At 41.0% G+C, this 144179-nt stretch overlaps 3 protein-coding genes across 3 annotated transcripts; all 3 read left to right on the top strand.

Moving 5' to 3' along the window:
* The first annotated feature begins 25501 nt into the window (after positions 1 to 25501).
* LOC311203859 (protein FAM240C-like) lies at positions 25502 to 33985 on the top strand. Its single transcript, XM_084278630.1, has 3 exons — positions 25502 to 25539; positions 31103 to 31251; positions 33726 to 33985. Exons 2-3 carry the CDS (start codon positions 31106 to 31108, stop codon positions 33856 to 33858), a joined length of 279 nt encoding a protein of 92 aa, XP_084134756.1. The 5' UTR covers positions 25502 to 25539; positions 31103 to 31105; the 3' UTR covers positions 33859 to 33985.
* A 48157-nt stretch (positions 33986 to 82142) lies between these two features.
* Positions 82143 to 86912, top strand: PRXL2C (peroxiredoxin like 2C). Its single transcript, XM_084278284.1, has 6 exons — positions 82143 to 82462; positions 83022 to 83090; positions 84584 to 84637; positions 85061 to 85166; positions 85431 to 85562; positions 86182 to 86912. Exons 1-6 carry the CDS (start codon positions 82280 to 82282, stop codon positions 86307 to 86309), a joined length of 672 nt encoding a protein of 223 aa, XP_084134410.1. The 5' UTR covers positions 82143 to 82279; the 3' UTR covers positions 86310 to 86912.
* A 2646-nt stretch (positions 86913 to 89558) lies between these two features.
* Positions 89559 to 133384, top strand: CDC14B (cell division cycle 14B; the record flags this gene model as incomplete). The annotated part of the gene is made up of 14 exons (XM_084277999.1): positions 89559 to 89715; positions 97669 to 97762; positions 98754 to 98829; positions 100631 to 100723; positions 111390 to 111466; positions 115042 to 115108; positions 116529 to 116591; positions 117531 to 117618; positions 117968 to 118198; positions 119385 to 119523; positions 119658 to 119811; positions 120578 to 120678; positions 129930 to 130046; positions 133345 to 133384. The coding sequence occupies 14 exons, from the start codon at positions 89559 to 89561 to the stop codon at positions 133382 to 133384; spliced, it is 1497 nt and encodes a 498-aa protein (XP_084134125.1).
* Positions 133385 to 144179: the final 10795 nt, after the last annotated feature.

The following is a 144179-nucleotide window of genomic DNA, read 5'->3' as shown; positions in this document are numbered from 1 at the left end:
CCTTAGAAGCTACCAGGGAGGGGACAGCCACAGCTTCTCTGAGAAACCTGTGCCAGTGTCTCAGCACCCTCACAAGGAAGATTTTTTCCCAGCATCTAATACAAATCTACTCTGGTTCAGCTTATGGCCATTACCCCTTGTCCTATCATTACATGCCCTTGTAAACATCCCCTAATCCATCTTTCCTGTAGGTAATGGAAGACTGCAATAAAGTCAGCAACCCAGGACATGGTTTGCTTTCAGGGCTCCAAGTGGACATTGCTAGCTCATGTTGGTGGACGAGCAGCTCAACATCCCTGACTTCTCCTCAGGGCTGCTTTCAACCTGTTCTACTCCCAGTCTATATTTGTGCTTGGAATTGCAAAACTCCAAAATGTGGAGTGGAATTTTTTTCTCAGAAATAGCAATAATCTTACTTTCAGTAATTCTGCTTCATGTAATTCGCTTCATAGGCTTTTAGATTGGTTTGGTTTTTCTTTTCCTTCACTCTCATTTCCTAACATCACAGATTCTGTGGCACAGTTGGGCCTGGGGAGTGGACCAAAGACAGTTGCCTGCTTTGCCAGTGTGTCCATGGTGTCCTTCACTGTTTTCCTCATGGTCTAAGAGATGGCTGTGGTAAGAGACACAGGATACCCTGTATGATGTGAGTCCTTAAACCAGCACCCAGTTGTTCATTCTTGTTATTCACACCTTTAAGTATTGCTGAGTCAATTCACCTGCCCAAAACAGTGTAAAACTTTTTGTGGAGATCCCTCTCAGCTGTACCAAAGTGTTAAACATGGTTATCTAGTTATACTTCCTTCCTGACCATGACCCTGATCATCAATGTGATGGAAAGTCACAATTGCTACATGAGCAACACTTACTTCTCCCCACAAAAAAAAAAAAAAAGGTGGATGTGGATTTGTGTAAACTGGAGGGGGAACAGAGAGTGTTTGGGATTGTTCCATGTGGGTAACAGAAAGTTTCTTGGGGGTGTGAGGAAAGGCTTCACTAGCAGCATCAGTCCAGAGACCAGGCTGTCACTAGTTACTTTAGGTTTTACCAGTTGCCAGATCTTTTCTACATTAGGAACAATGACATTTGGTCCATCACAGCACTGGAGAGATTCTTAAAAAACAAGTGTAGTCTCTTCTGCCCTACAATGACTCCTTTAGGTCCAGATTTGAGGCACATGCAGGACATTGCTCATTTATGCTGTTAGCTTCAGAAAGAAGTAGAGGCTGGGAGGTGGTGTTATTAAGAGTGTTATTTTGGGTTGTTTCGGGGTTTTTTTCACATTAAACTCAATGTGAAGCTTGAACGGTTTGGATAAATATAATCTGGAGTTTGTAGGATTGTCCAGAGTGTGAAAGGTTCCCTTTGTAGGAAAGTAAATAGAGAACACTTCAATTTTCCTACTCCCCTTAGTGAGTAACTAATTGATGTGGCCTACCAGAAACTTGAACAGGTCTGATGGATATACATGTGTATGCATCCATACATATGAAAAAAATATGTGCATATTCAGGTCTGAATACACAGTTATATTTATACCTATGTACACGGTGTATATATATACACAATGTATAAAAAAATAAAAACCCCTTGGCTTTCTAAATCCAAATAAGGTGATGTTGATCAAATTTTGATTCATGAGAAGCTATAGTGAACTTCCTTCAGAGGCTGTTAAAACGTAAACAAAAGTATTCTACACGCATGAATTTATCTATGTTTGTGCATAATAAAAAGAGGGCTCTTCTTTGTTAAACATTTACCATGTTAAGCTATTAATGCTAGAATTAAGCAAACAAAAAAGGACAACATTCTGATTACTAAATTTGCTAATTTACTTAATGGTTTTAACAGGTTAATTGGATTTTTTTAATCTCTTTAGAACTATTTTTTCTATCCCTGTTCCCTTGAGGACTTCCTTTGCACAGGAAGAAAAAGCCTGACATTTTTTGTTTCACATTAAAACAAATTTCTGAGTCTCTAGAGGGAACATTACCTCCAGCTACTAACTCCATATGCACTTGCAAAGAAAAATATGGCAGTACTTAAAAAGCAACATTCTGGTGAATATCTGAGATTTACATATGAATACTCAGATATTTTTCTCTCCTAAGCACCATAAAATCTAATCAGTCATTTCTTAAACGTTCTGAGTGCTGCTGTTTGCTGCTCTTTCAAAACTGTGAACACTGTCTTTAAGGACACTCCATCACTGCCTGTTCAGCTGAAGTAGCTTCTGGGAAAGCTGAAAGGAAGTAGTTTAGAGCAATAAAGAACTTGAAACGACCCAGGCAAATCATTCTTGTTTCTGCTTAATTTAAAGCCATTTAAATTGAAGGTTTTTGTTTGTTCAGGACTCACAAAAGAAAATCCCCGTGACTGGATGCAGGTTGGACCCAGGTCTGAAGGACTGAGCATTGAGCACAAAGCCTACCTCCTTACTGCTTCAACCCTATTTCCACTGCTTTGGCAGCTTCTCTAAGGAGCCACAGAAAGGAACAAAAGTGGAATCTGGAGCTTCAGGTAGCTGGCAGCTCCGGACGCGATTATTCGCCTGTGGTGGGAGAAATGGCTGGGCATCTCCATGCCTACCCTTCCCCACAGCTGCGCGGATGGAAGGGCTGCGGCACTAGGACGATGGCACGTTTCCTGGAAACAAAAGAAACGCGCAAATCACCACCCTGCCCACACCCCCCCCACCCCTCCCGACCGAACTTCTCTGCATCTTGAAATGGCCTTATTACATCCAACAACTGACATACGGTTTACTATCGAAAGATCAGTTCTTCCAGGGAAGAAGAAAAAAAAGCTACTGAGAAGATTGAACCGCTTTCAAAGCCCTAAGTTCAAAACTGGAGGGTTTTTTTTTTGGGGGGAATGGGGTTTTGTTAGGTTTATGCTTGGTTTGGGTTTTTAGAGTTTGTTTGGATAGGTTTTTTTCAGGTTTATTTTTGTTGTTGTTTTTGGGTTTTTACAAGCGGAAGTTTTCTCTTCGAGCTATGGGTGTAAAGTTTGAATCTTGAATAGCTGCTACGTATTTGTGTGTGTATTTCACCTAATGATATAGTTACTATGGGCATGTGTAAATAACTTTTTATTTCAAAACTAATTAAAATATTTAACACGTTCTGTTTCTTTCTGACTGTAAGCATGGAGTACTAATGCTTGTGAGAAATTTTGAATCTGCATTGCCAAAATGTAAATTACATAGAAAACCTGTTTAACCGGGTAACTCAGAGTAGAGAAACTTTGGGATATCAAATCTTCTTTTCAAAACAAAAAAACCCACAAACATTATTGACTTTCTTTCTTTTAACACTTTTATCTTCGGGTTTTTCTCAGCTACTCTTTATTTAAGGCAGGCTGGTGTGGTGGGTTGACCCTGGCTGGATGCCAGGTGACCACCAAAGCTGCTCTGTAACTCCCCTCTACAGGGGAAAGAAGATACAACAGATGGCTCCGGGATCGAGATAAGCACAGGGAGAGATCACTCACCAGTTGCTGTCACAGGCAAAACTAATTTTTCCAAATTGAATCTATCTAACTTATTAACAAGCAAAACAGAAGAGCAATGAAAACAAAGTCTTAAAACAAGCGCCCAACACCCTTCTCCCTTCTTCCCAGGCTTAACTTCACTTCCCATTTTTCCACCTCCACCCCCAAGTGGCACAGGGAAACTGGGAATGAGGGTTGCAGTCAGTTCATCACTTGTGGTCTCTGCCGCTCCTTCCTCTTCAGGGAGAGAACTCCTCACACTCTTCCTCTGTTCTAATGTGGGGTTCCTCTCACAGGAGATAGTCCTCCACAAGCTTCTGGAATATGAGCCCTTCTCATGGGCAACAGTTGTTCATAAACTGCCCCAGCATAGGTCCCTTCTGTGGGGCACAGACCTTCAGGAACAGACTGCTCCAGCATGGGTTTCCAACAGGGTCACCAGTCCTCCCAATAACGCTGCTGCAGCATGGGCTGCTATCTCCACAGGCCTACACATCCTGCCAAAGTCTTGCTTGAGAATGGGCCTCCCAGATGGGTCACAGACTCCTTCATGTGGCTCAACCTGCTCCAATATAGGGTGTCTCATGGGCTGCAAGTGAAATCTCAGCTCCCCCCTGTGGGCAGCAGGGAGACAGTCTCCTTCACCATGGCCATCTCATGCTGCAGGGGAATCTTTGCTCTGGTGTCAGGAGCGCTTCCTCCTCCTTCACTGACCTTGCCGTTTGCAGAGTTCCGACTTTCACATCTTTTCACTCCTCTCTCTGCCTACAAAAGCTGCTCCTAAGTTGTTTTGGTTTTGTTGTTTTCCTTCTTAACAATGTTATGTACCAATTGATCTAATTGGCCTTGCACAGTAGTGGGTCTGTCTTAGAGCTGGCTGGCATTGGTTGTTGGACATAAGGGAAGCTTCTAGCAGATTCTAACAGAAAACCATCCCTGTAGTCCCCTCTGCTACCAAAACTTTGCAACACAAACCCAAAACAGCAGGAAATTCACAGGAGAAATATTAACTCCGTAAAATAAAGATGCTTTTATTTTCATTGCTCACACAGACATTTCAGTTCTCATAAGTAGCTGATTAAATTGTTTGCCTTCTACATTAAAGAATTTAATTTGAAACTAAAAATGGGCCAACGTATCAGAAAATTCAATCTCATTTAAATTTTTCATCTTGTAGCCTCATAGAATGGTTTGATTTGACAGGGACCTTCAAAGGTCATCTAGTTCCAAACCCCTACCATGGGCAGGGACAGCCTAGACCAGGGTGCCCAAATCCCCATCCAACCTGGCCAGGGAGGGGGCATTAACCACAAATTGTCTGGACAACCTGTGCCAGGGACTCATCACACTCCCAGGGAAGAATTTCTTCCTAATACCTAATATAAATCTACACTCTTTCAGTTTAAAGCCATTACTCCTATCACTGCATGCCCTTGCAAACAGTCCCTATCCATCTTTAATCCCCCCTTCAGGTATTGGAAGGCTGCAATGAGGTCTCCCCAGAGCTTTCTCTTCTCCAGGCTGAACAAGCTCAACTCTCTCAGCCTGTCTTCAGAGGAGAAGTGCTGCAGCCCTCTGATCATCTTTGTGGTCCCCCTTTGGACTCGGTTCAACAGGTTCATGTCTTTCTTATACTGAGGACCCTAGAGCTGAAAATTCTAGCCCAGCTGGGATCTCATAAAGAGCACAGTAGAGAAGCAGAACCATATCCCTTGACTTCCTGGTCACACTGATTTTGACACAGCCCAAGATATGGTTGGTTTTCTGGGCTGTGAGCACACACTGCTGGCTCATGTTGAGCTTCTTGTTCACCAGAAGTCCCAAGTCCTCCTCCTCAGGGCTGCTCTCAATCCATTCTCCACCCAGCCTGTAGTTGTGTTTGGGATTGCCCTGACCAATGTGCAGGAGCTTGCACTTGTCCTTGTGGAACTTCATGTGGTTTACATGGGCCCATCTCTCAAGCCTATCGATGTCCCATGGGATGGCATCCTGTCCCTCTAGCATGCTGACTGTGCCACACAGCTTGTCATCAGCAAACTTGCTGATAAACCTGACCCAACTGTCCATGTTGCTGACAAAGAGGTTAAATACTGCCAGTTCCATTCCCTGAGGCAAGCCACTCATCACTGATCTCTGCTTGGAGATTGAGCTGTCCACTGCAACTCTTTGAGTGTGACTAATCCAGCCAGTATCTGAGTGGGCCATCCATCAAGTCGATGTCTCCAATGTTGAGCCAAGGGTGTTGTGTGGAAGTGTCAAATGCTTTCCCCTTATCCACTAACACTGTAAACCCATTGTAGATGGCCATCAAAGTTTCCAAGCAATATTTGCCCTTACTTTTCATGTGTCTGACCATGGTTTCCAGGTGGATCTGCTCCATGGTCCTGCCAGGCACAGCAGTGAGACTGACTGGCCTGTAGTTCCACAGGTTGTCCTTTTTTCCTGTTTTAAAAATGGGACTTGAGTTTCCCTTTTTCCAGTTAGTAGAAACTTCACCAGCCTGCCACCACCTCTCAAATATGATGGACAATAGATTGTTCCCTCAGAACCTATGGATGCATCTCCTCCGGTCCCATGGCCTGTGCACCTTCAGATTCCTAAGATGGTCTCGAACCCCAACTTGCTCTGCATTGTGTGATTCTTCTTTCTCAGACCCTGTCTTTGCCTTTTGTGACTTGGGTGGAAACTAAAGCAAAAAAGTACCTCAGACTTCTCTATATCCTGGGTAACCAGATCTCCCATTTCTTCCAAAGAAGGCTTGTATGTTCCCTTCACCCTGCTCAGGGCATCTATTTCTGGCACTGGCATACAACTGGCAGGAGTAGGATGGATTGCGCTTCTCCTCCCCTGGAAACTTTAAGGTTTTTTCCTCTAGGGAAAGGTCTGGGACTATTGCAGAGCAGATTTATGCATATGCCCATCACAACAGAGCAATGTCAATCAGTTGTTAGGTCAATCAGATTAGGGATATTGCTACATGTTTGTGTAGGTGGGGATGAGAGGTGTGGAGCCAGATATTGCTGGCTGACTTTAATGAGTGCAGCTGTATACATTGCTTTTGAAAAGTTGGCTGGAAACAAAACTTCATCATTGAAGCCAAATGCTAAAATATATGTTCAATGATAGTTTATTTTAATTTATTTATTTATTATTTTTAATTTATTTATTAAGCCTGATGTCTTTAAAACTAGCATCAATTTAATAAGAAACATATCCTTCTATCAATCAAAGGAAGCCATTTATGATACATAGATCATAGCAGTAGGATCCACAGTATTAATATTTACCTAGAGCACACACAACATCCTTGCATCCTGGCTGTTTCATTAACTGTCAACATATTTAGTGACTGATTCCTTTACTCCCAAGAGCAATTTTTGGTTTGTTTTATTTTGTTTTTCCAGAGGGGAATCCAATAAATAATAAGAGGCCTTTGCTTATACTAATACAAGAAGTTCAAGGTAACCTTAAGTGGTAGCATAGTAGGTGTATGAAAAAAAACATAGGTTCATACCCAGGTGGAATCTGTTGCACAGGCAATAGTTTTTCTTTCATAGCCCTTTCCTATGTTGGGGATTTTAGGCACGGAATTGGTCTTATACCTACCACTAGTAACTTAACCATGGAAAATGGATTTATCTACAGCTTTATCCAGCAAAACAATAGGTATTTTCCTCCTAATGTGGACTACTTGCTTAAAAAACATGCAAGCTGATCATAATGTAGCTGATGTAATGAAAGGCAGTAAAAATGTCTTAGCCAGTATTTTCTTTACAGATTCATTCTCCATAGGGCCTAAAAGTTTTATCTTAGGGCAACCTGATTAAAAAGCCTTCATTCTTTCAAGAAAAGTCAAAAAATCAAAAAATTCATTCAATGTTCAGAAATTTATTTTTTCCCACCCAGTCTAATCTGGGACAAATAACTTCTGTGTCAACGTGGGACAAGTTCTGTTTCCAGCCAACTTTTCAGAAGCAATGTGTTCAGCTGCACTCAATTAACTCTGCCAACAATATCTGGCTCTACACCTTCCATCCCCACCTACACAAACACGTAGCAATATCCCAAATCTGATTGACCTAATAACTGATGGGCATTGCTCCAGAACAACAAAAAACCTAACAAACCAATAAAGCATCCCGTAAAATCCTAGCTGTCCATCCATGTCCTGCCTTGTTGTAAGATAGCAAGCATGGACACGTAGGTAAGATAATAGCAGAAAGTTGTGTTGGTCCTTTTTAACAGCCAATTATATTATTTTTCTTCTAAGGTTTAAGCACTTAAGGGGATATATTTCATGTACATTTTTTCTTATCCATGTGAGATAAGTAAATGAAAATGAGAAGGTAACTGGAACACTAATTCTCCACTCAGCGTCATTAGATGTAAATGTAGGAATGGAGTTCAGTTCAATAGAGCCCAGTTTAATTCTGATATCTCATCACAAAAGGAGAATCAGAACTACCAGAGAGAAAAGACATACTACTTACTTTACTCACAATTAAATAAGATTAGACTATCCCACTGTACACATTAAGCCATTGTTTTTATAAGGCAGCAGAAAGGGATGGGACAGGAGAGCACAAGATTGGGAGGTATCAGTCAAAAGACAGCAAATATTTGTATTTCTGCTTTTCTGATATAATTCATTCATTGCAACCAGTACTCAGTAAAAAATTAACTACCCAGGTGTGTTTCCTTATGCTTTCAAATCACAGCTTTTTTCTATTAATTACCTTAGTTTAAGTATTAGTTAGTATAACTGAAATTCAGAGGTTTCAATTTCCCTTATTCTTTTTTTTAAATCTTTTTTTTTCTCCACACTTCTTTATGATATTGTGAGAAAAGGTAAATTTTACTTCAAAAGTCATAATTAAAGGCTTGTCTCTTCAGCTGGAAACAACTGGCCCTATTCTCCTCCTTTCTTGGAGAAGCATTGACCCATTTTGCCTGTGCAGCTTCTTGTGTTCCTGCTAGACAAATGGCAGGCTCATATCTGGATTTGGACCACAATACATCGGTGTATGCCTTGCCAGCCACCAGGACTGCCAGCTCCTGTGCCAGTTCACAAGTTCTCTAGAGGAGCTCTACCACTATGTTACCCTAATTTTCAACCACAAAGGTATCCTATAGCACCTGCTTTGCTCAGTGAGGTTGGCGCAGACACACTGCTAAACTGATGTTGGTAGTCTAAACTAATAGCCTTTGGGAGACACCAAATAGCCCTGCTCAGAGTCCTATCTGCTAAGACAGCATCAGAGATGCACTAGTTGGGAATGCAGTGTTGGCAGCTATGCACAAGATCTGTGTGCTGTTGGTGTATGTAGAGTTTCCCTCTCCTGGAGACATGTAGGAACGGTTGCCGGAAAGCCCAAGGAAGCCACAAACAACCTGAACAAGGACCAAGTCCTTCTAACTGACTGAGGCCCTTCTCACAGTATTATAAAAATATGTATTTGTGGTAAGAACACACATCAGAGCTTTCACCAAAAAAGCTATCAAGATAATGTCTCTCTCTTCCCTGAAGTACCATGAAACAGCAGAAATTTCAATGAAAAAATGTCACCATGCTATACAACTTGTGACGCTTTCCTCTGTTGAAAGGGGTTGTGAACTGTCAGGTCTTCGGTTTTTTGATGTTCTTTAAGAACTTAATATTAAAAGCAACCTGTGAAAGTCATTTGAGAAGCCACACGTAGAAGTGAGGTCTCCTATCAGATTTTTATTGCACATCAGTTAACAGCTGCCAAGTGTTGCAGCCCATCACATTTCAAACCCCCGTCTTCTGCAAACTTCAACTATGAAGAGGACAGCTAATTCCCTGTGCCTGAATACACTAGCTCTTTCTGCTTTTCTTTGTGTAGCTACATGCCCAATTGCAGGCTGTACTTGCACATTGTTGCACTGAAGGTCAAGCAGGATACTAGTTTTTATGACCAATCTAAAAATCACAGCCCATCCCCACAAAATTTCCAACTTCAAAACTCCCTGTCCTTCTGCAGAACTTTTGTAAAACATACAGTTGCAGGTTTAGACCCCAGTAAATGGTACTGTCTTTATTATTTATACCATATCTGCAGTGTTGGACACTGCGATAGCCAGAATGAACAGATGCTCGGGAAATTATTCAGTGGCATATGGCTGACCTTGCCATAACATAGAAGGTTTTGAAACATGGCTTATATTTCTTTTTTATATAATTGCATAAAACTATTTCACGTTTGCTCATGCTTGCTGAGAATACGGAGGGCAATAAATCTGGATTACAGAGGGCTCGGAGTACAGTTCACATCAGTGGTGAGGTTTAAACGGAATGTCTTATCGTTTGACTTGAAATTACATTATTGTAACATATCAGAGGCTTGAGTGAGCAATTGCAGAAGTAATATTTCTGTAGCACTACAGAAACACTCATTCTTTCAGAAAAGTGAAACTAAAACAAAACAGAAAAAAAGTTCCTTAAAATCTTGCCCTGAAAGCATTGCATATATTCAAACACCTCATAAATTATATTTCTTATGCCTGAGTTGTGTCTCGAGGATCACTTTATGTAATACAGCAAGCTTGACTGGATGAGAGAACTAATTCAGCTTTAAACATGGTTGTCAACAGAGACAAAAATTACAAAATGTAGCAAAAAAACCTGTTCAGAGAAATGGTATTAATCTATGGCACTGGTATGCATCTTTTTGACACCTACCGTGTGTCTGCATGTACATATGACACTGGATTACTTCTCAATCACAGAAATGCCACTATTTTTATACCAATTACCTTTGACTGATGGTCTTTATCACTAGCCATTCATAATTTTTTCCTGCTCTCCTGTCAAGCTTTGGTCACTCAGTTAAACAGTAGTCATGGATTTGTGAGAGTTAGATTCCCTAATTGCGCAAGAATAATTAACAAATTGAAACTAATAACAGTAATATTTCTCACATAAAGGGCTAAAATTTATTCACATGAACTGTGTGGGTCTCATCTTAAAAAACTAGCAGCACAGTTGGCCACTTCTTCATGGTAATAAATTTCTGTCTGAAAACTAGCACATCCTGAGATGGTGATGAGTGAACATAAAATGTAAAGGTTGCCAACTGTAGTGAGATCAAAGACCTTTTTCCTTGTCTCTAAACTGCCACCAGAAATCTACTGCCACAATGCTACAAGACATGTGTTGGCATTTCTCTGGTCAAGAAATTATATAAGCTCATATTGCTTTTCAACACCTGCACTATTTACAAGCATTTGAGTTCTCGCTGTGTCAGTCCCTGAGGACAGTGATGAAGTCTTATGACCTGTTAACCATGAGGATTCATTTCTGTTGTCATGTTTTACTATAATTAAAACTGCCTGTTCAGTCATTTATAGTAAGTCTGAAAACCCAGCTTGAAACAGAGGAACAGGGAACATAGACTTTCCAAGCCATGCATGAGCTACTCATGGTATATAAATTAAACACTCGTTTTGCTTTTTCCATTTTTATACTTTTATTTTCCCTCCATCTCCATGTTCCCATTTGCATCCATCCCCGTCACTCAGATGTTTTCCAGTGTGTACAGCTTTCTACCCTTTTTTTCCAAATCATAGAAATTCCTCTTCTGAAGAAAAGGAGGATGAGTATCTCCTGCCTATGGTGGGAAGTGATAAAGGATTTGGACTGGTCCAGGAAACCCACAAGAGACAGTTTCTCATTTTTAATATCCTTCAGACCAAAATTGTTAACATGTTCAGATACTACCATGTCAGTGATTGTGGACTGAATGAGGAATTTCAGTCATCATAAAATATGATGCTGGGTCCAGCTAGTCCTACAGATTTACGCCTGGGCCTTTAAGTAACCCTTGCTTACTTTAGGAAAGGTCTGGTGGATATATATTTCCAAAGAAAACCAAGAAAAACAGTCAAAGTATGTAAACAAGGTGAACCTTAGACTTATAGGCATCAGACAGATAAATAAACTGTCACAAAACAAGTCTAAAACATACAGATTTAGTATGGAATTAAGTCGGTTCCCATCTCAAATTTTCAACAGATTAAGTAAATGTCTTTCACTGGGTTACTTGGATTAAGATCTTGAACACTATCTGGAAATAACAGACTCCAAGAAAAAGGACAGAGTACAAATGTGAGAACACGCTAAAAAAATCACAGAGCAAACCAGTAACTTCTTAAGGTATGTCTGTAGAAGATATAGAGTGGTAATAATGTGTTGGGTTTTGTATGCCCTGACTTACCATGGCGGAACAGAAATAAGGTTGCTTTCATAACACACGCAGGCATTCTCTAAAATACACATTAAAGGCTATGAAGGCAATCAGATATTACACTGAAAGGTTGTTTTTTCCCCTCTTTCTTTAAAATAGATTATCAAACTCTAATTATAGCAATTCAGAAAAAAGTAGGCTGAATGAGATTAAAAGACAGAAGAAGAAATGGAGTGTAAAGTTGTTACTCACTGGTGACACAGCCACATTAGCCTTATTTACAGGACTACTGAGCTTCTATGGCAAGAGCAGAGTATGAAAGATTTCTGACGCTTTCTGATTTTTCCTGCATTAGAAACACACAACAACAAATTTTATCCCACCATTTGTTCATGCCCAAGGTGGCCCAAAGAAAGCACATTAAGATGAAAAAGGAGATGTGGAAGAAGTGAATAAGTCAGCAAAAGTTTCTGTCTCAATCTCCAGTGTAAGCATAGGATAGGTTCACTGCAGTTATTTAATAAATGGATCTCTGGATCAGCTGTAGAGTTGCTTTGAACAAATCACTTTCCTCCTCAAAGTCTCATTCTTCCTGTCTATAAAATGAAAAAAATTAACACTTATATTCCAAATAAAATGCTTCAAGGTCTGTAAGTAAAAAACTCTGTACATAAGTGGAGCATTCCTTACGCTTCTACTGCTGGTATCTGTGCCACCCTTGCTTTCTCCAAATTTCTAAAAAAAAAATATAATTCACATTCCCTCTGATAGCACCTCTGCAGTGTTAGTTTATCACATTTTTTTAGGTTTATTGTTTGAGATGTGAATGTAAAGGGCAAGTTTTGATTTGATGTATGGTACTGTGCTTTCCAGGTCATCTGGTCATATGTGCTCAACATTTTCCTTTCAACACTGACAATTTAACAAGTTGATTTTGGTGAATTTGTTCACGTACAGCTTGCAAATTATTAAACAGCCTGGTAATCACAGTCCTAACAATGGAATAAGATGACAATAAGTATTACATCAATGCCAAGTTTTCTCAGCTAAAACACATAATTATTACTTTTCAATAAAATAAATATACGTGGCATACATACCAGCTCATAAGTAAGAATGAGTCTAGTGCTTTTCCAATGGGAGAAGGTGATTTTACTTCTTTTTTTTTTTTTTTTCTCTTCTCTTCAAGAAGTTCTTATTTGTAGGCTTCAGAAAATGAGATCTAAGTCCTTACAGGAAACATATCAAGACACGGCTTGACTGGAAGAAACACAACAGCTGGGGTCTGTGATGCTGTATATAATTTTACTAATGAAAGAAAAAAGAAAGAAAGAGGAAGAAAGAGTCTCTTGGTATCAAAAGAAACCCAGCCTCATTTTGTTGTTTGTTTTTCTTGTAGGTGTTTTTTTGTTTTGGTTTAGTTTTTTTAATCCAGGTGAAGAAACTATGTCTTGAAGCAAATTTTAATTTGTGTCTGGCTAGATATGAGAGGAGATGTCTTTCTGTCATATACAGGGGTAATTCTTCACTGACTTAGTGCAGTTATCTTTGATATATGCTGGTTTCACCAAGATTAAAATTTGACCCCTTTTCTTGTATTTGTTTATATAGGACATGAAAAATGACATGTTTTTCAAGCAATTAATAACTGAGAGACCAAACTAATAATAAAAAGCCTGTAAATTAAAATGTCAAGCAGGCTAACGCAACATTTGATAAATGACTATGTTATTTCTGAGGATTACATTTTAATGTTATTCTAATAGCTTGATTATAAAGGACAATTACTGCATTTAAAGTAGGCTGGGCAGAACATAACTAGATTTGGATCTAATTTTAAACTAACCTGGGTGTAACCATCTCTTAACCAAACAAAACTGCACTACATTATTAGAATGGAGGAGGGTATGTTCCTCTTTTTTTCCCCCCAATGTATTTATTCATTTAATTGAGTTTGATTGTTTTCTCTTTTTCTACCTGTATTTTCCAATGTACTTAGAGCATTTTCCTTCTGGGACAGTTTACAAATTTCTTGACCACTTCTAAGGAAATAAGTTTGAAAAAGTAACACTCATTGGCACCTGAGGAGCTCTTATGCTGTGAAATGGGAGACCCTAAAGTCCACATCCATGTCCAAAATGGGAGACCCTAAAGTCCAAATCCATGTCCAAAACCTTGCACTCATAGTGTATTCTGAAGGCATAGAAAGGATTAAAAGTGCAGTGAAGGCAGAAAGTACCAAAGTCTTGAATGTCTAGTTCACAGGAAACATATTTTCAAAAAAATCTATCCTAAAAGTATTTCTCTTTTGCGGCAATTCCCACACACCCCCCCCCCCCCCCAGTGAAAGTTTAAGGAAACAGATTCTTTAAAATGGCCACAGGGTACCCAAGGCAAAACACTGTTTTTAGTGCCAAGGAGCAAATTAATAAGATTGGCAAAGCTGAAGTCACTTTCATTCACTAGTTGTAAGACTGAAGGAAGCTCATCAGGTTGACCACCCAGGGCCCAGCACACTGGAGTTCCCAAAGTCTCAGGCCAAATTGATTTTTATTTCTATAGTTGCAAAAATATTTTTATTCCTCAAAAGATCTTTACTTTTCTAAATCATCTGTCCTTTATTCATAAGAATGTAACTTCTCAGTATCAGTCTGAATCTGTGCCTTGAAAGAGAATCAGTGGATGGTAACAAATATGTTGTTAGACATCATTGGTACCTTTTGGAAACCATGTCCAACTGTGATATAACTGATCTCATCTTTACTCTCAGCCATTAGGCTACTACTTAACTTAAGTTAAAGGTGCTTTGGCAACAGACTGCTCACTGTCTTATCCACAATTTGCAGAAAACCCAGTGCAGTAAATGGTCTTAGCCATAGCCTTTTCCCCACCCAGCAACACTGTGATGGACGTTCATTCTTTTTAAATATTTATGAGTGGTTTTATTTCTGCCGTCTTCAGAGGATGTTCTGCTCATTTAAAAATACTTGTTACTTTTACCATTTCCTCCTAGACTCCTGGAATTAGGTCTTGATCTAAAGTAAATTATAACTGAGACAATACCCAAGTGATGTTTTAATAGTGAAACATGGAATGCAGTTCATAAGTGCGACCAGAGAGAGCAAATAAGAGCATTAGGAAAACACAGACTTATGCTTTCCTTCATGTCTGAGATAGTACATTCTGGTACAAGTGACTTTCAGCTGCAGCGAGCCAGCCCTGTGACAGTCCTCAGCATTCTTCTCTCATGAGATGTCACCCTAAACCATTTCTGTCACAATGTATGTGTGACCAGGGACCTAGGCTTTAGACCTCTGGGCTGCACTGAATGAGGAGCTCAGGGACTCTTTTCAACATTGCATCTGGCAGAGCAGGAGAGGAGGTGGCTGCTAGCGTGTGTGGGGGTGTAACGGGTGACTGAGGCAGGATGGTGGTGGCCACCACTTTAGCCTGTGCATCCACATCCATGGTGTAGTTCCATGGAAGTGTTGAAGTAGTGGAAGTGGGCGTCCTGGGGTGTCAGTAACACATCTGGCATTGATAGATAATGTTAAATAAAATCAGAAAGGAAGAACAATACAGTCAAAATGAAGCCTGAGAGCTCTTGAATATGTTAGGAAGAAGCCCCGGAATTAAATATTTTATGATTTTAAGATGAGCCAGAACCAAACACACAGCACAAAATTCAACAAATCATCTGCCAGCAGCAAACTGGGTTTTTTTAGCTCAAGATATCTACTGCTTATTTAGAAAGGGATAAAAAGCTTTTGATATGTTGTGATGCTTCCTTGGCAGTCAAAAGTAAGAGTCCCCACTGTGATATGTCTCTCTTTGTCCTTCCCATAAAGGAAGAAGGGATTCTCATCACTAGTATGTGGCCAGAAAATGAGCTTTGTTGTCACCGGAAATTTCAACATTGCCAGTGTCTGTGATTAAAATACTTTGAGCACAGATAACCAGACAATATCAGCTAAAATGGGTCTCATTTTCAAGAAAAAGTATTAGCTGGGTCTCATAAAGAAACTATGCAAATTATGGGAACTGGCAGAGTAACTGTAAAGATGTGTGATACCACCATAGAAAGTATGGTTTGCCTAGGAGAGCTGCTTTTGAAGAGTGGCCATTTTTCTCCAGACACAGGCTCTTACTGTTGTCTGACTCACCATTTCAGTCAGGTCAGAGCTTTCCTTCATCAAATCTCATACTAAGCTTCAAGAAAAAAAAATTAAAAAAAACAAATTGCATATTACACCTGCCCAACTGTGAAATGCTGAACATGGTAAAAAAACCCCAAACTGCTGACACTTCCATTATTGAGTTTTATGCCCTATAGAATGAATTTTGTCTCCCTAACCTTAACCTATCTGTCAAAAAAAAAAACCCAAAAAAGTAAAAGCGAGCAAATATATAGGGATGTAGAACCATAAAAATCATAAATGGAAAAGACCTATGAGGTCATTTAATCCATTTCCTTGCCATTTTACTCTGACTCCTAAGTGCACTTGGTGGTGCTTTGCCCAGTCTAACTTGAAATGTCTGAATGGGGTTGGTCCTAGATTTCCCTTGCAAAAAGAAATACTAAATGTATGTCAGAAGACTATGTTTTCATATAATTTGTGTTCGTAGATATTTTCATGTGAATTAACTCAGTTTAATAATAAAAAAAGAAGAAGAAGAAAAAAAGGAAATAAGGAAACGAAGGGTCTCAACAGCTTGGATACATAAACCTAAGTTGCTATGCACCATCTGATTCATCTTTATTCTGTGAATCCACACTTAGTCCATTGCAAACTACTTCAGATATAGTTAGGTTGCTTATACTTCAGCACTGGTGATTGAAAACAAAGGGCACTTTTGAAGTCAGTCCCCCAACTGTGCTTATTAAGAAGATTTGATTGACTTCTCAGACCACAAAAACCCACCAAAAAAACCCCAAGACAAGCAAAAAAAAACCTACCAGAAAAAAAACCCAAACCAACCAACCAACCAAACACACAAAAAACAAACAAAAAACCCCAACCCAAATAAAAAAAAATACCTCAAAAAAACCCAACCAAGCCTTTCAGGTGAGGTTAAACCAAAAGATATGCTCAAAGAGTCCATCCATTACACACCAACCAACTGCTATCAGAATTGTTTAATTATTTCAGACCAGAGTAGGGCTGGTGTGTAATACAGATGTGAGCCTGTCAAAGACCCTGAAATGTACAGACTGCACATCTCCTAGACAACAGTTAAAGATTTAAAAGCAGGTTAATATTTAAGCACTAGTGAAAATAAATACATATTATTAACAAAGATATTGTTTATTTGTATTGCAAAAGAATGTCAAGGACAAAGCAGTCCGGTAAATTCTGTGATATAAAAGATGGCTTGGATCCTGAACCACTTGCCACCCTGATGAGATAGGATGTGATAAATCATTAAAGGAGCAATTTGAGGGAATGACTCAGTATAATAACTAATATGGATTTGGGAATAGCTCACTCGTTTAGAAAGTATTTAAAATATAAATTTCGTGTTTATAATGGGATTTCCTGAAATGTTACTAGAACCTGAAAAGGTTGCAGACACCATGAAATTCAATAGACTAGTAACAGAAACTTTTGGGTTTGTAGATGAAGTAATTAATTAAAAAACCAAGGAAACCACTGCACTACTTCCTTAGCAAGTTAAAGTATAATTAGTAGACCTGAACATGTTAATATGAATAAAACATCAATTTGGGAAACAGCAGTTCTTACATAGTGCCTTTCCCGCTGTCAACTGAAGTATAGGTTCATCTACACTGGCTATTTTCCCAGATTTTATGAGTATAATAATATGTCCACTGCTTCTCTACTTTGGAGAATTATTAAGTTATTAAAAGTGTATTTTGAACAAATTGCTTACCCTGATACAGTCTCTAAGCTACTTTTCCTTGCAATAGCAAAGCCAGCTTTTCTGTTCCAGTAATATAATTCCACAGTGTGTAGCACTGACCAAATACAAACTTAGATTGCGAAATCGGATTTATTCAAAATATTTTGACAGGTTAATTTTGCACTGGTCTATTTTATGTTGGTTCCCTGATGTCTGTTCATGCCAAATTTCAACTGGACTTTTCACAAGTATTGCTTTTGTGAACCTTTCCATTTACCTCTGGATCCTGCAGCCTCCCTCATGTAGGGCCCCTGTGTTGTCTTCCATTCTGAGTATCCTGTGTACTTAGACTTTTGCTTCACATTGGTCAGTCCCTTAAGCCTCCCTTTAAGCTATAGATCAAGATAGTATTGCAGCACATCTTAGTTCTCAAGATATAAGTCTTCTCCAATTGCTTTTGCGGTCCAATAAATTTACATTCCTTCAATTAACATATGCAGGACCAGTGATGGGACACAGGCGACTTCATTGGAGAGACATGCTTGCCAATCTGGAGCAATAGAGATGAAATAATGTCCTATCATGCAGTATAACATCTTATTTCATGGACTCAGGGAAATCATTCACAGAGTCAACACACTGCATTGTTTTCACTTTGTCCCTACTTTTGCATTCTCTCTGTCATGTTTCTTCTGGGAACTGTCCATGCTATGTCTCTCTTCCTGGTGCACACAGAAAGCATCCAAATAGACACTACCACTAGCAGCGGCATCCCCTGACACAGAAGGGAAGACAGTAATAAGAACCCTTAAATCCTCTGGGTTGTTTATCTGTCTAGGTGTAGAGAACACTTTCATCAACTTGATTTTAAAGTTTAAGGAAGCTTGACCCAGCTGACCATAGCCACACAACTGAAGACACGTTTATACTGCATAGGTGGAAGCTCGGGACTAAAGAAAAGAAAGACATAGCAGTAAGACACGATTTAGCAAGAGAACACTACAGAAATGTCCTGAATAAGTAGTTGCATTTGCTGAGTTGCAAAGCAAGAACAATGCTGAGACAATAAGAACACCTTCCTAGACTGTAGAAAGACTGCAGTACCATCTACATCTCATCTACACACACGCCCCCTCATTGTCCTGTTTCATACGTCTTGCATCCATAACACAGCCCCTTCATGAGGGACCTTACAGAAACCAGCTGCTGTACTGCAATTTAGTCTTCATTCCTTTTGATGTCTTCTACCTTTCATGTTTGAAAATAATATGCAATACACAAAAGACAAACATAGTCTTGATTAAAAAATGGAAGTCAAACAAAAATCTGAGACTAGGCACTCTTCAGGTAGTTGAGTGTATATGATGAAGCATAATTAGGGAAACAAATAGCCATTTTGCAGCCTGCTAGACTATCCAGAGGTCACTGCAGATAAAAGTTCACTGATATCTTCAATCTCCTGTAACAAATGAATTCTCTTCTTTTCAGTAAAGGACAAGGCTTGGTTACCTAATGCAAACAAGATCTTATTAAGAGCATCAACATAGCTAGAGAAGCCTATCTATGTAATACTCACTATAAACCATTTGTGCAATTAGAAATAACTTGAGGCAGAGAAATTACTCAAGTACTTCCTGGATCATCCCAGCAATCATTGTTTTCCAATCACAGCTTGACTGGTAACAGATTGACAAGAGTCACTGTTCTAAAACTACAGTAGGAAGGGAAACTGTCATCTCCATGCTCTGTGACATCATGTGTCACTCATCTGCATGAAATTAGAAACAGAGTTTATCTCTACAGGTGTTGCTTTCCCCAGCCTCAAGTTAGTTCTGCCTCCTCTGATAATCTTCTCACATTTGCAATACAAAGGTCTTGTCACAATCTTATTCATTTCAAGCCAAATTCGCTTGGCTTTAGGAATCTACTTTTAGGTACATAGTTAGATAAAAGTATCTGACCCTATGCAATATCAGAATCATCATAGAATGGCATGGGTTAGAAGGGACCCTAGGGATCATAGAGTTCCAATCCCCCTGCCACATGCAGGGCCACCAACCTCCAGGCCTGGATCTACACAAGGTTGCCCAGGGCCCCATCCAACCTGGCCTTGAACACTGCCAGGGATGGGGCATCCACCACCTCTCTGGGCAGCCTGTTCCAGCACCTCACCACTCTTTCTGTAAAAAACTTCCCCTTAATATCTAATCTAAACCTTCCTTCCTTTAGCTTCAATCCATTCCTCCTTGTCCTGCCATTGTCTACCCTTTTAAAAAAGTTGATTCCCCTCCTGTTTCTATGTTCCCTTCAGGTGCTGGAAGGCCGCAATGAGGTCCTGCCACAGCCTTCTGTTCTCCAGGCTCAACAAGCCCAGTGTCCCTGCCTCTCCTAATAGGGGATGTGCTCCAGCCCTCTAATCATCCTTGTGGCCCTCCTCTGAACCCTCTCCAGCAGTTCCACATCTTTCTTGTATTGGGATCCCCAGATTGGGACACAGTACTCCAGATGGGGCCTCATGAGGGCAGAGTCAAGAGGGAAAATCCCCTCCCTGTCCCTGCTGGCCACTCCTCTTCTGATGGAGCCCAGGATACCATTGGCCTTGTCAGCTGCAAGAGCACACTGCTGGCTCAGGTTAAGTTTCTCATCCACCAGTATCCCCAAGTCCTTCTCAGCAGGGCTACTCTCAAGGAGCTCTTCTCCCAGTCTGTATCTATGGCTGGGATTCTTCTGGCCAAGTGCAACGCAGTGTTGAACCTCATTAGGTTCACCCGGGCCCACCTTTCCAGCCTGTCAAGATCCCTCTGGATGGCTTCCTTTCCTTCTGTTGTCTCAACCACACCACTCAGCTTGGTGTCATCCACAAACTTGCTGAGGGTGCTCTCAATTCCATCACTGATGTCATTGATAAAGATGTTAAAGAGCACCGGTCCCAAGACAGACCCCTGGGGGACCCCGCTTGTCACCAGCCTCCACCTGGACATAGACCCATTGACCACCACCTTTTGCCTACCACCCTTTCTTCTAACTGCTTGGAGAGCATGTTGTGTCCAGCTGCCCTTCACCTTCTTAATGTACTTGACAGTAATAAAGCATTAAGTCTGTTATTCAGATGAAACAAAACTGTTCTGAGCCACTTATATGTTGACTTGATTTAACCTAGCCAGCAGCAAAAACAACCACACAGCTCACTCCTTACCCACCAACAGTGGGATAGGGAAGAGAATTAAAGAAGTGGAAAAATACCCAAAACTCATGGGTTGAGAAAAAGACAATTCAATAGGAGAGAAAAGGAATGTAATAACAATAATAATACTGATAAAAATATATAAACCAAGTGATGCACAGCACAAATTCTCACCACCTGAGGCTGATGCTTAGCTACTGAGTCACCCCAACTCCCCAGTTCTATATGGATAATGACATCATATGGTATGGAATATCCTTCTGGCCAGTTTTCATCACCTGTCCTAGCTGTGTCCCCTCCCAGCTTCCTGGGCGCCTGCTGCCTTCTCATTGGCAGGGCAGCATGAAAAGCTGAAAAGTCATTGACTACTTGGCAACATCTAAAATATTAGTGTGTTATCAGTATAATTGTCATCCTAAATCCAAAACACAGCACTACACCAGCTGCTAGGAAGAAAATTAAATCTATACTTGCTGAAACCAGGACATAAGTGCATCTCAAACACTTACGACTGCCATGGGAGAAAGTTCATGGTTTCTCAGCATAGGAGACAATTTAGTAACTGCCTGTAGCTATCAGTAGCAGATTCTACAACAACAAGGTAGAATGTAGTACTGCAAACACTAGTGTTTTTAACTTTTTTTACAAAATTGCACAGAGGTTAATGAGACCCCAACTGTAGCACGGCAGTATTTTCTTCTGCACTCGTTCTGTATTTTAATGATGGCATTCCACCATCTCTGCTGCACCTATATTACTATCATCCATGGAGTTGCATCCATGGAAATAGCCAAGGTAGAATCAGGAGCAGAGATACCCCAAGCCAGGAGCCAAGTGTAACCCCAGCACAAGCAGTGTGCGAAGAATAACTCATCTTTCTGCAGGTTATTAGAATAGTAGGCCAAGTCGTTCCCACATCAGGTGCTGGTAAAAGCATTCATGGGCAACCTCAATAACGGTAAGAAGATGAAACAGGTCTAAGGGTTTGAAGATTCTATGATTCCATGAAGATAGAAGACAGGTCCTGAGACAAGACACGTATCAATCTGTCACTAAATACTTTTGCCTTGTGCGTAGATCTGAGGTCTGTCCACAAACAGTGAGAAACATGGTTGGAGATGGGAACAGAGCTCTGTCTGGAGCCAGATTCCTGGACCTGAGCTGAAATGGGATGCTTGGGCGAGGGTATGGGTCCCACATGAGGCTGGTCAGATTGATGAAGGCTTTTTGAGTTCCTCCAGACAGTAAAGAAGCACTCTAAAATACACTGTTGCAAACACCACAGTTCATAGCTACATTCTTCAGTTGCTCACATAACAAACAAACAAATAAATAAATAAAAAGGCTCCATATAAACATTGATTTGTGCAGCAACTAGAAAAAAATACAAGGTGGTGATAGGGTAACAAAGTGAATAACTGTAACACAATATACAAACCATGATCAGTTATACCAAATTTTATGTCAGTGCAAGGTAACGCTACATGAGACCCATTAAAAGCTGTAAATCACTACAAATGATCAACAGCAACTGTCAGAGCCATAGAGGGAAAGGTACAGTGTAGACTTGTCAGCTTCTTAGGTGAAACTGTCAGGTTAGGCTATAAAGCTCCAAACATATAGTGGTATCTATGTGCCTTTTAAAGTTGAAATAATTTATTCAAAATATTGATTTGTCTGGCAAGCCTGTAGAGTAAATCCATGCAATCTGTCACATAATATTCATGCAATTGACTCTGTACTAGCAGACAGCCGGAGTGCTCTATGTAGTTGATCTTGATGCAGAATCAGAGACTTAGTCTTGCATGCCAAGTCTCAGTCACTTAAATTACAAAGATCAAAGAGCTCAGATTATTTCTCTGTGGGCATTATAGTGGCCTAGTCTCCTGCCTGGAGTTTCTTGGGCTTTCCTACCACTATGCACACCTGAAATTACGTAGCAGAACTGTGGGTGAGTTCTCAGACACATTGAATTTGGGAAGTTTCTAACAAGAATACAAGCAAGATCTGTTTTATGTCAGGGCCACAGTAAAACCCAAATTTTTCAAAATAAATCCCAAGCAACTCCCTTGCCATGAAAAAACATGCCTAATAACTAACAGCCAAAATCTGAGGCAATCTATCCAATATGTGGGAAAGTGCAGAACCTCCCTCTGAGTCGTACAGGAGATTTAACAAGCATGCTATTGACTCTGTCTCTCAAGCACAGAGTATTGCATTATTTATATGAAGTGGAGCAGCTCCAAGAAGAGAAACTATAAGAATCTGACACCATCATCAGTGACTTGGGCATTTGCCTAGGGTCCAGGATCATCTATCAGACAGAGCAGTCTGTCCTGGACCAGTGAATTACTGACCTCATGTTACATTTCATGGCTACTTTCCACTAACAGTAGTGGTGCTGAGTGTCTTACTGAATGATTAGTGGAAAAATTAATTTTGCTGTTCATCTAAACTAACTGCGTACTCAATAAGGATACTTAATGACACATTACAATCTCCTTCTCTGGTCCTTTCTCCCCACCTACCAACAACATCCAGCAAAGCAGCAAATAACCTGTTTCTCTTCATGGTAAGAGATAAGGTGAACTTTACCACCTCTCCTTTACTATCTACTCATCTTTCCTACAGATGAACTAAATTTTATTTCTGATGGTTTCATTGAGGTTTATCTATTTAAACTTAGAACAGTAGATCCTAACTGATATTTAGCCTTGAATTTTGCTGCTTCTATTTCAGACCTTGTGTGTTTTTCCCAGCTTATACTAGCTGATCTAAGAAAAGATATTACCTCTACATATGAACCTCATCCAAAATTGAGACATTGACAGAGAACTGGAATGCAACCTACTGTGTTACAGGTGGAGCAATATTCTGTCACATTTCAAATAAAGATATTGGTCTGACTTTACACCATTTAAGGCTTTCAGACAAACTCAGGAGGATTTAATAACTAAAGACCTGAAGGCAAATGAAATAAATACAAAGTGGGTTTGTCAAAGGTCAACTGATGTTTTCATTCAACCAGGATAAATGTGGGCAGATATATGGACCTGAAGAAATATTTAATGTAGTGGTACAGGGAAAATATTAGATAAACTGAAAAAAAACCAAACCTCAAAACATTGCATACAAGACATTGTATGGATAAGACATTGTATGGATAAGTGGATAAGAAGTAGCTAAAATCAGATAACATCTTTTAGCAAAACCTCCCTACTGCAAGAAGGTTAAAAAAGGAATTGCCCCAGAGCTGTCTTAGAAGCAGACTTACTGCTATTTTGAGTGGTGACATCTGGCACAAAACAAAGCAGTGAATTAAATAAATTTTCAAGAAGACACGAAGGTTGTCATCAGCACAGGAGACTGAATTTCAAAGACAAAAGAAGCTAATGACCTGAAGGACTGAAATAAAGTGTCACAAAAGGCAGGTCATGAACTTGGGACCTAATTAAAATTTCTGCTATAAGCTGGAGCTTATCAGTTGGAAAAAATAAGTGGAGGACTAGGTGGGTGCATTAATCGATTAGTGAGTGTTTATGAGCATGGTACATCTCTGGAAAAGATACATGTAATTCTAGATTTAGACGGTTGTATCCAAGTGAAATAAGGAAGATATAAGATACTGATACTCAGATGGAATATGACATACAGTTCTCATTGCCTGTCTTTAATGACACTGCAGAGAATGGCCATGAGACCTAGCAGGAGAATGAGTATGATGAGTCCAAAGACCTCTACTGATTTATCTTCAAAACAAGGAGGGAGAGGGGAGGTTATTTCTGCTGTACATACCATGGAGCTAAGGGGAGGGTAACTTGTCTCTTGAATAAATCCAGGTTGTAAATCAGAAGAAAACTTTTCACAGAAATGAGCTGGAGCAACCTTTCACTGCAAATACATGGAGTAGAAACAACTCATTTCAAGATGGAACTTGCCAAATTATCAGAGGGGTTATGCAGTCAGGTCACCAGCAACAGTTGAGAGCAGGAGGTCCCTCACAAGTCTTCTGTCCCTTTGTCAGAGCAAGTAGCACCTTACTTCCCTGTGCTTTTCTGTTCACCCACTGGTACCAGTGGAAGGAAGAAGAATCTGTCTGAGAAGTGGAAGTGCTAAATTCTGTAGCAAATAATATACGCTACAATTCCAACTCACAGCTGACTGAGTTCAGATTCCTGCGCTATTCAGCATATTAACAGATTAGCTGGAATCCTGTCATGTACCCTACCAGGTGCTCTTACAGACCAACACTTCAAAAGGGGTGAAAAAGAAATCTGTTTATCTGTCAGGCACTCAGTAGCACAATCCTGAGACAAGGTGCATTATTCAACGTGTTCTCTTCAGATCTATCCATTTTCTTGGAGTGGACGGAACTCAGTTCTTGCAAGTTGTATGGAAATTCTGTTCCCATGATCTGCACTTGTCAAAGAATAACTGTTTCACCAGAGCCAAGTTATGACATCAGCAGCACCTGCCAAAAATTAGAGCACAGATCAAATGTGGCATTCAGAGTTTGTGCCCTGTAACTGTCTGGTCATTCTGCACAGTGTGTTTCAGACTTCATAAAATGAGACTGTGGGTTTGGGTTTTTTTCCCCCCCTGCCATCAAACTAATTCATAATAACAGATGTCATCACTCCCAAATAAAAATGAGTGACGGATGAAAAGATTTCATCAGTTATTCCTGGCAGTTGGTGTCCTCTTGAAAAGGGGAACCCAGAGGTAAAACTGACACTATACAGTAAACACTCAAGAAATCCATACTTTGACAGAAGAGGAAGCCACTATACAATCAAAGTAAGCATTTATATTCTTGTATTTTGGCCAAAATAAGATTTTCTATTCCTGTCTTGATTATTAAATGCACCTAGACATACCTGCATATACATTTATTTTATCTTTTGTTAAATTGTGTGAATATGAATATGCTTTCTTCTTCCCTCCATGACCTTGTATTCTAGTATATTATGGTATAGTTCATTGAAATACAACCCGGTCCTGTCTGATTTACAAAATATCAGAGGTATCCTGCCTCTGTTCTGTTTTACTCTAATCTTAGCTTCAATTATTGACCTGTTATTTGTTCCTATGTATTGGTATTACTAGAACTTCTGCGTTATATGTACTTCAGCTGAAATGAAAAACACCATAAAATGGACATGTAAGGTGGTATTAATCCTAACGCTTTCTATAACTACAATTTAATATTTCTTAGAACATAAACTTTTTTCTTTTAAAAAAAAAAAAAGCTCCATACTCTACTATGAAAATTCTGTAATGCTGGAAAACTTTCTGTGCTTAGGTAAACAAACCCTGGTGAAGGGCAAAAGGAATAGAAGACTAATTAGTGGCCTGAGAAAGATATAATAGCTCATGGTCATGATATGACCCAAGGGACCAAGTCCAGCTGAAGTCATAGATAGTGTTGCCATTGTTTACAATGATCTTCAAAAACTCTGAAGTGACTGTAGAAATTCTTTCAGAAACATGCTTGTGTTCAATATTAAAATTGGATGAACCTCAAATTCATTGAAACTGTTAAAATTAGCCATATCTCCACCTTTTAGGAAACATTTTTTATATATAAAACAATAAACATTTCCATTAAAGGTCTTGTTCTTTCAGCAAATATTTTGGAAATAGAATTTAGAAATGTTCAAACATTATTTTCTCTTGCTGGTTAAAATATTTCCCAGTAAGTAAAAAACCCATTAGTTTGGTTTCTTTTTATTAGCCAAATGAATTTTTTATTATACATAATTTAGATTAAAAATTAATTTTGCTCTTTTTTCAAAATATGTCTGGTAACAGCTTTACTGAATTCATTAAAATACTTCCCATTAAAAAGTAAAGTATTTTCAGACAATCTAATTGTATGCATGAGTATTATTTCTCTATGGAAAATACTGAATTTTTACGATATTGGCTGGCCCAAGATATGTATTAAATAGAAATACAGAAAAAGCATAAAAAAATGCTTCCTGAAGTTTCAGACAAGATTTTCTTCCTTGGCTTGTTTATTTAAGATAAAGTTTATGAAAAACAGCACTTTTGTTCAAAACATTGAGCCATTTCTGACTCCAAAGGTTTCTCCAGCAAGAGTACAAAGTAGAAGAGAAAGCCTGCAGAAGAGAAATTCCTTGCATTAAATATTTGTTCAAACTCCTCTTTGTACCTCAGTGGAGGCTGTCTGAGATTACAATAATTCAAAATGTGCAGACCAGGAATGGTCTAAGACCAGAGCATTTGGAAACATACTAATTTAACACATTTTCAAAGCGCATTCAGCCTGCAGACCAGATTAAAAGACGGAAGGTTGTACCACTGGCTGTTTCTGCATTAATTTTGTGGCAGTGAACAAAAGTTGTGCATATAATAACTTCCATCTAGAAGCAAAATTTATTCTCCCTTGCACAGGAGAGATCTGTTGAGGAAAAACTTCTCATCATTCACACTTTGAGCATCCTTTAAACATGCCTTGGGACAGCAGCTCAAAGAGTTTAAACCAATGTATTGTATGCAGATGATATCTGTGTATCATGAGTGTTTGGCTGTCTACAGGTTGATACATGACTACATGAATTATGTTTGATTATAAATGTACCAGATTTTTCTATTTACAATGCCCTTAATATTATTTACTATTATTTCTTCTTGTGGACATTCTCTAATAATTTATTAAACCATGACTTAATTCCCACAAATGACAGATGTTGTAAAAAACCACTTTTGTATGCACATATACATATTTCTGACACTTGATTTTTGGAGCTGTCAAATACATAAGCCATGTTAGCCAAGACCTAGTTTTACCTTTATTTAAATGTTTTATCAGCTTGGCTCCTAAGAAATGCAGCCAACTATACTTCAAATGGACAGGAAGGTCTGCACAATCCATACAAAAATAGTACCTCCACAACCATCTTAGCTGAAGATTTGATAAGAGATTCTGCCTTGCACCAGTGTTACAGACATTTTATAGTCCTTCATAGGACATGGATTGCAGAAAGTTTCATGACAATTTTTCAGTCCGTAAACAATACTTACACTGATTCAACTCTTCTGAATGAATCATTTTAAACGTGTTGAATTCTTGTTGTACCTTATTTTTTTTTCATATTAGTGGAAAAACATGTTAAATCAACCTTCCATTAGCAGCCAGAGAGACACCTTCTCAACTTTCCTTAATTTCTCTAGAATGATACCTGGCTTTCTTAAATGAAAAGATGCTGAAGAACGTCTTTTCTTTGCTCATTTTCCACACAGGCAAAAACTAGTAGAGTGAGTCTAAGAAAGCATGTTTCTTACACAGGAAATTTCATAGTCCTGCTAGTTTCTGAACCCTGAGGTACCTGAATGAAGGAATCAAGAACAAGCTTGCTGAAGAAAGCTCAAAATCACTCAACAGCAACGGCAAAAAGATGTTTACTAGAACCATAATAAAGAATTTGTTTGATACAAAGAAAAAAACCCTGGGGAATTACTCAGAAAATTTACACCAAGGTCCTAAATAGAATATTTCCATTAGGAAAAAAAAGCAACATATTACACAGTATGCATGAACTCTAATCTCTATACATGGATGTTGTCATGCCAGGCTCAAAAAAAGCATGAGAAGTGCTGGCTAATAATGCCAGACAGCACCACCTTTAAAAGTCTTACATCAAGACTGTCTTAGCAAGGATCCCAGTGATACCATGAGAAATATTGCCATTGACATTCCTAGGGACTGTTATCAAGTCAAATGTTCTTGACTTGCAAAACATCCCACCGACATACCAGACTAACATTTGAAGAAGTTATTTCCATCTTTTGCCTACCTGTCTGACCACATCTTGTTCCTCTGAGTGGAATAGCCAAAATTTAAGGCAGCTAACACCTTCATCATGCATCCCAAAAAATCTAATCAATTTATACCTCAGATAAAAAACAGATGCCCTCTTTATACCACTTGATGTTTAGAAGTTTAATAATAACAAAAACTTAATCTCTAATGAAAGGTTAATGTATTATGGCAGACTCTTATGTAAGGCAAAGTATAACAGGGTTTGGAGGGCAAAACTACTCAGACAGTTTGTCAGCAGCTTGCACTTTGCTTCTGAGGCAACAGGATAATTATCTGAAGAGTGTCAAGTGGGCAGCTGCTACTGATCGAAGAGCCTTTAAATGGTGCAAAGACCCAGGTGACTTGCTGGTCTAGGAATGATGAAATGATCATATTCCATCACAGTAATAAGCTATTACCAGAACATTTATTCTAACGCCACTCAAAGTATATAGAATAAGATACAGGTAGGGTATGTTCCACTGTGTCTGTGACATGCATACCTTTTTGCAAGCTGAAGTCTTAAATAATACTGTTATTTTAGTCCCTCAGAATAAGACAAAAGATCATCTGAAGACTATTCATATTCCCATTTAGATCCCATCATTAACAAACAAAGCACATTTAGCAAAAGGTGATAGTAGAAGTGCTGTGCCCACACTGGTGCAACAACTCCTGCTTTATCCCACTGTGCTACATCTACAGCATTCCCAGTCCACACCAAAGGAAACACCAGGAAACTGCAGTTTTCCTCAGAGAAAAACATACTTGTTTTGGTGATATTGCAGCTCTTGCCACCCTTGCTGTGAAGAGGACTGGTATCCTAACCACTCAAGCATGTCTGATACTCAGTCACATAGGAGACTATGTTACGTTGACTAACCAGCTCACACTACTCCTGTTGGATGGTCCTGGCTTTTAAGCAACTAGACTTCTCTGTGGAAAAAGAATGCATCTTGAAGTGGCAGGGATTTTTCTTAAGTGTTTTAGTCCAGTCTAGCAAAATTCTTTCTTATTATTGCTCTTTCGAAAAGCAGGTTTCTGAAAATAATGTTAAATCTAAAATTTTGAAACTAGGAAGATACCAAGTTCTTACTTACATGCCCTTTTAAAACTTCAGGAGTTTAAAATACATTATTTGATAGGAAGACCCTACACAAGTCTGACTGTCCTTTGCTTTGTCTTGATCTTCCTCTTACAGCATGGCACAAATCAAAGACTTCCTCTGATTGGCCTACATTAGCATCAAGGATAACTCATGAAGTATGACACTGGCTATGAAGCAGACTCATGAGTGCCTCCCAGGCTCTATGACATATCAATTCACCAGCATTATAGAGTGGACAGTAGGCAAAAGTATTTAGTGACAGCAGAATATAGATGAAAACAAGGAAGCTAAAGAATTTCACAGGAAACCTCAAATTATGTGCTGGTCTAGTCACAAAAACCCCAGGAGCATGGGTTTGTTGGGGTTTTTTTCAATTTCTTGCATCTTTCCCCTTGCTCTGGAGGCATTAGTCGAATACACTGATGCAGGAAGTCCTGATTCACAGCTGGGGTAGAAGTGCAATACATTGTTGGCACCTTATTTAACATCACAGAAAAGCCATAATTGGCCAGCAACAAATATAGTATATGATGTAATTTTTTCTGATTATTTCCTCCGGGGATAAATAACAGATATTAACTTTTCAAAGTACCATTCAGATCTGATAACCAATGCATATTTAGTAATATCAGCAAATGGCTCAGTCATGTTGGGAATTTTAAAACCCTCCATGGTTGAATATTATGCATTAGGAATGGGAAATTCACTTCCTTTCTGTTCTTTTTCTCATTTATCAGAACTCATCTCTATATTTTAATGAGCTCTACTTTTAACAGTATTTAAGACTGAATTTTGATAAATTAAAGAACAAGGCCATAACAAGCTCCCCAGGGCTTTGCACTCTGAGTGCTTCAACTTTAGATTCATAATTCCCTTGCATATTTTGAGCTTGATATTATTTGGAGTAGTAAAAGGAATCATTTAAGAGCAAAGTATTTCCCTTAGATAGCAACCACCTATGATCTCTTTTACCGCTACAGGAGGTAGAAAAAGGGAAATCCCTTCATGACAGCTCATCTGAAATTGGAATGAGTGGCACATGGCACAATATTTGAAAGTATTTTTCCCAAGTTCTTCCAAACCCACTTAAAATGACAGAAACACAGAATTGTAGAGATTGGAAGGGACCTCAAGAGATCATAGAGTCCAATCCCCCTGCCAAAGCAGGTTCCTTAGGACGGAAAAATCTTGTACATGCTGAGGCCTTTGCAGTATTTCAGTGAACTGTGCCATACTCAGTCATTGCTCAATAACAAGAATATAGGTACACCACTTAACTAGTACTGCTTCAAGGCAGAGTGAGCATCAATTAGCTAATCTTCTCAAGTGACATACTTTATTTTAATAGCACTTCATGAGAAAGAAGCAACACAGTATCCACCTCACTTTAGGCTCCTGGCAGCTCTGACCTCCAAATTGCTTTTCAGAAAATGAGCAAGCATACCAACTTTAGATGCCACAAGATGGGTGGCCATGATGCTGAAGTGCTGAAGAACTTCTGGGAAAAAGTCATCCAAGAGCAAACCAAGCAACGAGAAGGTGAAGAGTCTAGGTTAAGCAAAAGTGCCCTGAACAAGTAAGTGATACTTTTTCTTTTGCACAAGACAGCATGGCATGTCATCACATGCTTTAAAATAAGGTAACCTGTTATTGTACTGCTTTATTCATAGCACAGATTGTGTTCTGGATCTTTGGCACTTTTCCTCTCACAGCTGCTTGTCTCATATTTCCATGGCTCTTCTGTATGGAAACTCAGACAACCCTCACCCCTAAACCTCATGAGCATTCTTCAAAGGCTTTGGAGTATAGCCATGTAAAAATAAAGCACCTTGGCACTATGGCTTGTGACAGCCAGAAAATATCGGGATTTTTACCTGGAACTGGTACAGCTACACAAATAAATAAAATAGCATTATATTAAAGGGACAGGCAAACCACACATTTAATGTGTAGCATTAAAAAATCCATACCATCTTTATTATGTTTAACAGTCCTTTGTATCATGTAAACCCAAAGGTAGAAATGGTACAATAAGAATTCCCATTAAACACATTTCAGAAGTATTCCTGCTATACAAGAGATAAAAAATAAGGTTATTCAATTATTTATTTTTTTTCCAAAACAGTATAAACGACTGGCACCACCTAGAAAGAGCTGTGACTGTGGTACAGATACTCCTCACAAGCATGTTAGGCTGCTTCAAACACTTGCTCAACCTGTTGTACCTCAGGAGTTTGAACCGCAGTCTCCCACACACTGAATGAAGCCCCTTCAGTCCCCTATCAATGGATGGGGAAAGAGGATAAGAAATATCTGTGACTTATGGTTTTCAGATGGGCTTTCCTCTTGAAGTTGACAAAGGTTTTCCTGAATAATCTTTCCTTAAAACTAGGACACTCACATAAATTGACTTCAACAAATTGGAATGTGTTGGTAGAAGACCGCTTCTATAAAAAATAATTGTCAAGTACTCTTACCATAGTGCCTAAGAAATAAACTACTCTTGTCATTTTAAAGAGAAGAAAATCAAGATATAGCCAGGCCTTGTGTCCTAACGGAGTCTGATGTAAACAGCTCTGCTCCCACTATCCTACTCTGGCTGGTAAATGATATTCCCGAACCCCAAACACTGAGTTTCTGGAGAGAAAACACGCATAGTAAAACCCTGGAAAGTGTTCATCTGTCACTCTAGCTTCACAAAAAACTGCCACAAGAAGACATTGCAAATGAATTGCAATTGCTTTTGTAAGATGTTCTCTGGAAAAAAAAAAAATAAAGCAGCAAAAGATCTTTGAATAGGCCTTAAATTACATATTTAACATGTCTTAACTGACTGCTCACACCTGCAATAGATTCAAGCAAGTTCTTTCAAGGTCACTTGACCAAAGCCCAAATTGTTCACAAAGCCTTCTCTAATTTGGAAAAAAACCCAACAAAACACCTTTCAGCAGGTAATAGACACCATTGTTACAGAATCTACGTGTCCACTACTTCATGTTAAGTGGCACCTGGGAGAACTATATGGCACTAAGTATAGGCAAGTGCTCTCTTGGTGACAGCTAGGACACCAGTTGACAAGAAACACCAGTGATTTCAATGACAATTTTTTACTAAATAATTACACTGATTTTTTTTTGAGGTTTAACTATATGCACAAGAGAATAGTGAAGACCAAATGAGAAAAGTTTAAAACACAAACTGAAATCAAACTCAGAAACCAAAGTAACACAAGCATCCATGTGAAACAGCTAGTGCCAAATTATTCCCAGATTAAATCATTGCCTGCTGTTCTCTTTTAACACACCAAATGTAATATAAAAACCTGTATATTCCATCATGCATTTGGCATTACCATATGATATCTAATCCTACAGCATTGCTGGGTCAGGTGTCTCATAACACCATTTCCTTTGGAAAATGACCCGCCCAACAATATCTTGCAGTGGTCCCTAGTGATCTTCTCTTCTGTCTGTACTATACTTGTGTCTTGAAGCTATGTGGCTCCTCTCACATGTGACATCAAATCCTTTCATTCATCATACAAGGCCCACAGACATTTTGGGTACAGGATGGTTACTCTTTTTTTTTCAGTTTTTTTGTTTTCTTCAGCTTAAATACAAATGGACATATTTAAAGTTCGTCTTGGTCTTCTCCACAGCATTTTACAGTAAACCTGGGGGCAATAGTTTGTGTATGTGTGTCTGTGTAACTGTATTCTTGAATTTACACATTGAATGACCTTACCAGATAGACAGTACTTCTATGTGGCTTTGAGAATACCCCAGAGGAAAAAGCAGAGCTCTTCACACTGACAGCAGTTGTTTGACTCATTAGGAATCCAGCAATGTCACCCACTGATAGCATCAGCACTATCCCTTTCTCCCCTGCATTCCCAATCTAGCAAGCTACAGAGATGTGGAGATGGTAAATAAATACGGGGCAAGTGCTGTAGTGATGAAAGAGAGGAAAGCTTCAACCCTGCCGAAAAGCCCTGAATATATTTGAAGGGTTTGGCTCAGTACTTGCTAACTTCTTGTCCTCTATTTGCAGACTCCGCCGAGAATGGACTCTGCGGCTGGAAGGCCAAGCAAGGCAGGTCCAGGCGCACAAGAAAGCCCAGAAGGAACAGATGACGCTGCTATCCATTGAAACTCTTCCATCGCCAGATAAAACTGTTGCTTAAATGTACTGTGGAAACACAGAAAGCTTTGGGCCTGACTCTGACCTTCTGCATGTACCTAGAAACACTTCTGAACCAGCAAAAGGTCAGAATCTGGCCCTTTTCCAGACTACACACTACAGCTACTAATAAATTCAGTGCACGAATAAGGACACTGTACATAATCTCAAAAAAAAAAAAAAAAATACTGCAAGGGGATAGATGAGAAGCAGACACCTTTAATTCTCCATGATAGATTATTACTGAGATGCAGCAAGACTTTCTTTTGTATCTCTGCATTTCCAATGACAACAACATATTTCCAGGAAAGAGGATTGCTTGTTTAATAGGAATAATACATTCAGATGGCTGCATACAAAATTGCACATTTCCATTTACAGAGCTCAAAGAGTCTGGCTTAATGTAGATACAAGCTGTTCTGCCTGTCTTGATGAGCCACAGTGAAGGGAGTTAAGGATTAGTCTGATCAGCTGGACAGAAGGAGAAATACATTCTTTAATGGAATCAGGGGAAAAAAAAAGAGCTTTTCTGATCAACATATAATAAAATTTACAGATCCTAATCATTAAATGAACAGAGGAAAGGATTTTTTACTTTCATGGGGTGGGTAAGAAAAAGACTGCTGAGGTTATTATGAACCAGTCTGAGAAATGTCAGAGCAAGTGAGTATGCAAGAGGGTTTGAAATAGAAGGCAGAGAATCAGTTCATCACAACAGCACAGGAATGCTTTGCAAAGTATCACTTGCCATACCTGGTGTGTGCTAATCCAAACATTTGCTGCATTTCATCTTCATGTAAGTCAGGTGAAATACAGGGAGGAATAACTAAATACAAGATAATAATAGTTTGTTCTGTTTATCCTGTATGTCTGTGTATCTAAATACCATATCTCTTGGATGGAAACATTTACTTGTTATCTCTTCAATTAATTTCTTTGATATCCAAGAGAAGACTTGTAAGTCTAAACAGCTATTTTTCTCTAGCAGTATTGAGCCAGAAGGCATTTTACCTTACATCTTTGTTTACAATGAAGAAGTAGATAGGAATACATTTGATAAATTTCAAAACAAAACAAAATTTAATCAATGTTGACCTCACAGAAATGCTTTTTTTATCCTTTTTTAAACATTTAATCAAAACACACAGTTTTACAGAATGTTCCCACTTTTATATAATTACATTCTCCCATAGAAAAAAAACTACCACAAAAATGTTATTATTCCATGAAGAAATAAAACAATTAAGAGCTTATAAAATGTTCTTTGCTTATTGTAAATTGACAGGAGTGTAGAATCAGTCTATTTTCATATAACCCAACCCGAAAAGAAATTGTTGTTTCCAGTGCTGTGGTTTTTTGGGTGTTTCTGTTTGGTTTTTTCTAATTAGAAAAGTAATGCTGAAACATAATAAAGATGTAGCTGCTTTTGCCTTCTCAGACTGGTCTCTTTCTTCAATGTTCATTTATTTACTACTACTGCCTAGGAAGTTCTTTTGCTGCCACCCAAGTTAAGCATTCTCTCTGGTGAAGAAAATCAAACCGGATCTGATCCTGCTGCCACTTAGATAATCCTAGAATCACAGAGTGGTTTGGGTTGGAAGGCACCCACTTCCAACCCCTCTGTCATTGGTAAGCCACCCTTCACTAGCCCAGGTTGCCCAAAGCCCCATCCAACCTGGCCTTGAACACTGCCAGGGAGGGGGCAGCCACAGCTTCTCTGGGCAACCTGTGCCAGGGCCTCACTGCCCTCACAAGGAAGAATGTCTCCCTAATCTCTAATCTAAATCTGTCTGTTTTAGTTGAAAGCCATTCCGCCTTAAGCATAGTAGGTCACTGTTCTGTAGAGGTAGATAAAGGACATAGACAAGGTCTATTAAAATGGAGAAGTGCCAGATTCTGCACTTCTGAATGACAGATCTACTAGACTTGCTAATGTAACCACTCCTTTCTTGTATTGCAATGCACATCAGTGCAGCTTGCCCTGACTTCATGGAAATGTGATAAAAGAAGATTCAAGAAAAGCTGTCCCAGTAAGCATTTTTTGTTCTTTTACATTTAAAGTCAACATTTTGAATTGTTTGGAACGTTTTTATGACTGTTTATGAAGTTATATGAGACACAGGTGAAACACCACACAAGTAGATGGAATCCACACACAGCAGTTTCGAGCAGTCCCCAAGGAGTACCTGAAAACCACCTTAGGTCCCCAAGTGGTTGCTTTTCAATCAGGAGCTCTGAGGAGGTCAAGGGATGTGTGAAATCTCTTCTACTGCAAGCAGGCAGCAGCATATTGACTACACCCCAGAGGAGTGCTGCGGGCATTGTTTATCTTCACAAGTACATGGAACCCATTTCAGTCGTGAATGGGTTTCTGATACATCCACTGCAGCGCTGAGTGCATACATCACAAGTGCAAAAGGCTAAAATCCTCGCACTTTTAGTCAAAACCATCTCTTTGTGAGTTGCTCAAGTGCATATACATTAGTCATGCTTACCTATTCTAACACATATTTTACAGGACAGCAGTATCCTGGCACCTCCAGACGCTTTCTGTTTCCAAATGTGGGTGTTCATCCATTTTTCGCTGCTACTACACATACAACCAGACTGAGAAAGCAGTCGAGTACTGGAAATAATAAAGTCTAGCATCCAGATGTAGCCAGATATGCTGCTTGCAAATTGCAAAGCTGAAGGCAGACAGTAAGGTGATGGATAGTGTTTTGTCCTTTCACTTCAGTGACTGAATCGGTGAAATTCAAGCCTGAATGTAGGCATTTCAGATATGCCTGAAAATGTCAAACCTGGCTTTCATTAAAAAAAGGAAGCAAACAAAAGTCAGTTCAAGTTGAATTGCTATATTAAAAAACATCTGTCTCATTCATATACACAGCCTCCATTGAGAAAACAGGATATCCATTGAGCATATGCTATTGGGAGAGCAGGCCCCTTCAACTGAACACAGCATATTTTTCTTCCTTTGTCCCAACTTCCTCCCCCTTTCCAATGAAAGAAAAAAAATTAAATTAAAATTTAGATTATGATTGCTTTATTAAGAAAGTTGGACTAGCTATTTGAAAAGAAAAACTAATTACCCTGATTTTTTTTTCCTTGGAGTTTAATAATTTCAGTAATGGAAAACTAATTTTAACTGACTATCAGTTAGTCTGCGTAATCAGTACTGCCCTCAGCCTGCACTAGCAAGGTGTTACCATGTCTTACATCTGCATAAAAGCCAGTCCAGCACTTGCCAGAGCCCATAAAGAGCAACTAAAACCATGCAGGATAGGTCAGAGACAAATAGCTTTGGTCATGGGACTTCAGCCATATGATATATGATGCAATCGGTGTGGATCATATCTATGAGGCAATACACTTAAGCTGGCATACTGATGTCAGCTGAAGAATATCCGCTTCACATGACCAAATTTATGTGCATGGCAGTGTGAGCGCATACTACACATTCACATGGTTATTCTGAAGCTCTGCTCCTGGTCTGGGAACTGGTGACTAACGCTTGAGAAACAGCAGATTGCCTTCTTAAACTCTGTCTGTGATGTGACCAGTTGTGGAAGCCTCACTGACTCAAATCAAGACAGCCAAAAGGGTGAATATAAACCACATAGAGCTGCTGCCTGACTTCATTCGGACACCATCCAGAATCACTCACACAATCAGTTACAGATAGATGTTTAAATAAGCAGCAACTTAACACCTGTCAGCTGCTACACTTGAATTAGCACTTAAATTCAGAGCAGGAGAGACGTTTTTAAGAGAAAACCCTTGATTGTCTGCACTTGCCACACACTGATTTGGTTAACAGACCAAATTTAAGACAAGCAAACCAGATTTCTTTCAGACGAAACTAAAGCAGACCATAAGCCGTGCTCAAAGTGCCCATTTATCCTGATTCTGGTCTGGCCAATCAACCTCCTCAAGCAGCCAGCACAGGTAAGCTGAGTTAGCCCAGGCCATTTCCACTCCACCTGACATCACTCCCCCATAAAAGGGGCTGGTTGGGGAGGGGTGTTCCTGGACACCTGCAGGTACTGGGGTGTCAGATCAGACCTTGTGCTATGCAGCACTCTTATGTTGGGTTGGTAAGGTACTCTTTGTTATCACTGGTGTGTGTCTAATTGGCTGTTATTGTTCCACTTTCATGGTGATTTTGTCAGCAAACTGTCCTTACCCCAATCCATGGAGGCTCTGTCTGTTTCTCCTCCAGCAGTAAGAGAGTGGCGTGTGGTGTCCAGCCACTGCTTGGGGTTGAACCACCACAATGCTGAAGGACTTCTAAGGATTCGAGCCAAGAACTATCTCTTCAGACAGTTTTGAGACACCTGATTAATGGGGCTATTTGTCCAACCAAATTAGACTGACTATGACATAAACCCTCGAGACATGTTTAGTCTCTTGTAGAGGACCTCAGCAGCCACCACTGTGATCTACTAAGATGCTGATAATATGCTGAGTCACTTCCTAAGGTGAGTATAACCCAACCAAAACAATAGACGTGGGATCAAAGCACATTTGTATGTTGCATGTAGATCTAAAGGTGGGCCTTGATAATTTAAGGTGGGAATGATAATTTAATTATACAGGGATAGAGTCCTAGAATTATAGAATGGTCTGGGTTGGAAAGAACCCCAAGGATCATAGAGTTCCAATCCCCCTATCACAGGCAGGGCTGGTAGCCTCCAGGCATGGATCTACACAAGGTTGCCCAGGACCCCATCCAATCTGGCCTTGGACACCCCCCAGGATCCACCACCTCTCTGGGCAGCCTGTTCCAGTACCTTACCACTCTCTCTGTAGAGAATTTCCCCCTAATACTTAATCTAAACCTTCCTTCTTTTAGCTTCAATCCATTCCTCCTTGTCCTGCCATTGTCTACACTTCTAAAAAGTTGATTGACCTTCTGTTTCTATGCTCCTTCCAGGTACTGGAAGGCTGCAATGAGGTCCCCCTGCAGCCTTCTCTTCTCCAGGCTGAACAAGCCCAGCATCCCTCAGCCTCTCTTCGTAGGGGAGGTGCTCCAGGCCTCTAATCATCTTTGTGGCCCTCCTCTGAACCCTCTCCAACAGTTCTACATCTTTCTTGTATTGCGGGTCCCAGATGTGGACATAGTACTTCAGATGGCACATCAGCCATGCAGATGTGCTGGCATGCATAAGTGTGCATGGCTTGGTCAACTGACCTACCGGAGCTGTATGGGCTGGTACAGAGTTTACCCACACTGTAATAAAACATAGCATAGATCTGGCTTCTGGAACCATAAAACAGTTATGTGTGGCTCAGTTCTGCAGCTAAATGATGGGAATATGAGGATAATTACCAATTTCCTAGCCCAAATGTTCCTCCTAATTACAAACTGGCATGTCCTGAGGGATGCTGTTCTCTACCCTGCCTATTAAACAGCACTCAACGGGTTTCACTGCCACAGTGTGAATAAGGAATAGTAAATCACATAAAAAATACTTGTGGATTGAAAAGGGCATCTGTAGATAAATGAGGATGAAACAAAGAGCAGATCTGGAAAATCTTACACTTCCTGAGGACACTTCCCTTCATGAATTAAGCATTGCTATACTATTTATTTCTTATAGAGAAGGACAGGAGTTATCCATGGTGTTATACGGATTTGGGACAAAACTGCACACTAAAATTCAGTAGTCAGGACTGATAATACAAAAATCCACTTATTTCTCCTCTTCCCCATTTATTTCAGCTGTGTGTATTTATCTGTCTGCTATGCAGCAACCAGCGTTTTAAATGCATTTCAATATAAGGTGGACACAAAGCAGGGAAAATTCCAGCCCCACAAATGACAGTCTGACAAATTGGCTGAAAAAGGGTTATATTACTGGGGAAGCCAAACTTAACTATAGGCCTTTATATGCTAATAATAATTAATAATAAATTTAAATAATAATTTCCTGCTAGTGACTACTGAAATGTGAGAGACTGTTGGCCTAATCTTTACCTGGTACTCAGTGCCAGTTTTCAGCCTCAATGGGTCTATTTACAGTAGTATGACTTCAGACACTCACGGTCAGGGATGCTATTTTTTCCACAGCAAAAAAAAAAAAGCATGATCAGGGAGAGTTATAATTTCGACAACTACAGTAATTACTTTTTTTTTTTTTACAAAAAGCAAGAAAAGATGCATTAGAAAACATGAAAGATAATATTTGGTTTAGCTATTCTGGACAATTCTTGTAAAGAATAGCCCCTTTGTGTTTGGTTTCCACTATGATTGTACCGTATATCCAACATGAATGTTGGTGCTATTTGATCAGAAATGTAACTTTCCAATATATTTTTACTTTCCAACCACAGGCAACAGGAAATAAAATAGTAGTGAAAAGTTCTTGATTCTGTTAGATTTAGTATCTAACACAGAGGAATCGTATCTGCAAAATACTGATCAAAAAACTCAGTCTGTATTGTTTACTGGCAAATAAGCAGCAGAAAATTACATTTTCAAAGAGATTTTGCTATAGTTAAGGTTATTTTTTCCCTCTAATGTGCTATTCCAGTTAGCAATTGCACCACTGTTGTTAAGAGTTTGAGGTTGCAGTATGAGTCTAATTAGGCAAGGAAAGCACAGCATTACTGGAGTGGCCAGCGCTGTTATTTCAGACAAACCTTTTCAGGAGTACCAGTGTTTGCCCTGATATCTTAATTTTAGGGTTGGGTTTTTTTTCAGGGTGATGTTGTTTCCACTGCAGCTTCTCTTACAGAAATTTATTCTGTAATATTTGTATTGGTGCTTTTATATGTATCCTAATAACTGAACAAACCCACACAACTGTTCATTTTTACATGTTAGAAGTTACAAATAACAAAGCCATCTCATTAATTACTGGATATTTTTGCAGCAGAGTTCTTGCTAGAGCTTAGTTAATGATAAAGTGCTAACTAATGAATTGATACTTTCCAGCTTTTGGACAGTACATGAGTTTACTGACTTTGTTTATATTGCCTCAATCATTAAATATGTATTTGTAATAACAAGACTAACAGTGACTGAAAATAAGCCCTACAAGCAGTAAGGGCAGCCTAATCTAAAATATCAGAAACAGCAGTTATTATCCACCATCTCAAATGAACACTTAATAACCTGGAACTAAATCCCTTCAGGCTCCATTTATGATATGTACACACTTCTGCTGCAGTGATGACAAATACTCCATTTTCCCAGAACTAATGACCCCTCTATAATATGTACTAGGGGGCTGACAATTGTGTGGAATGAGTCTGTCAACAAACTAACAGAGTGCAGCCATGTTTGAAAAGTTTTATGCCTAAACCACAGGCCAATTTCAGTACTTCCAACCCATAATAAGTCCCTCTGGAGCCATATCAAAATTCTGTAGCGTGTGTTTGGCCAGAAGAGTTTCTGCATATGCTTTGTTTATTTTCAGTTTGGTTACCTTTGGCCACTACAGATAATTAGGAGCAATACGTGAAAGTAATTAATATGTAACACTTCATCATGTCCTGACAAAATACTACTGTCTCATGGGATGTTTTATTGCTTTAATTGGTAGATGTACTAAAGAATATCTCAAAACCGAACCAGGTTGGTTGGTTTTGGTTTGTTATGGGTTTGGGGTTTTTTTTTTAATTCCAAGGTACCTCTGAAGAAGATCTCAGAGTAGGTACAGGTGTACCTTACAGCCTTGCTTCGGGGATTTCAACAGCGGTCAGTTAATATATCACCACAAAGATTAAGGATGCAGAAAATAGGTATACCTTCAACTACATTAGCTGGTATATTTATAGTCTAACTTGGGCACTGCCATTGCATACCCTGGAGTCAGCAGAGAAAACAGCCAGCATCGATGACTAGGCAAGCTAGTTTTCAGAAGTACTGTACTGACCAGCCCAAATGGTGCCAAATTTGAGCAACTGTTTCCAACAAAGGCCAGCAAATCAGAGCGGGTACACTGCCTCGTTCACCAGGGCAGCAAATGCAGGTACACACCTAGTTCCACCAGCTCTCTTTCAGGTACCCCCTTACCTGGAATCTCTGGCACTCAGATGTAAAGGCTCCCATCCAAGTGCAAATTCTCCCTGGCTGCCAATCCTGGATGCACCTTAAGTCTGGTATTTCTGTTGGCAAGCAGGCAACAAGAATTCACAGCCAGGCTGCAGGACTTTTTGAGCAGAGGAGCTTTATTTATGTTGTCAAGAGACAAGAACAAAATTTGAATTGGGAGGAAAAATACGGCCTTCTAGCATGAATTCTAGTCAATGTGACAGGCTTCTTGAGCTTTGCTCTGATCTGGCATGTAATTACTCTCTATCCCTGATCTGAAAACTGCATCCCCTCAGCTGCAGAGCAATTCCTGACTTGCACACACGTATTTGCTAACAAGAAAATAGTACTTAAAAGACTTGTCTCAGAAAATTAATTTTTAAAACATTTGAAAACAAACAGAAATAAAAGTGGTCAATTATGCGTTCTGATGCTTCAAATTACACCAGATTAATATGTCAATTAAGAAATGAACCAAGATAAACATGTGTATGTGAATTTAGCCTGCACGAAACTATCTTTTCTAGCAGCATCATTTAGTCAGTTACAGCTGAAACAAGGAAAGCCTTCTGTTCCAAATAAAAGTACATGGAGACACGCTATCCTAAATGCTTCAGCAAGTCTAATCTCAAATTTAGAAAAATGTCAGTTTTTAATGCCCCATCTCCAGTCTGGATGCAACACAGACACCATGCTCTGTCTCCTGATTTCTTAATATTTCGTGCTCTGCACAACTTCACCTGTCTGTTTGCCAGCCATAGGAGGAATACTTCAGAGAAGAAAACCATGCTAGGGAATGTAAAACACTGATCCAGCACATATCCCCCAAGCAGCCTCAGGCATACAGGTTCTAGGAAGCTCCAAACACAAAGGAAAGCTGCTTCCAGAGCAAAAGATTTTTGTTCTTTTTTTTGTTTGTTTTTTGTTGTTTTCAGGGAGTGGGATGTGGGAGTCTGTCTGAGGAGCAAGGTCAAAGAAGGTACATTGAAGTCCCCATGATAGGACTGGCAAGTGGAGCTTCTGCTCCCTCACCCTGGAACCAAGTTTTGGCTTTTCATGCAGGACACGTGTATCTGTGTCACTGACCAGGGGCTTCACCATCTTCTTCAAGTGCCAAAGAGACTCACAGGTCTCTGAAAGAAGGCCATGCAAGAGGGAAAGAGCAGCTGCCTCCACAACAGCATTCCTGCTAGCAGGGCTAAGAGCCAAAGCTACTGAAGAGTCCTCTCTCACCCCACTTTTCACAGCCCCATCTCTGTAACTTAAATCTGCCTCTCAGTTATCAGGAATAGCAACATCAGCCCATAAGGTCTGTAAGTAACAATATGGGAAGGGTCACTGAGGACAGGAATCTAGGTATATCCTGACTTCCACCTCCCTGTCACCCTGAAATTGTCTGTGACTGAAGCTGCTTGAGAACTGCTGGTTGCTCTCCTATCAGTCCCAAACACAATCAGCTGCAGCCATGTGGCAGTCACAAGACAAACCCTGGTCAGGGAACATGAAACAAAGTGTCTCCTTGGTGTTTCCATGCAGCTCTATGACAAGAGGAGGAATTCATAAGCAAGAGAGAAATGGAAGATGGAAATTAAAGTCAAGGCAATAGTGCCAGGGCACTGTGGTAAGTAGACTGTAACAGATGCTCTGGAAGCAAACAGAAGATCCGGAAAACAAAGGGTTTAAACTGGTTTTGTATATTTCTCTAGGCAAATAAAAGACTGTTCAAATTAAAATCTCTGAAGTCTATGCACTCAGGTGCCCTTGTTCCCCACGTTAACATTTCTCAGAAGTTATAGAATATACTGAGTTGGAATCCTTACATCCCATATGTGGTATTGCCGGTGCCTGGAATTCAAACTTTAAGGACAATCCTTCCTGACATTCACAATATTTTTTTAAAAACTCAAGCAATCAATCACTAAATCATGTTGAATCACAGCCTTGGATGCAGTGACCATGAAATAGTGGAGTTCCAGATCCTCAGGGCTGCAAGGAGGGTCCACAGCAAGCTTGCTGCCCTGGACTTCAGGAGAGCAGACTCTGGCCTCTAGGAACTGCTGTGTAGAGTACAATGGGACATAGCCCTGGAGGGAAGAGGGGCCCAAGACAGCTGGCTAGTATTCAAGGGCAATGGAGGCATCCCAGCAAGCCAATGGCAATGTATCTTAACAAAGAAGAAATTAGGCAAAGCCACCAAGAAGCCTGCATGGATGAACAAGGAGCTCCTGGAAACTCAAACAAAAAGAAAAGAAAGTTTATCAAGGGTGGAAGGAAGGGCAGGTATTCTGGGAGGAATACAGGGAAACTGGTCAAGCAGCAAGGAATCAGGTTAGAAAAGCAAAAGCCCTGACACAACTAAATTTGGCCAGGAATGTAAAGGGTAACAAGAAAAGGTTTATGGGTATATCAGCGAGAAAAGGATGATAAGGGAAAATGTGGGCCCTCTCCAGAATGGAATGGGCAACCTCATTACCCAGGATATGGAGAAGGCTGAAACACTCTGTGATGTTTTTGCCTCGGTCTTTACTGGCAAGAGCTCTAGCCACACAGCCCAAGTCACAGAGGGCAAAGACAGGGACTGTGAGTTTTAAGGCCTTAAACAGTCTTAAAACATGACCTTCAGCCTGCCTTCAGTCTTTCAAGCTCCAATGGCTTTTACTAAAAGAGCTTGAAATGTCCTTATATCTGAGATATAATCTTAACAGCTGTCAGTGCTGATTGTAAGTTAAAATACTCAAATTATTACATTGCAAACAAGCAATGACAAAAGACTATTCTGAACTAAATGATTCTATGATTCTATCCTGCCTTGGAAGCAAATTGCTCTGCCAGAATACTTTTATCAAAGAGATAGGTTTGTGCTGGTTTCATTCTCTGAAGTTTGTACAGCCACACAAAGTGATTCATCCATTGTAACAATCCAACCGCTACCAGAAAAGCCTCCATGTCCCCACCTGCCCAGCCTCTGCTTTGCCTCCTCCATCCTGTGGCTGCAGGGCTCTGCACATCACTCATTCCATCCTCTGGCATCACAGAAACCTAGCTGGACGTTTCCTGGGTAAGATTTCTCTTGGAGTAAGGAGACCTGGCTTGCTTAGCACAAGCCCTTTTGGGTGGGCACAATGAAGCATGACAAAAATGAAATTTGGAGTGCAGCTGCAGTGGGGAACAGGAATGTGGCATATCTTCACATTCAGATTACCTAATGCCACGTCTCACCAGAGGCATTAAATATGTTGCACTCAGACCAAGCAATTTCACTGTGCATATAATAAATGAATGTGCGAGAAATTGTTTTGATTCTTTGGTCTTCAATATGTAGGGCTACATCCAGAAGGTTCACCTGTGCTTTTGCTGCCTTTAGCCCTGAGAATTCTGCAGGGTGTTTGGAGACACCATGGAAGCTCTCCCAGGAGATAAAATCAAGGCAGAGTATAGCTCCCTGCTTCCAGCTTTGTGGCAGTGAGAACATACTGTATGTTGCCCCCTGCTCTTTTTCATTCAATGATTCATGTGACCTGAGGATGAGCAGTGAGCTTTTGGCTAACCTTTTCTGGCTGTAGTCCTGCAGAGGCTTTGAGGGTTGAATTGAAAGCCCTTGATTTCAGGGGATTCAAAACTCTGAGACTAGTTCTGACTACATCTACCAGGAGAGGAAATCCAACAGCAAATTCAGAATGAGCTCGATCAATTGTGTCTCCTTCATCAAATTAACAGGACTGCTGAGGAGTCCTGACTGCTAAAAATTTCCTCTTCATTGGCAGTTTCACAGAGTCCAGTGTTAATGACCTTCAAGTCACACTACAAGACATAAGTATCTTAGCTAACAGAGCAAAGGTGCCACGGAAATGAATAAAATAGTAATTCACTGTCTGTGAAGTTACGGAGACTGCACGAAGAGAGAGACAAGGAGGAACAGTCATTCTCAGTAACTTTATGTTTCCTCTAGATAAAATTCAAAAGAGAGTTTGAGATCCAATTTACAAGGAATTGGGATTTCAATAAAATTTGCATCAAGGGAATAAGTAAAAGCAGAAAGTTATTCAGATGAAGCTGAAAGAGAAACTGTGAAGGAAGGTACTGACAACATTTAAGATTTCTTTGTCTCTAAAGAGAGGAAGCATCATTAAAAGATGCAGCTCCGCAGTTGTCATATGGGAAAAGAGTTTAACACAATATAGTTCAGTTCCCAAAACTCAGAGCGCTTTTGCATTGTAGGTTAGGCATAGGCTAATAAGCTTAGGTAACCAAATTCATACTCCAATTAGCATCTGTCCTCAAGTGCCAGGTAATCTACTGACATTATTTTACTTACTCCCTGAAGAAAGGTTTTGTCATATCATAATACAGAACTCCAAGAGGTAGTATTGCTTTTCTGAGGAAGTCCTAAGAAGATCCTAAAATTTCATGTCAAATTGTATTTGAGAGAAGCACGTATTTTAAAACCCTTCTCTCTACGAAGCAGACATTTACATAGCTTAGATCTTCAATACAATCAAATACAAGATATGCTTTCAGTTAAAAACTAGTTTTGTGTAGGCACAGACTGTCATAAAAATTATAAATACATTCAAACAAAGTAAAACACTGAGCAATAATTAACAAAAATACTATTTGTGTATTCAATATATTAAACATAAAGTACAAAATATCAATATTAAATACAGCACATGCATATGTAAAATATTTTAGCAATTATGCATATAGATTTTTCCCACTTATAATTTCACATATTTATTCATAGCCAAGCTAAAAGCTAAATTTAAATGTGTTTTTTTATTAATTCAATGCAAAAGAGAGAAGAAAAATCAGAATTCCTGGATAGATCTGATTCTTTTTCTTTAAGAAATGAAAGGAAAAAGGTAAATTTACTTTTTTCTTCTCTCCAAAACAGCTGCTGCTCCATGGCTTGAAAACTGATCTATTAGTGCAACACAAGGCAGAAGTTCCAAATCTTGGTATTTCCTAGGGCTCTCACAGACATGTTTTGGTAAATTTTGTTCCACAGCACCTAAATGTTGGTCCCAAGTCCTCAGGCTCACAGCCCATCAAACCATACAGGTACACGTGGTGAACTAGGTTAAACCAATAGTGAAAGTAACCAAATTCATACTCTAATTAGCATAATCTTTCCCCAACTGCCAGGTAATCTACTGACATTATTTTACCTAATCCCTGCTGAAAGATTTTGTTACATCATAATATAGAACTTCAAGAGTACTGCTTTTCTGAGGAAGTCCTAAGAAGATCCTAAAATTTCACGTCAAGTCCTTGATGTGGGACAATTTAAAAACAGATGTAATTTTTCTAGTCTGTTATTCTGGCTAGGAAATGCCGTATCCTGCAGCTGGTAAGGTGAGATACCACAGGAGTGTTAACATCCAAAACTTGTGCAGGTAAATCCACCATAGCTGGTCTTTTGGAGTCCTAAACCCCCAGCTGAAGCCTATGCAAATCGTTTTGGTCCCCACAGGGAAAGTCAGCCTTACCCTATGTAGCCCGATCAGCACTTTTCAGATTTACCAGAACAAGTAAATTATCAAATCTCAGCCAAATCTTAGCCCTAGTAGGACAGCAAGGGTACTCAAATGAGGCAAAGGAGGAGCTAAAACATGAAAAACAGGAAGGCACAAGAAGAAATTCACTCCTCTGCCTGACAAGTATGATCATACTGCTTTGATATCTGAAACCAGGCAACGAGCAAGCATGTAACAGGATAAATAGCTGGGTTTTTCAAACCTTCATGAGGCTGAGAGATGCTTGTTTGTACGTAGAAGTTATCTGCTCTATTCTGCTTTTTACCATGCCTGTTTTCTCTCCAGATGAATCAAGGACAAGTAAACTGGAGCAGAGGGAATAGTGCCACAGCTTCTGAAATACAATCTCTCTTACCTTATCCTGCTAATTTGGGGATGGAGGAAATTATGTGGTTCAATTTACAGTTAGGATTCCTCCATAATGATGCCTTTCCTCCATAGCTCTCACATAAGGCACAAACCTTTTCCAGAAACCTAAAAATAAAGTATATTGCACAGTCCAGCTGTAGTGTTGTTTAACTTGGTGTGACAGATTGATCAACACAAATATAGACAACACAAAAAGACAGCGAGGTGCTCTGACCAAAAATGACTTGAAGGGCATGGCAAAGGAGCTATCAGAGCAGCTGTCAAAAGGGTAGACTTTCTACAGTGTAGTTAGTGTTCCAAAAAGTTCCTCATTATGCTCTTATAAACAGCTTTTTACAATGAGGTAATGAATATTGTTGTGTAGCTTTTTGTGTATTAATACTCTCTCATCCGACCAAAATTTAAAATAATTTAATTTAATACAAGGTAAAGCTCTCCGTGTTCCAGGTAAACCTACAGCGGCGGCACAGCCTGTGCCCTTTACTGAAAACATGGAACTAAATCTACACAATGCCAAAACTTCTTTGTTAATATTACCTCTGGTTTTGGCTTGCCAGATTTCAGCAAACTGAGCTTAAATAACCCCCACACTTCCTTCCTCAAGAGTTTCTGTTGCCACCTCCGTTAGCTATGCCAAACTACCTCTTAGCAAATGGAGCTAGAAGTTTGTTACTATACTGTACATTAACTCAAAGATATATTTTACCTTCAAAATTTCTTCTTTTGGGGAAAGGAAAGGATCAACAGAATGACAGGCTGAACATTTACAATAGCACCCATAAACTAGGAAATCACCAAGGCATTATTTTTCACTCTACCAAAGTTTCACTGTGTGAGATTGACTATCCTGAATAAAACTAAGGATCCATGGGAAACATATATAGCACCAGCTTCTCAGCAATCTCAGTTATAATGCTGCTGCTTTGGAGATCAAGCTCTTCTGGAATCAGATGTCCCAGTCATTTGAATTATATGCCCTTCCTCCGCTTGGCACACAGAGTGACTGCACTTGCTTCATGTAAAACAAAAATGTGTACTTTTTTTCTTGGATAAACTAGATTTCAAGCGCATTCAGAACAAGTTGTTTTCCCCATAGCTCTATTAATTTTCCCCCTTTTTTCCCTGTTGGTCTATTCAGCTCTGTACCACAAGTGATGGCTACAGATGGATGGGGGATAAGTGCCACAGGGTAAAACTCAGCCCCTTTCAACTCAGCAGAGCTCTGCCATTTTCAGTGTTGCCAGGATTTCACCCCAGCTTCATTAATCACCCAAGGAATGGTAGGGAGTTGGAGTCAGTGCAGCTTTAGGTGTAAACACATCAACCTATACAGAATATCTTGCTGTTGTTATGAATTTAGGTGAATCTAACCTCACAGTTACTTCTTGTGTCTTCCTGTAATCTGGTTTCTCAACTCTGTTCTTTGCCGCCTTCTCTCACTGGCAGTAGCTCTTCTGAGGGCCAGAAGAATCACTCCTTTGTTGAATCAAACACCAGAGCACCCTAGACAGGAGTGGGTCGAAGTTGGGCACTCCAGAGTCCCTAGTCAAGGACTGTAGTAGTCTCAAGAGATGACTGGAGAATACTAAATACCATAGCACATTTCACAACATGTTATAAAACAACCACCCCACGAATTTCTTTCTCCTCCTCCCCCTGTTATTTCCCCAGTTTACAGCCTCGAAAATGTAATTCATACGCCCATAAGATTTTGGTGTGATGTCTGAAATAAAAGAATTACAAATCAACTTTTCATTATTTGCACAGACCCTTCTGCTTCTGCGGGGGTGCAGACTCAAACAGCGTAACATTTGCAGAAACTGCTGGAGTGCCACCTATTGGAAATTGATGTACCAATGAAAAACACCTTGTAAAACCTGTGTAAAACAATCATTTATTATCCAAGTGTTGGCTTAACTGTATCAAGTTAAAAGGTTTTAAAATGCATACACTGCATGTTGCCGTTCATCATTACATAAACATTTAGATCGCCTTGTAACTTAAGAAACAGAAAGAGCCTCTCTAAGGGGTAAGACACTGGAAAGGAGTAGAGATTTATAACCCTGGAGTATAAAATAGCAAAACATCAGTGCAGATCCACTAAAATAACCACCTGCTTAAAACCTGAATCACATTACTAAGCTCTATATTCACTGTTGGTGTAAATTTTGTATCAGATCCCGGCTTGTGCTCTGCAGAGACATATGTAATATTCAGACTCACAGAGTTTAGCAGTGCTTTAAACTCTGAATGTAAATGATTAATTTTCCCTATGGAAATCAGTCACCTTGGGATAAAACAGCCCTGTCCTCCCTTGGAAAATTTATAAATCAGTTTGGGGACAGTACAACAACTTTAAATAAAATGTTCTTCATCTGTGCCATCTCTGTCCAGAAGATACTTGGGCAATTACATGAGTGACTTCTCCATCTCCCACAAACAGGTAAATTTATAGGTTTTTCCTCACTCCCTCCCCAGCTATATCTTCAGTCCTTCTAGCCTCTACTAAGTGAAAGTGTGCTGATTTACACTTCAAATTGAATGAGACTGAAAAAAAATTTAAGCAACAGAAAAACTTGACCCTGCTTTGAACCTTGAACTTAATCCTTCAGCTGCCTGCCTTCTCTCCTGCCCAGCAAGCAGCAGGTTGGGAGTGCCACTGCCTGAAAAGCATCGCTACCAAAATCCTCATGCATCTGCTTCATCCCCTTGTCTTTTCTATTACAGCTTCCTCCTCTGTGGCTTTATGAGCTCTCACACTAAAAGAAGCAACTGTGTTGCCTAGCTCTTTTCTGCCCAAACATCCCAGGCTTGATCTCAGAATCACACTATTCCTCTTCCCAGTACTTCTGTTAATTAGCACTGACCCCTGCCCAGCTCATGCCAGCTTTTTTGACAGCTCTTTTCATGGTTGTGCTTAAGAGAGGTACACAAACACATAGAGTTGGAGCTTTTATAGACGGCTCAGGAAAAAAATCACACACCAAAATGCAGTTAATTATACCTGATAGCACTGACTAGAAAAAGAAACAGAAGACTGAAACAGCACAGAAACAAAATGAAGCAAAATATACTGAGTGTGGGATAATACACATGCTGTATTTCATATATTCAGTCCTTGGAATTATTCTGGCAGCCAGCCATTCCAATCTGCTCAGTCAGCCTCAGAGGTTTAAAATCCCTACCTCCAATTCTTTGGCTAAGTAATATTTTATAATATGTTTACAAGAAGGACATATGGAATTGAATTTCAAAAATACATTCTATTTTCTCTTATTTTCAGTAAAGGCTAAAAACACCTTTTCCATTTGTGTTGCTTATGAACTGATTTAGATAGTTAGTGACAGGATCACTTTCTAAATCGGTTCCTAGTCTGTCACACCTTTATTTCCAGCAGGTGTCTGATATATATTTTCATTCTTCACAAACACTTCTTTCTCCTGGTAGCTTACATCATTCTATCAATGCACACTTTTTTTTTATTCCTTGGTTTTATCTCTTCCTCCAGATCCCACAGAGTATGCTCCAGGCTTCTCTGTGGTTTATAAAAGACCTTTTCTCCTACGGCTTTCTCTTGAAACTTCAATTATTCTCTGCCTCCTCTTGAGGCATGCTCTCACATATAATTTCCCTCCCTTAACAAGCATATTTTCTTCTTCTGGGGACATATTTACAACAAAAGTTCAGGGGCATCAGAAGTAACATTTCTTTGATGCAACAGTTGTAGACCCATGTCTTAGAACAATGACACGTCTCTTATGTCCACTGTTGTATCTGCACTTATATTGCATACTAAGAAGGAAATGTGAGGAGAATAAAACCACAGGAAATTTCTTGGTGAAGTCGACAAGTCTGCTTCAGGTTTCACCCCTTATTTCCAAATTAAAATGACTATGCCTTAAGTATTCTAGTTCACAACTATCAGGGGTAAGCACAGCAGTAATTCCCTGGTGTTGACAACAAACTAGGGAAACCTATTTGTGACCAGATTTTTGTGATTCCAGATCCTGGGCTCCTCCTCATCTTATTTTCCTTCCTATTGAAACATGCAGGCAACTCTAGTAGTAATGGAAAATAAACCTGGGCCCATTCCCCAACTCAGTGTCTTTCAAACTGACAGTCAAGACTGTCAAGACACAGCTATGAGGTCACCTTGATATTCTAAATAATCATGTTCTTAAAGCTCAATTTTAGTAGATTTCCTAAAAAATTGGGTGGTGAGGGGAGGGAAGTCTGCTCAGTCTTTTTCTGCTGGACTGCATGAAACGTAGGTTAGGTCAAGCAAATCTCTGTGTTGTTGTTCAGATACCAGAACTCATTCAAATGCAAAAATAAAATTGAATATTTAAAATTTTATCCATAGCCTGGAAGAAATTACAATTTCAACATGATATTAAATTGTAGATAGCTTATTCCTGTCACCTCCTAACATTTTCTGAAATGCTTTTCTGAACATATTTTGTAGTCACACAGAAACAGGACTTCAGTTGCGCCTATCAGCTAAAGGTAGCAAAGCCAGATCTAGGAGTGCTGTTGGTCAGGCTCTACAAGAACTCTGGACAGGTGACGTGTCGACTGGGGATGGAAATTTAATTAATAGCATATTTTTCATAAGCAGTTAATATCATTGGGCAGAAACAGGACAAATAAATATGTAACCATCTTTTCTCTCACTCTTCTTAAAAAACCCCGACAAACCCACACCAAGAATGCCCACAAAACAACACCACCCACTCCCCCAGCCCCAGGCCTGAAGTCTTCTTCGGTCATTTTAGGATACCACTGATCATTCAATTTAACATGAATGGGCATACTAAATGAAGGAGGGGATTTATAATTTCCACACTATGGATTTCTCCCCTGTGATATAAATATCTATAAAAAGCTCCCACGAGGTATGGCAAAAAACGCCTTTAACCTTTGCATACATAATTTCAGATCAGCTTAGCATCATTTTTCTCAGAATGAAACCATATGCCACCTAATGGCTCCGGGGAGATACTGGCACATGCAGCCTTTCATGCTTTAATTGCCAGTTTGAATCCCACCCAGGTCAGTAACAACCAGCGCTGCTTTCTCTGAAGGCTGTTGGGTAATCTGTGTGAAAAGAGTTGGCCATCTCGGAGCAGATCCCGCGGCAAACTTGTTCACCAGAACGCAACCGCCGCAGATGGCTTAAACTCGCCCTTCTGTCAGCAATATCAGCAAGTCAGCCAAGGATTAAATGGGCCTTGTGCATGCATGAGCCTTCACTTCATAGGAGTCTCTCACCCAAGCCAGGGATAGGAGATGCTGGTGTGCAGGGCAAGCACTGTGAGATGTTACCATGGAGGATGACCTTCGGCACTCCTTGGCCAGTCGCTTATATTCTGCATTTAGGTACACCACCTCATCACAGCTCTTACTTCACATAGATTTAACCCACTGGACAGATTGAAGTTTAATGCCTGTATCCATGGTCCACGCTGGGTTGTAATGCCTTGAGTAATGACAACTCTGCTATCTAGTCAGGATCCAGACCTGGATGAAAACTTTATTCAAAAAGGAGGAGAACGCAGAATTACAGAGCATCATGATAAGGGGAGATTAGAACATGCAACCTTTTTAAGAAAGTTGAAGAAAACATTACGTAACAAGCAGGTAAGTTTCTCTGCAACAGAATCCAAAGGTAGAAAATAATTAAACAATAATATTACTGCATGTGGTGGAGAGCACTGAAGGCCTGAGAAAAAAGAAATTTTAAAGCCTCTTTGGGAAAAAAATTACCAGGGAGCCTGTTCCTAATTTTCAAAGGAGGGATTTTTATCAGTATGAAATGCTAGTTTTCTCTTTGCAGTAGCGAAAACATTATGTCTATATTGTTAGTTCTCAGTCAGGCTTCAAAAAGTACCATTCTTTTTTTATTTCCTACTGGAAAATTTACGAAGACATCTATTTTAATGCATAGTGTGACACTGATGTACAGCTGGGAAATGAAGCCAGGCAAATTAATTGATAATGCAGCTCTTTATGCACTCTGTGGGAGCTGTGTCACAAAGGAGACTAACAGTAGGTGTTTACAAATAAAACAGAATCTGGGAGGTGATTTTTAAAGCAGGACTATTTTACTGATCAGATTCTGTTTCACATATTGCCAGGCAACCAAAGTGATTACCTGAAAGCATTAGTGTTAGTGAGTGATTAGTTCATTGATGTAACAGTTCATGTATATCTATTTTCACAGGCTTTTTTCTGTTAGCAGGATTGGTATTTTGCAGCTTTTTGCCCTTGCAGCTTTGTGAAATAAATATGTGTATACCAGAAAGCAGCATACACAGTTTACCCATTTGCCTTTTTTTTTTTGCTATTGTAAATTACATTGTTATTTTAGAAAAGATATGTATTATGTCAAGTGCTGAAAAGGACACTGTCACATTCAATATATACTCCCCTCCGTCACTATAGTAACTAGACTGTTAATCTATATCTCAGCTCTTCCTCTTGTATCAGACTTGACTAAGTTCATTTACAAGGCACCACACTCCCAGTCTCACAGAGTATCTTCCTGCACCCATCCCATGTTGTTAAGCCTCATAGGCAGAGCTGTAACAAAGATACCAAGAGGGAGTACCACCCCTGGTGTAACTGCATGGGAAAAGATTAAAAATGAGGGTTTATACACCCCTATAATCCATTGACTGCTGTGACCCAAGTGATGAGCTGTACAAGAGGGAATTGAGAGGGACTTTTTACAAGGGCATGTAGTGATAGGACAAGGGGTAATGGTTTTCAATTCAGAGAGGGAAGATTTAGATTAGATATTAGGAAGAAAGCATTCCTGTGAGGGCAGTGAGGCCCTGGCACAGGTTGTCCAGAGAAGTTGGGGCTGCCCCCTCCCTGGCAGTGTTCAAGGCCAGGTTGGATAGGGCCTTGGGCAACCTGGTCTAGTGGAGGGTATCTCTGCCCATGGTAGGGGCTGTTGGAACTAGATGATCTTTGAGGTCCTTTCCAATCCAAACCAGTCTGCGATTCTACTGAAGAAGAAATGACTGGTGAGAGCTGTATCCTTGCATACCCAATTCCATGGCTGCAAGAAGTGGGAAAGTGAAGTGCCGTGGAGAGACGCCACAGTACATTGCTCTTTCTGAAAAACATTCAGCTAAATCCCAACGCTTATTTCGTGAGGTCCCAGAGATACATCACTGGAAGTTATCTTGACTTCTCTCTTAAACACTACCCAACTCTCTCAGCATTTATACCCAGCTACAGATCAGAGGTTGATCTGATAAATCTCAGCCTTTGTTATAAACTCAGGCCGTGTCTTCTTCTAAAGCATTTGATTTCAGATTATTTATATAACTATAATACGCTCATGCAATATGTATTACATTTACTTTTTCTTTTTCAAATGTTAACTTTTCCCTTGGATTTCTATTAGGCATGGAGTTCAGATTTGCAAAGGTTTTTGCAAAGGGAGTACAGACTATGGTTCTTTCCACTTCTATTTTCTTTATCATAATAACAAGGTATTCTCCTCTGGTTTGCAGAAAATGTAGTTTAAAGCATGTGTGTATGGATTAATCTAATATTTGCTAAAAGAAGATTAACAACAATATGTTTGGAATTTAAAAAATAGTACTTTTTAACTCCCAGTCGGGTTCAGCACAAAAAGAATACATAGTCTTCCACAGGTGCAGTAATGGTGAAGAATCACAAAAAACAGAATCACAGAATGACTAGGTTGGAAAAGACCTTTTAAGATTATAGAGTCCAACTGCACCTGTCCTCTACTAAACTGTATCTCTAAGAACCTGAGGCTAGATAGTCTACATGAACATTAGAGCCCAGCTAAAAACACGTTGTATGATATCTTTAATGCAGTTAAACTGTTGACAGTTTCTAGAAGTTAGAGAAAAGCACTGTTCTGAGATAATGGGTTAAGTGGTATTTTATTCAGGAGTACCATTGGTCTGGCTGGGGAAGAGGTATGATGTGAATGATTTTGGCATGAAGGACTAGGATATTTCATCCAGATAAGGTAAAACAGGATAGACACAGAGGCTGACACTTGAGCTGCGGAGCTGGTTGTACATCTTCGGTACCCTCCATTTTACCTTTTTTGATTTTACTATTTTCTTTGGTACCTAAAAAGAATAATTAAAAAATAATTCCAGCAGTTAGGTAAACAGTAGACAAAATGCAAGTCTGCCATTAATTAAATAACACACTGAACAGAAAAAGAGAAGCATGTCATGCCTTTCTCAGTGATGGGACAGTTAAGTATTCAGGCTGTCTCCTGATCAATAGACAGATTCAAGTACAATTTAGGTTTGAGGTATCTTCTCTCTGACAGGAAACTTACTACAACATGACATGACATGCTTATCCTTTTTTCTAAACCTTTAGTAGCAACACTGTACTATTACTTCCCTTGGACTAGAAAAAAATTAACCATTTCATTTGTGGTTAAGGGTTTTCCCACATGAGATCCACACACAGGGAGTAAAGAGTGGTGGAGGGGACCCTGGGAAGATATTTTGAGTAAGAAGAGTCAGCCCATCAAACAGACAGATGAACCTAGAGACCAACCTAACTGCCTGGCTGGGGACACCTAACAGCCTTGTTAGGAAGGTCCCCATGGGACAACAACAGTCAGACTCAGGGAGCAGTGGGCCCTGGCAACAACAGGGCCCATAGAGTTTTAGGCTGCATCAGGCTGAGGTAACCCATCAACTTGAGGGCTGCCACTATTCTTCGTGTTTGTCAGGTCACACCTGGAACAATTCATCCTGTTCAAGTTCAAGAAGGACAGTGAGGCACTGGAGAGGGTCCAACAAAGAGACACCAAGATGATTAGAGGATTCATATGTCTGATATACAAAGAAACATGGAAGAGATGGGGTTTGTTCAGCCTACAAAAGGGAGGGCTCGGGATGATGGAATGACAGTTTTTCAGTAGCTGAGAGGCAGATTCAGAGGAGTTGAAGGGATGCGCAGGGATGCACAGTGACAGAAGATGCAGCAGACACAAGTTGCTCCAGGAGAAATTTCACTTGCCTGTAAGAAAACAATACATCACCATGAGGAGACAGTTCTGGGCAGCCCACCTGAGCAAGCGGGTTGGACCAAAGGACCTCCAGGTGCCTTCCGACCTCAACCATTCTTTGATTCTGTGACAACCAAATGCTGGAAGTGGTGGGATCTCCTTAGCTGAAGACAGTGAAGACACAGCTTGAATAGAGCCCTGGATAATCTAATCCAGGGTCTCATCTTCAACATAAAGTTGGACAAGGTGATCTCCAGGAATCCCTTTCAATGTAGACTTCTCTATAATTTCTATCTTACTGGAAATTTTTATTTCTTTTTGTTTGCTTGCAACCAGATTGGACCAAAAGATGAATTGTGGCAAAGTCTGGTCAGAAGAGAAATAAGAATATCAGTTATGCTCAAGCAATACCTTTGTGTTGAAAACCTTAGTGATATCGGTAAGTTTCAAAACCATATTAAGTGCCACCAAAAGTGAAAAAGAAAAAAAGCCTACTTATTAAGACTTTCAGAGTCACAAAGACTACCTCCTTTTCCAAAAAGGGCATGCAATTCCTTTGTAACCAACTCTGTTTATACCAATTGCTACAGAGGGCAATAACTATTCTGGGAGTGCTGCTGAATAAAGAATGAGCTCACTGAGCTGGGACTTTTAAAATAATGCTGCTAGCACAGATCTACATGCCCATCCCTTTTTTTAGAATGCAATATAGTTACCTTTGGGCAAAAACAATTGAAAAAATAATTGGATGCATTTTTAAAAAACATTACAGACTCCACCTTTTAAAAAAGCTTTTATCAGTGCACAACATTTCTTTCCTTCACCTGGAGGCTTTTTACATCTGGAAACACCTTTTTCTGGTACAAAGCTACTTGGTTTCCATAGTTCCATTACATCAGATATTAGTGAGGTACGTACTTCTCCTCTCTGACCCTGAAGTCAGTGTTGCACCCTTTCCCACACAGCTACGTACTTTCCTTCCTGTGATTACTGGTATTACACATGCTGCTCCTCTCAGATTGCTGGATTCCAGTCTGAAGAATAGTGATAAGAAACAAAGTTCTGACATAATTTAGCATAAAGACCTCAAAAGTAGTTACGGTGCAGCCCAGCAAGCATATTTTCTCTCTTCCCTCTGCTATTACCTCTAGATATCCACTCTCACATACTTGTTGCTTCCATAATTTTGCTATTCATCACATTTCCCAGTAAGTTTTCCATACTAAAGATAAACCCATATTAAACATTATTTTCTAAGAATGCTAACAGCTTGAAATATGCCGCTGATGTACACAGCTTGTTCCATCATTCTAAGTACGCCATAGATCAAGCTATCTACCTGCGATGGCGAGCATATTAAATCACTTGAAGTTCCATTTGCATGATCATCTTTCCAAACACTCTTGCTGTGTTGCTGACTCAAGCACTTTGAAAGACTCACTCGAAATTACTGCTTTAAAAAAAAAAAAAAAAAAAAAAAAAAGGAAAAGCAGCAGCTAACATTGTCTCACTGCCTGTGCAGGAAATGAAATGTGTTAGCACTTATCCTTTTCAAATTAGATTCAGCATATAACTGTCTAACTGTGAGCGCACCTAGCTATAGTTTACATCTGTCTCTCCAGTAAGCTTTTTAATCAAAAGTAATTTAGTGCTAAGCATATCGAAAAGCCTTTCATTAGCCATCGATGGGACTTGATTTATTCATATGCTGTGTGACATATGTTGCTGATGCTGTTGTCTGCCACATTTAAATAAGTGCTTCAGTTTGGGGCTGATGTTTTTTGCAAAGACATCATTTGCTGTTTTGCAGTGCAAGGCAGGAACATTCAGGGTGCTCAGATGTTTGCAGGCTGCTTTCTGGTGAACTGCAGAACTAGTCATAGAACGTCAGATGTCAGATTGCAGGGGATTTCTCTCTTTTTACATGGGTCATGCTGGGTTTTGTTTTTCCCAAAGTAGTTTCAGGGCATGATTTTCATTTGCATACTGTTTTTGTAGCAGTTGCAGTTACCTCCCTGCAAAACTGAGTTGCAGTTCAAAACTTTTCAAGTACACAACAACCAAGGTCACAAGGCCTTATTTGAAAGAGGCACCTAGCCCGAATAAGCAAAGCCCAGTGGTGGTGTCAAGACATGCTCGCAGAGAATGCTTCAATTCCTACATCCATCAAGGTGTCATCAAGAAATTCACACAGAAGTGGAGTTATCAGAGGTGTGTAGGAAGTGCAGGTCAACTACCAAAAATCCAGTTTGGCATTAAGCATATGCATTTCTGATAGCTCCCAGGTAGGTCTCCATATCAGCTACATGCTTTTCAAAAAGTCCCATCTAGCCTCCTTGTATCTCAGTTACCTATCTCCAGACTGGGAAAAAAACCTGAAAAGTTTTCTCTTATGCCTCATTTTGTCTAGTTAGTTTTAAGTCCTTCAAAACAGGATACGGCTGAAATCCTGGCCATTATTGAGGTAGGTGAGAATTTTGTTGCAACTTGACTGAAGTAAAAATTTCACTTCTGTTTATACAGCAGGAATCGAGAAAGGTCACTTTAGGCTTGCATCAGCTAGGCAGTGTTAGCAAATGAGAATCATGTTGCCATGCTCACTGTAATTTGGAAATCAGTTACAGTATCGGTAAAGATAAAAGCATGAAAAAAAGGTATTTTTCCACTGGTGACTCAGGTAACTCAACAAGCCCTCATGTCACCTTGCACATTTATGTTACAAAAAGACATGTTTTTGAAACATTGTTGTGAAAACAGTTAGTGTAAATTGAGATGTTCCCATATATTCCAGAATTCCTAGTTATTCTCTAAAGACAGACTACAACTAGTCAGGGCAACAATATTGTGCAAATATTTTCATAACTTGCTAAAGTAACCAAAACAATTCGTGTGAATTCTCTCACAAAAGGAGAGTCAAGAAACCCACAAGCATGTGGAATAAATTCAATTTCTATTCATCCTGAGGAATACAATTCACATGCATATCCATCACCCAAAATATATACCTCTGTTAAAATATGTGTCATATCACTGTGTAGCAGGAGATACAGTTCAGCCTCATTTCCTCAGTATTGACCTTGTGTTTCCTCAAAAGTTTAAGGCAAGGAGCAGAACTTGAATTTTTTTTTATTCTGCTCTTAACACCACGACAATGACAGATGAAAACCTGCTTTTACGTACTCTTGTTATGTGCCCATACCTCAGCCTGTTTCTGCCAGTCTCTTTCCCTTTGACAATATTTGAACTTTACATTCAATTTCAACCAAGTAAGACAAAGGGGTCTCAAAGGAAGTTGCTTGGAAAGAGGCAGGCAACGAAAAGAGAGAGACTGCATTAGTCCCCCAAAGATGGAGAAGCTGAAGCATTCATTCTGACATTGTTAGTCACCTGAGATAGCCCCTGAAAAAGAAACTCGGTATTTCTCAGCAGTCTCTGAATATTCCAATTGCCAGCAAAGATTAAATTGGAGCTCATACCTATTAGACCCCATAAAGCATAGCTGTCCACTCGGGACCCGGTCTTAATAGCACTGTAGTTCGTGGAGGAACTGTGTTTCTCTCTCCCACAACCCTGCTCCCTCTTTCTTCATTGTCTCACAAAGGACCTTCAATGTGTTTGTGTGTATTTGTGTGTGTGTATGAGATGAACTATTAAAAATCTGCTAAAACAACTTCCCTCGGTTATCACCCTGACTCTACTTTGCTCCTGTGGTGCAATGCAGCTTCTCCTGTACTGAGTCCTTCTGCTCCCCGTGCACTACTGCATCCAGCCCACCGGGACCAACTGCCTCTAGTTATCTCTTACTTCATGTAAAGAAGCAAGGCACCAGAGCCCAACAGTAATAAAGGAGTGAGGAATACCTTCTAGACAGGTTGAAACCTACTGTTCATCACTGGGAAAGTATTTCCTGCCTATCTCTTTTGACAACACACACACACACTCCTCTCTGCCCCACAAAGACCTCTGTAATCTGTAGGGGACTGACTGGCGGTCTACAATTTATGTGTGTGAGTCAAGATGCTCTCAAAAGCAATCTTCAACTAAGCTAGAACCAAGCGGAGAAAGTGATTCAGCGACAGGCACAATTAACTTCCAATGTTTCCTTCACTAAAAAAGGGTATTATTGGAATTATGAATGGCCATAATTACTTGTATTTGCTACACAGAGTCATCTGTCTCAATAAAATAATGCGGTGTGAACAGAGATACGTTTCATGATACGGAATGGGGCAGGGAAAGAAAACATTTATTAAACAATCCTCTTTGCACATCAATCTGACAACATTAAAACAACACACGATGGTTTTGATTAAAGCAAAATAATCGAGATTATGTAATTAAATAAGGGCTTTGTCATATGGAACTTTAAAATATTTCACTCCACCAGCAAAATCCGCTGATGCAGTTGGAAGCTCGCCCACCGTAGCAGATGGAAACAGAAGGTGGATACACATTGCCACCTAGTGGAACCCTCCCCGGCAGCTCATGCTGCAGAGACCTCGAGCAGCTCCGTCAGGAGGTGGTATCGATAGTTAACTCGGGGACGGGGTGGGGGGGGTTGCGTTTGCTAAGATAATGTACGCAGCAGAGAGTCTTAAACGCAGTTGGGCAGCCTTGTTACAGTTTAGGTCAGCTGCATCTCTGTTGGGATATCTTAGTTGGGAAGTAAGACAAAAAACCTTTCACCCTTAAAGCACTGCTTCAAATCAGAAGTAAAACAAATAAATACACTTGTCTCTTCCATTTTGCAAGAAGTACATGCCTCCTAAAGTGCTCTATTTCACATTTAGAACCACACAACAAACAAGGCGATTTATCATGCCCAGAGAGACATATCCTTCAGGGCAAGTTGGAAGAGGAATGGTGGGCTGGTGGTAGAAAATCTGGACAACTTTGTCAGTTTGGTGACTTTCTGAAGCATGAGACTTCCTTCAAAAGTGGCAATGTTTATCTCCAAGTTCAGAGGAGTCAGGGAGTTATCTATGGAGTGATTAATGGATGTCAAATAAGAGACCCACAAAAGGATGAGTCATATCACCATTAACACCAAAGAAATAAAAGGTATAGCCCTTCTGGTCCTTACTCCTTCTGTGGCTTTTTGTTTGTTTGGTCTCTGTTTATTCTCGCAATTCAGAGTAATTTCCAACTATTGCCCTTCAATTTTAGTTTCTTTAGGGTTTTTTTTTTTTCTACAGAGCTGACTCACAGATGAAGAAAATCCTCCTCCTCCTTATATGGTATTAAACAACCTCCAAACTGCAATCTCCTGATCCTTTTTTCTCCTGATCTTTTTTTCTCCTGAATCAACTCGTGTCAGACCCAGAGCCTTTTCACTGTGAAATAACAAAGTCCAGTCCCCTCTCTAGCATTATCACTCCTCAAATTCATCAACTGTGAGAGCTGGTATGCTACAGCCATGCCAAAGACAGCAGCAACAGTACAAGAGAACGCATACCTCCTCCTGCATTTTTTTTTTACAAAGAAAAGGCTATCCTCACACACGTCTCACAACTTTTCAGCTAAATCAACTCTTTGCTGAAGAGCTGATGAAAGGTGAACCCCAACAAGGATGAAGTTCATGACCAGTCACTGTGTGGTCAAGATGACTAATATGAGAGGAAGGATGAAAACCAACACCACATGGAAATGAGGCTAATGGGTTCCTAGGGAGATAGCACGGTCATCTGGAGGAGCAAGTAAATGTGGCTGCAGTTTGAGAAGGAAGGACAAAGAGAAATCCATTGCAACATGAAAGATGGCTTCAAGGTGACTCAGTGACACCTTCAAGGTTAGATAAGACACCCATTTTTAATCAGTGCAACACAGAGTGTATGTACAACTCAACATAGAGCACTAAACAGATTATTGTTGGTTGTGGTCTTTTTTTGTAGATTTCCACCAGTGAAAAGGATTTAAAAAGGGAGTGGAACATCTTCCTGATAAGGACAGGCTGAGGGAGATGGGTCTCTTTAGCCTGGAGAAGAGGAGACTGAAGTGTAATCTCATCAATGTCTGTAAATATGTAAAGGGTGAGTGTCAGGAGGATGGAGCCAGACGCTTCTCAGTGATGTCCAGTGACAAGACAAGGGACAATGGGTGCAAACTGGAGCATAGAAGGTTCCATTTGAAAATAAGAAAAAACTTTTTCACTGTGAGGGTAACGGAGTTGTGGAACAGACTGCCCAGAGAGGTGTGGAGTCTCCTTCTCTGAAGACATTCAAAACCCGCCTGGACATGTTCTTGTGTGACCTAATCTAGGTGATCCTGCTTTGGCAGGGGGGGTTGGAGTACATGATCTTTCAAGGTCCCTTCCAACCCCTAACATTCTGTGATTCTGTGAAAAGCAGTCATTCTTTGCTTCAAGGTGATGTCATCAGAGGTGTCAGGGTGGGATGTCACAGGTGTGTACAGCAGTACGCTGGCAAAAACACCACCATGAGTATCACCATTCAGCAAGCAGAAGCAGGACCACAGATTTGGGTTGACATGAAGTTCTACTTGAGAAGAAGAGCTTGCAGGTCACATTTAGTACCACAGACAGTCAGTAAGTGCTTACTGTTTATTCAGTTGCTTTCATGTAAGTAAGAAGAATCTGAACCATGGAAGGAAATACCAGGAGTGCATGCTAGTAGTGACATGTACTTGTGGAAAATATATCAAATGTATCTAAATTTTGTCAAATGTAGCCTAATCTACACTAACTGATTGCAATCCTGTACTGATCAATTGCAACTTGCATCATATGCTTGTAGCAATTTAATGTTTTCCATTAGATATTTAACTACAGTTTTTTCTTAACCTTTGCCCCAAGGACAGAGTCATAAGAGCATTTTTCTGACTTACCTTCATTAAAATTGTCATTGCTATCAAAAAGAATGGGGGGAATTAAGTTAGGAAAAAATGTTCAGTATTCAGGTCCCCGGTTGGATTTGGAAACTAGAAAAAAAAACCCCAACAAAACCTACATTATGAACTGAGCAAATTTGTTACCAGCACCATTGGAAGAATAAATATACTGTCACGTAATGTCAGTGATACAGAATGAAATGTTATAAAAGCCAATTTTTATAAACTGTGGTGGCAGAGGTTAGAAAAATATCTTAGGTTATTTTTCCAGACACTGCATAAAGGTGATTCAATATATTCCCCTAATTCCAAAAGCTGTATCTAAAAATAATACATCTTTGCCATAGTCACAAAGCACCTCTTATAACCATCATACATTATACTTACACAGTGAACTAGTTATCGATGATAGCTGGCATAAAGGATTTCTCTGTATTTACAGTCAGTTCAGAAATGTTCTGTTTTTAAATACCAAGGACCATAAAGTAAAGAATCTTAGGTCCTATGTGCTTTATTAGCATCATTTCTACTGACAATAGACATACAGGAACAAACAAAGATCAGTTATCCATGTAACATTCTTGTGCATCTCTGTTTCCTTTGAATGCAGCTCAATAGAAAGTTAACCCCAAAACTTCCGTAGCCTCAGAAAAAAATGGTATCAATGATGTGTAGCATAAACTAAGCAAATTAGAAAAGAGCAACCAGAACAACATAACTCAGGATAAATAAAAATCAAAATCAATTTATCAGACTACCTGACATATCTCTGTATGTAGTTGTGTGTTCTGCCACATGACAACCGGTCTTGGTTCTAGCACTTAGCAAGGAAGCACAACAGAATATACACAGCAAGAGATGATCTTGCAGTTTCTAAGATTCAGTACACATTACAATGTGAAACATTAACCCAGAAGCCCAGCATTACAGACAAGAAAATCCAAGAGCATCTAAGGCTTTGACAGAAGCTCTTGGGGGAGTAGGTGCACATAAAAGAACATGGAAGATTAGGGACTGTGAGGCTCTACCAAAAGATCTTTTCTGAAATCAGAGACTGGCATTCATTCCTTTTTCTTTTTTATTTCTTCCTAAGAAGAGTCTCAGTGTGATCAGTTTATTTAAAACCAGCAAATTGAATTGAGACTGTTGTATGGACACCCCTATAGACCTGTAGTATCATTAAGCACAGACCATCAGCTGATGACTGCAGCGAGAAACAAACAGTGGGCCTGATCTGCCCTCTGCTACAGTGGTGTAAGTAGGGTGTTCCATTTTTTAAAAGAAGGGAATTTGCCCAAATTTTTAATGGTGCAACTGAGGGCAGATTTGGCCCAGCTTGTTCAGTGGCCATTAGGGCCCACGATACACATGCAACGATGCACAGATGTGCAGTGAAGTTTGAAAAACATGTTCTGTCTTTTTTCGAAGTGTGTACAATGAATATTAAACAACCCCCTGAAGTTCACATTGCCATTCGCCTAGAATCAGCACTGCAATCCCTATTATACGCTGCACTATGTGGAATGCTAATGACTATTTAAACTAATTCAGAGCGGATGTATAAAGAGTTGGGGCAGTGACAGGGATATGGCATATATAAGTGCAAGATTATTCTGTAGCTTTACATATTCACTTTCTTTCTTCTTTATTTCAATGACACAAGACATTTTTTTTTCCAAATTGACTATTTTTGATAGCATTGGAGGACAGAATATGAGATTTCCACATTCAAATGGTTAAGATACCCACAGGCCAATTTTGATTTAGGAAAAGGAAAATCTGCCAAGTACCAAAATACCATGTCAAAGGCTTGGGTGATCTATTGAATCATAAAGGAAATGGGTAGGAAGCTTCATTAAAAGTGTGGTATATGGAAATTCCCTGTAAGCCTTGATGCTTTGTAACCTCGTAACTTGCACTCTAAATATATTTGCATTAGTTTTCAAAGAATTACAACACTAAAGTATCAGGAAGCTTTAGCTAGGATACAGGAAGCAGGTGACCTGACAGTCAATTATTTACATAACTACGAAGACTGTATATGCAGCTGTTGTAGTTTTGTGTGTGACTGGGTTCTGGTGAAAGAAGGAGGCTGCAAGAAGTAACTAGAAGCTTCCCCTAGGCCCAAGAAAGCAAACACCAGCCAACCCAAGGCCAGACTGGTTTTTGACCAAGGCTGGGCCCATCAGTGACAGTCATAACACCTCTGTGAATTATGTTTAAGAGAAAAAACCCACAAGCAGATGCTTTTTGCCACCAGAGAACTGAGTGAGATGTAAGAAACTCTGCAGACACCAAGGTTAGTGAAGAAGTGGGGGGAGGAGGCACTCCAGGTGCCAGAGAGAGAGATTCCCCTGCAGTCTGTGGAGAAACCCGTGGTGTCCTCCTGCAGCTCTTGGTAGAGGATGGGGAGCAGAGACCCCACCTGCAGCCCGTCAAGAGGCTCCACGCTGGAGCTGATGGAGACATATGGAAGACACTGTGACACTCACTAGAGCAGGCCTCTGCAGGCACTTGCAACCCATGGAGAGAGACACAGACACAGAGATGAGTGAGAGACACCCACACCAGAGCAGGTTTGCTGAGGGGTTTTGTGACCCCATGACGGTCCAGGCAGGAGTAGTCTGGGCCTGAGAGACTAAGAGACATTATGTGATTTATGACTGCGTCCCATAGCAGTGACCCACGCTAGGGCAGCTGGTGAAGAGCAGAAGCCCTGTAAGAAAGGACTCACGTTGAAGAAGTTAGTGGAGGACTGTCTCCCATGGTGCCCCCCCCTCACCCCACCCCCTCCCAGCTAAGAAGGAAAACAACTTGTGAGGAACTGATTGAAACCCCCATTCCCCCATTCCCTGCCCCTCCCCGTGCCATAATGAGGGGGGAAGACGGGAGAGAAATCATGACTGAAGTGAAGTCGGCTAACAAGGGAGGGGTGTGGGAAGGTGCTTTAAGATCTGGTCACACTTATCATTACCCAGCTCTGGTGTCACTGGGTGTGCAGTGTACTGCAATGGATTAGAGAGTTTTCTTTCCTTTATTCCATGTTGGTCTGTTTTGGCTGTGATACTAATTGTGGACTGATCTGTCCCTGTCCTTATCTCAACTCCTAAGCCTCTCAATATGTATTTTATCCCTTGTCCATCAGAAAAGTGGAGTGATAGAGCAACTTGGATGGGTGTCTGGCCTCCAGCCAGGGCCAAACCACCACAACAGCAACATAGAGTCCTCATTAGCAAACCTCACTTTTTCCTTCCATTTTCTGAAAAATACCACCATCAGTCAGAAGTAGAGTCAGACGACTTACACTTTCTGGAGTTCACTACAGGTTCCATTTATTACCTCAAAAGTGGTTTAGAGTCTTTTTTAATTGTTTTCCTGATGAGGTTGTTTGTGACTTGAAAGAACCAGCATTCAGGTAGTATTCACCTTAGTCTAGGGTAAAATATAGTTAATAGGATCTACTCTGGTCTGGTTTTGTGTCTCTGTGCTCTCAGAGGGTGTCCTCCCCAAATTGTTAATTTAGTAAATCCTAGTCTCTTTACTGGACAAATGTATATGCTGAGGAATGCTTCCTTGAAGAGGCAGTCACAAACTAAATTTCATTTTTGCTGCACAAAACTGAAGTGAACTGTTGATTCTCTGACAAATGTATTGGTGCAAAACCACAAGATCCTGAACTACAATTAACTAAGCAAGTACACAACAACTGAGTATCCAGATTAACTTGTTTTAGACTAAGTTCTGCTCTGTCTGAAGGAGAAGCCAGAACCTCTAAGAAGTTAATACTTCCAAAGATGACCTCAAGCTGTTAAACTTGGGGATGGTCCTAGATTTTAATTACTCTAAAATATATGGACACTATGCTATTAGGTATAACTCTATGTTTTAATTTGAGATACATGAAATATAGCACACTATATTTCTCCAGAGGAAGTTCTTGGATAGAAAAGTGCATACATATATAGAAATGGGGAGTAGTATGTGTATATATATATTCTGTACTACATTCTCCACCAGCTGATCAGACCTTCTATTGTTTTCTTCTTCTTCAGTGGCAGGGAAACTGGCTGCAACATAAACTCCGCTTTTCCTAAGACAGAGAGAACAAAACTATTACTGCTATGGCTTTGCAAAATGGTTTTAAGATGGGGGATGGACGGACAGGGAGACAGATTGATGAACGCTTGCACAATTGTTAGAAGAAATGTAATACAGAAAAAAACCCCAAAAAAACCCCACAAACCAAATCCCAAAACAAAACACTATAACAAAAACAAAGTCAACACAAGAAAAAAAAACGAACTGCAACAAACCCAACACATACTCACTTAAGCCTTTAAAAAGAACTTCAGGTTGTTATCTAGCTGTCCTTCGTTTTCTTTGCTCAGTTTCTAGCATCCATTTCCCTAATTAAAACAGTGGGGAGTTTTGTTAATTTTTGAGTAGAAGCATAACCTAATTCTTTACTCTCCTGTATAAGCAATCCTAAGGCTAGAGAGCTTCTTTTAAAGATTCATTCCTTCAATCTGCAATTCTAGGTACAAATTCTGAGTGCACAAAATATGCCAGGAAAAGCTTGTTTTTTCTTGTGTTTCCCCCAAAATTTCTGCTAAATACATTTCAGCAGGATTTAGTTTTAGCAGCATTTTAGCAAACAAAAATATGCAGCTAAAGAGAAAGATGAAGATGGGGAGAGAATAAAATTAATCACAAAAGCTTAAAGGTTGGGGTCGAGGGGGGTGTGATGGGGGGGGTGGTGGTGGGTTGTAGTGGTGGGGTGGAAGTAATAATTAAGGAATCAGGAGAACCAGCCTTTTGTTGAAGCCACATCTTAAAAATAAGCCTACACAATCCTAGCCACAGTCTGCCTGACTGACATCTCAGCATTTGAGAAACGCTGGGCTATGCTTTCATGACACCAAGTGGTTAATCTGTAACGGTGCACTCTCCTGATTCTTTAAACATGCCCCTCCGTATTCAAAAGGCTGTCAGAAGGAAGATGCACTCAAATATTCTTCAGCCCACCCTTGATCGGACTACAGGTACTAAAATAGTCTTTCATAAGAATGCCACATGATGTTCACAAAGCTTTTTTGTTTGGTTGGGTTTTGCACCTTTTTTTTTTAATTTTGCTTCAGCTCCTTTACTTTTCAAATGAATCTTCATTTATTCGGATTCAAAACAGCATTCAATTCAGAAGTCAGAGTAAGTATTTTAAAAGATCCCATCTAAGAGAAACCGTACCCACGTTCTGTGGAGAACACTAAACACCTACACAATGTATTTCAGAAGGAGCTCATAAGCAATAAAAGAGCCTCAGTCGGCCTGACATGCAACAGACTTGTCCCCCTCCCTTACTGCTATTCCAGAAGATAGTCAGAAAACAAATCGTATCAGCCAAGAAGAAGAGAAAAACAAATGCAGCAGTATTGTCATTTTGTTGAGACCAATTGCTTCTCAAAGTTAATGATTATTGGGACCCAGATGTCTTCAGACTCTCTCAACATTTAAAAATCTGCTGCTATTGACTAACTGCAATCAGCAGTCAGGAAAAAAAAAAACATTTTCCTTCTAAATTTCAATGTCTAATTAACAATTAAAATGAGTACAATTACATTATTTATTTCTGCTTTCTGTAAGGCAGTCATCACCACAATTTCTACACCTTTTCAGGTCTTCAGGGCATTCAACGAATTCTTCACAGGGGACCCTGCTCTCTGTGTGTCCCTGGTGGACATTTAGGCAAGTACATCAAATCCTCGCTTGCTGTTTTCTTTAATTGCTGACCTTTCTATTAATACACTTCTATCTGCAGTAACACAGAAAATGTTTTCCTAGTAGGTAAGTGTTGCAAATTGCAGTTGTAACTCATTTTTTATTTCATCCATTAGCTCCCTATGCAGTCAGGTGACCTCCTCCAAGAACATTCCAAATCTATGAAAAAAGGAAAGGACAAAAAAAAAAAAAAAGGGCTTGTGAATGGATACTAGAAATCAAATAAGAGACTGGAGGATCCTGGGAACTACAGCAACCTGCTGTAGTTTTTACACAAAGAAAATGAACAGCATTTACAAGAGGTAAAGCTAGTGCCTACCACAAGGTTCAGATATAAATCATTGCAGCAGTCTTTGCTGAGGTGATGATCATAGGCGTGGGTTGTTGTCAATAGTTTCTTGTGATAAAGAATAACATTTTTTTGCCTAGCAAGCCAGGCAGGAAAGAAAGCCTCTCCTCAGCCTTCATACTAACTCAGGGCTTTGCAGGACTCATCTTTGGTAACTGAAGGCAGATACTTTCAAAGAAAGTCAGTGTTGTGACAAACAGTTAACATCTATAATTTCTGAATAGCCTCATTTTCAATTCCATTTGCTTTAAATTTTGCTCCTCAATTTTCAACTGTTATGACCAGTGGGTTAGACATCTCTGACATCTTTGAGGGAGAGTCATGTTCAAAAAAAGACTTTGCTTCTAACAAACAAGAAGTGCAACTGCTTTCTATTTCATTGGATCATAGAATCATGGAATATCCTGATTGGAAGGATTCTTTTCCAACCTTGTGATTCTGTGAAGGGACCATAAGGTTCATCAAGTCCAACTCCTGGCTCCACAAAGGGACAGCCAGATGAGAGCATGTGACTGAGTGCATCGTCCAGACACTTCTGGAACTCAGTCAAGGTCAGGGTTGTGACCACTTCCCTGGGAAGCCTGTTCCAGTGCCTGACCACCAGTAAAGAACCTCTTCCTAATACCCAACCTAAACCTCTCCTGTTGCAGCTTCATGCTCTTTCCTCAGGTTCTATCACTTGTCACCAAAGAGAGGAGAATGGTGCCTGCCTCTTTGCTCCCCCTCATCAGGAAGCCACAGACCGTGATGAGGTCTCCCCTCAGCCCCCTCATCTCCAGGCTGAAGAAACCAAGGGACTTCAGCCTCTCCTCATAGGACTTGCCCTCCAGACCCTTCCCCACCCTTGTTGCCCTCCTCTGGACACTGTCCAATAGTTTTATATCCCTCTTGTACTGTGGCATCCAAAACTGCACACAGTAGTCGAGGTGAGGCTGCCCCAGTGCAGTGTAGAGCAGGACAAACCCCTCCCTGGACCAGCTGGCCATGTTGTGCTCGATGCATCCCAATGTACGGTCAGCCCCCTGTTAAACTTCATGCTGTTGGTGATTGCCCGGCTCTCTGATCTGTCCAGGTCTTTCTGCAAGTCCTCTCCACCTTCAATGGAGTCAAAAGCTCCTTCTAATTTGGTGTCATCTGCAGATTTACTTAAGACACCCTCTACTCCTGAGTCCTGCTCATTTATGAAAATGTTTAAATGAACTGGCCACCAGAGCCCTGGGGAATCCCACTAGTGACTGGCCACCAGCCAAATGTAACTTCATGTACTGTCACCCTCTGGGTCCAGCCCACCAGCCAATTGCCCACCCAACACATTATGTCTGTGTCTAGTTGTATGGTGGACATTTTGTCCAGCAAGATGCTATGAGACACAGTATCAAAAGCCTTGCTGAAATTGAACTACTTTCATTTTGAAGTATCTTGTAGGTATCTGTTGCAGAATGGCTTGAGCAGCAAGGCCATGAGCCTATGGAGCAGTTGTCCAAGCAGTTGCCTGTGTAGCTTAGTAAGACCAGGCCCCACACCGTCTTGGTGGGAACAGAAGGGGCAACAATCGGTCAGCGTATTCTTGTGTATCGTGCAGCAAGGGCACAAGATGTGGGAGCAGGAGCTGTGATAAGGATTCAGTGTTCCTGGGACTGAGAAGAAGACATGATTCCCAGGCTGCAAGATGGGTGGAGTATGTAAATGTAACTTTTAGTAAAGAGCCAATTAGAATACAACAAGTATAACACGTGGTAGGAATCGTATAAAAGGAAGTGTGTGCTTGCAATAAAGTTGAAGTTGCTTTACCAATCACATTGATCGGCAGCATTCTTCCCTCTCGTCGCGGCAGGTATCAAGTAACCACCCACAACCACAGGCTAAACGAACCAAAAAACAGCAAAACAGAGTTTGCTGTTTAGGTAGACCCTGCATGACCTTGGGATGATTTAGGAGCCTGCTCAGGAAGAGTTTGTCTAACAAGGGCATAGCATGCTATGTTGAGACTGCACCCAGCTGTTACTGGGCACAAATATCAGGTCTTCCGTAGCCAGGGGCTGCAAGGCCACCCTGCAGGGAAGAATCCACTAGCTGCCCTGTGCTGTCACAACTGTTTCCAACTGGCTCTGAAACCGGTATGCACCCCATGTCACACACCCAAACTTCAGCCAACCATATGATGCATTAAGATGTGTTTAAGAAAGGGCAGTAGCTGCTGGGAGAAGAGAAATGGGAGACGCATGTATGATGACATCATTGAGGGCACAGAGGAGGTGTGCTTTTCAGAGATGCTCAGTGCTGGAGGAGGTGAACCTCTGAAGGGACTGCAGCCCACAGTGGGAATGCCCTGAAGGGACTGTCACCCATGAATGACATGCGCTAGGGCAGGAACACTCCTGAGGGACTACAGCCCATGGATGATTGCCAGTAGGACAGGGATATTCCTAAAAGGACTGCAGTTTATGGAGATATAATATATGACAGGCCAGAAACTCACCAAAAGGGACTGTGTCCTATGCATTAAACCACACTGGAGTGGAGGAAAACGAGAGGAAAAGATTGACAGAAAGAAAAATTGTATGAGTACAACCCTAACCCCAGTTCCCCAGATTGTGGCTGTTTCACTTGTGATACCACCTCAGATGGTCCCCAGTGGAATCCCACCAACTCAGGATGCACTTACAAGCTTTAGTGAAGGAAGAGACTCATGGGATCTACAACTGAGGGGTACTGAGACCTATGTGACCCTTGAACTGTGAGAGGTACACCAGAGGCAGATCGTCTTCCTGCACATCCAGATAATAATGGATTTGTCTCAGTCTTGGCAGCTGGAGTTTCACAAATTCTTGTTTCTTCTAAGTGCTGCTGTATATACTAATCCTCTGAAAGTCTATTAAATCTGAAAGATTATTAAGTGTAACATATAAGATGTATGCTGCATGGTTTCTTCTATTTAAGGTAACAAATAGCTGCCAAATAGCACCAGGTTTTAGGTAGATAGCAGGCGTTGACACTAGTGACTCCATGGTAGCATGCTTACGCCTGAGGCAGTATTAAATAATATGCCAGCACAGTGTCAGGCTGAACCGTTGGAAGCACTGTCTTTAAGATGCAGTATTAAACCTGTATCTGAAGTATTTATAGTCCTCAGAGATCCCCACTGCACGGTGAACAAGGTTATCCCCGGAGACCTGACTAAATCACATTTTTGCAATTGCATTCTGTCAGCCTAAATTTCCACTGCATTTTTGTTTAAATACTGTATGCTTCTTTGCCTCTTGTCTTAAAACTGCTGTTGAGAATTTGTGCATACTTTTAGAAGGCCATATGTTGGTAACCGTTCAGAGAGGAAAACACAAGGTCATGCCACAGCTTCAACGGGAAAAGTGCTTTTATTTCACTCAGACTTGAGAAGAGTGATACTACCACATTACCCCTTTCAAGTACAGGCCATGTGCCATTAATTTGAAGAGGGACAGGTTAAACATTGCAGCATTTACAGGAAGCATTAGAAAGAAGTGGCTAGTGGTAACTTCAACATCGCCAGCTTCAAATAAAGGTAGCTCCTGACCCAGAATCTCTTCAAGGGTGGCACATTTGGGGATCTTTTTAAGCTGAATTTTAACTTCAAGGTATGTGAGTGCCATTTTCAAGCTTCTGTTCACTCAGAAGCAGAACTAGTAACTTTTTAGTGAAAGCTTGTGATTTCAAGTTGACACTGGCCATACAATTAGTCAGGAGAATAACAGAAACTTCTGCGCTTATGACATAATAACTTCTCATTGCCTCCATATTTTACAAACCTTTCAGTGCAAGTTCTAGTATATCCTACAAAAAACATAGGACCAAGTTTTGCAGCACGCTACACTTAGGAAGAAACCACTGTCTAGATCCCACAAGTGCCTCAACAATGCACAGGAGGAGATGATGCATCCAAAAAAAAAGGAATTTTCCGCCCACAACAGACAGCATTTCCCCTTTTCTTGGTCTAGGTCTCTTGCTAGGACTTTAACTCTTTGGGGAAAGTAGGACCTTTTATATTATTGTAATAGTTAGATTTGTGTAGAGAACTGCAGACCGACAGTATCACCACCCTCTTTGTGCAAAGGATTGTCTATTGGCCATTTAGGAGAGTAAGCCAGGTGTTGACTCCCTGTTCTTCATGTTTTTTCTGCAACCATAATCTAGTAAATAACTTATTCTAGAAGACTACTGTCAATTTTCTTCAAAGATAGAAGTCATCTTAGTTCAATTTAAAATTAAATAAAAGGTCTCATATCTAAGTGACAGCAGAGTTTTCAACAACAAGACTTCAAAACATTTTATTACCTCAAATTCCCATAGAAAGTTTGAATAGTACCATGCTAAAAGACTTCTCACAGCTTCTCCACAAGATGAAGTATAGATATTCTCAACAACTTCATGATTTTACATGTCTTTTCCTGCAGAAAATCCTTCTGATTTTGTCTCATTATTTGAAATTTATTTCAGATAAGCAGAGTTCAAATAAGCTCATCCACAAGTGGAGCTGCTCAGCAACAGCAGCAGAAATTAAATTTACAACTACTTTAGTCAGAATTAACTTTCAAGTATGAACAAACTCCTTATTACATTGTTTGAAACGGAGGCTGAATTATAATGAACTAGTGAGAATATAGCTGCACGGAAATACAGGGAAAAATAATGAAAAGTATGATTTTTAAAAGTTCTTTATTGAAGCTTTTATTCAGAAGGCACTGCCATGAGGAGGGAGAGGCACGGGCCCCAGAAGCAGCATTCCAAAGCAGCTACACACATACCTGGTCCACGTCAAAGATGGATTACAAAGAATAATTGCACATTCATCTCCCAACTGGTCTGGTTTGGGGACCATACAAAGAAGAGATTTTTAGAGTAGAAGAAATATGCCCAGAAACTAAGCCAATCAAAAGCCATTTTATACACATAATATACACATATTATTTATTTATAAAATAAATACCCGCACGCACACATACCTACATATAAACATACATATGTAATCCCTGCTTAGACTCACATATTTCAGCTATTAGCAGTCTACTTAGCAGTAGGAGGGAAGTAGGATGGGATCCACAAAGATCACCCAAACAACTCTGATTCATTTTTTTCCCTGTCTTACGGTCTTTCCATTTACAAGAAGCAACAGTGGTTTTAACTGCTCAGAAAGGGACACACAAATCAGATGAGCACGATGCAATCCCTGCTGGCATGGTGATTCCAGACACTGTGCTGTTCCCTGCTTGGACTGTCAGCCAGATTTCTTCACTCATCCAGCATTTCCAAACAACTAAAGCATTTCCCTTTGTAGAATTAAGGGTAGCAGAAGCATAGGAAAAAATACGCTGTACAGATCCACTCTTATGATACCCGGCCAGTTCGTCTGTCTGATCAAGCCTATATTGAAGTCACTAGAGTTCCATGCCAGTAACTTGGAAACCATGGCAGGTCCACAGCTTGAATGTGAAAGTACCTAATGAGAATTTTAAGTGGTGGCCATTGATCACTCTGGAGAGAGCACGACAGCAAGTCAGTTCAGTCTGAAAAAATAATCTGACTCATGTACTGTGCAGAAATGGCAGAAGCTGCTTTTAACAAATTGTTGAGGCATGAAAATCAGCATCAAGGAAATGAAGTTAAAATTGTTGCAAGCATTTTGTAGGCAAACAATGAGGAAAGTGCAAAAAAAATAATTACAGATTTTTGAGAAGAATGTAATCAGACATTTTTCATTCCTTTATCATTCTTTTTGAGTGTGTGTGTGTATACTTCATTATTAAACTCTTATGTTCAAAATCTTTGCTTGCAGACAGAAGATGTGGCACATCAAATTATAGCAGGAAAGACGATGTTGTGATGGAATAGTACTACAGAAATTTGAATTAATTTAAATAACCTCTCTCTCACCAATCTGCCAAGTAAGAGAACTTTGTGTTTCAGTTAGGGAAGTTGTGTTTTAGCTGACATCTTAATACGTTTTTATTTATGGTTGCCTGTAACTGAAGCGTATTTAATGTATTTGCAATACCCCCTTTTACTCTGTTCTTCATTTTTACCGCTGGCTTTATGCATAAACAAAAGAGCACATTAGAAATGTTTGCATAAAGAGAATTGAAAATAGCAATTGAAAAATAAGGAAAGAATAAAGAGAGAAGTAAAAATCTTCTGAAGCAGATTGACGTCTTTGTTTAAGAAATAACATAATTATGATGCAAACAGTAGAAATTAATACAGCATTCTCATTTAAACACTGGGAGATGGAGCAGGGTCTGGACTCTTGAGCCTTAAGCCAAGGATCAGCTCTCAAAGCACCAAGTGCAGGATTCGTGCTGACATCCACACAAACTCCACATCCAAAAGGCTTTCGAGGCTGTGCCCTCTGCCTCTGCCCTGGAATGGATTTTACTGGCTATGGTGGAAGTTTTCATCGTTAACAGGCCAAACACATTATTTCCACTGGAGAGGATTTTAAAGGCCCTCTTAGGAGACCCAGCTGCAAAGCCGTAATCTCTAAATTTCCTGATAAAGGATTCCCACAATGGCCATTAGACACTTCACCTTTGCACATCTTTTCCTTATTTAAATAATTTCCGCAGAAAGGCCTTACTAAATGAAACCTGTGGCTTACTTCACCCAAGCATGGCACATGCATCATCATCTCAGTCAGACACACAATATTAAGAGATAATAATTAGGCAACACATTTTAGCCATTTTTAAAGGGAGTAGGACAGACACGGGCCATGGATCTGCAGTCCTCAGGATGTGAGTGGTCAGTCAAGCTTAAAGGCTTGGGAAAAAAAAAAAATTCAAATCTACCTCTAGATGGGAATTGGCCTGTGCTCCTAATTGATCCCTCTAGCAAAGAGGCTCAAGAGATATTTCTGATGTTAAAGTGATGCTACTCTTAATTATATACCAGGAAATAAATGAGATGTTTCAAGTGTGTGCTATTATTAGCACAATCAGCTCAAGTTATTAGCCTCCAGCAAATATATTATACTGGCCTCAAGAAGGGAATTCCTAACTGTAGCTAAATGTCAACACTGCCATATGTAAAAGAGCCATTTGAACTGAATCCAGTGCTAAGTACACAGAAAATAGAAATAGCAGCTATTAGGGAACTAGAACCTTCTTAGAGTATGCTTTTCCTGCATAGGAAAAACAAGTAGAATGGGGGAGCAGGGGGAGGGTGGAAAGGGGGAAGGAGGTAAAAAAATTTAGATTATCCTGCTGGAGGTGAAGAAAGGAACGGCATCTAAGGCTTTCAAGAAAGTTTTTGTTTACTTTTTAAGACATCAGAGCAAGAGTCTTAAATAACAAGGTTTAATTCGACATGAACACTCCATGAGATCACCTCCACCTTTCTTTAGTCTTCATCTCTTAATCCTCTGATTTAGAGCATACATCTTACACTATAATTTAAACACTAAAAATAATTAGCTTACTTCCTAAAACTCTTATTGCTAATGAGATATAAAACAAGTCTGTTTGGCCAGTTTGGATTGTAGCTTATCTTTTATTTGCTTTTTGACTGTGTCTCATCTCTTTAAGTAGTGATTTCTAAAGGTGAGAGACTTGCTTCCTCTCAGTTCTTTAAAGAAAGATTCAAACCAGCAGCACTTAAGAGTTACTATATAGCATCTTCACTTACAATTCACCATTTTTGACAGATAGATGGTCATCTCTGTTTTATATTTGCAGCAGAGTAAGTAGCTCCAAAACAGAAATGATAAATACAGAAACCTCTTAATAAATGCATTAAAGGCTTCCTTTGTGCCTCAAGCCTATATTAAGCAAACTGCAGGAATTTCACTTAATACTGTTACATTTTATAGTGTACTGAAGTTTGTAGTGACTGTTCTCTCCATGTGTTTGCATTACAAAACTTAACTATGCCAAACGGATATTTTTTTTCTCACCATATGTCAGTAGGATCACCCGAGTAGATTTTTAACTGGATATACACTACTTGTGTTGTGAAACAACATTTAATCAGTACACAACACACACTGACACGGCAACCAGACTTACAAAGTCCTCAGTCCTGTAAAAATAAAGTGAATAACTTTCAAAAGGCATGAAAAAACAAAGTGGAAAAACTTAGGCAAGTTTTGAAACGGTAATATCGCTTCCCTTGGGGCTGGGTGGGGTAGCAGGGGGAGGAGGCGGGGGGAGAGCGGGGGGGGGGGGGGGTGCGTGTGGGGTGTGGGGGGAGTGGGAGTGAAACTAAAGAGAAAGCCCATCAGCAGACAGAGAGCACACATCAGCTAGAAAAAATGGAGAAGTCGTCAGCATTTCCAACACGACTTTCAAGGAGGCAAATGATTCCCCTTGATGATCAAAAGAATCAGTCCTATGGCCCTAGGCCAAGAAGTCCAGTGTACCCCTGGGTATATCATGATACTAAGGAAACAATGAAAGGCGGCCATGAAGGAAAAAATCCTCTTACCTACAGGACAGTACGTATTTTACATCTTTTTAATTAAAACGGTTTAAAAACAACTAATTCTTAGCTAGCACTTAGCCATGCTATTTTTACCCTGGAATCGTAAACACTAATTTATTATTTAGCTAGTAGGTTATAACCACATTATTTCCAGCTAAATAACTTAGATAAACAAGAACAACAAATATACTTCTGCTCAATAAACAATACATCTTGCAGTAAATTGATAATAACATGTTTTACAAATACACACCACATACTGTAGACACTGTTTACACTACCGGTACAGGTCACACCTCTCCTGTCAGATATTTTGTTCAGCTGCTGTAAAGAAAGGAATTCACATTGCATAATTACAGCTGGTATTTTGTTTCACTAGTCAATACAGAAGAAATAAATTATTCCACATCTGTGTGTAATTATTTTTCTTCCTCTTGAAACAGTAGGAATCTCAATTTCCTATCTACAGCATAAAGTAACCCAACCCTTAGTTAATTAAATATTAGCCACGTTTCTCTTTAAAACTGTAAATTGCACTGCAGTGGAGCGACTTGCATCTTGAATCTTACATCACAATTAATAAAGCCAGTGCACTAACTGATTCTCCTGAAGAAGACATCACCCTGATGGCTATGTTTTTTAAGTTACCAACATTTCTGTATTCGAGAGCTATAAAGAAAAGAGAGGGGAAAGAAGGGAAACTTTCCCTAATCGCAGCTCACACTGAAGAATTTGATGGTTTTAGTAGACTGCACCCTCAGACAGTCATTACTGCCCAGAACATCAGCAGATACAGAGACTTTCTTCCCATCTAAGCCCGTGGAATTTAAATATGCCTTTTTCTTAAGCATACATAAATCAATGGCTTTAAGCTACAGCCTTCAAAAGTGTCTGCTAATTTCATAGTGTTCCCTCTTTCAGAGGACATGTCAGTCTTCAACTGCCTCTGTTCTTTCTCTGTAAAATGGAGAGGGGGGTGGGAGGGGAAGGGGGAAACGATGACAGCAATTTATATTTATATTCTAGCAACACTTAACAATTTCCCATGAAACACGATGTTTGAGGGGCTTTAAAGGATGTTTTGGTGAATATCCTCAGAAGAAAGCTGCTATTCCTCTATTGTATACTGCTGAAACCTGGTGTTAACGATATGCTTCTTCAGCTAGTGTAAGGAGGCCAGATCACCTAAAAGATTTACATCTGCAGACAGTCTTGCTTGGCTTAGGAGGGATGTTTATTGGCTCTACCGGGCAGACTGGACTCCTAAGAGATTTAATTTCAAATCAAGTGAGAATGAGCTCTCTGGACTCCAGGCACAAGGTCATCTATGTGCAGGCTGAGCTGTGGCAGCATCCTGTACATTTGTGGCATCACCCTGCCCAACCCTTTAACATCAGCAGACTCATCTCTATTTGTGCTGCTGCTCAGATGCTGTGGCAGCAGGTTCCTTGTGGAGGCATTAAAGCTGTAGGCTCCAATTTTCAGCTGCAATGGCAAGAGAGCCCTGGCACAAGCTGTATGGATGACCAAGTGCCCCTGGGCCCTGCCCAACATGCTACGTACTACCCAGAGCTTTTGCTGTAGCTGTAACGTGGCGAAGTTCTGTGCCCAGCCTGACCACTTCAGCCTCAAGATGAAAAGTGAAGCGTGTCAAAAGCAGTCGGTTGCCCCTGAGTTGCTATGTCCTGCAGTAGGTGAAGGCAGACAGGCCCTTCCCATCCTGCAGTAGGCAAGGGCAGGCAGGCCCTTCCCATCGGTACTGTGGCAGGGCCAAAGAGCACAGCGGAACAGCCCGTATTTGGCTCATGTGGTGCCAGATGAATGAGTCTGACAACATATAGACAGGTACCTGTTAAGTGAACAAAGGAGCCTGATAACAATAACAATGGGGAATTAAAGCCGCTCAAACACTTATGTACCAGAATGTAGGTTTCACGATTTTTAGAAATTCTGTACCAATTTGAGCTCATATTTTAAATCAAAGTCATTGTGAGGGCATACTGGACTGCAGGATTGAAGCACGCAGCCATAGACAAATACACAAGAAGTGCTTTGCTAACATTCTAACACTGATTTGCCAGCTCAGCGGAGTATTATTATTATCATTATATTATTATCATCATAATCATCATCATCACAGTTAACCTGGCAAAATCGTAAGCTGAATCTGCATCATGAGATAAACTTTGATTATGGAAATAACAGGGCTATAGCAGCAGCTGGCCAGTTTCACCTGTGTGTACCTGCTGCAGACTTGTAAAGAGTTATCAGTGTATCCTATCAGCCAGGAATTGCTTTCCCTCATGTCATTATTCACAGTATAGAGCTGACTTGCCTTTGCTGTTAATGTGGCACAAAGCACCTTAAGTGCTTTGAAGATCTTTTTGGCAAGAGTTTTAAAACAGACTTGGAAGGTATCCCAACTGGAGGGCCAACTCCATTGTATCATCCTATACAAATGTCTTATACAGAGCTAATTGGACTTTTCAGACATTGTGACATTAGAGAGAATTTCTTTCATGGAGTATGGTAAGAGAAACGATAGAGTGAAATTGGCTCTCAAGTTGAACAGGAATCAAGAAAACTGCGCTGTTGCAAAATGCAGAACCACAATAACACTACATTTAAGCAGATGTATAGTCCCAAGACATGAAGAAAACCTAACACTTAGCTAAAATACCATGTCTAGTTTCAGGCACTGAACTTCAAGAATGACAGAAAGCATCCAGAAAGTCCAGAGGAAACTACAAAATCTATTCCGGAAATGCTAGAAAATAGGACTAATGAGAAGACAGAATTGCTAAAAAAAAAAGCGGGGGGGGGGGGGTGTCTAGGAAACAGAATCATAGAACTGTTTGGGTTGGAAGGGACTGCAAGGATCATTTCGCTCCAACCCCTCTGCCACACGCAGGGCCACCAACCTACAGGCCTGGATCTACACAAGGTTGCCCAGGGCCCCATCCAACCTGGCCCTGAACACTTCCAGGGACGGGGCACCCACCACCTCTTTGGGCTGCCTGTTCCAGAACCTCACCACTCTCTCTGTAAGACTGAAGGTAACATAGGAATAGTCTATACACAGATGCAGTAAGTGCAAGACACACCTGTTCCATGTGCTCACTCTTGGTAATATAAAAGCAACAGGCTTAACCCAAAGTACTGGGGGCATGTTTGGGTAACATGAACATTATAGACACTGGGGAAAGTTTGCCAAGAGCTAACACTGTCAGACAGCTTCATAAAGAAGAGTAACTTCTGGTGATCCCCACAGTCCTATTCCCTCCTTTGTTTCCTCTGCCCTCTAAGAGAAGTGCTCTCCTCTGCATAAGCTTTCAGGTAACACAACAATCCAGAGGAATTAGGCTAACTCAACCTCCTTGCATTATTCTTTCCATTCCCTTACTTCTGTGTGCGCTGGATAGATGCATTTGCACCACTCAGCATCCTGCTATTCCCCTGCCAAACTCCGGTAAAGTTCTGCTTTCATGTCAATAAAGAAACTGCATCACTTTGGGTTTTGGGGTATTGGTTAGTTGGTTGGGGTTTTTTTTTTTTCTGATACAGGAGGGCGACCGTTCCTTACAAGCACCGTTTTCTGGCTCACTCGCAGCCCCCCCGAAAAGCGGCGGCACCCTGCAGAGCAAGCCCTGACCTTGGGACTGTATTGTAATGCCTCTGTTGGTGTTTGCACGCCACTTCTGGGAGGCTCGGTTTGGGTTTTGCCATGTTTTCCAGGCACAAACTGCCGCCTTCTGTCTGCCGCCGGCGCGCTGCGGTTGCGGCAGCGGGTTTCCCTCTTCCATCCAAGGGCCCCGAACTCTCCGACTCCTCCTTAAGCGAGAGGCGCGGAGCGCTGCGCTGCCGACCCTGCGTCTCTTCCAGGAACGGGAAGGAGCCCGTGCCCTTCCACCCAGCCCCAGTACTTCCTCGCGGCCACAGAACCCCCTCCAGTTTTCCTCTCCGGCTCCGCCTTTCCCTTCCTGACCCTTCCCCGGCCGGGCAGGCCAGGCAGGGGCGGCGGAGCCAGAGTGGGTCATGGCCGGGCCCCTGGCGCCCCCCGTCACGCAGCAGGTCGGCAGGGCGCGGGGTTGCCGGCAGCGGCCGGAGCCGGGGGAGCTGCGGGAGGCCGCCCGCTGCCCGGTGGTGGACGCGGACGGGAGGCGCATTCCCTTTGAGGACCTGTACGGAGAGCAGAAAGCGATCGTGGTGTTCGTGCGGGTGAGGAGGCAGCGGCTGCCCGGGAGGGTTGCCTCGCCGGCCTGGACCCCAAAGCGGCTCCTTGCGGAGAGGCCCCGCTTGGCTGCGAAAGGGGCGGGGGGCGGGGGGGGGGGGGGCGGGGCGAGGGGGGTGAGCTGGGAGTTTCCACAGGCCGGGCTGCTCCGGAGCGGGCGGGAGAGAAAATACCACGCAGATGAGTTCTGCTGCTGAGAACCGCCGCCCTTGGTTGGATAAAACGGCACAGCGTTTACCTGAAGGGAAGCGGTTCTTCAGCTGTGTATTACGGGGAACAGATACTGTGTTCCCTGATGTCCCAGCTGGCGAGTCGGCTCTCGCGTTCCTAAAATGCCCAGAGATAAAAATATTAGCAAGGCCCCGAGCCCAGTGTCCGTGCTCAGGCTCGGATTAAACCAGGATCCTAATCCAAACTCGGTGGCTGCAAAGAACTTCACTGTTTCCTCTTCCTGATCAGAACGGTTTGTGCCTGAAATCAGACTCTGATGCTCCATTGCTAAGCAATTATGTCTGTTTCTGACACGTCCCACTGGCTGTGTTGCAGAATTTTTTATGTTACACTTGCAAGGAGTATGTAGAAGACCTGGCGAAGGTCCCCAAGGCGTTTTTACAAGTAAGTACTCTGCCCTTAATGCCGACACGGTGCTGCTGTAGTCGAGCAGAGATGTGTTATGCCCCGCTGCTGGCTGGCACCAGGGTTAAACCTTCTAGGGGTCAGGAAGGGCTGAGAAGAAAGTTAGCGCTTTCATTGCTTGCTACAATAGCCATAATGTATCTGCCTAGGAGACACAGGAAAGGATTTATTGCTCTACATGCTCCGTTGCAGCAGCATTATTTCTCCCTGCCCTATTAGCTTATTGCTGTGTTTTCTGCTGTGTTCTGCACAGTTAGACAACATCTGACAGGCATATCTTTTGGTATTAGCGGTGCCCGGGGCAGCTGTCTTCTCCTGACCACAAACTTAACTACTGCCCTTTCCATTATGCCGGTGGAGCTGACTGATGGCTGTGCGTGGAACAAAATCAGAAAATTGATCTGGATTAAAAATAGTCTCTTTTTCTATGGTTATTTGTAAGCTTGTTTGACCTGTTCTCCAGGCAGCTGCACAAACAGGAGTGACATAGTGACAGAAAGGAGAAATGGAGTGGGCAAGGGTTGCTATGGATGGGTATTTGTTGTGTGGTAGGAGATACCAGAGAAAGACAATGATCCCCTGCTAAATCTGGAAGGTCAATCTGTCTCTTCCAGACTACTGGTTGAAATTCTGTTGTATTTCATTCCCAACAGCAGCATAGCTGATGACAGAGACTCGGCTCCTTGCTAACAGCAAGCCTTAGATGGACAGGAATTTCAGGATTAAAAGGGGCAATTTCTTTGGCAGGTCCCCTTTTCAGGACAGATATTTTTTCTTTTTTCCAAACCACTTGATCAGTGTTACTCTGAGAGATGTTTTCCGAATTTGGCTGCTCAAATGAATACAGAAAATCAAAACCATCCATGCTTTTCTTAGTGTATTATCTTTTTAGGAGGGCATCTTTTTATAACAAGCAAAATTACGCCAGATGGGAAAGGCAAGTATTATAATCCAATATTAAAACAACATATTTTATTAACTGCTTTACTGGCATCTAAATGACCTCTAGTTTAGACTCAGGCCTAACATTATACCTGCAAAAGACAGCAGCAGATGCAAGTTGGGTATTTGTGAATCCCAGATGCAGGTGCGACTGTATTTGCACGCTGCTTCTTGAGATGCAAGTGCAACTGAGTGGAAATCATGAATTTCCAAAATCATAGCAGGTTGTGATAAGTTGAAAAGATGGTGCTAGTAACGCTACAGGAAAAAATAAATGAAGTTTACACATCAGTAACTTAGAAGTTATCTTTGAAAATATTTTTTTTACTTAATAATTCAATGTAGCTGTTAACTGTGGGTGATAGACAAAAGTCCAGGCCCCAATATGTAAGTGAAGTTAATATCAGATAATTTTAACTCAGTGCACTGCGATGATTAACTCAGGACACCAGGTTCTGCTAACGCTTTGCAGCCACACAGAAACACCGAGCTCCTCTTTACATAGTTTCAATACCCGTGTTCTGTTCTAGGAAGCAAATGTGAGGCTTATAGTTATTGGACAGTCATCCTACCATCACATCAAGGTAAATAAAGCAGTCATTGAATACGTGGCATCCCCTATCGTGTCATAAGGGTCTGCATTGAGGGGCTTCACTGCAAGTGAAAAGGTGGTCATTTGCAACCGCAGAACAAGAGGACAGTGTTCTTCTTCCATGAAGCAATTCTAATAGCGGTACATGAGTACAACAAATAACTCCAGCTTCCAGTTTAAAAACTGCTGGGTCTTCCTAAGGAAACATGTTTTCTTGATTTCACTGGAAGCTTTGTTTTGGTAAAAGCTTTGGAGCTAAAAATTTTTGCCCTTTAATTTAACATGACAAATTCACAGGTTTCCAAATTGGGGGGTGGGGTGTCAATATTTTTTCCGCTGTCGGCAGACCATAACTAATTGCTGTCTTACCCTTAAAAATACTATTTTTTTTTCTTCCTATGCATGCGTCTGGCAGCCCTTTTGCAGTTTAACTGGGTATACACACGAAATGTATGTTGACCCACAAAGGGAAATTTATAAAACGTTTGGCATGAAAAGAGGTGAAGGTAATAACGTATCAGGTAAGAATGATTTTTTTCATCTTGTGTAGACCTACACAGAACAAAACAAGAATCCGCTGATAAAATAATATGGTTATAATGTAAATAGAAAGGGCACTGCCCATCAGACCATATCTTATCTGGTATTTTGTCAAAACACTGGCAATCAGGAAATTCTAAACTGTTCATGGCAGTTGTTGGATTTTGTTGTTCTCTTTATGCACTTCTGCGTTTCTAGATATTAAGTATTTTGCTTTTTTTTTTTTTTTTTTTTTTTTTTTTCAGTGCGGAGCCCTCACGTGAAATCAAACATGCTCCTGGGAAGCATTAGGAGTATGTGGAGAGCAATGACTGGCCCAGCTTTTGATTTCCAAGGAGATCCCGCTCAGCAAGGAGGAGCTTTGATTTTAGGCCCAGGTGAGCGTCTTTGTTTTGTGTGAAAGTTATGGTCTTCTCTTTCAGCTGTTTGCTTTAATGCTGCCATCTCAGCTGCTGTCCCCGTGGATCTTAGGGAGACAGACTTGTGTTGAGCCGTGTGATTTTGCTCGCTGAGGAACCTGAGGAAGTGTCCTTATGTAGTCCCACATCCCACAGAGGTGGCACAAAGCTGATCACAGACCCGCAGAAATCAACAGGAGTGCCTCGAAGTTTGGGAGTGGGTTTTGGTGGCGTGGTGTTTGCCCACATTCGGCTTTCACATTCTATTGTAGGCATTTAACGTGGTTTTAGTAGAGGTATAAAGCGTGGAGGGGAAGCTGCCACATGACAAAAGTCATCTCATCAAATTGTTAGGAAACATCACACTACATCAAATTTAATTCAATTAGATGCCTCAATGTTACTTGCTTCTATAATATAATTACAAGCAAAAAAAACCTCATTGTTTAAAATACAGTGTATCACATGATCTGGAGAGCTAGTGCACATTTGTACAAGAACTAGTAGGAAATCAGAATGATTCTTTGATTCATTAACGTCTTTGAATAAGTAAATATTTTATTCACCCATTTATATATTTATTCTCCTTCTGTTCCAGGTAATGAAGTCCATTTTTTGCACCTTGATAAAAACAGGCTGGATCATGTTCCCATTAACACAGTTTTGCAGCTGGCAGGAGTTAAAACAGTAAATTTCACAAACAGCCCTCAGATTATTGACATATGACACTGACACAGCGTACATGGTTTTTATTTGTGCTCTCCCAGAACAACTCTCCAGCAAATTCCCACTAGCATCAGTACTGCCATGTCTTTATGGGACATTTAAAATCCTATCTAGAAAAATCGGACCACAGAATAAACTGCCTGGCACTGAAGATGGGCATGAAACTGCTATTTCCATTGTGTACAACATATAAAAAACTTCAAACACAACCGAGGCTTACTGCAATACGTCCTGTAGCTTATTATTTCCTCATTAAACAATCCTGCTAATATATATACATACATATATATATTTTTTTTTCCCCAAGACACATGAGAGTAAAAAATCTGGTTTTGCTCGGGAAGCATTTGGAATTCTTGCCTTCAGCAGATCACTCTGGCTTTCAATTCAATACTTCTGAGTGACGTTTTAAAGCTTCCAGCACCACATGAAAAATCTTGTATTAAAATATACCTTGAAAAATCACAGTTTCAGACACTGGGGTTTGAGCTTATGCCTGCTTTTGTATCTGGCATCAGCACACATTATGACACATTTTGTAGTTTTAAATAAATATTTTAAATATATATTGCCTGCATTTCTTTTGCATCACATGAAAAGGTGGGTCTGTAAGACCAGGGAGGCGTGTGTCTTAAACATATCCAATTGTCAGTTTTGGAGTAGGGCATTAGTCAGTTACTTGTCTTCCTATGAAGATCTGCAGGAGAATATTTTCTCTTGCATGCAAGTACTTTCTATCAGAGCAAGAGATAGTTATTTTTGTCCTAGACAGCCACGCTAAGGACAACAGCATTTTGTTTTGCAGTCCTGTCAGATTTCATATTATCCATTTTTCTGGAAGTGTTTACGTTCAAAATCTATTGCTTTGATTAAAGTAGGCATACCCTCTGTCATCCATGAACGAGCCACTTATTTTTAGCTATTTTAAAATAAGATTGCCTGAGATTTATGGAGGAGCGTATCTTCCTGTGCAGTTTCTGATCTTTGGCCTCCACTGTAAAATACTACTGTTCATACACACACTACCTGCAAATTCACTCCCCTTTTAAGCCTCAACGCTGGAGCAACTGTAAAATGGTATTCCATGAAGAGGTTTGTCCCTGCATCCATTAAGGTCACTGTCAGGCCCTGAGCAAGCTCCAGAGAGAGCTCTACACCGTTAAGAGCACATGAAATTAAGCACCGTGTTTCTTGAAGAAAAATAATAAAAGGCTTGCTTAAGAAGCGTAATGATAGTGAGCATTGTAATCCCGTTGAAGGTATGATGCCTCAGCACCTTATTAATTACAGGCAGATTTTGATGCGGTGTGTTCAGAAGGAGGGTATTATTAGTGTAAAATCCCTCCTTTGGCTACACAGCACTTGCCACGGAGCTGAAAGTGGTCGCGTGCAGGCTCCGAGCCCACGTGATTTCAGGGCTGGCCAGATGCTTCCTCTGGGACTGGGACCAGCAGCTGGGCCTCACAGGGGAGTAAAGTTCGCTTTTCATGACCACTGCCCCTACACTCATAAATAAGGAGCTGCCCCCTCTTTCCCTGGCTCCTCTGGCTCACCATTATTTTTCAGTATGTCAGAAGCTCTGGAACGCAGCTGCCTCTATGTTACTTAAGCCACAGCAGAAAACAAGCTAGAAAACTGGGTTTATGTTTGGAAGACAAAAGAAATGTGAAAAAGCCTTAACTTTTTTTTTTTTCCAAAGAGAAAGAATGGGAAATAGTTTATTTTCAGTGCTTCCAATCTGCTGCATTCACCTGATTATCACTGCCAAGGCCACCGGTTCTAGTTTTGGTTTGCAATCATCTCACTTGCATGTTCTTGGTGCTTTTGATTTTAAAGGAAGTGTTTGACTAGCTGTTTTTCTGCTCGTTTCACTTTCAGTAGAATTAAAATAATAGAAAATAGGAATAGTTCTATTACTGCATTTTAAACATGTTAATCTAGCCACAGCTATAAGATCCATGGACTCTTAAAACTGGGAGATTGGAATCAACGAAGCTGTAGTTTGACAGCTCCATAGGTTGAAGTCATCCACTCTCACGACATCCGTACTTACAGGAACCACATCACTGCCCTGTTGTCCCAGCAAAACCACTTCTTCAGAAGGATCCACCGAAACGCAGACAGATAAAAAGAGGAGAAGAGGGAGACAAGGTTGAAAATCAATCCTTATCAGGACATAGGCTGTGCACTTGTTGTGTGGAGGTGGACTGTTGCCTCTGGCCACAGCTTGACAGAGTTCACTGGCTCCCCGTGAGACAAAGATTTCCAAGTGCATAATGAGGTGGAACAACGATGTTCATGGTCATCCATGGCAGGGGGGAAGAGTTTTTGAAGAGGCAGCAGAATTTTAGGCCACTGGTGTTATTTAGAGAAAGTATTTTTAGAATGTTGTGTTCTGAAAGGTGGGAACCAGAGGGGGACAATCCCTGACCTCACAGCCAGCAAATGGGAGAACACTTCAGCAAGGGCTTTGATCATGGTCAAGTAAGAGGTGGGGGGCTTAACTACCAGCTCGACTTCCAGCTTTGCCTGTTTCAAGCCCTACTTAAAATGACGCCGTGTTCGAAAGTATCGCGGCGCCTGAGAAGCCGACTCAGACCCAGCGACTCAGAAGACCGCGAAACCTCAAGAAACGAAACTGAACGCAGTCATTTCCGAAGGCGCCGGCGTTGAGCCAGCGCTGGGGCAGCCGGCCCGCCCGCGGCAGCGGGCTGGCAGCGCAGCCGAGGTCCCCGCGCCCCCCGAGCTGCCACGGGGTCAGGCTAGCACTCCCACCCGCGCCGGGAAACGTCCGGCGCCACGTCAGCAGCCCGCACCGCGGCGGGCGAGGTGGGGGCGCGGTGCCGAGAGCCCCGCCAGCCGCCGGCAGCCCCGAGGCAGCGGCGATGGACGGACCACGCCCGCCCGCGCTTTCCCAGCCCACCTGTTACAGCGGCCAGTATGACATCACCGTCCCCACCGCTTCGCGCTGGTGACGCCACAACGCGCTGACCCAATCAGAGGCGGCGGGGGGGGGTGGGGGGGTGGGAAGCGAGGGTGCCGGGAGCTGCCGCCGGCTCGGGGCAGGGGGGGGGGAGCCGTAGGTGCATGGGGCGGTGGGAGGGGGCGGTGTCCTGGGAGACGCGTCAGCCGCCGCCGTTGTCGTCGCGGCGTCCCTCCCCTCCGGCGGCCCGAGCCCCGCGGGGAGCGGCGCGGCGGGGATGAGGCGGGCCGCCTCGCACCCACCGTAGCGGCGCGGCCGCCTCCGCCATGAAACGGAAGAGCTGGGCCGAGGCCCGGCGCCGGGCAGCCCCGGCGCCGCCGGCTCTGAAGAGAACTCGAGGCACGGCGTCGCGGGCGAACGGGGGCGAGGCGGAGCGGCTGCAACAGCCCCCCGCCTGTCCGGAGACCTGCCTGAGGATCGCCGGTGAGGGGGGCGTGCCGGCGGGGCGGGGGCGGGCGGGGTGGCGGCGGCGCGGCGGGAGAGTTGAGGCGCGAGTCGGGGCCGGGCTGCTGGCGGCGGGACGGGGCGGCTGTAGCGCGGGGGTGCCCGGTCCCTCAGAGTCCCGCTCCCCGCCGCCCCCGCGGGGCAGGGAAACTTCCCCGCAGCGCTGGGTGGCCGCTGTCCGTCCCCCCCCCACGTCGGGACCCCGGGGCCCTCGGCCGGGGGCGGCCGGCCCTGGCGTCTGTGCGATGGGTCTGTTGTTGCGTGTCCCTTGCGTTTCACGCAGCCAAGTATTCCTTGAAAATGCCTGGCTAGCCCGGCCGTCCTTGCGGAAGAATGAGCGGTGCCGCCGGTGCGGTTCGGCTGCGGTTTGTTTTTAGTAACTCCGGCTGTGCCGAGCAGTTGCCTCGCGCTGTTCCCGCTTGTCAGGGAGCGAAGGGAAAAGCGCATCCCGACGGGCGAGGCGCGTTTCTGCGGGGACACACACACACACACACACGACACGACACACCGGCGGCGTGTTTTGTCCATGCTGAGGGTCTGTGTCTCTCTCCTGATGTGCTTGGCGGCCAACGGGTAACGTAATTGGCGAGTGGCTGTCGCGCCTCTTCTCCGGCCCCGAGCGCCGATGGCTCCTGCGGGCGGGTTGCTCTCGGTGTCCTCCGTCCTTTCCGCGGCCCTGTGATTGGAGCCGCGCTTTGTTTTTGGCACGGAAACCTGCCTCCCAGGAGAAGTGCGTTGGATCGCGGCCGAAATCATTCTGGATGTAGGTGTTGAGCTCCCCGGCTAAACGACATGCTCGAGTTCAGTTTGCCCGAAAGCAAGCAAAAAACCTCAAACACCCCCCCACTTCCCCCCTCCCCTCCCCCAACTTTTAATGTCCTGTGTCTGAATCTGCGAGTTGCAGTATTTACGGGCGTCTCTTAAAAAAAAAAAAAACAACCGAGAAATAAACCTGGCTGAGCGCTTCCTTCCGAAGGACTGGCGAAGTCTGTAGGTAGAGGCAGTGAAATTGCAGGGAGCAGACGTGGTCAGAAGGCACTAACTAGTCTTACCTGTGTGCCACGAAATGGGGTTCCTTAGGTGAACAAGCGTGTCTCCCAGATAGCGCTGTGTTTAGAAGTCCGTAAGGTTTTGTTTGAAAATTGGGCATAGTGATTGAGGAAGAATGTAAACTCCCAAAGCACGCCAGATTCCTCCTCTTTAAAAGTTCTGGTGCTGTCAGGGAACAAAATCCTGGACAGCCCAGCCTAAAATGGAGCATTTTAGGCCTAATCTACACAGGGAAGTGTACTGGTATGCAGGACTGTAAAGCTACAGTAACTCTGTATTTTCTTGTAACTGCGTCCACTTAAGTAGGACACTGTGGTGGCATAGTTTTAAGGTTGCGTGTAGAAACCCCTCATTTGGCAGGTGATGACTTTCTGATAACAAAGCAATTTCACCGTTTCAGACTACTGCGCTGCCCTGTCCAGCTCAGATCTCCAGTGTAACAGGAGTGTGCATGGATCTGATGATACACATCTGGCATCAGCAGGCCCCTCAAATTACAGTGTTTTATCCTCCAAAGAAATGTTCTCCCATTTAAGTGTTTCAGTAGAGTACCTAGGCTTTGGCTTGTGGGGATTTTTTCAGTGGGATTTCACCACGTGCAGCAGTACACAGTATAACAAACTTGATTAAAATGCAGCAGATTATTTAGTAATATTTCATTTCCTCATGATAATTTTTTTTTTACTGTGTACAGCGGCCACTGTTTACAAGCTTCTAATAATGGAGTGATTATGGTCTAATTTTTATTATGCTGGTATGTCATATGTATTTTTTAAAAGAGAAACCTTAGTAAGCCCACAGGCTTACCTCTTTATTCAGCTGTTTTAGAAGTTATTTCAAGATTTGAACTGTCATTTCTGCCTTCTCATGCAGTTCTGAGAAAGGAATTAGTAGTTCTGGACTTAAAGCGTAAGGCCTCATTCATGCAAATGGACATATTTTAGCCTTTGTGAAGGCTGGGAGACCTGCAGTAGTTTATCTGCTTACAGAAACAGTGCCAAATTCATTAAGCACATTGCAGGCTACCCCCATTTTCATCTTCTTTACAAGATAGCAGTAGAAAACAAACCTGAATAGCTGTAAAAATTTATGGATCTTTGCTTGTGTGGTGTTATAAAAAGCAAAGTTTGTAATCCATTATTTGCATGTATTTTCCATATTTACTTACAGTAATCATTGCATTTCTTTCTCTTTTTTTTTTTTCCCTAATGAATTGTATGCATCAGCCATTATTTCAGAATCATTTTTAATCAGAATAATTTAAATATGTTTTTTTACTCTTAGGACTTGTTCAGGAAAACTATTCTTGTAAAGATTTGTTTGTTTTGGTCTGTTAAGCTGCATGGTAAGCCTTACCATTTTCTCTCTGTCAGCTAATGCATTAGGCTTGCTGGTATGAATTCAATTTGCTGGAACTGAATGCGTTTCTTCTGTTTATTAGAAGCATATTCCCATATCCTTCTGATCTCTGGAAAAAAAAAAAGTAATTGATCTAAAGAAAACGTAGCGATTCTGTGAAAGATTTCTCTGTCCTTAGCTGCTTTTCTTTGCCACTGTTGTTTTATTTTATAAATAAAATTTTAAAGGAAAAGTAGAATTACAATGCAGAAACCTCAAACAAAAAGTGCGTGTTTCTCTCTCACCTCTTTTCAAAGGTACTTTTGTTTACTTTTAAAATGAAGTACTACAATAACTATGCATTGCATTAAATTTTGAGTCTAACAACACTGTGGGGCATTTCTTGACCTTTTTCTTCCTGCTAAATGTATATCCATTTTGTTTACAGTGAGGAACTAATGTCTTAAAGAATGCTCTACTGTATATGCCTTTTCTTTTTTTACCTTTATTGAGAATTCTTTTACTTACACTGTCACTTGGAGATTTTATGAAATAGCATTCAGTTTCATACCTTCAGTGATAAGTGAGTTGGGTTTTTTTTGTTGTTGTTTTTGTGTTGGATTTTGTTTCGAACAATTGAGCTGTCTTGTGTTTTTTCCAGTATTCCTGCCTTGTCATTACAAACCTTGTGTGTTATGTAGAAAACTTACTTCTTTTCTTTTTTTCTGTAATGCTAAGGACACTTCTCCCAATTCTCATTAAGCTTTCCAACATTTTGACTATCAACATTTTCAATTAGCTTTCATTATGCAGCTATCTTGGTACAAAAAACTTGCATTTATTCTTTTATCAGTATGACCTCAATTACTTGCGAGTCTTTCTCAAAGCTAAGATTCCAAATATGAGTTTAAGGCTTTCAGAATCTAGTCCAGCACTGAGGGTGTATGTAAAGTAGTTGGGCGTATCAGACAAGACCAGCGGAGCAACACGGCGGTGTTCATCAGTTGTGACATGGCCCTGAAGTATTTTTTTCCATGGTTTTCTGTTAAGTAAAAAAGTTCCTTTAACTTTTTAGCGTGCTTTCATTTTCTTTATCAGAGTCTAGGCGGCTGTTCTTACTGCCAACTCCATCATTGCTTAAATGTGAAATATCGTAGCAATGACTGCGTGAATCTTTTCAAGGATAGAATGAGTAAAAAGAAAATCTTGTACGATTTGGGGGTTTTGTCTTGATGCTGCAGCAGAATTTGTCCTTTTTGGTGTCTTCCTGGCATTTTTGAGTCTTTTAAATCGAACACAACAAAAATAGCTTGTACTGGCTTTGAATTTAGAAATGCACTGCTCTTACAATCGTAAATAACTCCGTGCTTACATTCCTGGTAATACAAAACAGACTAACGTTGGGTTTTGTTGTACTGTCAGTCTCCTCCGAATTTCTCATCTACAGCGCCTGTTTAACAATAGAGCTGTAGAATTTCTCTCTCTATGAAATTATCTTTGCTGATCATATGCAGACTTGTCCTGCAGCGAGTGCCTGGTTGGTATTTAGCTGTCTTTTGAATTACTAAAATTTCTTTCTCCAAGGCCTGTGCAGCAGATCCCGAGAAGCATCAGGCACATTGAGAGTAAAAGGGAAGTTTATTTTGTCATCTCTATGCTCGCATTAACGTGGTTTTTGAAGTGGTAGCTCTCAGATTTCTACACATCTGTTTCCACAGAACACCGTAGATCTGAAAGAACAAGGAAAATGCTGTTCCTCCTGTGGGCACGCTGCAATCAGATGCGTGATTATTATAGCTTGTGTAGACATGCTTGTGCTAGCTTTAATCTCACTAGTTACATATCAGCAGTAGCAAAGCTGTGGCAGCGTAGTCCTTGGTTAGGTGCGTGCAGGCTCATTTTTTTTTGTACATTGGACGCTTACTCAGATTAATTGGACACAGTGACACCCATGTTTCTGTAACTGTTTTGTTATATGGGGCTAACAAAATTAAATGTAATTGAAGTATGTCTAACGTACTGCAGTCATATCTCCTAATTGCAGTGCAGATGCAGCCTGTGAGGCACTGAGCCCTACTCTGAGAGACGATTAGAAAGGTCTGCTCTAGTTTGATAGTTCTAAGATGACCTTTTATCAGAAATTCGCAGGAATCTGGAAGTGCTCAAGCACATAATATGTAAATGGAATACTAGCAAGCTAAAATTAGCAAAGGAAACATAAAAATAATAAGATTGAAGCCTGGCTTCTGCAGTCCAAACCTTTGTGGCATCCTGGTGAAATCAATTCATCAGTGCTCTGGTGTATTTTACGGATAAACCCTCATCCTGCAATCAGACCCTTAATGAAGGAATTCTCCTTCCTCAGCATGTGTTACTCCTGTTGAAAAATGAACACACTAATCCTTGGCTACTGTAAACAGAACTAGGAATGTGTTTGCAAAAAAAAAAAAAAAAGGTAAAACCAGACATGGTGAGTAATACAGCGTTTATCTGATATCGGAGTGGTAAACCAGTAGGAAGGTAAATACACTTATGGGAAAGGACTTCTCTGAGTAGCTCACTTCTAAAATCTCCCTATAGGAGACATGTTAAAAAGATGGAGCCTGCTGTTTACATAATAGGGAGCAATTGTTAGTGGTGCTCAGGAATGGACAGCTTGTCAGGATATTGGCATTTGACACACACTGCTCTTATTGTGAGGTAGTTCTGTAAATTCATTAAACTGGAGGCTCTTTCAGGTGTTACAAGAATAGCGACAATTAACACGATCCAGAGATGCCAGTGCAGAATTTAATGCCAGCAGCAATTCAAAAGGCCGTGTACACACTGTTCACTCAAGATAGGAATTCTTATTTTTGTTGGATGATTTTCAACAGCTGCAGAAGATTTTCAGTAAAAGTAGAAATGCTGCAGAAGCAAGTGATTCTCTTACTCAGAATCCTGTATAGAAGCAAAATGCTGGATTATTTTAGGTCTTTGACCTGTGCAAATGTATGTGTGTGGGTTTTTTTTCTTTTAATTTCAATTGTCCTTTTGTGTTTGAGGGTTTTGGATTACTCTTTGTATAGTGCCTTTGTATTTTCAAAAGTGATATAAAGTTCATGTGAAGAAGCTGGTGTGTAAGAAGGTAGCATGTCACTTTGGGCAGAATGGCTGCAGTATTCATACTTGGATATTGTTTGTGTACATGGAGAGCTCAGTCTAAGTCACTAATTAGACTGGATCTAAAGGACAGATGCCATCGAGGGAAAAATTCTGGCTGTGTATTCCCACTGTTAACCCATGTTGGGCGGTTCAGTGAGCTAACTCAGAGGAAAAGTTTTCCTTGTAAGGAACCCGGTGGCAGCTAGCCATTAAATCGGTTTAGAAGGAGTGAGAAATTGTACCTTGGGGCTGTACTGTGACGCGTGTTTAATCTAGCAATGCCAGTTTAAACACAATCCCTAGATCTCATATCCTCTCGGTTCTCCTTTCTGCCTTCCTCCTTTGCTCGAAGTCCTATGTCATTCCATTCTCTACCACCCCACCCTCACCCCTCCCCCCCACCCCAGTTAGCTTTCATTCTCAGGCCACGGGGAAGTAAACCAGCAAAGCAGCTTTCCCCCACACCCCCCACACCCCCCTTTTTTTTTAATTCTTTTTTTTTAATACTCTGCTAGGATACCTGTTAAAATTTCTGATTTGCACAAGTCTGCCCTGACACAGCACAGGGAGTAACACAGTGGTGGGGACACATGCAGGGGAGTTGTGCATAGCTGGGGCTCCTTCCACCCCCAAAGCGTGGGCTTAAACACTCTCCCTGGACAGAAAACTTGTTTTCTGTCAAAAAGTTTTCCCTGTAGCATATTTAGCATCCAGTTGGGGTATTGGTGGTCTTGATTCACCGCATGTATTTCCCTTTGTGGGTCAGTTTAATCCCCATGTAAAAATGCACAGCATTGTTGTAAATTTCATCCTTTGGCTTGTTTTCAGGAGAGGTTTTGATAAATGCTGGGAGCTGCAGAGGTTTCTAAGCAGGTAATGCACTTCCCAGCTAGAACTGCGGCCGCCGTGCCCGCAAGATGGGAGTATTAGAAATTAAATGGGCAAGTCCGGTGCCTTGCTTTTGCTGAGAGAGTGGGGAAGTAGATACCTGACTGGCCCAGGAGTATCTGTACATCCCACTGGTTGCACTTGAGCTGTAAATGTTTAAGCCAAATCACTCCCATCAGACTGCTGTTCCGCCGAAATCAGCCTTTACCGAATGTACTCATTTTGGTGACTGACGCCTGCCTCCGCCCCCTCAGAGGAGTGAGCACTGAGCGTGTGGAGCCTTGAACTACAGATGTGGGGACTCCTTCCGTGGCATACATCACAGCTGTTTTCAAGATGCAAATAATGGCTTCTAAGTGCAAGTAATGAAGGATTTTGTCTTGAATCGTGAAATTATCTTTTTCCCCGCTCTCTAGAAAAAAAACCCATACGGTTTATCAGAAATTATACTTTGAAATTGCATGCTTATGCGTAGGTGATTTGTTTTGATACTTGAGCAATATATCCCTTCCAGGCAATTAGTTTGCAAAAAATAAAATCCTTCCTGTTAGGTTTGAATTTTAATCCGTGTATTTTGCAATGATATTTTTTTCAGCAGGAGGAAGAAAAGTATTGCTGTGGTGCTGCAAGGCCTCAATTTTTATTGACCAATTACCGCAAACACAGCAATTTACAGCAGCAGCACAGTCGGTGTTTAAAGTTCACTGGGGCTACAGCTTCCCCAGCCATAAAAATAATTTATATCTATGGCATATTTCCCCCCCCCCCCCCCCCCCCCCCCTCCCCTCAGCTTAACAAAGGAAGCTGGGGCAGGCACAAAACGCCTCCTGCCCGCCGACTTGGAAAGGGCATCCAGGATGGGGATGCGGATGGGGATGCGGATGGGGATGTCCAGGTGGTGGCTGGGCTGGTGCTGCCATGGGCAGCAGTGGGCTGGCGCCTCGCCCTCTCGCGTTCCTCCGGCGTCTGTCGCCTGCCGGCTGTAATTGCGTGCCACGGCTGTCGAATCCGGAACGTTACAGGGAGGCGGGAGGTGCCTGCGTTTTCATCGCCAGCGTGCTGCTTCGCCGTGTGGTCCTGAATAGGCGCAGTGAGATGCTGAGGGATTTGTGGCTTACTGGGGGTGTGTGAACGTGTGCTGCTGGTATTCGGAGTGCAACAAGTGGGGTCTGTTGCCAAGAGGAGGTGGGTCTCTGCTTGGTGTCTGGGTGGCAGTTGGGCTCCTGCTATACTGCAAAGTCATCAAACAGGTAGCATTCCTGGGAACACTTGGGTTGGGGAAGAACACTAAAAAGCAGCAGATTACGGGAACACTGCTGAGCAAAAAGCCTCCATCTTTGTGTGCTGTGTTGCTTAACACTACAGAAATAATAATATCTAGTTTGATAATACTTAGAAAGAGACTTGGTTCATTTTAAACCATTTAAAGTTGTTCTGTTGACAGGTAATACCGCAGACTTCCAGCAGAAAAGTGTGATGTTTATGAAAGCTTTACATTTTCTTGTATTTCAGATCGCCTTTATTTTGCAATTCTCTGCCAAAAACCAAAGAGTGGAGCTGCAAATACCCATTATTTCTGCATAGATGATGAACTTGTATATGAGAAGTAAGTGCAGACTTATTTTTTCCTTTTTTTTTTAACAGAAATTAATTGGCTAGAATAACAGCAATGAGGAACCTGTCTAATTGACATTCTGTTTTTAAATGTAACTGAGAGAAACGTATCATTCCCATTATAGAACTAATTACATGAGTTTGGTCCTCTCAGGCTTATCTGCTCTCTTGATTTACACATTTTAGGTTGTTTCTTGGCTCCTCATTAGGATTTCTTAAAAAATTTTTCAAAGCAGAAGTTTTCATTGTGCTCATTCTTGTTAGAAGACACAGGAACGTGATGTAACGATATGTATTGAGAAGTGCATGCTGCCAAGCTGAAGGGGTTGCTCAACTGTTAAATGGAATGTCTAAACTTCCTAGAATAAGAGGGGGGAGGAAAAAAACCTGGAAAAACCAATTGAAGTCTTTATGAGCTGACAATGGATATATTATTTCCCTTGTAGTGAACAGTGTATGCCTTTGTACGTGCTCTGGAAGGCTACCGATCTACCGATGCTTCAAATATTTTTTACCAGGGGCGTGCATACTGGTTTTGAAATACTAATCAGTCTTTTTTCTCTGTGTCCACTTTCCTGTTTAGTTGACATGGTGATATTGGACAGACAGTTGGATTTGATCTTAGAGGTCTTTTCCAACCTTGAAGATTCTATGATTCTTTAGCAATACAATTGCCTTCTGTTAAAATAAAGATTTCGGGTTGCTCTTAAAATGGGGTTTCTAAACTGGTGTCACAGACTGATACAGTATTGAGAATTTTTCAAACTTTGAGTATTCCAGTTTGGTTTTGAGTGCAGGTGAGTGGAAAATAAAGACGTTTTAGGCCCTGCTTAAAGGTGTCAAAATTGTTTCCTCTAACAGAACTGCATCTGTGCAAGATGTATATGTTATTATTCCTTGATTTCTGTACCTAATTGGGGGAAAAAAAAAAAAAGAAGACATCTACAGAGGTCATGCAAAATTTTTCCCCTTTCTTCTTCCAGCTTCTATGCAGACTTTGGACCACTCAATCTGGCAATGGTCTACAGATACTGCTGCAAGCTAAATAAGAAATTAAAGGTGAAGCTTGTTTTTTTTATTCAATATTCTTGAGTTTTTAAAGAACAAAATTAAATGGGCTGAAATGGGGTTTGGAATTTGGGGATTTTTGTTGTTATTTTTGTTTTGTTCAGATGCTTTTCTGGGTTCCTAATCCAGCTAAATTTAGAATTTGAAGAGGTTTGGGATCAGGAATGAAAACCCATTTACCGTTAAGATCCAGGAGATGCACCGCTGTGGCGGTAACTAGTGCTAATCTCCTAAAAAATGTAGCTAAATGGCTACAGACTTACTTAAATGAAAAGTTGCCCTCCTGCAATTCAGACTTCTTGGCAATCTGCCAGTATTGACTGAGCGTGAGGGTGCAGTGCAACGCATTTTTGAAATTTTTTTTGTTCCACTTGAGTTTCTTTTCTGGTCCTGACATCTCTTTGGTAAGAAGCTACATTTGGTCTTTGATAGCATTCATGGCATTGTCCCGAAGGAGACTGCCGTGCTCCTACTGCAGATTATCTCCTCTGAGGGGGGCTCTAATTTTCAGGATTGGGTCTTGATAGCGAATAGTGTCTTTAAAACAGAAAATTCCTATATTAATTAACATGAATTACTTCAAGTTAGTTGACCTCTAACAGATGTTGGAGTATAAAAGCTGTTAGGCAGATAAAACTTATTAGCATTAATGTTAGTCGCAGTTTGTCTCTTCAAAACTGCTTAGATCTTGAAACTGCCACTGAACTGTGAAAATTGGGAAGCATACAGAACACCGTAGTTTAACAGAGATTATTTTTTTTCTTCATGCTTGTCACTGCTATTAGTTTGCATAATTCAGATATGCTTTGTCCCTGTGGCACTATGAGCAGGTTTGTCAGAGACAAGATTCCCTGATTTTTGTTTACAGGATGCTCTGAAGCAACAAAAAGTCTATATTATAATGCTTTTGAATAATCTTACGTTTGATGCTGGAGAGGCATGTTAGGGTTGCTGAGAACACACTGCAGCAGTCTGTGGCTTATTTATCTTGAATGTGTCGAATAGTATCTGAGCAAGTAACATTGCTATTTAAATAGTGACATTTTATGATAAGTTGATCAAAGTATACAGTTTCAAGTGCATCAACATTTGTTGCAAGAAGCAATTCAGTGTTAGTTTTTGCTGGCACCACAGAAGTAAGTGCCCTTACTATTGGCAATGCCATTCCACCCCCTTTCTACAATAACTGGAAAAACTACATGCCAAACTGAGATAAAATTTGTAAAAGTTATTATAATAAAGTTTAGAAATGCTTTCGAAATATTTTAATCTAAGCATATATTTCAGGTGGTTCTGATCCTGAGACAGAACTACCAGTTGATTTGTCTAGAGTCAGGTTTCCTTTAAAAGTAAAAAGCCCTCTAAATTCTGCTTTCAACACTACTGTGACTTCAATATTGAGTCATAGACTAACATGTTGGAAAGGACCTTGATCATCTGGTCCAACCTTTCTCAGCAAAAGCTATCTCTAGATAAAAGCACTTTCTAGACAAGATGACCCAGCACCCTGTCCAGCTGAATCTTTCAAGTGTCCAGTGTTGGGGATTTTACCACTTCCCTGGGAAGATTATTCCCTTGCATACTGAGAAAAATACTGGGACAATCTAGGTAGGGATACAATAGTCTTCCAAAGGTTTTGAGGGACTAGTCTACTTGGTTCTAGTCTACTTGGTTCTCTGAGTACAGGTGTCAGAAAGCAGGTGAGCAGAGACTTGCACTCCTCTGACTTTATAAAAGAAGATCTTGAAAGTCTAACATGCAAAATCATAATCTTGTTCATTTCTTGATACAGTCATTTTCATTGATAAGGAAGAAAATAATTCATTATACTGGCTTTGATCAGAAAAAACAAGCAAATGCTGCATTCCTCATAGGCTCCTACGCAGTAAGTATTTAAATTTTTACAATACACCAGCTTGCTAAATGTGTTCATTTTTTTCATACTCAATTTTTAAAACATCAAGATTAAAACAATTCTTTTCTCTTGAATAATCTTCCTGCTAATCTATTTTATAGTAATGTACCACATACTGAGACAGTTTTTAAAGTCTAGCAAGTATGTGAATGGAGTTCTGTGGCTTTGGCTTGTTACTGCCGTCTGTGCTACTAAGAAATAAGAGTGCCACTGGAAAAAACCCAACATTATGAATATTTTCATTTAGAAAAAATGACTGCTTCTTAATGTATTTATTTTTCCCCACCCACACATATACTGTGGTTTTTTTCTTCTTCAAAATAGAGAAATAGTATCTATCACAAAGTATAGAATATAACTTCCCATTATATGCATGTTTAAATATACCTTATCTCCCCCAGCTGCTGCTTTGTAAGGTCATCTCTTCAGTTAATGTAGGAGAAGGAGTGAGGCCGTGTGGTAGGCTTAGGTCTGGTATAAAGCCTGAGAATGTACAAGGTGGATGAAAATGGGTTCAGCCAAGTCCTCTACTGAACAGGGGAGAATGAATGGCTTTGCATCACTAGTGCACCTAGAGAATCAGTGTGTGATACACACAAGTGTAGTGAAAGGATTAAATGCTGAATGCTCCAGGATGAAAAATGTGATGCACCATACTTATATTCTGCTTTGACTTGTAACACACCTAAATTTGTAACCATTTCTCTTGTTTACTGAGTAATAAAAAGAAGTGAGAACCTGTGTGTTCTTTGATGTTGGAGATTTGAGGGGTCAGAGTTCATGTAACCTTAGGTCACTCCTATTTGTTAGCTGCAAAGCTGTGCAGCGTTTGCTGTGATGCTGGCAGTCTCCTTGCTGTCTCTCTGCATCACACAGGAGGTGCATTTCCTGCCCTCCAGGGTTTCTCTGTTGCATACTTTCTATAGTACTTACAACAAATTAAAAACGAGATTTCAGTGCATGTCATTCTTGTTATTTGCAACACAGAGGCTTAGGAATATTGCTGTTGACCTTTGCATTCTTAAACCACTTGGAAACTGGCAGCATGAGTTATTAACTTGTACTTGTTTACAGTTAAGTCATTATGTTGACAAACAGCTGCAGCTTTTAGAAATACTCCTTCCTAGTCACTCAACTAACTGGAGGCCCACGGAGCCAGAGAGGGCTGACTTTATTTGGAAGGAAGTGGATTTTGGTTTTCCCTGTGCTCTTCTTCTGAATATGTGTAGAAGTATTGTGCAGCACAGCAGCTGACATCTTGTGAAGGATCTGTGGTATGGAAAATTAACTAATGGCAAAACAGTCTGATAGAAAAATACTGTAGTTGACTGTGTAAAACTATGCAAAAAACCGAACACAAAGCTTACTGCTGATCATCTGGTAGTCCCGCCACCTTGTGATAAGAGTATGTCACTGAAGTGAAATGCTTGGACAGGCTTGAATAAAGATCCTCAGATTAATATCATACAATACTTTGGGTTGGAAGGGACCTCAGAAGTCATCTAGTTCCAACCCCCCTGCCATGGGCAGGGACATCATCCACTAGACCAGGGTGCCCAAAGCTGCACCCAACCTAGCCTTAATGGCCTCCAGGGATGGGGCTTCCACAGCCTCTCTGGGAAGCCTGCTCCAGGGCCTCACCACCCTTATAGTAAAGAATTTCTTCCTAACATCTAACCTAAACCTACCCCCTTTCAGCTTGGAGCCATTGCACCTTGTCCTATCACTACACTCCCTGGCGAACAGTCCCTCTCCCACTTTCCTGTAGGATCCCTTTTAAGTATGGGTACACTGCAATTAGGTCTCCCTGGAGCCTTCTCTTCTCCAGGCTGAACAAGTCCAGCTCTTGCAGCCTTTCTTCACAGGAGAGGTGCTCCAGCCAACCCTCTGATCATCTTTGTGGCCCTTCTCTGGACTCGTTCTAACAACTCTACATCCTTCCTATACTGGGGACCCCAGAGCTGGATGCAGTACTCCAGGTGGAGTCTCACAAGAGCAGAGGGCCAGAATCACTGCCCTTGACATGCTGGCCACGCTGTTCCTGATGCAGCCCAGGACACAGTTGGCCTTCTGAGCTGTGAGGACACACTGCCGGCTCATGTTGAGTTTGCCATCGATCAGCATCCCCAAGTCCTTCTCCTCAGGGCTGCTCTCAATATGTTTGGACTATGACAGTCCAAAGCAGGGAAATTAAAAATGGAGGTTGTTGGACAGAGGAGTGGACATTTTTTGTTTCAGAGAACTGCAGTGAAGGGGGTGGGAGTTGCAGAGTACAGAAAGAATGCTAACAGGTCCAGCTGGAGTATGACACGAGACTGTGACTGATGCCAATGCACATGAGAGGGCTAGTTGCAGACAGCTGGCATATGTCAGAATGGCACTAGTCAAAATTTCAGAGTTCAGAGACTTGTGCTTAGGTTATGGCATTGTACAGGTTGAATATTTAAGCACTTTCCCTTAAGACTGATGGCTGAGTGGAGCACTACGTATTAGTCCCCTCCTTGAATGGGGGTGGTGGTGTCTGTTTTGCATAATTGCAAGTCCTAGATGCGGAGGCAGCTCTAGCTAGATGGTGATTTTCTTTCCAATGCAACAGACTTTGGTTTTGGTGCTGCTTTTTTTATAAAGTAGAGTACAATTGCTTCCCCACATGATGTGGGAGTGTTTTCAGTTGAAGGAAGATCACAGAAGAAAGACTGTTGCCCTGAGGCTTACTTTTTACCCTGGCACCCTTTGATGATCTTCCATGAAGAGGCAGGCTTGATTGCAGCACTCACTGCTGAAGTGTTAAGACATCCATGTCCTGCCTTTCTGCTTTTTGAAGGGAGAATTGGACTGTCGTCTGCGGGGCAAGCAATGGCATAGAATCTTTTCAGAATGCATGATAAATATATGTCTATAAGCGTATTTCCTGACTGAAAGGAAATACATTGAGGCCTCCTCTATTTTAAACACATGTAGGCTTAAGCAGCCACCTACTTCTTCAGTCTAGACTGCTTTGCTTTTTGATGAAGAAGGATCCATCCAGCTGTTGGTCAAAACTTGGAGTAGCTTTTCTGTAATTTTTTATTAATCAGACTGTGTCCTGTCAGTAATGCTCTTTGCTGTTTGAACTGAGTATCAACGTTTCATTTCTGATTCCTTAACAGTGTAGGTGGTAGTTTGCCACTGTATTTTTTTTTCTTATTTGATTTCAGTTTGTGGGGTTTTTTATCTTCATGCTGGGTTCCCATTTCAGCAGTTCACGTTAGGCTGAGGAACGTGCATCAGGTTGGAGGAGCTCAGGTGGGAAAAGCAAAGAAATCCTTCACAGACTTAGTTGTTAAAATAGTGGTCTTTAATAACGTCAGCATATTTTTAGGTGCAAGGTGCTCTGGAGGTGCAGGTGCCTTAAGTTACTTGTTAGGAGTAACAGGCTGCAAGGTTTTCAGGAGTAGCAGACACAGTAAGTGTGGTTTTTTTGGTTGGTTTTTTTTTTTAAACACAGTCACATTTTAACACATAACTACATTAAACTGTAACTGTAAATAACTAGTTCTCCTCTGGAACTTGTATGTCCTCATAAACATGCAACATTTTTATGCTAGCAACTTCCAAGCCTGTTGCTTTAATGGCTTGTTTAACTTTAGATTTGCATGCTTAAACAGAATGTGATTTGACTTCTACTTAAAGGAACTGGGATATATTAGCATATGATGTATCATTCAATGTCTTTTGTTTAGATATAGACGCATGTGTATATATCATGTGGGGATATGCTCATTTTGACCTCTACAGCAATTACTGAAGTCTTCATTAACTGCGGTGAAGTGTGAGGGCAGCTGTTAGTGGTCTGGTTTACAAGCAAAGTCTGTTCCCGGTATTTCCTTCACAGTTGGTCCATTTTAATGTTTACCTACCCCCTGCCTTCATCTAACTTGTCTGTCTTTCTTCTCCAGTGGAGATAGTTTCTGTACTCTCCAGGCTACACACTTCTTTTCTCCCCTCTCCAGCATCTGCTGCTTCCTTCCAGGTGTACTTTGATGTGACAGCGCAGCCTAACTTAAGTTACAGGGCTCTTTAGCATGGCATGACCTTCACAGTGAAGAACAAAGTTTTCAAATACATTGTTACATATACAGTTTTAGAATGAAATATGAATTTTTAAAGTAAATCTTAACAGTTTCAATCTTAATCCCTCTATTGTTCATCTTCCATCTATTTTAATTCTGTATTTTCTTTCATTTTTACAGATGGTATACTGCATAATGGGAATAATACTCTCCTGTGTAGATTAACATAAATTTAGCACGTTTGGCCACACAAAGGATAGCCAGAATTTGTGTGTTGGGGTTGAATGTTTACACATAATATGGGCGGAGGGGGTGAGGGTAAAGAAGGGGGGGTTCGGGGAAACCCTTTGTTCTTCACCTTTTAAAGAAAAATTGCTTTTCCTTGGAAGCTTTCTGCAATGTTCAGGCCTTACCACTCTACCAAAGCAGCAGTGATCTTCTGAGTTGATCTCTACAGTGGCTTCTCTTGATTTTCACCAGGACTTGGCTATGGGTGAGGAAAGTCTGCTTCTTCCATCATTGCTCCTTCTATATTAAGAAAGAAAATGTACCCTCTGTGCCCTGTCCACCCAATTCCCAAGCTCCCCCCTCTCCCCTTGGCTGCATTAACTTAGTGTTTTTTTTCTCAGGCTTGGCACTTATTATGTACTTGGAGGGTGACCCTCCGAGGGTACCGCCCCATGAACTGCTGTAATTCAGGTCATCTTCTCCAGGATTCATCTCTGTACTTTGTCTATTTTCTCATCTTCTTTCTTCAGGGTAAGCAGTGTTTCCTTCATCTGTTCTGGTCCATAGTACTGGGGTTTTTTGTCTTCAATTTGCTAGTGTCCTTCTTTAGCTGTGGGCCTGGTGCTGGGTAGAAGCTGGAGGTTGCAGACACAATTAGCACGTTCCTGCGTGATGCTGAGCTGCTCTGTTCTTACCTCTGCACTTGTAGAATTATCTCTGACTAAGCTGTGTGAAAGCAAGCAAACCTGTTTGTTTAGTGGTCTGGGCTTGGTGGTGGTGAATGGGTAACAGCCACAGCGCATGGTAAACCATGTTTACCCTCAGCTGTGTGAGAGGCACTTGTGCTTGACAAGAGAGTAGCAGAGGTGAGATGGACAAAGTACCGGCCTTTTGTTGAAGCAGAAGTTGGCTTGAGTCTTTTGGTTTTCTCTGCGTTTGTGTCCTCTAGAAAGCTACCTTCTCTGAAATGTATTTGGGAAATCGTGAGTAGCCTTCATGACAGCAGCTTTTCCTGCTGTTTATACTAGGCTCTTCCTCACGATGCTCTTACAAGACTGCTTGTCTCCACAGGAGAAGAGAAGCTGCTCTTTGGGATTCCCTCACTATGATACTAGCTTGATTTCTTAGCTATTCTGACCTACTGATGTGCCTAGCCCAGCCAGTTCCCAGATAATAAGGTATTCTATACCTCCCCTCCACCTTTTAAAAGGTAATTGGAGGTTTCTTGGGTTTGTTTATGATGAACAAAGAGAGTTGCCAGAGACAGGCAGTTATTCCCTCTCTGCCACTTCTATCCACTTAATGACTGTGTTTCTGCTAATGAAGGGGCTGTTGGCCACATGTTCATTTCTTCAGTGCACCACAAATACATACAGGAAGGTTTTTAATTCTAATGCACTTCTATTTTGATTTTGCTATATTTGACCTTTTCTTCTGATGAATATTGCTAGAAAATTTAATGTATTAACTATTATATCTAATGGATGTTTTAATGAAATAAAATATCTGATACTTTTAAGTTATAGTAAAATTATGCACATATGTGAGCTTCTCTTTGAGTCTGGTCACACACAGTAGTTACTTGTTCAGAATGGGTGGGCTGTGATTATTTGTAGTTTACAGAAGTTCAGGCTATTTTCAGTGAGTGACATGTTTGGAACATAGTTATATTGCGTGAAATTTGCTTGTAAGCAGTTTACAATTAATCATCTCTTTATTTTCTTGCTTTTTAAGACAGTATGGTTGGTAAAATGTGATTTAGGTAGCAACTTTAAGTAGATTTTGCAGTTAGGAGCGAGCCGGTGGATAAACTTGATTATACTAAGCACATCATAGATGTGCATTTAAAGTGCTATTTACAGACTTGAGTTGATATAGTTTCTAACAGTACAGCATATTTAAATATCCTATTTAATTTTCCTGAAAAAGCAAAAAGCAATAGACTATTACTATCAAACGTGTTTTGTCTTGCATGCAGCATTACTATTTCACTTCGCAGTCCCATGTAGTGAAGGTAAGATGCCTTTTTCAACCAAAGCCTCCTCTCCTTTTCTACCAGGAACACCTCTTACCCTATTGTGAATACCCATTTTGATGGTTGTAACGCTAAGCTAGGAAAGCTTGGTTTAAAAACCAAGGGCTGCTTTGAAAACACTAATGTGAATCAGACAGTAAGATGGCTTGCTAAAAGAACTGTCATTCTGTGGTTGATTTTAAATGCTCATAAATAAAGACTGGGTTGCCTGGTCTGGTAAGCCCTTCTGTTACTTTCAGCGAACATTATAATGGCTGTTTGACTACACAGCAATGTTGGCAGGAGAAGTGCTTGAGTGCACCTTTCCCAGTACTCAACGCTTGGATGGTTCTTGACCATTCACAGAGCTGCCTGCAGTTCCTTAATTAGAAACAGATGTCCTAAATGAAAAGGATGATTAGAGCAATGTTAATGGTTCAACTGCTAATAGCAAATTTCTGGCTGTATTTTGAAATTCAGTAGGATTTTTTTTTTTTTTTGGTATGCATTAAGAAAGCAAATTTCTAAACTATTGGTACCCAAGTGTGATAAAATGGTATGTGGTTTTGGCTTGAAAGTTGTCAGCTCCTTATAGTAATAGTTTTTCTGGAAGGCACTTCAGTGAGAGATTTGTAAAGGATTTAAATAGTTTTTCCATGTGTATTTGTATGTGTGCATGTAGATGTGTATGTACGCCCGTTTGCACTTACATATGATATGTAGGTATATTCTAAAACTGATGCAGCTGTACTTGTGGATTATTTATTTTGGGTCTGCTGCATCTTAAGTTTTCAAGCTTCTTTTTTTTTTTTATTTTTTATTTGCCTGTCCCACAGGAAAGGAGGGAGCCCCTTGGGAAATCAATGTAAAATTCTAATAGCCTTTCTTCCACTTTTATATACAAGGATGGACAAAAACTATCATAGAAAGTACCTGCTTCTGCTAAATAACATTTAATACCTTTTCTTGAAATTTGTTGTAGTATTTTTCATCTTTCTAATAGTACTTCTTGTTGGTTGCTTTACCACAGCATCATTTAGGTTGGAAAAAACCTTTAAGATCATCAAGTCCACCCATAAACCTAACACTGCCAAGTCCGCCACTAAATCTGTCCCTAAGTGCCACATCTGCTCATCTTTTAAACTTACACTTTTTCAACATAAGAAAAGGACTGTATTTGTGAAAGTTTCCATCATCTTAGAAAGCACAGCAGAAACATAACTTTTAATCCACATCTACACAAACTGGTTTCAGCTGTTGAATATTTTGATTTCTGGAGGTTATGTCTTTTCCCATTTCCCCTCCTTCCTCCACTACATACCACAGGAATTTATGTCTTTGTTTTGCTATTCCTTAGATCAGCATTTCCATTCTCTTTTCTGAAACTTCAGTTCTGCTTATTGCCTCAGAAAGTCCTCCTCTCTTCCAACACATGCATCTGCTACAGGTCCCTCTGATCACTTACTTTTTCTCTCAGTTACTGGCTTTCTTTAGTCCTTCTTCACCCACGTCATTACAATGAAATTGTTTATCTTTAAGGTTTAGTGGCTTCCTCCTGGTCAGAAACAGTATTACATACAGTTATGTGTATAGTTATAGATACACAACTGTATTACGTTTTTTATCTGTGTCAGGAGTATGTTACTGAAGTGAGTCTTAAATCCTGCTCACTTCACAGAGCAGTCTGGGATCAATCCCTACACATAATGTGTGTTCAGTCCCCGGGACAGACTAGGACTAGCTGTTAAGGTTAAAAGCTTCTGGAAGCATGTAGTGCCGATGACAGATACTCAGGGCTGGCTGTCAGCCTGCAGATGCATTTCTGCTGGTGCACACTGTTTCCTAATGCAAACGTGGCTTCTGCTGCCTTGACGTTGGTTGCTTCCCTGGGCCTCGCTATGCCTTCCCTTGTTCCTTCAGTCTTACTGGTTTCCATAGCTGGAATTTGGTTTACCCACAAGCTGAACCCAGGCTTGCCCTTGTTCAGTCTCCACCCAGCCTTACTTGCAGCCAAGATTTCTCGCTGGGTGCTCTCTTGCCATCTTAAGCTGTGATGGCAACTGATCCTATCTCCACTGGGACTCTCATAGCTTCTTGTGTGCCAGGATACCTTCCTTGGTAAATAAGTATCTGTTTATGGTCTTTCCCATTCTCTGTAGAGACTGAATGCCATTCCTCTCTTTTGAAGCACTCCACACCATTCAGATACCCTCATACTACCCAGATACTTTTTTTTGTGTGTAAGCCCCTTTTCACTGTGAACACCATCTGAACATTTCATCAACTGCTGTCCCAATAGCTGTTCACGTGGAGCATCTTGTGTATGTAGTGGTACCATAGGTGAAGCGTCACAGGATCTATTAAAGAAAGTTCTGAGAAATCCAACGTTTTCAGTGAATATGCAGTATATTGCTTCAGTTGTAAAGGAAGTACTGCATATTTTTTGCTCAGTAGGCTGTCCACACTGAAAAATGCTGTTTTCTTGCAGTGTCCTTTTTGTACACATCTAACTATGGTAGTCATTGGATTTCTGTGTCAAAATCAGGTTGCCTTTTTCAGGTGTCCTCATACATAGCGAGTGTTCGTGTGACTGTGTTAAGGAACATCCATGCACACACATGCACATGTGTTAAAATGGTGTTTCTGGCAGTTTCACTGGTAAATGCAGTTTCCAAAGCTGGACCTGTGCTTAAAAACTAATGTGTTTCAGTATACTGTAATGTTACTTGGACTTATTTTAATACAGCACTTAACATTGTGGGAAAGACTTGCCTCTTGTGGCTGTTAGATTTGCAAACAGTTGCTTCTGCTTTGAAGTATTGTTTTTTAAATAGGCTGATAAAAGCTCAGCTGAGATACAGGAGAAATCCTGGACCTTTCTAAGACACGTGTTTACAAGATTCGCTACTACAGCCTTCATTTCTGTTTGTCTGTTGTGTAAGTAGTACTCTCTGTATGTTGCCTGTACATATGCACATGTACACGCACACCCACCCGCACTCCCCATGCGATTTTCATTACTTAACCAAACTATTTAAACAAGACAGATGTTTCTTCCTTTGATTTTGGTAATTGCACAGGAAGAATGCTCAGAAAAGAACACAGTAATTGAATCAGAGGGAAAACACCTGTTGCCAAGTATGTTTTATCTCTCTAAGATATGTTCCAAGCTGGGTTTGTTTTGGGGTTTCTTTTTTTAGCCACATCTGTTCAGCCTCCCATTCTCACCTCATAAGAATGGCCACACTTAATTTTTTTTTTTTTGTTATTTTTAATAAAAGCTCTGTTAATAACCTCTAAGGAAAAAAGTTAATTTTTGTGAATGTAAATGATGTAAATAATTTTACTGAAAGTTATTAAAAAAACCCACTCAACCTTTCCATGCTGTGTTAAAGGTTAATTTATGCAATATTTATGCAATATTGAAGAAAAAGTGTGAACTTGAAGTTACTGAATATCGACCTATTAATGACAGCTTAATACTTGTTATCTCCTGGCCATGCTAGGGGTAGTATCTGATGGTCTTGGGAGACATGATTTACATCTAAGAAGGGTCCTATAGTGCGATTCTTTAAGGCGACCTGAGTATTAGAGGCTATCCAGGAATGTTGTGATGAAAGACCATATGATATTTGTTGTGAGTTGGTCTCTGAATTCTTTTCTGAGTGTTTTTGATAGTAGAAATTTTGGTACCTGGTGCTTAAATTATGTTACTTCGTTCTGTTCTTAGGATTTTGCTTCTGAAACTACAGATACTTTTGGGTTTGGTTTTTTTTTTTCTTTTCTTTCATGGCATCTGGATTTAGTTACTGTATACTGGCTCACCAGTGAGGAGGAGGAAGCACAAGATTTGGAGTAATGCAAATGTACTGCTTTAGGAAAATCAAAGCATACATGAATTACAGTTTTAATCTTGTCTGCTGAGTGTACACACTGTTCTGTAGACCAGATTATTCATAGCTTTGCTGATATCTCTGTGGGGTTTTGTTTTGATTTTAATCTTAAAAGCTTAATTAAAAAAAATAAATCTACAGACTGGTCCAGAAGAGTTGCAGTAGAAACATGTAAGAATCCAGACGGACAGAAAGTTTTTTCACCGTAGCCTACAGCTGAACAATGCCCTCACAAACCTATCAATTTTGTTTAAAAATTATATATTCCTGCAGATTGAACAGTATGTTATGGTTTATGAGTTCTATTGTTGCCCACTTGCAGAATTTTTGAGCTCTGTGATGATTAATTATGCCTTCTGAAATTAAAAAAATGACTTGAAGTTATTAATATCAATCTTAAAACAGCCTTTTTATTTTCTTTTTTTGTCTTTTTTTTTCCACAAAAATAGATAATATACCTGAGAGAAACCCCAGAAGACGTGTACAGGCTTATATTGACGGGAAGCATTTCCTATCTTCCTTTCAGGTAAATGACAAGTCTTGGAACTTTCTGTACTGTGGTAACTTGGAGAAGAATGTATCATTTAGCCGTAGTAATTTGGGTTGGAGGGTTTTTTTACTAAAGCTTTAACACATGACACGTTCACAAGCTGCCCTTGGAGTGCAGACTGCTGAACAGGGGTGTTAGCAGCCGGTACTGAAGTAGACTGACAGAAGGTGAAGGAGCCATGCTGCTTTGTACACACTCCTGTTGAGCTTTTTGATCTGCATTGCTTCTCACTTGGCAGTCTGGTTTTGTGCCAATAGTTGATAGCTAAATGTATTGAAATACCTGTCATTTATCACAAATGGCTTGCAATACTTCTAGCACTCCCATTTTTCTCACTTGCTGAACTTATGAGGCAACCTGCACCTTTGGGCATTAAAAAATGCTAGCTTAACTAGCTAGCATTTTAGTGTAACTTTAAAATATTTCTTTTTACCCATGAGGAAGTGTGGAAAACCATTGGTTCATGGCTGCTTAACCTGGAGGGAATGCAATCCTAGTTGTTTCAGACCACAGACTTCTCTTTGCGATATATGCTTAACATAGCAAATAAAGTCAGTCTGTCGTGCAGAGGAACAACTTCTTAATTTCTTCCAAAGAAAGGTTTCTGAAAGTTGGGCAGATCTAATGTTCCATCAGCTGCCACAATATGCTGAAAGGAATGACCAAAAAATGTTTTAGAAAGCAAGCTTACTGTCCAGTTGTATTGTTATGGGGTGGTTAATTCAGTCCTTGCTTGTTTGAGTTTGCTAGCTCTCTTGTTATAAATGGGCTTTTGGTGGTTTGGATTTCCATTACTTCTACCTGACACATCCACAGAATAATGGTGTAGTAGCAGCTCTCTTTAGTTGCATACTTCCATCATCCTGTTTCTCACTTTTGAATTCCATTTTTTTATCCCCAGAAGACCAAAGGACCTTGTTAGGTTTGTTTTGAAGTACTATAATGGTGCATCAAGATAGTAGCTTTTCACTAAGGTTGTACACGCTGCCCAAATTCCCAGACTATCACTTCACCAGCACTACTGAAAGAAACGCATTAGATGTGTTATATTTAAGACTGAGACCTGACTTCTGACACCATGCATGGGATAAACAGTATAGCCTGCTGAAGCATCTACAAACCTTACCATTTTCTTGAGTTTACTAGTGCAACTAAACCTGGTGCAAACAGAGGAATTCAGATTACATTAATGATTAACAGAGGTGCTAGTCTGGGCTCTCTTCCTTGAAGACCTTTTCCTCACTGTAAAAACCAGTCCTTCACATAGAATAATAAGAAGTCAGTGGGGTAGTTGCTTCTTAATGCCATTATTAACATGATACCTCTTTGTTAGCAGGATGCAAAGAATTTCTTTTTTCCCTTCCAGAATCACAGTGAGGTTGGAAGGGATCTCTAGAGGTCTTCTGGTCCAACATCCCTGCTCAAGCAGGGCCACCTAGAGCTGGTTGCCCAGCACCATGTCCGGACAGCTTTTGAATGTCTCCAAACCTCACAGGGCAACTTGTTCCAGTGCTCAGTCACACTCAGAGTGGAAAAAAATGGTTCCTGATGTTCAAAGGGAACATCCAGTGTTTCAGTTTGTGCCCATTGTCACTGGCACCACTGCAAAGTGCCTGGCCCTGCTTAATTTGCACCTTTGCTTCAGGAATTTATATACATTGAGAAGGTACCCTCAAGCCTTCTCTTCTCCAGGTTCAACAGTCCAAGCCCTCTCAACTTTTCCTTTTATGTGAGATGGTCCAGTCCTTTAACCACCTTTGCAGCCCTTTGCTGAACTCTCTTCTTTATGTCCATACCTCTCTTGCACTGAGGAGTACAGAACTGAGCACAGTACTCCAGATATGGCCTCACTGGTGCTTTGGAGAGGGGAAGCATCACTGCCTTCAACCTGTGGGCAAAACTTTGTCTAGTGACTTTATCTAGTGCAGTCCAGGGTACCATTAGCCTGTGTCACAGGGCACATTGCTGACTTATGTTCAACTTGGTGTCCACCAGGTCCTTCTCTGCAAAGCTGTTTTCCAGCTGGCCAGCCCTAGGCCTCTACTAGTACCTGGGGTAGTTCTTTCCCAGGTGCAGAACTCACTGGATTTCATGAGTCTTGTCAGCCGATTTCTGAAGTCTGTCAGGGTTCCTCTGGAGGGCAGCATGACCCTAGCTAGTAAAGACTGAGGCAACGGCAGCATTCAGTACCACAGCTTTTTCTATGTCCTGTCTAACCAGGCCCCCTGTCTCACTGAACAGTGTCCACATCTTCCCTAGTCTGCCTTATGTTGCTGATGTACTTACAGAATCACAGGCTGGAAGGGGTTGGAAGGAGCACCTCTGGAGATCATTTAGTCAGACCCATCTGGATGCAATCCTGTGCCATGTGCTCTAAGTAATCCTGTTCTATCAGGGGGGTTGGCCCCAAGTGGACAAGGCTCTGTGAATGTGAGGCTGCAGTGCTCTGATCCACTTGTTCTTCAAGTCAGGTAGCCTGACACCCACTACAATGACACCTTTACCTGTCCTCTTTTACCTGAATGGGGTTCTGGTGTTTCCTTTTCCAGCTGATTACACACACATGCACACACACATACACACCCCCCTTCACACTGATTCATTAGAGAAGAAAAGGCTGCAAACAAACTGTAGAGACAGCCACCCAGGTTCCTCAGAAGTTCTTCCTCCTCCCAGCAGAAATTTGAACACGCTACATTTTTTCCTGTTTTTTAAGCATTAATGATTCTTCGCTGATGAGAGCTACATGGTCTCAGAAGGTGATGTTCTGCCAAGATGTAACACTCTTTTATGTAGATTCAGTTTTGGGTTTTGACTTGACTATAGAATTCCTGTAGAAAGCACTGCAGAATAAAGCATACGGAATCTAATAATGGTCACTTAGACTATGCCATCCTTGGATCAACAGAACTAAAGAAATTGTAGCTGAAAGAAGGGGTTTTAATGAAAACCAGTTTCCCCTTATTTTTGCTCATTAGCTATTCTATGCATCTTAAGGAAAGCAAGTGTTTTAATGTATCTACACAAAAGCATATCTTAGTTTCATTAAGAAGGCAGTGTTCATGTGTGTATACATAGAATGCGTGTGCACAGCATCTTTTTTAATGGAGATTGAAGAAAAAATTTGCAGTGTATTACAGTTTGACTTTTTCAAAAGTGTACTTCTGATGAAAATGTTCTAAAAGTATAAGTTAGAATACAGTGCCAGTTCAGGCGTTAATTGCCTGTTTGTGTTGTCTGTTCTTCAGTGATATGAGCACTACAACTGGTGTGTTTCAGCCTTCATGTCAGAAATTGAACATGCCAGCTTTACCAAAACTATAACTGGAATAATCTTACTCTTCAGTCATCTCTTAACACAATTTATTTTATGTTTTGTTACTATTGTAAGATGAAAAGTGCTGTAAATGAAGTTATTTGACATAGTAATTTCACTGTGATAGTAATTAGCTCTAAGCAATTTTTAATGGTGTTTTAGACAAATATATTCAATTGCTTTCACTTGTATTTAAGTGCGATAATTTTACTGTTTTGATCGTCTTATGTTGTAGGGATGCTTCCTTTGGTACTTGCAGTTTTCATCTGACATTGCTGGACTGTTTTCATGCAATAAACAAGGTCAGTAAGATGATACTGTTTGTATTGCAAAAGGTCAGCTAAGTACTGCCCAGCAGATATAACAAAGGCTTAGGAAGCTAGGATCCTGTTAGACCTGTGCTGTAGCAGATTTACTGATTGTCTGTATTATTATGTATTATTATTGTAGCAAAACTCTTGGGTATGGTATGCCTGGAAGTCAACAAATATCATATAATGAGCTAACAAAGATTTTTAAAGAGGGAATTTGGAGGCTTTTTTTGCGTAATCTTCCCGGACATTCATTCATTCCTGAAACCCCTAAGTATTGTGTGATAGATTCATATATGGCCCCCAATGTGACATTTTAAGCTGAATATAGCCTTTGAAAGTGGTTTTAAGTTGCATAGGGATACTTTTTAGGCATTTGCAGCATGTGCTGATGACTTAACGTTTTGCTCTAGTAATACCAATAGAACAAATATTATGAGGTAGATGCTTTAAAAAAAAATACTACAAATTATGATAAACTAGTGTTTTACAGCAATGCAGTGGTGAAGTAAAATTGTGTTGAAGGACAGGCGAACATATATGCATTATTTTTGTTCTGTGTATGTAGTGAAATGGGGAATTCTGCAGCTGTCTGTGCTACTACAGGCTTTTGTATTACATGTCTCTCTGCCAAATACTGGTTGTTTTACTGATTAAGCCAGCTTCTTGCAGATTTGTGATTTTCAACATTCTTGGGTGTTTTGGTATTGGCTGCTTGTGTGCCAAGTCTGGTGAATTGCTATTCTTCTTAGTACCAGCGAGCGGCAAGGAAAACTACAGAAAGAGTGCCGTGAAAGAGCGGATTCAAATGTATTATTTTGCATATCTGGAGAGATGGGATTTATCTGTGTTTGTGCTTAACAAGCGGGTAAACTGCCAGTTACACAATTATTTTATTATTTTTTTTTTATACAAAATTAAATATAATTGTTGTGGATAATTACAGGACATCAGGGTCCACGCAGAGTGTCTGCTTGGGGCTGTGTGTCTGCAAACAATTTAAAATCAATGAAGACATTAGCATTATAATAAGAGTGAATAGCATTCATGCACAAAATATTTGCCATCCTTGAATGCAGACTTTAGAATATGCTCATAATTTCAATAAATATTTTTTGCCAGTTATTCTTCTCTTTTTTTTTTTGTTTTACTGCTAGCAGTAGGAAAAAGACTGAATGCTTCTATAGTCAGGAATTTTGTAGTGATTCGATGAAAACAGGAAAGAGTGGATTTGCTTGTCTCCATTCATATTAAAATTTACAAATTTTATTTGAAGCAAGACTGATTTTTCAGATATATGAGGAAATCTCTCTGAAAGAGTACAACTATTATTAAGGGGCTTTCAGTAACCGAGAAGAGTGATAAATTGAAAAGACATTGTCTTTGTTAAAAGCTGTATTCTGAATTTTAGGCTTTGCAATATGGTTTCCTGGATTTCAATACATTTGATGTAAATGAATATGAGCATTACGAAGTAAGTGTTCAATATCAATCTTCTGATTTGTTTGTTGTTACTAATGCTAAGATGATTGTGTATAATACATGCTGCTGTTGCTGTTGTTGTATTAGGCTCCATTTCTGGTTTGTCTCTTCTAAACTTTGATTGTTAAATAAAAATATGCTCTGCGTGGTCAGAGAGAGAATATTAAAATTCAGATTTAAGCATAGTCAGCCTCAAACATGGGGGAAAGCAGAAACCAAATCTGAAACAAATACTTTTTTCCATTATTGCCTAAGCCCTGGAAGATGACTGGGGAGTGGGAATTTGGCCATCTTTTAGAGGTCATACATATTCTTGAGAAGTCCTGATGAGAAACGAGAGGGTTTACAAGTCCAAGTCTAACTGAATTCTGGGCAGTGATTAAAGATTATATCTATGAACACATGGAAGAAGTATAATAAAACTCTTTGAGGTAAAGAAGGAAGCGGGGGATGGGAAACATTCAAGCCTCTAAAACTCACTTTTGGACAGGGGAAATAAGTGTGACAATGAAGGAACTGCAACCCTTCACTGTATGCAGTCGCAGAAATGCAAAGCTTCCCGTTCACCTGCAAAGAGAAAATTAAGTGTTCTTAGAATCTAAAAAAAATAATTATTTAAATTGCGGACAGAGATAAGGCCAAGGTCATAATTTAGGAACCTACAAAAAAATTAAAATTGGAAGTTGCCCTTTATCTGAAAGGCATCAGTTGTGGTGTTCTAACAGTCTTAATTTAGAAAGAGGAGAAAACAGGCAAGAAATGTGAGGTTGAGAGCATCTGGCATCCTCCCAGTGGAACAGAAAGCAGGCAACTAACGTGACTTTCTTTGGCAAAAGTTGTACATCACTTCTATCTAGCATGTATTTTGAAACAATAAGGAAAAGCCTGAAAATACAGGGATAATGATAAACCAAGCATTTTCTCTTGACAGAGAGCAGAAAATGGAGATTTTAACTGGATAATACCAAACAAATTCATTGCCTTCAGTGGACCTCATTCAAGAAGTAAAATTGAAAATGGTATGCTTAAAAAAGGAGGTGGGGGAGAGAAGCCCACTGCTTTCTTAGTTGATTGCTATCAGTAAGATAAAAATTGTTCCTCAAACAGTGTGTTTTTTCCTTGGCTCTTTTTCTTTCATATGAACCCTGGCAGTAACACTTTAATGCTTGGTTTAATTGTATCTGACCTAGGTGATTATGTTAAAATTCCATTTTCGATTGGTCTGTTTCTTTACGTTGATCATGAGTTCTGTTTTGAAAGTGTTTTAATCTCTTGGTTTTGAGCCTTTGTTTCTTTCTGCAGTTTGAGCCTTACTCTCTTCTTTTTTTTTTCCTTTTTTTCTTATTTTTTTCCCCTTTTTTCAAATAGGCTATCCCCATCATGCTCCAGAGGCTTATTTCCCATACTTCAGGAAACACAAGGTCACCACTATAATACGCCTCAACAAAAAACTGTACGATGCCAAGCGATTCACAGATGCTGGATTTGAGCATTTTGACCTCTTCTTTGCTGATGGAAGCACACCTAGTGATACTATAGTTAAAACATTTCTAAATATTTGTGAAAATGCTGAAGGTGTTATAGCCGTTCATTGCAAAGGTATAGTATAAAGCCAGTTTATTCTACACGTGATGCGTATAGTTACAGTTCTTGAGGTATTTTGCACTATAATTCCACTACATGTAGTTACTAACTTCTCTGCCAAACTGCAGCTTTTCCATACCAATTCTCGATATGCTTCGGTTCTGCACTTCATCTTCTCATTTTTATTTTTTTTTTTAATTTCCAGAAAAGTCTTCCCAGCTGTTTCCAAGAATGAGGTTGGGGAGTGTGAGCTCGCCAATGTTAACAGCTCTTTTGCTAGAAAGTGTTAGCACTTTCAAAGGATGCTTTTGAGACGGAATTCAAAGTCCTGGCAAGGTTTATAGGTCTTCCTGAAAATAGATGGTTAAATATACCAAGTCATAAACTTTTGAAAATATCAATGCAGCTTTTTGAGGAGATTCCTCATAAAGTATGAATGTTCTTCCAGAACCACAGAAATCTTTATCCCTCGGAAACCGTTTGTACTAGCTGTATTGGGCATGCTGTGAAATTTCTGTTCCTCTGGAGTTAGACTGCCAAAGAAAAGACACTCAGAGCACGTCTAGGGCAGCTAGTATAAAAATACATTTTTCTATGGTTCTAGAGGATCTATGTTTCCCTTCCCACCCCATATTTAATATTCTGTTAGACATTTGATCTCCACAAACTTTGCCTTGCTAGTGTACCTGATAATGCAGGTACACTTATTTCTTAATGCATTTACCTGGGACCTGCAAAGACTGCATTTTTGTTCCTGGATCCGCTGCCTGTTTGTTGCATGTTTAACACCATTATAACGTGAAGAGGAAGAATTGCTAAAAACATCATCTTGCCTGTTGGGAAGCGAGTGCATACTGTTAGTCTCCAGTGGAATGTATGATCAATTTGTAAGAAGGTGCTTTGAGCATTTTGGGAAAAAGCCAGCTGTTTTATCCCATGCATAAAAACGTTCTCATAACTATATACATATTCATAGGTAGGTAAATAAAAATAGGTAGACATACAGGTATTTGTAAAGTCTCTGCCTTTGGAAGGTTACAGCATTCAAAAAAACATATGAACGATGTGATAGGTTGATTAGTAACAGCTTTCCTTAATAAACTAGGCTAGTAGCTATTTGTCCTAGTAACAACATCTGTAGCTGCAGCGGATTCCAGATGAAGATGGGTATGTAAAAGAAGCCATTTTTTATATTACACAGCTGGTCTTGGACGAACTGGCACACTTATTGCATGTTACATTATGAAGCATTATCGGATGACAGCTGCTGAAACTATTGCCTGGATTAGAATAAACAGACCTGGTTCAGTGATTGGACCACAACAACACTTCCTGCTGGAGTGAGTAGATTGACTGTAATTTATTCCAAAAATAGATCTAGATGTCTTTTTCTTCTTCTTTTATTGTACACTTAATAATCTTTGGTATTAACTTGCTGTGTTTTGGGCTTTTTTTTTTTCCCATGTTATGATAGCAAACAGGCAGAACTTTGGACAGAAGGAGATATTTTCCGTGCGAAGTTGAAAGGAAACCGTAAAATTGCTGTAACAAGAATTCTGTCAGGAGTAGATGACATTTCAATCAACGACACAAGAAACAGGAGAACCGTCCGGAAGGACATTGAACTGGTAACCATCTGAACGTGGTGCTGTTGTCAAAGTTATAACTGCTGTTGAGAGTCTCTGAGGTTCTGAACAAACCTGGGTATAGTAAAACTCTCGTCAGTTCTGTTTGGCCTTTTTGTATCAAAGGATGTGGGTGGGAGAAGTTATGGACAGAAGGTGTGAAAAATGAAGTGCAATATGCAGGTGAAGTAGAAGCACCCCTATAACACTGAAATAACTAGGTAAAAGTTTGAATAAAAAGAGTATTCAGGATTTGCAATCAAAAACACTGTGATTTTGGTTTGCACCATCTGTCATGTCAGTATGTGTGTTAAAAGGGAAGGCAGGAAAGGTTATTTGCTCTTCTTAGTTTCTAAGTAATTGCAGCCTTTACAATACCTTTTGATGCTGCTTTTTAAAAAAAATGGCAGTGCTGTTTTGAAAAGGCAAGTGAAGGAGGAAAGTGCTGTACTTGAGTGAATAATGTACAGTACTTAAGGAAGAATTTGAAAATATGTTTCCACTGTTTAAGGTAGACAACATTTTGATGCATGTCATTCATGACACCTCTTAATGGTTTACAGGTTTAAAAGCAGCAAACAGGAAACTGGAATGAACAGGATTGTTTTTATGCAAGAGAGTTGCCTTTGACATCATGCTATTATCCCAACTTTCCTATTGGAATATTTCTAATTTTAAGATAAATTGATCATATTTTGATGATAAGGTTATTCCTTAAACGTTTAAGTGCCTATATTTTAATGTCACCTTATCCTCCCCACTTACCCAGTACAGTGATGAAGATGAAACAAACTGTGTAACACAAGGTGATAAGCTTCGTGCCCTGAAAAGTAGAAGGCAGGCAAAATCTCCAACTGCCTCTCCGCTAACGTAAGTCAGTTTCTGAATGTATAAATGCCAGAAATAATTTTGTTTTCTTCTTTATGCATACTTTGTTTGCCCCAAAAAGTTTGTTGCCAAGGCTGCTTTTACTCATTTGAAACGAGCATGTGATTGATAGGCTCTCCAAGGCTTGGTGAAGGGCAAAGGAGGCAGGACAACTGGTTAAAGATACATGTCACTAGTTCTCCACATTGCCAGCAGTCTGCACTTTACAAGCTCCCATAGCATTTCTGAATGCTTTGCTTTTGATCACAAACATTCCCTCCTCTGTTGTGTGGGTAGCACAAAAATGGAAGAAGCTAAGTCAGTGTGGTGGTGTTTGATTGGCTGCAGTAAGGCGTGCACTGGTTCTTGAAGTCAACTCAGCTACCCAAGAAGAGTTGGAAGAAGAGTCTTTAACTTCCTTACATTTCCTCTTCCTTAGAGAAGAAATTTCCCTAAATTCTGTGGTCTGGTAGATCTGGAAGGCAGGGAAAAACACTGTTTCAGTAAATAAATTCAAAAGGAGTGCATCTCCATTGTGGAACCTGGTATGCTAGTCTTTTTTTATTTTAAACAAGTATGTAAACACCACTGTGTGAAAAGAAAAGTTTATAGTCACTTTTGCATCTGGGGTAGCTTGTGGTGATTAACTGCAGGTAGAAAAACTTTGTGTCTGCCCTTAGCTACAAGAGAAGGCAAGGTTTGCAAGGCGTTACCTGGATCTCATTGGTTTGCTAGAAAAGAAATGGTGACCCCTGGCTGTCAGATTGCTGCAAGCAGCACAGCACCAGAGTCGCAACCAAGAGGCAATTTGGCTTTTGTTGTGCTGCCTTTCTGAAGGGCAATGATGCTGCTAGCTGGGTTTTGGTTTATTTTCTTCTGTTGTGTTTTGGGTTTGGGGGTTTTTTGTGTTTTGTTTTGTTTTGTTTTTTTTTTTGGTTGGGTTTTTGTAAGACCAAACAGTGTCATCGGACTTGTAGGAAAAGGTGAGAGGCATGTGGCAAGAATGTGCTGAAGGTGATGGAATATGTCTTTGGAAACCCTTGCACATTGCTATGTATGAATCCTGCTTTTGTTTGAAAAGATTCTCCTATGTTCATGCTCAACATTTGCGCAGGCATTTGTGTAAGGAACAGCAGATACATAACAAAGCCTGTAACCAACTGACATTGGAAAAACCCAACACATCACCTCAGTTACTCAAATAACACAGGAAAAAACAGCTACCTTGCACATCAGCTTCTAAGGCACATGGTACCTTAGTTTACACTTCATAGTATTTTTTCATAAAAGCTACTTTAAGTCACGTAACAAAGGTTATGGAATATCTCATGCATAGAACAAACACAGATTTGTCTGTGAAGGTAGATAAATTGAATGATAATCCCTTCAGAGCCATAATCTTCAGGTACACAGGCTGTCAACTACTGAAATACTACATTCATGAAGTATTCTGCAACGTTACTGCTCTAATGAAAACTAGTTAGCTTACAGCTCTGTAGAATTGAAATTATTGATCTAGAGATTAAGTTGAGGGTTTTTTTATAGTGTGCTTTGTGGCCCAGGGAGCTGGAAGTTTCCTCCTCCTGTTCTGCTGAGTTATTTGTATGGTGTGCAGCTTATACTGAAATAATTTGGTGAAAAATTAATGCGTAACTTAGTACACTCTTTGTGTTGTTATTATTAAACCAGAATATTCCTAGGAATACTTAGCTGCTCTACCTGAGTCAGAAGTCTTTCCTTCTAGAAGACATGTCAGTCTTTCTTCCTTTCAGTTTAGATAGTTAAAGATAAGTAATCTTGCAGTGAACTTGATCAATTTTATCTGAGCAAGCAAAAAGAAACTTCTGAATTCTCTATGTAGTCTTACTTCACTGGAAATTTTTTTTTTTTAAAAGGCAAAATAAGAGCACCATAAGCTGGGACAATTACAGTCTTTGAGAGAAAGCTAGAGGCATTGCTTATGTTTTAAGTCACAAGGGATTTGTGTATAACATTTGTTTAATGTATATTGAAGCTGGCTGTATAAACTATATCCTTTGATGGATGGAAACTTTGTTTTACGTTCTAATTAGCAATATTCTGCACCTTTGTCAACAGATTATGAATTAGCTTTTGTTACTTTGAACACAGAAAGGTAATATACCCCATCATCTGAGTGTCTACCTAAATTGCTCCCACAAGCTGATCTGGCTCTGATCTAACGTGTCAGTGTTAAAACATACCAGTGCAGAGTAGGATGAATGAACATAGAGCTGCCCAAGAGACGGCAGCAAGAGGTCAGAGATGTCCTGCCCCAGCGTGCACCTGTTTTCAAAAGGGTGATACAGAATTTTCTGCAATAGACAACTGCAGTGAGGATTTCAGAAGACTTGCTTTGATTCCAGCAACACGTGGATACTACATTTGGCAGTTTATGGTTGCATGTATTGTTTCCAGCCACAGAAGGTTAAGGAAATGCTTGGCCAAGGCTATAGAGCAATATGCTTTTGAAGAACTTAATACAAGCTAAAGTGCACCGGTAGCTTTTGCTTTTGAAATTTTTGTTCATCTTTTCCTCCCCCTCCAACCCCTTTTTAGATGGCTCCTAGCTATGCTGGTGTCTACACTGTGTAGCATTGTCATCTGGTGGATTGTATGTGGCTCCCTTCTGCCCAGCCTGCTATTCTGTCTAGATGGTTTAAGAACATAGTAACCATCAGGACCCCCTGAGAGAGAGCCACTGTGTAAGTGTCCCATTCCATTTCTCTACAATAGCTCACGCTTTCTGTCTAGTGTTTCTCATAAATGCATGTTTCCATACCATGTTTCTTACTGGCTTTGTTGCAAGAATAAATGTCACTGCTCTGGCTTGGTTGTATTTTTGTATATATTATTTGGAATAATTGAGTAATTTTTATGGCTGGCTTGCAATACAGAAAGGCACAGAGCTTTTATAATTAGGATAATCTATAATTTTTAAGCTTTTCTTCTCTGCATGCTTCTGCAAATAAGCAAAACTATGTAAGCAAAACTGTATTTGTAAAAAGGAAAAAGTACTGCTTTAAGACATGATCCTATCCTTTGCATATTGGAAATTAAGATGTTAGCTCCAGTTTTACTTGGAAATTCATGAATTTGCAAAGGAATTTAGTTTCCCAAAGGATGGTTTTATTCACTCAAGGCCAGGAATTAGGGTTTATTAGAAATGTCATTGGGTCTTCGTTTTTAGTAAGAGGTTGTAGTATTGAGGCAGTAAAATGGGACTTCTTTTTTCCTTTTTTAACATAGCAGAAAATGAGGCCGGTTGCAGTGTCAGGTCAAGGCTCACTTATTTACCCAGCCAATCAGTTTCCATCTTCTTTTGTTCTCTCTCTTTTTTTTTTTTTTAGTACAGCTTCATGAGACTAGTTAAATCCCTCCTTTATTTCGCTTGGATTCAGGAGCTGAGTAAAGCATTAGGCACATCAGTTTCTTGAGTACACTTTCCGTTCTTTCTGCACTCTGCTTTTGTCAGAGCAGCTGCAGTGATTGCTGTGCCTCACTTCCACTCAAGAGATCATCAAACGACAACTTAGGTCTTTTGGCCAAACAGCAGCATGCAGAACTGCCGGGAAACCCAAAGAGGAAGTTTTTGCTTGCTGCCATGCCTCCCTGGAGCTGCTCCCTCCACCACCACCACCTCCTTCAAAGCAAAAGGGTTACTTCAGTTGAGTGCATGAAATGTGGGTGCTCTCAGAGATAAAAAAAACAGGTCAGAAAAAAAGTGTTTTGCGACAGAGTAAGAAAGAAAAGGCATTTTCTTGCAGGACATTAAGGTTAAGTGTTTCTATCCTTTTTTACCTTTGGCCTTGCAGCATATAAAAAGTTATGGAACTCTTTCTGCTAAAGTAAATGGCCTAATAAGTAACAAACAGAACAGGGGGACTTGTGGACAACTTAATTATCCTATTAGCTTAAACTGAAGTCATCTTAATCTATTACTTTGGAGAAAAGAAAAAAAAACAACCCTAAAGATCACTTTAGCGATTTTTTTTCTTATGGGTACCTAATTTTGTCAAATAACATACTTAAATCAGAGGCTTGTTTTCAAAATTTTACATGGACTGTATTTTACATGTAGCAGTATTTCTTGTCTCAGTGTTTTCCAGAGGTCAGACCTCACATTTCTAAACACTGACAAAAAAGCTAAATTCACAACACTAGTTAAAAGACATAAAACAATATCCTTTCTTTCTGTGTACTGTAAGATCAGTTTCACTCAACTATCATCCTTGCTACCTCTTGTGGTGTCTGTGTTGTGAAAACTCCCATGCTAAAAGGAAAAAGAAAATTGTTTGATGTGGGCAAATGTGTCACAATGCAGGCAATTGGATTATTGGTGCTGCCGCCTTATAGTCGGCATTAACAGTCATACACTGTTGGTTTATGTCTGGGGAGAGAAAACATTTAAGCTTTTTTTGTTTTTTTTTTTAATGATGAACAAACTTTCTCTTCACTACACAGCTAGTTTCCCTTGTGTTTTAAGAGGTTGGATTGCCAGTCAGGATTGTGGCTCTCTCTGGGCTAGCTGGGCAGTCCGGCTGACTGAAGCCCTTTAGATGGAAGAATATGAGCCAATTGCTACCTGTCAGTGACTTGGAACACTGGTACAGGTCTCAGGCCCATTTTCCTGAAAATCATGAGGTGATGAAGGAGAAAACAATATTGTATTTGTCAGACCTTATAAAACAGGCAGCCTTGACAAGAATAAAATGCCCGTTGCATGTCAGAGAAGATATGTTTCTATGCAACCTCTCTCCCACTCATCCCTCCCTAGGTTACTATGGGAATTTCTCTTTTTTAAAACATTTGTTGTGCGGATTGATTTCTGTCCAAGATGTAGTACCTCGCTGCCATTTAAAGTTTTGTGGGTTTTGTCTCAGGTTTGGGGGTTTTGCCCCAACCAGAAGCTAAGCCCCACACAGCCCCACTCCCCTGGCAGGATGGGGGAGTGAACCAGAAGAGTGAAAGCAAGAAAGCTCCTGGGCTGAGATAAAGGCAGTGTAACAGGTAAAGCAAAGGTCATGCATGCGAACAAAGCAAAGCAGAACACGGAATTCATTGCCCACCTCCCATGGGCAGGCAGGTGTTCAGCCATCCCCAGGTCAGCAGGGCTCCATCACGCGTAACAGTTACTTAGGAAGACATCACCATCACTCTGAACATCCCCCTTCCTTCCCCTTTCTCCAGTCCCTCAAACGCTGAGCATGACATCGTGTGGTATGGAATACCGCTGTGGTCAGTTGGGGTCAGCTATCCTGGCTCTTTCCCCTCCTAACTCTGTCTGCACCCCCAGCCTCCTCACTAGTGGGGTGAAAAGCAGAAGAGCCCTTGGCTCTGTGCAAGCACTGCTCAGCAGTAGCAAAAACATGCCTGTATTACCAACGCCATTTCCAGCACCAATCCAAACCATCACCCTCTAGCAGCTACTTACTATGAAGCACAGGGATTTTGTGTCCTGGTGGTGTACCTGTCTTCCCACCCCACTCTGAGTTAAATGGTGAAAAAAAGTTGTGAACTATTTAAAAGGTGGTGCTACCAAACCTTGTTCCATTTCAGCAGGTTTTGATTTTGTTTAAAGACCAAGATATTAGCCTCAGAAAGAAAGTCATGTATAAACTGGTGTGGTGGTTGGGGAGTACATAAAGATCAGAGCTACCCAATGATGCTTCACTTGCAGATTAACTAGAGGTGAAAAATTCTTATGATGTACAAATTATGTATTTTATTAGTGTGGCCATTACAGCAACCTGCAGTCTGTGTTCAGGACATCTTCTGCTTTTTTTTTTTTTTAAATGATATTTGAGTTAGAAAAATCAATGTGTTCATCAGATGTGCTTTCTGCTGGTGTTTCTGTAAGTTGGTGGTTGTTATGTGCAGCATGACATGGCATGCCACTCTGTATGAGCAGTTACAAAGCAGTAAGGAAGGTGTCCTGAGGATCTTACCCTTCTCAGTTTGGGATTTTTCCTTTCTTTTTTGGGTTGGGTTTTTTTTTTTTTTTTTTTTTTGGTGCTGAGATTTTGAAAGGATCTCTCTACTGTGGCCTCACCTCATGTCCATTTTAAAGCCTGCCTGTCAAACCTGCTGTCAGTAGAGGTAGTCTAACTGCATTACATCAAAATTCCATTCATTAAAGATTGTATCTTCCCTTCCCTTAAACGTGTATCCAGAAGCATTCTAATAAAAGCTGTGAAAACACTGCTACTGCTCTTAAGCTGACAGTTGTTGGGCCTGAGCCAGCTTTAGGTGTTTAGTTGTAAGTGTCCCAACTAAACTCGTTAGCTGTAACAACAACATCACAGGAGGGTGTAAATGGGAATTTGCCTGTTGTCCTTGAGGTGCTATCAGCTTTGGAAGTCTAAAATTTTAGTCTGATTTAAACAAATCTGGTTATTCAGCAACTGTTTTATTCATGGAGATTTCAGTTAATCTTTACTCGTGTGTAGCCATCTGAAATTGTGTTATTGGTGAGATGTAAAGGTGGTCTATCTACTGAAGAGCAGCTGATGATGAAGGTTCTGCCATGCTCAACAGCTGGCTCTGAGTTGAACCTGTAAAGTCAGCCCATTCTCTTCCTACCCTTTGATAGACAGAGCAATCTTAAGAGAATGATGTTGTGGCTGGTTTTGGTTTTAAGGTGCAATTATATGTGGAGACTATAGATTACAGCCATTAGATCATGTTCCAATAATTTTTGCTTTCTATTACACACAATTTATAAAGATATAATGTATGTATATTTTCAAGGATAAAAGAGTATTTTTCCATATTTCTGCCTGCTTGAGCACTGTTAAACCAGCATATGCCATGGTTTGGTCACACATTTCTGTGACTAAATGGGGTTAAGCCAGCTTTGTACCTTTCCATTCAGTCCTGAAGTTGCTAGTGGCACAGATAAAAGGCACAATTTAGGTATTTTTCACCGCTGGTATAATTTTTAAAGCCTAGTTGAAAATGCAGTAGACTAAATTTGTTAATGTTGTATCACTGAAAAGAGAATTTTAAGTTTTAATACTAGACCTTGTTAGAAATGGTTTACAAACACAATTTAAATTATAAAGTGAATTTACAGCTTTTGAACTTTCTCACCTTGGGCATGCAAAAAGAGTGTGGAGAGCAGGCTGAGGGAGGTTCTCTGCCCCATCTACTCTGCCCTGGTGTGGCCACAGCCTGAACTGTGTGCAGTTCGGGGGTACCCCATTAAAGACAGACTGGGAACTGCTGGAGAAGGTCCAGCCGAGGGCTGTGGAGATCATGAGGGGCCTGGAGCATCTCTCATGTGAGGAAAGGCCGAGAGAGCTGGGGCTGTTTAGCCTGGAGAAAAGAAGACTGAGAGGGGATCTCATCAATGCTTATAAACATCTAAAGGACAGGTGTCAAGAGGATGGGGCCAAACTCTTTTCAGTGGTGCCCAGTGACAGGACAAGGGGCAATAGGCACAAATGGGAATGCAGGAAGTTCCTGAACATGAGAAAAATCTTCACTCTTAGGGTGTCAGAGCACTGGAACAGGCCCCTTCCAGCCCCTGCCATTCTGTGTGATTCTGTGAACGTATTTCTGTTAGAAGAATTTGTGCTGTCTACAGAAGAGTGATGTGATGTCAAAGAGATCTGGGTTTTGTTTTCAATCTCTTGAATAACTGATTCCTCCAACTTTGAATGTATTGTGTTTACAGTCGAATTAGCTTTTCCATTTTGATTGTACTTGCTATTACAGTCTCGTATCTTATCTCAGAGGAAGAGAAGACTTGTTTTGGACCTTTGCAAATCTAATTAGAAGGTTTTGCAAGTCTGAATTATTAAGAGGTCAAACAGAAATTTAAAATACTTGAACTTTGTGGTTTTGAGGTCATCTGTTTGCTGAACAGCCTAGAAGTACACGGTAAATAAGATGGCTGATCAGTTTTACTGCTGTAAAGAATTTAGTTTAGATTAAATTGTGTTATCTCCAGTACATATTGTAATTCTGGTATCTAACCTATGTAAACCAGCGAAAGCATATAGGGTTTTTTGCCATTTCTGGTTTTGATGAATTATGTTATGTGAGTATGAAGCTACGCAAATTTTCTCTCATGTATGTCTGTCCACTTCTGCTCCAAAAGTGACATTTCATGTTCATATCTAGGATCTCTTGAAAACAGTTTCTTCAGAGTATTAATCGACCAGTCTGCACTATTCACAACTTAATGAAGAGTTTGATTTCCAATCTAATGTAATCTGCCGATGCAGATGGACTCAGTGAAGCCACTGAAGTTTTAGAGTCCAATAATCACAGGGGGAAAAACCAGTAATAGCTAAGTTACTCTTAGCTTTGAATCTCCAAAGTGATGTGAAGTTTTATACTTGGCATCTTGCACAGATGGAATGACTAGGGAGTAGACACATGAAACAATGCACTGAATAGAGAGATACTTGTGGGCTCCATTGGCCCGTTGTCACTATTTGCCTCCATAGTATCATTACTTCAGTACAAGTATTTAGGAGTACAGAACTACAAACCAGGTGACTGGTGGCTAAAACCAGTTGTTTGCATTTTGGTTATTGGTGTAAGCAACACTAGGACATATCTGCCTGTTCAGGAAATAGCCAATATATTGCTTGAGCCTTCCAGAGAAGGGGTTGAGCACAGCCAGCATGTAAAGCTGAGCTTTGAGTATGGTGTAGCAATTCCTCGTAAGTAACAATGCCAGTACACGCAGTGATTTTCCTGGCATAGTGTGTTGGAAGGGGATGTCTTACCTTTAATTGTAGAAGATTGAGAGGTTGATCTTCACAAATTTAATTACTTAGGGTTTTTTCCTGAATTCCTTTCTGTGTGAGTCTGGAAAATAATGCATATTTTTGTTGTCTACTTCAGATTTTATCTTTTGTTTGGTTGTCATAATTTGAAATACAATTTCCGAGACTTTTGTTTTCCAAAAACCTGACAGGGAACTCAAAACCATTAATTTAATCAATTCTTTGAAAGAAAAAACCCCCACCAAACAACAAATAAAACCAAAACCCCCAAACTGCCATACTTCTAATAAAACAACTTGCGTTAACATAGTTATAGCAAGGATGTTATAAAGAGAAGGGTGTGTTTCAGGCAGAAAAAAATTTTGCTTTTCAGAATGATTTGTGAAAAGCCAGCTGGTTACCTGTTTGCTCTGCTGCAATTGTAATATCCTCTTTTCAGTGTTTTCTTAGAAACTTTCAGGTTATGTAATCTTTCTTTTTTCCTACTCTTTTCAGAGTAATTCTGCAGTCCAGTGTTCAGAAAAATAAAACCTCTGAACCTAGCATTTCTGACAGTACAGACATTACTAAAAGAACTACCAGGTCTGCTGCAAGAAAAAACAGTTTAAAAAGGTGAGAGTTACTCTCTTTACAGATCCAGTAACTGTTCTTTAGGCAAATACTTTGAGCCGGTGTATCCATTGCTGACAGGAGCTTTTGCCACAGTTCAGCTCCTCCTCCTCTTCCTAGCAATGGGAAATGAGAAACAATTTTATGGTTTGTGTCATGTGGGAAGAATATCTGGAGCCTTAAGGAGTAACATCATTTGTTAATATTGCTCAGTCTTTCAGCTTTTGGAATTTTATATTGTAATTCCTAATGTGAGCCAGAGTTACTGGAGGTGACTGATTTGGGTGACAACAACAGCAACAAAAAACGCCTTTCTTCACCAAACCTCTGCCTGCAGTAAGAGGTGGAGAAGTTGTTCACAGCACTAAGCCCGTTATGAGTCGGTACATGAATTCTCAAAACTAAGCAGAGTTGATGGACAGGTGAAACGCAGTCAGTGGAGAGATGAAGTGTATCAAATGCATGGGCATACTAGTATGAAGTTTTGATATGAGGCAGAGGGAATGACCAATACCTGAACCAAACCTGTTCAGTAAAGCTTAATGACATTTTAAAGTGGGATGGATTTTTGCAAGGCTGAAAGTGCCCACTGCCATATGGTCGCACTACTGTGCTGCTTCTTTGCGTGTGCCAAGTGTCCATGCCCCTTTTTACAGCAGGTCTCTGGGCCACTGTCAGTGGTGAGCCTGGGAGTGTAGCTTAAAACAATTTCTGAGCCATTTCCAGTGGTTCCAGTCAAACAGAATTTGCCTTGCACTTAGAGTGAGAAAACAAATTTGGCTGGGTCTGCCATGTGCTGAAAGAGATGTACTCCTGTTGGGAAGAGCAAAAAGGTGGCAGATTGCATGAAAAAAAAAAAAAGGTAGCTGTGTAGCTTGATTTATAAATATTGCTGAAAATTCTAAGGTCCTGTGCAGCTTTTTTCCCCACAGAGCTTTTCTTTCCCTGTCCTCGTCCTGTTACCTTGAAGGTAACAGAAGTTATGGAAAAATTCACTCTTGTGGGACAGCAGAAATGGTCATTAATAGTGGACTGCAGCCAGTTCCAGTCAGAGTATTTTAAGTGGTGGCCACATGAATTACATTTTGACTCATGTAACAGTATGTTTGAAAAAAACATCTTTTTGCCTGAAATGCATGCTTTACTAAAAATCTGAATTATTTGTTGCAGTTTTCCTGGTTGTTTCTTTCCTCTATTTTGCATAATTTTCACCACGTCGGTTTTGGTCCAAACAGACTGACGGGGTTCTGCCTACTGGTTTTTCTCCTTCATGCCTCACCCAGTTCTAAGCTCCTGTGACTCTTGGTAGCTTTATACACACACAGGTGTAATTGAACAGGATACTGTTTTCCAGTTCCCGGAAAACATCCTTTCCTCCCTCCCCAGATCCCAGCTGACCTTTGTTGTGTGAGATGAGAATGAATATCCCTAAGAGGAAACAATATCCCTAAAACAGATAAACTGCTTAATATTTTAGTGGATTTCCTAAAACTTCTACCCCAAATATTTCATTCTGTATACTGTTTCTTCTAGCTTTTGAGGCCAGAGAATTCCAGTGCTTGGTCCTAAATAGTTGCATCACAGTTCTGAAGTTCTTAAGTACCTTGTCATCAGAGAGGGCTGATTGGATGCTGATACCTCTAAAGGGTATTTTGGAATGACCGTACGATTTAATGGACTTATGAAAATGCAGTACCTTGTTGTTCATCTTGTAGGTGTCCTTTTGTTTTTCCTGTAGTGTTTGACAAACCATCACTTTTTTTTTTTTAAGCATCCCTTTCTTTTTTCATCTTTTTAAAGTTCATTTTAATTTCTTGAAGTCTGTGCAGTTTGCACCACCTCATAGTGCTCCAACTGACTGACCTATTCCAGATCAAGAGGACTACAGTGTAGGGGAGCCTAATTATTACTACAAAAATTGAGTTCATGCCCTAACCAACATCTCTCTTTGTCAGGACCTTGTTGCCTTCTCTGAACTTCCAACATTGCTGTGTACCCTTATTCTTTAATTTTCTTGTCTGTTATGTTCCACTGGAAACATCTTGCAGTATTTTTACATTAATCTAATTTATTGATACTTCAGGTCATTTTAGTCAGTTCTTAATGTAGATTCATCATATTTGCAACCCGCCCTAACAGGACTATAATAATTTCCCACTTTATCCTTCAGACTCTTGAAGACACGATCACAGAATGCCCCCTGAATGATTTTTCAACCAAAGCAGAGATTTACAGCCAAAATGCTCTATTGTGGCTTTGCAAAAGAGAATTTAGGGAATTTCAGTCCTATTCATAACAATCACTTCTTTTGTGGAACATCACTAGCTGTCAGCTGCCATCTACCAAAGACGAGTGCAGGCGGCCGTACGCTTGATACCCTGTGTTTGAGGTAACACTTGTTGTCAGTCGCAAGGAATGATGCTGCCAGGGCATCATCCACAGTCTTTCCCTGCGGGAGCCCCTGTTTCAACAGTGAAGGCATCTCCCTTGCTGCCGATGTCTGAGAGGTTCCTATCTGCATTTTCACAAGGCACATCCATCAGATCCAGAACCACTGAGCCATAGTGAGCCCCAAACTAAACAGCTGCTTCTGTGTTACCGCACACAACAGGATTAGGAGTTATGTACATAGCAAGTAGGCAGTAATGAAGCAGTGAAGGAATTTTGGTAGGTAGAGTTGCTTAAGGGAACACAGGGCGAGTTATTGAAAAAAAATATATAAATTGTGAGTATAGGGTCAAACATATGGAAACCGTATTGCATCAGTTCCCTCACTTCTTTTAATGCGAGAGGTGCAGCACAGAAACTAACACAGGAATACGCTTGGGAAACCTCTTGTGCTTCTGCTTTGCTGGGAACTGTGAAACAGCCTTCCACGCCCTTGTTCCGACACTGAAACCCCCCGCAACGTTTTGGAGCTTGTCTGTCTGTAATCTAAATCTAACCTGAAAAAAAATAATTAATGTTTCTTTACTATTCTTTCTACAGTCTGATACCTCAGAGGCAGAGAAAGAAAAGGAATGCTTTACAGCAAATGCGCTTAGTGAAATTATGGTACTTTGACTCCTCTGTTGCTTTTCTGTATGGAATGGAGCCTTTTCTCCTATTGTCTGTGACCAGACCAGTCCATGCTTTCTTCACAACCAGTATCGCTGTGCTCTTAAATGCAGTGACTTTTATCTTCTGCTTCTTTCTTCGAAGTACTGTTTGCTCATTTTACCTTGCCAGAAATGTTTGCTTGAAATGCACACCGAATGCTTGTTTAACTTTTTTTTTCTCCCTCCAATATGTTTTATTTCAGCAGCCAACCTATCCCAAGGACTAGAGCAGTATTGCGCTAAATTTCAGTTAAGCAACGAGTGCTGAAGAGGATATTCAGGAATGAAGGGGATATTACTAGAGGGGACTTGATGCAATTTGAGGAAGATTACTTTGCCTCCATTTCTCAGCAAAAGCGAAACAGAAGAATCTCTTCCGTGCTTGTAGAATAAAATGAACTGTCAACACGCTCGGTAGATGCTTTCCTAATGTTCTAAACACTTCCTCAAACAAAACCAACAAAATCTGTGTACATTTAGACTCAGGTGTAAATACTTAAGCTCTCTATTATAAAGAGGGCTTGCTAGTACGTATGATGCATGTGTATAAATTGTGATGGCAATCACTTAGCTGCTGACCACCAGAAATTAAAAGATGGTGGGAGCTTTTAAATATATAAATCTTTGTTGTGCATTCAGACTGGGCTCAAGTCTCCACTTGAGACTGAAAAGAAACCACAAAAGCTTTTTTCTTATAGCATTGGTACTCTCCTGTGTTAACTAGCTATTCTTTCTTATTTTGTATGAAGTTTTATATGAAGCCGCAGCATTGAGTATACAAAGTAACTATTGTCCACCAAAGAGTGCTTTATTTTCAAAGGTTGTGTCATTTGTTTATTTTTAAAAAAAGAAAACCCACTGACTATAAGCAATTAACTCGTTTTTAATAGTAATAGATTTTGAGTTGTCCAGAAAGAATGGCTCTTTTAACTAGTTGTAATTGCTTTAAATCTGGTATCATTTTAAGGGGGAGGAAAAAGAGCTTCGCATTTAAAGCAGTGCTGTCATAACTGAAATATCATTACTCTTTCTTTTCCTATCTTTAAGTCTTTCTGGTGAAATTTAAGATCACCGTACCTGAAAGGTGAGAATTTTTCCCAGGTTTTATCAGTATGCTTGATAACACATGGGTGTCACTGTTTTTTAGCTTTGAGACACTTTTAATGAGAGCAGCACGCAGAAAAGGGAAATTAAGCTTGCTGTACAACTGAGATTGGTAGTGGAACTCAGGGGCAGGTATAGTTTTTAACATCTAAATAACACTACAAACAAAACTACAGCTTACCTCTGTTAAAATAGCAGCCTGATGTTTAGAGGAATATGTCTTGAGACCGAAATTTTCATCCACTACAAGACTGTCTTCAAACACTGGCAGCATTTGTTTCCCCTACCACTTTCCACATTACGAACGCTCAAAGCCGGCTTTGCAGTGATGTACCCTTGCCTGCCAACTGAAGTTTATAGCTGCCTATCCCCCAGATCAAGACTGTTACCACATAGCCTTAAAACATGATACAGTTACCTGCTGGTTTAGTGACTCCTGCAGTAGAAAACAGAAGAAATGGGGAGATCTGAAATGTTAGGCAGTGGAATAACTGCAGTTTTTAACAATGCAAATTACCTCTGCAAGGGGAAGAATTTTCTTTTTATGAATGTAAATGGGCAGGTTGAGTGACCAGTTCCAATCCACGTCCTTTTAAATTAGAACAAACCTTTCTGTGAGGCGGGTGATTTTTGAATGCCAGTATGAATGGCGACGCCTTGGCTTGAAAACATCCACAAGGTGGAGGGCAAGCAGGCTCTGAAGTGCAAGTAAGCTCTCAGGTAGCACCTGTGAGTTTGGATAGTAAGAATTTGTCAGCGTGAACACAAAGAAAACAGAAGCAGTTTGCATGACAAGGACAGAACTCACACTAGTGCAATGGTTAATATGTCTTTTTTTCCCCCTCCTTTCGTTATAATAAGCAACTTGCCTAATAATAAGCTGAAGTTACAAGACTTAGCTGTTCTGGGCAAATAGCAATCTCTGATTATTTCTGAAAAAAAACTCTTATCTTGGAAGGCAGAAGGGCTGAAACTTGCGGTGAGAGGGCAAGGGTCAAAACAAGAAAGATTTAGTAGCATTTGTTGTGTTTGGCTTTGCCCTTCTCTTAGCTGAGCTTCCTTTTTTTAAATGCATTATTGTTTTTAACCTGAAAAAATAATGAGTCTGTTTCACACCCCTTCTAAATTCCAAATGGGAATCTGCCTTTTTTAAAAGTAACCAGCAGAGCCATTAGCACTTTCATAAAACGAGTGCACAAACACACACAACAGCTCTAGCTAAACCAAAACTGCGTGTTTGGCATGAATGTGTTTCAGGATACCCCTTCCACCACCCAGTATCTTTGTGAGAAGCACACAAGTGTCAAAGGGATTTTACATCCGAACTCTCCAAACAGCCTTATATGGAAAATTAACTCATTACCTCATTGTGTCCCATCTAATTGTATTGCTTAAGTTTGTTCTTCTGAATTTTTAGTACTTTGTCTAGCATTTTTATTATGCCATACCAAAGCTGTCTTAAGTACCAGAATAAAGAGTGGGCATGGGTGAGGGGGCCTAAAGCCTTTTTAAATTGCGAAGTGTTATGTGCCAAAATCATGCATGTGCAGCAGCAGCTGCATCATGGTCGAACCACAGAGCAGCTGAAGGAAGCTGTTCCTGCTGTCATCGATTGGGAGCTCTTCCTTAGAAATTACTTCTCCTCTTTCACATCCATGACAGATGGATTCTCCCTTGATCTCTTACTCAAAAGTATGCAACATACTCAAAAGCTGTAAGACCATGGGTCAGATTGCTAGCTTCCATCACGGCATCAGTAACGTGACCTAGACCTTGTCTTTTTGCCCCAGTATGTCAACAGAGGAAGTGCTGCTGATTTAAAACAAAACAGTAAGATTTGTAGACTTGTGCATTCAAATGAAACAAAAAAAAAAAGAAAAAAAAAAGAAAAATGTGTTCACCACTTTGTTGCGCTGCAGGTTTTATATTAATGGTTTACAGACTGTTTGTCTTGCGTAAACTCATGTATAGACTACCAAGACCTAAAGTTTGACTAATCAGTACTGTTCATCCTGATTATTTTTAAATTGTATATTTCTAATCATATTTTTTTAACTTGGATTGACAGAATGGGAGTTTATTTTGCTGAAGGTATTTTTAAGATATAAAGCTTCATATTATCTTGTAATATTAAGTAGTTCAATATGCATTTGTGTGTCATTTGAAAATACTGCATATTGTATTTGATTTTATACAAAATATTGAATAGTGAAACTGTAAACATAAATCGTGTAATATTAAAACTAATAATCAGAGGTTTGTTTTCTCAGTTTTATTTCCAGCATTCTAAAAAAATTCGTCACAAACTCATTGTATCTATACCATGCTGACTCATAAGTGCTCTGAAAAATAATGCAAGGATCTCAGCTGTCTGAAAACCTTCAATTAAAGCACAAATTGTTTGAACATATAGTTACCTAAGTTCAAAAATGGAGAGCTGCTGGCTCTACATTTCAAGGGCCTCACTTTGGAAAACAATAGTAAATCTGTTTGAATCGTTTGGATCTTTGGAGAGTCCAGAGAAGGGCTACAAAGATGATTAAGGGCCTGGAGCATCTCCCCTATGAGGAAAGGCTGAGTGAGCTGGGACTGTTCAGCCTTGAGAAGAGAAGACTAAGGGGGCACTTAATTAAAGTTTATAATTATCTGAAGCAGGAGATGCAGGGGGAAATGGCCAGCCCCTTTTCAGTGGTCTGTGGAGACAGGACAAGGGGCAATGGCTGCAAGTTGGAGCACAGGAAGTTCCGCACCAACATGCGGAAGAACTTTCTCACAGTGAGGGTGACAGAGCCCTGGGACAGGCTGCCCAGGGAGGTGGTGGAGTCTCCTTCTCTGGAGATATTCAAGACCTGTCTGGATGCCTATCTGTGCAATATGAGCTGGGGAGCTGCTTTGGCAGGGGGGCTGGACCTGATGATCTCTCAAGGTGCCTTCCAACCCCTATGATTCTATGATACTATGATACCGTTCCCCAGTAAAAAACCAACAGATGGGGTTCTAGTTAATTTGTTTCCTTTGTGATCATAACAGTACTCCTTTTTGGAAACAGACACCATTGGTGCTTTCATGGTCAGCAAAGATTTTCAGGAACATTTCTTTTTGCGTAAGAGTTGGTGATAGTCTAGTTTAGTTTCTAAAAAAACTCCCCCAAAACAAACACACCACCAAAAACTACCAACCAACTCAAATACTTCTCATCACCCTTACCTTGCCTGCACTGGAAGATGCAGAATTCACAGCCACAGGCACAGCCTGTTCAGGGGCAAGTAAACTTCCCCTTGCTCCAAAGACACAGCTTAACAGTTGGAATGGTCTGTGCTCGTTTGTCATGAGTTCCTCCTTTCTAAAATTAGATGGACGTTTAAACAAGCTTTTCCTGGCTAGTTGCCCAACCAAGAGCGAATGACAGGTCTTGCAGGGGAAAAGATGGGTTTATGCATGTGGTGCCCAGAGGAGAACGGGGCTAAGCGATTTAAGGAGTACCAGCGCCGGGCAGGGGAGGGCAGAAGAGTGAAATAAACCTCCTACTGAAAACAATCCAAGGGCAGCCCATGGCAAGTCTGCTGCTGAGGCAGGGCGCTGCGCAGGGAATCCGTTTACAGCAGTTCTGAATCGCTGACTCAGCTCTATTTCGCCCCCCTCTGCATCTCAGCTCCTGCATAGCCTGCAGAGCAGATACGACTCCGCAGCAGCAAAGTGCTGTTGAAAAACGCCAGAGACTGGGGTTCGGAGAGCCGGTGTGCTTCAAGTCCAGCCCAGGAGTTGGGTGAGGAACTTCTGCTTTTCCTGGCATTTGTGTTTTGGGAGTTGGTTTCGCATGGGTGCGACTGACCAGTAAGCCCCTAAAACGGAGTAAGGCCAAGAGGAGATGCGCAAGGGCGACGTACCCTGAAGGGGACCTACAAGAAACAGTGGGGAGGGACTGTTTGTAAGCGCATGTAGCAACAGGACAAGGGGCAATGCCTTTAAACTAGAGCAAGAGAGGTTTAGATTACACATTAGGAAGTTCTTCACTATGAGGGTAGTGAAACACTGGGACAAATCGCCCAGAGAGGTGGTGGAGGCCCCATCCCTGGAGGCATTTAAGGTCAGGCATGATGGGGCTCTGAGCAACCTCATCTAAGGGGTCCCTGCTTGATGCAGGGGCGTTGGACTAGATAGCCTTTAAAAGTGCCTTCCAACCTGAGCACTGGGTTTCTATGAAACTCAGGGAATGATGCAGGATGTGATGGAACAGAGCTGTTGCAAAGAGGAGGACTATCTCCAAAGGAGACCAGAGAGTGGCTTGTTTTAAATAAAAGGCTATCAAAAGTTGAGTGGATCAGTGAGAGTGAATTCTTCAGAGAGGGTACAAAGCAATGGGCTTGTGCTGGTATCAACTGTCTTGTTCCCTCTTGCCCACTGGGGACTCTGCAGTGATCACAGAATCACAGAATCACAAGGTTGGAAAAGACCTTTGAAGATCATCACTAAATTCCTATAGTTGTCCCTAGACACCTGCCCCTTCTTTCAAAGCTCATATGTTTCCCTCTTTTCAAGAAGATCTTCCTGGATCTCTCTACTCAGCCAAGCTGGCTTCCTTCTTTGCCGACTCCTCTTCCGACAGACTGGGACAGCCCGTTCTTGTGCCGCCAAGATTTCCTTCTTGAGGAGCAACCAACCCTCTTGGACTCCTTTGCCCTCAAGGGCTGCCTCCCAAGGTATCTTATCAAGTAGCTTTCTGAACAGATGGTGAGGCTACCACAGGGACCAGTGACAGGAATCACACTGGTGGTGTGATCACACTCTGTATTGCAATTGATGTTTTACGTTGTGTTGTCACATATGTACCTTACATAGCTCTAAATCCATGTCACAACTCCTTAAGTGAATTACTTATGGAGGGCATGACACCCTCCATATCCATGGGCTATCTCCAAGAACCTGGTCCGACTGTTGGACTGTTGTGACAAGAGGAACGGAGGAGGGCATCTAGAAAGTCTGTCCTTTGAACAGCTCCTGTCAAACTCTGGCCCCATAGACAAGACTGCTGAAGACTCAAGAAAAACAGGACAGAGATTGTGGCAGATAGCAGGAAGATCCAATGCGATGCAAATACTTAAGATGACCAGTTCTCCTCATCATTGTGAGATTGCTCTTATCTACATCAGCGCCATTCTCTCAAGGTGGCAGTTTCATGGCTTTTTCTACTCAAGCTCAGCCTCCTCCTTACCCTTACTTCAAACTGTTTCTCACTAGATCCTTTTGTGCTTCTTTCCAAGTTCATGTTCCACTGTTACTGTTTTCCCTAAACGTCATGGTCCTAGGACTGAGCTCAGCACTGGTTGTCCTGGTGTCACGCTTCCACATGCTTTCGATATCTCCCTTCTACACCAACTTCATCTCTATTTTTAAGTGAGTTATTATTTCATGTTGTTTTGCTAGATTTTCTTCACACTTTCTTGAAGGGTTCCTTCCCATCCTCCCAGTGCTCACAGCTTTTCCAGCCAATGTTCTTTCCACTTCAATGGAAGCTTCATTGAAAATTAAGGTTTTACTTTTCCCACAATAGCTTCCAAGCTCCAGAGCCTTGTCTAGAGCCAGAAAGAACCTCTGAAAATAGCATTCAATCCAGAAATAAAAAAACACCAAAGCACTGACAAACACAGATTTCCTGGACTGTAGTATGTCAGCTTACTTCTTCCATTGCCAGACAAGAGTAAATCTGTACCTTGATGCTGCTGGTCTTTTTGCAAAGCTATCCTGCTAATTCAGCTACATTCTGCAAAATTCAGTATCTTTCCTTCCAACAGCACCTACTGCACAGATCTGGACAAGGAACTACCACTGCTTAAAAGCAACCAGCAGCCCAGAGTCCTGTTAACTAGCTGCAAAACTCTGCAGAGACAAGAGAACACAAGACTACACTCTAGCTACACAGAGAGCAAAAACTTTATTCGTTAAGTGCTATTAAATGTGATAAAACCCAGCAGAAGATTTAATGCATTTCACATTAGATTCTAATTAATAGAGACAGTGCAGTTTTTACATTTTCCAAAGACCGGTTCCAGACCCCTCATTCCAAGCACAAAGTGATCAGCACTAGCCTGGCATGCTACTGAAAGATAGAAGCTGAGTCCATGTACATTATCTGCAAAGATAATCATGTTTCACATTCAGCTGTTGATCCAATGGCAATGAATCAGTATTACATTACTCTCAACACTGCATGTAATGTGTGCGTGTGTATGTAATTTGTGTGTGTGTGTGTGTGTGTCTTTGCACACATGTGCCTGTGACAGCTCTGGGGGATAATACCAGATGCAGGGAGAGAACACAGCCAAGACAATTTACCCAAACTGGCCAAAGGGATGTTCCATATCGCATGATGTCTGCCCTGAATGTAACTGGGGGGGGATTGCTGGCTGTGGAGGAGGGATCACTGCTCAGGGCAGGCCTGGGCATCCAGTTCTGGGCAGTGAGAAAACTGCTTGTGTTATTGCCACTCTATTCTCTTACAAGTCCTGTTGCTGTAACTGCCCCTCTCCCTGTGCTGACCCAGCAAACTGTCCTTATCCCAACCCCCAAAGTTTGCCTTTGTTTCCCCATTATCCTCCCCGTCCCACCGGGGTTGGTGGGCACATATGTATGAGAAAGCAAGTGGCCCACAGGGGTGAGAGGGAGTGGGGATGTCTATACACTCACACAAGTGACCCATGGAGGTGTGTGTGTCTTAAGAGAAAGTGGCCAGTGAGGGCGTGTGTGGAGGTTTAGCCCTGGCTGGAGGCCAGATGCCCACCTAAGTCAGTCTATTACTCCCCTTCTTAGTCGGACAGGGGAGAAAATATATATTAAGAGGCTCAGGAGTCAAAATAAGGACAGGGAGAGATCATTCTGTCATCGACACCGTGGACAAAACAGATTCAACACAGAGTGAAGAAAACTACCTAACTTATTACACTACACTACAAAGAACAGTAAAAACTGGAGTAAAGAGCATGATCAGATCTTAAAACAAATGCAACCAGATCTTTAAACACTTTCCCCCCACCACTCCCTTCTTAGCATTTAGTCAGAATTTTGCTCCCTTCTTCCCCCTGCTCGCAGCACAGAGGGGACAGGGACTGGGAAAAAATGTGATTCTCGGTTACTTCTTCATGAGCTGTTTTCCTCTTTCAGATCTTAAAACACCTCTAACCTCCCCCTCTGCTCCCTTCTTAGCAGACTTCACTCTAGTCATGATTTCGCTCCCTTCTTCCCCCCTGATCACAGTACAGGGGGGCAGGGACTGGGAGATGGGGGCTTCAGTCAGTCCCTTGCAAGTTGGTTTCCTTCTCGGTCCAGGGTGGGGGAGAGAGGGGCATTCATTCCACACCCTCCCCCTGCTGCACCATGGGGTCTCACCCACGGCAGACAGTCCTTCACGAACTTCTCCAAGGTGAATCCTTTCCCAAAGGGCTTTATCTCTTTATCAGCTTCTCTGACGTGGATCACTGCTATGTCAGACAGCAATAAATCACCATGTCTGTCCGTCCCAGTCCTCCACAGGGTTCCAAGCCTGCCCTCAGCAAAACTGTTCCAGCACAAATACTTCTCTCTCATCTCTGTGTCCCTGATTCTCCTCATGGCTGCAAGTGCTGTCAGGGGCTTGTTCCAGTGTAGGGTCACCTCATCTTCTGTACTCCATCTGCTCCATCCAGCATGGAGCCCCTCCACGGGCTGCAGGTGGGGTCTTGGCCTTTTCCATGGGCTGCGGGGGGACACCCACTCTACCATCGGTTTCTCCACAGGCTGCTGGGGCATCTTTCTCTCTGGCATCTAGGGCGCCTCCTCCCCCCACCCTTTCCCGGCTTGGTGTCTGCACAGTTTGTTACATCTTCTCACTCCCTCTTCCAGAGGCAAAATGCAGCTGCTTCCATTTTATTTTTCTCCTATATGTGATTCTCAGCGGCCCTGTGACTAGCTCTTGGCCGCAACTGTGGCCTTGAATTGCCCAATGTTCACACTTTTGAAGCTGGCAGAAAACTGTAACTGCTGCTTACAAAAACCATCTCAGCAGCACACTACACAAAACTGCAACAGGGTGAGGCAGGAAAGGGGGTTTGTGAGAGTGTGTGTGTTGTAGTTTTGCATGGCAGGGTTCTGGTGGAGGAGGGGAGCTTCAGGAGTGGCTTCTGCGGGAAGCAGCCAGAAGCTCTCTGCAGGCCTCAGAGAGCAAACACCAGCCGGCTCAAGGCCGGAGTTGTTGCTGGCCAAGGCCAAGCCCATATGGCAGTGATGGTCACAGCGCCTCTGGGAATCACATTTAGGAGAAAAAAAACCCTCAAGCAGCCGCTTTTTGACCCCAGAGAAGGGAGTGAGAGGTTGTAAGAAGCTGTGCAGGCACCAAGGCCAGGGAAGAAGGAGGGAGAGGAGTGTGGAGAGGAGGCGCCCCAGGAGAGATTCCTCTGCAGCCAGTGGAGACCATGGTGGAGCAGGTTGTCCCCCTGCAGCCCATGGAAGATGATGAGCAGAGATCCTATCTGCAGCTTGTGGAGAGGCCTCATGCTGGAGCAGATGGAGACATAGGGAAGATGCTGTGACCCACATTAGAGAAAGCCTCTGGCAGGACCTGCAGCTCTGGTTGGAGGGGGGGGCGAGAACATGCAGGGTGGGGAGAGAAAGAACATACTGAATATGTGTCAGCAGATTCCCCAGGTGGCCAGGAAGGACAATGGCATTCTGAGTTGTATCAAAAACAGTGTGGCCAGTAGGTCTAGGGAGGTGATTGTGCCCCTGTACTTGGCCTTGGTGAGGCCACACCTTGAGTACTGTGTGCAGTTCTCGGCTCCTCACCGTAAGAAGGGCACCAAGGTCCTCGAGCAAGTGCAGAGAAGGGCCACCAGGCTGGTGAAGGGGCTGAAGAGCAAATCATATGAGGAACAGATGAGGGAGCTGGGGCTGTTTAGCTTGGAGAAGAGGAGGCTGAGGGGAGACCTTATCACCACCTACAACTACCTGAAGGGAGGTTGTAGAGCAGTGGGCAATGGTCTCTTCAGCCAGGTGCCTGGAGACAGGACAAGGGGAAATGGCCCAAAGCAGTGCCAGGGCAGGTTCAGATGTTAAGAAAAAATTGTTCACTGAAAGAGTTGTCAGGGCCTGGAACAGGCTGCCCAGGGAGGGGGTTGAGTCACCTTCCCTGGATGTGTTTAAAAAAAAAGGTAGATCAGGTACTTAGGGATATGGTTTAGGATATAGGATGGTAAGGATTGAACTTGATGATCTTAAAAGTCTTTCCCAACCTTGTGATTCTGTGACCACACAAGCACACACACTAGAACAGTCTGGACCTGAGAGACATTCCATGATTCTATGACCACAGCCCATAGCAGTGAGCCACGCTGGTGCAGCTGAAGCTCCATGGGAAAGGACTCATGTTGGAGAAGTTCATGAAGGACTATGTCCCGTGGGTGGGAGCCCATGCTGGAAGCAGGAGAAATGTGTGAGGAATGACCCCCACCCCCCTGAAGTAAAACAGCTCATGGGGATGTGAGGAACTGATCAAAACACACCTTCCCCATCTCCCTCGTAACACCTGAGAGGATGGAAGGAAGAGAAATCATGAATAAAGTTGAGCCTGAAGAAAGAAGGAGTGGCAGGGGGTGGAATGTGTTTTAATGTCTGGTCTTTGCCTTGGCTGATTCTGGTGTCACTGGGTGTGCAGTGCAGGGCAATAAAGCAGAGAGTCTTCTTTCCTTTATTCTGTGCTGAGTCCATTCTGCCCATGGTGCTAATTGTGATTTTTCCCTGTCCTTACGTCGACTCCTAAGCCTCTCAATATACATTTTCTCCCCTGTCATGTAACCAGAGCTGAAAGGTCAGCTCCCTGGGGCTGAAGTACTTAATATTCTTATTTACCAGCTACGGGGTTTTTTTACTTTTACTAGTATTCTTACGTTAAGCCAGATGTTCTTCT

This window comes from Gallinula chloropus (genome assembly GCF_964237585.1).
Source record: "Gallinula chloropus genome assembly, chromosome: Z".
In the NCBI taxonomy this organism is placed as follows: Eukaryota; Metazoa; Chordata; class Aves; order Gruiformes; family Rallidae; genus Gallinula; species Gallinula chloropus.
Note: the sequence above shows the minus strand (reverse complement) of the source record. Positions and strands in the feature narration are given on the sequence as shown.

Bases quoted from the DNA above. Each gene is read 5' to 3' on its own strand.
- LOC311203859 (XM_084278630.1), top strand. From the start codon at position 31,106: ATGAGCAAGCATACCAACTTTAGATGCCACAAGATGGGTGGCCATGAT. The intron at 31,252-33,725 runs GTAAGTGATACT...CTCTATTTGCAG, and splicing joins AGCAAAAGTGCCCTGAACAA to ACTCCGCCGAGAATGGACTC.
- PRXL2C (XM_084278284.1), top strand. From the start codon at position 82,280: ATGGCCGGGCCCCTGGCGCCCCCCGTCACGCAGCAGGTCGGCAGGGCG. The intron at 82,463-83,021 runs GTGAGGAGGCAG...GCTGTGTTGCAG, and splicing joins CGATCGTGGTGTTCGTGCGG to AATTTTTTATGTTACACTTG. The intron at 85,563-86,181 runs GTGAGCGTCTTT...CTTCTGTTCCAG, and splicing joins AGCTTTGATTTTAGGCCCAG to GTAATGAAGTCCATTTTTTG.